Source organism: Hyla sarda, chromosome 2 (genome assembly GCF_029499605.1).
Source record: "Hyla sarda isolate aHylSar1 chromosome 2, aHylSar1.hap1, whole genome shotgun sequence".
NCBI classification, from domain to species: Eukaryota; Metazoa; Chordata; class Amphibia; order Anura; family Hylidae; genus Hyla; species Hyla sarda.
In genome coordinates this window covers 402,405,045-402,549,223 of record NC_079190.1, presented here as the reverse complement: position 1 = coordinate 402,549,223, position 144,179 = coordinate 402,405,045, and positions in this window count along the sequence as shown.

The following is a 144,179-nucleotide window of genomic DNA, read 5'->3' as shown; positions in this document are numbered from 1 at the left end:
CAGCTAACTCCCATGCTGCACCTGGACAAAAGTCCAGGTGCAGCCCAGCAATTAGAAGTAAAGGTCAAGAGCTACCTATGGCCACTAATGCATGTTATAGCATTACATCAATGAGCCAGAAAACAACCCTTTTAAAATGCAAATGTTCTAGACCATTTCTATTTTCTTTCTTGAGGTTTTGAAAAGCATGAAAGGATTAAAAGATGTTAACAAAAATTTTCAAGATAACAATATGTTTGTTTTTCTTACTACTCAGCCCGCCTGGCCCAATTAGCCTGCATCAGCATTCCTAATGGTGCTTCCCACTGGATGGACTTAGAAAACTCTCTTTTATCCCCCTACTCTTATGCTACATTCATGTGGTCCTCCTTTCCAGTAACTTCACTGCTACCCTCCTCGGCTCAAATGGCCCTTCATTCACTCTCTGTCTGGCATCAGGTTTGTTTTACATTTTCTTTACAATTCCCTGTCTCTCCTCTTCTCCCCTTCCTCTACAACCCTCTTTTTCTTTCCCCAGGCATGACTGTCCTCCTTTATGATTGATGGAAAGCTACCAAGTTGACGAGATTACATTACCTTCACCACAGGCAGCAATTGTCCAACTACGCGCAGCTAAATGCTCGACACTCACTCCCTAATAGGTAACAATTCAGAGCCTGGCAAATCCTCTCTTTTTACTCTGCTTTGACCCCCAGAGGTGCTAAAATTCCTAACACCTTTTGCGAGGCCTACCTCATCTATACTCCTGATCTTCCAGGCTTATTGTCTGTACTCTATAGCCATTTAAGTTCCTCCCCTAAGAATAAGAAGCTTAAAGTTTATACATGATTGGGAAAGTGATATTTACTCCACATTGTTTCTCCGTCAGTGGAGGGATTGCTGTACTGTTGTGGGGAAGTGGAGCTGACAAGTGGCACTTATGGAAACAGCTATTAAAGTATTGCATGGGATATATATGGTTCCATCTATATTGCACGCTATGTATCCATTAGTGTCCCCATTATGCTTCAGGGGGTGTGGGATGAGAAGCACTATGTACCACCTTTGGTGGAGCTGGACTGTTTTTTCGACCCGTGTCTTGAATATAATCACTGATGTGTTGACCCCCTCCGTCTCAAGGACTTCTGCTTATTGTTTTTTGGGCTGTATGCTGAGAAGAATGCAGTTTCGTACATTCCGCCTCTCACAGTAAATCCTTCTAGCTGCTATAATCTATATTGCTTCTCAATGGAAGCAGGCCTCTTTAGTCCATGAGAGCATGATAAACTAATTGTGTTAAATAAAAATAATTGACAGCTATTAGAGAGGACACAGTTGAGCATTGCAATTTGGTTTGGAAGATGTGGATCTCTTTGAGTTACTGCCTGGATGTTCGACATTGTATGTCCCTATATTAGCATGTTACCTTTTTTGTCTCCGTGTGGGGGAGGCTGAGGGCTTTCACCTATATGTCTTGTTGTACCCAAGTTTACTGTTTTTTATGCGGCCTTATTGGTCACTCACTGGTTTCATTGTTTTCGCCTGATGTTGTATTATTCCTAAGATTCTGCAACAATAAAGCTTCATTGTTTGTTTGTTAAGAATATGTTTGTTTTTCATTTGAAATAACTGAAAATTATATATATATATATATATATATATATATATATATATATATATATACATAGATAAAAACTCTGAATGACATTACCGGGAGATTTGCAGTCATATGCTGAAACTGACTAGACAGAATGGCTTAGTAGGTGCCTTGATTGTTCTCCAGAACATTATAACTGTTTCAAATTCTATAATTTATACTTCCAAAACAATACTGTCAGGTAGTTTCTCTAAATTCTCAAATGAACTACACCAACTAAGTAATTTTTTGCGTTTCTACATATGTTTGCTAAAGGGAAAGCTATTGCTTTGATTCTTTATGAAAGTCAGAAATGAGTATGGTCACAGAATGGAAATGATTAAACACATCAGTCTGACTATTAAGACATTTTTAGTAATCTGTTTCTTTTGCCATTGTTTATATGGATGAAGAGTTATTTTTGTTTACTTACTAGCCAACATACAAGACTGGATATTCATTTGAGCTCCTGGGTTCCAGGCCCCGCTCTCCTGCTGGCTCGGTAGGACTTCAGTTTGAAGCCTGGTTTCCACTCTCCCTCCATACAAGGGTACTGAGTGCTTGGACGCCTACTGCTGATGGATTCCTTGCTAGTACAAATCATTTGTGAAATGAGCATCAGTAAGTACTGGGGAGAGCTAGGAACTGTCAGCTATGTTCAGCTATCTCTTTTCTGTGCTCTTATTAAGATGTGAGCAGAAGCCTTGACAGAGGATTAGCTGTGGATATAGTTTTTCTAGATTTTCGAAATAATTCAAAAGCTTTTGACGCTGCCCCTCATAGATGTCTGATAGGTAAATTAAGGTCTTTAGGGTTAGAAATTTTTATTTGTAACTGGATTGCAAACTGACTTATAGACCATACCCAGAGAGTGGTGGTTAATGATTTGTACTCTGATTGGTTATTGGTGTATCTATTGGTGTATCCCAAAGTATAGTTTTTGACACCAGATCATAAAAGGGACATTTTGGAGCTGGAAAGGGTACAGAAACGTGCAACTAAACTAATAAGGAGCATGGATCATTCTTAGCTATGAAGAAAGATTAAAAGAATTACATTTGTTTAGTCTTGAGAAGAGACGTTTAAGAGGAAATATGATCAACTTATTTATGTATATAAATAGATGGTATTATTATATTATAAAATAAATGGAGCTTGCTGAGTTAAATGCATGATGTATGCCCTCCTGCTTTGGAAAATGCTAGTCTCTCTCTCTCTCTCTCTCTCTCTCTCTCTCTCTCTCTCTCTCTCTCTCTCTCTCTCTCTCTCTCTCTCTCTCTCTCTCATGGGGTGCATCAAAAGCGGCATAGAAGCGCACAACAAGAAAATAATTCTACCACTGTACAAATCACTAGCAAGACCACACATGAAATACTGTGTACAATACTGGGCACTAGCGTACAGAAATAATATTGTGAAACTGGAGAGGGTTCAAAGATGGGAAACTAGAATAATACATGGAATGGACCCAACAAGTTTATAAAAAAAAAAAAGGCTAGGGACAACCTATTACTATGTATAAATATGTCAGGGGGTAGTACCGAGACCTCTCCCATCACCTATTTTTGCCCAAGACTGTATCAATAACAAGGGGGTATTTGCTGTGCCTAGAAGAAATAAGCTTTTCACACCAGCACAGATGGAGGTTTTTAATCACTGCCAGAGAAAGTGGTCATAGTGAACATATTTTAAAAAAAAAGTTCAACAGGGCTGTGGATGGATTTCTGGAGAATGATAGAAGTATAGGTTATAGTCACTAGCTTCTGGAGGTGGGACATTGATCCAGGGATTTATTGTGATATATTTGGAATAAGGAAGGGATTAATTCTTATGGTATGGGGAAATCGACATTAGCTTCGTAAGTTTTTTTTTTTGCTTTCCTCTAAATTTACACAGTAGGGGCACAATAGGTACATAGGTTGAACTTGAGAACTTGATGGACTCTTGTCTCTTTTGAACCTTATAAACTATCTAACTACATAACAACCCATTTAGTTACTATGGTACATATTTTCACAATGCAGATGGAAAAAGTTAGACACTGCTGATGGCTGTAAACATCTGCACAATCTACCAACTGTAGCAGGCAGACCAAACTGGTGCTATTCACTGATGGGGCAATTGGCATCAGACTTATACAATTTTTTTCCTTCCTCTGGATTAACACAGTAGGGACACAATAGAAATAGAGTTTGAACTTGGACTCTGGTCTTCTTTCAACCTTATGAACCATGTAACAAAATAGCAAGGGGCTCTATGCTGTCTATGTCCATCTCAAGTGCAAACCTATGCATAGATACATACAATGGCTTATATTATGTATCTATATGTAAGTCTGTGTAGGCCATGGCTGCCTCTTCTCTGCTGTGATGATACCATGTTAACCTAAATGTTTTACCTGACATTGCTGCACTTCCTGGCTGTGGTTAGCCGTTTTTTGTAGTAGAGTATAGACCTCCCCTCTGTTGTGGTGTGAAATCTGATGCTAGGTAACAAGGCCTTTACTTGTCTTCATGTCGGTCTTGCTTTTATTATTCAAAAACTCTACCCAGACTACATACTTTTATTTCTTTCACAGTCATGGCTCCTTACTGAAATCTTTTATTGTATAAAAGCCACTAGGTGGCCAATGTGTATAAAGGGAAACATATTGCTTACCTATTTAAAAAAATAAATAAATAAGCGCATGATTTCTCCTTCAATACATGCATCTATTAAAACTAAAATAGAAAACATAATATAGTCCATTTAACTCACATTATCATCACATGTTTTTGGTTTTTAACAATTCCCAGGTACATCTGATTTTTACTATTTTGTTCTGTCTCATGAGTTTATGTCTTGATGAACTAGTCAATGTAAAGAGGAAAAGGACAAAGATTCTGTGATCTGCAAAAAAACATACTTTTTTTTTAAATGTCATGCATGTCAAAGTCACTGTGTTCTAGAGCATCACATTCTTACCAAGGCTCCTTCCTCAAACTGTGGAATCATCTGTGACTTTCTGGAAATTGTCCTGAGGCTGTGACTTTGTTACAGATATTGACATTTCATTATGTAGAGCAGCAAAGATCATCTCTTCTTGATTCAAACTTGCCAAAGTTGTTACGATGCCTGTGATCATATGAAAGGCCAGATTATGTAACACTGATGCAGCATTATTTAATGCTTTTAAGTAATCTCAGCTAATACCAGATTGTTTATGGATTATGATTCCAAAGGTCAGATGAAGAAATAGTGTTGAAACAGCAAGAAGCAGCTTGCTAATAATAAAGGCTGGCTTATATGAATTACGTCGACAGATGTAGTCTACTTGTGACATATTGATATATTAACCCCTTAAGGATGCAGGGTTTTTCCGTTTTTGCATTTTCATTTTTTCCTCATCACCTTCTAATAATCATAACGCTTTCAATTTTGCACATAAAATTCCATATGATGGCTTATTTTTTGCGCAATCAATTCTACTTTGCAGTGAAATTAGTCATTTTATTTAAAAAATCCACAGCGAAACAGAAAAAAATTCATTGTGCAAAATTTTGTATCTTTTGGGGGCTTCCGTTTCTACACAGTGCATATTTCGGTAAAAATGACACCATATCTTTATTCTGTAGGCCCATGTGGTTAAAGTGATACCCTACTTATATAGGTTGTATTTTGTCGTACTTCGGAAAAAAAATTACATGTAGGAAAATTTATATGTTAAAAACTCTCATTTTCTAACCCCTATAACTTTTTTATTTTTCTGCGTAGGGGCCGGTATGGGGCAAATTTTTTGCGCTGTGTTCTGAAGTTTGTATTGATACCATTTTTGTATTGATCGGACATTTTGATCGCTTTTTATTCTTTTTTTCATGATATAAAAAGTGACCAAAAATACGCTATGTTGGACTTTGGAATTTTTTTGAACGTATGCAATTGATCGTGCGGTTTAATTAACTATATATATATTTTTTTATAGTTCGGACATGTGACGATACCACGTATGTTTATTTTTATTTTTATTTACACAGTTTTTTTGTATGGGAAAAGGGGGGTGATTCAAACTTTTATTAGGGAGGGGGTTAAATGACCTTTGTTAACTTTTTTTTCACTTTTTTTGCAGTGCTAGGGAGCTATAGCACTGCACACACTGATCTTTTACTCTGATCCCTGCAAAGCTATAGCGATTTTATTGCGATGTTCCGATCAGCCCGACTGAGCTGCCGGGAAGCGTTCTCTTTCACTTTCAGACGTGGCGGTCAACTTTGATCGCCGCAACTGGAGGGTTAATAGCAGTCAGCACAACGATTGGTGCCGCACGCTATTAGCCCAGGGTCCCGGCTATCATTAGCAGCCGGGACCGACCCAGTGTGATGCAGGGTCACAGTGTGACCCCATTTTAAACACTGGGGCCGGGCGTAGGGTGTACATGTACGGGGCAAATTTTTTGCGCTGTGTTCTGAAGTTTGTATTGATACCATTTTTGTATTGATCGGACATTTTGATCGCTTTTTATTCTTTTTTTCATGATATAAAAAGTGACCAAAAATACGCTATGTTGGACTTTGGAATTTTTTTGAACGTATGCAATTGATCGTGCGGTTTAATTAACTATATATATATTTTTTTATAGTTCGGACATGTGACGATACCACGTATGTTTATTTTTATTTTTATTTACACAGTTTTTTTGTATGGGAAAAGGGGGGTGATTCAAACTTTTATTAGGGAGGGGGTTAAATGACCTTTGTTAACTTTTTTTTCACTTTTTTTGCAGTGCTAGGGAGCTATAGCACTGCACACACTGATCTTTTACTCTGATCCCTGCAAAGCTATAGCGATTTTATTGCGATGTTCCGATCAGCCCGACTGAGCTGCCGGGAAGCGTTCTCTTTCACTTTCAGACGTGGCGGTCAACTTTGATCGCCGCAACTGGAGGGTTAATAGCAGTCAGCACAACGATTGGTGCCGCACGCTATTAGCCCAGGGTCCCGGCTATCATTAGCAGCCGGGACCGACCCAGTGTGATGCAGGGTCACAGTGTGACCCCATTTTAAACACTGGGGCCGGGCGTAGGGTGTACATGTACGCCCTACGTCCTTAACAGGTTAAGCAAGCCAAAATATACTTACACTGTCATTTGTGTAATGAAAGTGTAGGCATTCTGGGCTAGACATTGCTTTTGCTTTGTAGTTGTGAAATGTATATGCATAGTGATGTACAGAAACTTGGCAGGATGTCATATAAGCTTAAACACAAAAAAAGTACATAAAATTCTTATTTTTGCCCAGAGATTTTATAATGAAATTGATAAACTGCATATTGACATTAACTCTCAAAAAATGACAACATACAAAACTAAGAAGAATACTTTTAAAACATTAAACTTTAAGATTTATAACTTTGTGTTAAACATATAACAAGTAAAATTATGTTATGTTAAGCTACATTCTAAGTGTTATAGCACAGGGTCTGAATATGTAGCACAATGCGCATAGCCATTCCATTTAGCCCTATGGCTTGGGACAAATATAGCTAAATATAGACAAGTACAGCTCTTGACTACCCTCATCCAGCCCACAGTATTGAATGAAGTGGTCATTTCTGACCACTTCTCCGTTTGAACATGGGAACACAGGACCCCTATTTTCATGATAAATAAGAAATAAAGCTATGGCTAACAGAATGCAAGAAGACAAAAACTGAAAATTCAGCCTTAAAAAGCAAACCTGACATTTCAGGGGACTTTTCAGGATAAGCTGCCTTGTGTGTATATATGGGAAGCAGCATTATCTCTTGCCATTATATAATTTGTACATGGCATTTTTGAGCAGATGTCTGCTCTGCACGCTTCATGCTACAGAGAGCTGTTGCAACAGAAAAAAAGCGTACTCTATCTCTCTCTGAACTGTCCCTGCCTATGAGGAGTGCATTTCATATTTCATGTTCCTCCTCGTTGAAATTGTGCGCTTTATGCATGTCTTTACATTAGCACTTGCTTGTTTTGTTTTCATTTCTGACATTCACAGGCTTTTCCAGCCTATAAATGAGATGATTGGACTACCAAACCACATAACCTGAGGAAGAGGGGGCGCAGCCCCTCGAAACACATTGTCTGTAATTGCATTGTACTTTACTTTGGCAAATAAAGCCTATACTGTTTATTATTTATTTGGTCCACCTCGGTTAATTCGAGAATCAACAAGAACAGGACATCCTACAGTTGAGTGCCAGGAGAGCAGTACTTTCTTCACCTCATCCGGAGGTATCCACTACTGTGATTCAACACCGTACCTCTGCCCAGGATCATGGTTACTGTTTGGCTGCATCCCTGTATCAGTGGCCACTACTAGTGACAAGACGTTGTTGTACTCGTAGTGCAACGCTATAAGGTGAGCATGTTTCTTTCATGTTAAACACACATTGTCCCTCATTTAACATTGCAAACCCGACATGTTTTGTCGGATTGTGCGCCAGATTCTGGCACATTGCGCCAAAAATTCTGTCTGCGCCAGAATTTGCGCCAGAATTGGAAAAACCCCGACCAGCTGTCCATTTTGCTTAGGAAACCCGAAAAAGGTGCGTGGCCGCCTGGAGAAGGGGGCATGGTCTCCGAAAAGGGGCGTGTTCCTGACATTTTCACAAAAAAAAACTACATATTCACTAAGGTTTCCACAGAAAATGTGGTGGATTTGAGCTGAAGAAAACCAGACACATCAGAGCATGTGTAAAAAAAAAAGCAAAATGTAGGGAAAGTGGAAAATGTAGGGAATCCTTAGTAAATACAGTGGGAAATAAATTGTAGGGAATTAAAACCCACAAAGAAATTTACACTCCACTCTTAGTAAATAAGGGCCATTATCTGCTGGGGATAATTGCACATAGTTGTACTCTTTTTTGCTCCATTTTTTCGCCTTTATGTTTGCACCAATGTCTTTTATGTTTTGAATAAAGAAGACGACATTGCTGCCAATGGTGAGTGCCCTGTATTTATTCTTATGATGTACAGCAATTTCATGAGAAGTCAGTAGTATGTATTTTGGAGGTCAGAAGAAACTAGAGATCCTAAAAGCAACCTAAATGAATGAATGAATAATATACAAACTCCTTGCAGATGTTGCTCTTGGTAGGATTCAAACCACAGACCTAAGGAAACATTGATAACCAATGGGCCACTGCGCTACCCATGTAATGATTTCAGTCGTATGGGATCACAGATAACAAATTGACGGCACATGTAGTTTGTCAGTAGTTTATTGCTGTATACCAACAGTTACATCAACCAAATAATGTCTGCTATGTTATGACATATTAGATATTTTCTACCGGGAATTATTTCACAAATGTGAAGTATCATGGTTTACAGGAAGACAGTTCTCCTAGGTTAACTTGCTGCTTCAGTGAGTTGGAGGAAGCCCAAGTTGTGATGAAGGAAGTGAAAAGCCGGCAATCAGAATGACAAGCTCTGATTTCTTGTGATCTGTGCCAGGTTTATTGTTGGCAGTTTCTCCAAAGTGGAAAACGTCCTCTGGGAACATAAAAGTGCTACATACCACTACCTTCAGCAGAAATGCTAATTAACCAAAAAGCCATACATAATGGGATATTTTTCATTAATATTTCAAAAATAGAACCTGCTTATGTGAAATAAAATAAATTTAAGCTCTAGCATATTTTCTTAATTATGTAAGCTTTTTCAAAACTTACTGGCAAATAGTGTAATATATATTTATTAGGCTGCCCGTAAGTGGTTGTACACTGCATGGCTGATAAATGTGCTGGAAAAATGCACATGGTTTTACCACAATTTGTTCTAGCTTTTAGATATGGTTTTAGACCTTAAGAAAAGTCCAATTTAACCACAGAAAAATGTGCTTGCTATCCAGCCAAAAATACATTAAAAACATCAAGATTAAAGGGGTACTCAGAGGAACTAAACCCATAGCCCACCCTTTCCATCTCATAAACCCATCTAATTGTCTAAATATAATTTATTAGCTATATAGAGCAGTTTCCCCTTTTTGACTGTTACATACATGCATGAAGTGAGGGAATTACATAATCCGGCCATTCACTTTGTCTCTGTCCATATTCCTCTCTAAAAGCATCCCCCATCCTCCTAAGAGAGACAGACCATGTGGTTTCTGCCCTGCACTGATGAGTCATGCTCCGTTTAGTGCTGAAAATTGGGTGTGTGCAGCCTTAGCCAATCAGACACCAAATCTCTCTCTGCTCCTCAGAGCAGGAGGTTGGGGCTGGCAGAGCAGAGCTGCAATGATAGCTGGGAGATGAAGGCAAGGGGAGGGAAGGATGGCAAAGTATAATGAGCAGGCAGAGAAGTCAACAAGGGCCACAGGAGCCATGCATATCAGGCGGGATAATTTACAAGGAACATATCCAGGTAGTGTTGTGTGGCTTTGGACATACTGGAGCGTGATGTGTTTCTGTTGTCCAGCACGATCTTAGTCATGGATGACTGAACCGTGTAACATTCTGTTTTATTCTTGTGTGTCGTTGCAACTTATAACAGAGGATACCTGTGCTGGACATTTTCTTTCTCTATTTGCTTATCTACATGATGCTGGTCCGCATCAGTCCGTGACACTGTGGATGCTAAGGGGTGAGCTGGCATGGATTTTTTTTATTCTATAATAAGTTTTAAAAAAACTGTCCCTTTATGTAACTTCCTGTGAAATAGTTTCTGTCCCGTGCCCTAGCCTAACCAAACACAATTTTAAGAAACTAGGAGGAATCTGAAAAATATAGAATTAAATGAAATTCAAACAAATAAATAAATACACGTGAAAAACAACAAACAAGATACACATTGCTTAAGCAAATGTAAATAAAAAATGTAAGACATAAATTGTATGTGTTTCTGTGTATTTTCCCAAACCTTTTTTTATTCTTGTTAGAAGCCAGCAAGATGGTGATAGATGTAAAGGGTTCATCCATTTTCCTTACATATGTGTAACATAATAATTCATTTATTTTTTGCTGCTGGTCCATGGAGTGCTTTAACTGTCGGCTAGAAGGGCTGTACATCATATTGTGGTGATTTATATTACTTTAGGTAATAACACATAGTTAAAATGTTACTGTCACTAGTAAGAAAATTTTAAACAAATGCTTAATTCAGTGTAGTAATGTGCTCTAAGACCTGTATGCATAATAATATGGATGTGTTAACATTGTAAATACCTTTTCATCTATGTATTACTGTGATGCGTGTTTCTGCATTTCTCTGAGAGGCTGGGTACATTAGTCCAGGAGTATGAAGAGCTCCTCTCCTCCTCCCTCCCTCTCCCCTGTCATGAGGTCTGCACAAACATGTTTACATTTGTAAAGGTTTCCTCCTAAATGCATATAATTCGAAAGCAGCCATGTGAAGCTAAATTGTGCAAATACACAAGTTATGAGTTCATATAGTTCATACACAAGTTCAAGTTCATAAAATGACTAAAGAGAAACCATTTTGCATAGAAATAAAAGTTTAGCACATTGCATTGTTTGCCAGTGTGGAAGGAAATGCTTCTCTTCTTAAAGAATGCAAGTTGTCTGCAACTTGTCTGCGCTCTGAGGCACATTATGGAGATAACAACACCTCACTCCCCCTTCAACTCAGAGAAAATGTAAGAGACAGAGACCCCATATTTTCACATGTATGCACTTTAAATATCCAACCACACTGCAATTATTCTCCGAGAATCGTTCATAAAACAAGTTCAAAGTTGCTCATAATTTTTCCAGATCTCAGCCCAATCAAGCATCTTTGGGATGCCCTAGAGAAACACATTTGATTCAAAATAGCCCTACCTCACAACTTACAGTGGGGCAATAAAGTATTTAGTTGGCCACCAATGTTACGCCGAGCGCTCCGGGTCCCCGCTCCTCCCCGGAGCGCTCGCTACACTTCCCTCACTGCAGCGCCCCGGTCGGTTCCACGGACCCGGGGCGCTGCGTTACCACCTCCGGCCGGGATGCGATTCGCGATGCGGGTAGCGCCCGCTCGCGATGCGCACCCCGGCTCCCGTACCTGACTCGCTCCCCGTCAGTTCTGTCCCGGCGCGCGCGGCCCCGCTCCCTAGGGCGCGCGCGCGCCGGGTCTTTGCGATTTAAAGGGCCACTGCACCGCTGATTGGTGCAGTGGTTCCAATTAGTGTTTACACCTGTGCACTTCCCTATATCACCTCACTTCCCCTTCACTCCCTCGCCGGATCTTGTTGCCCTAGTGCCAGTGAAAGCGTTCCTTGTGTGTTCCTTGCCTGTGATTCCAGACCTTCTGCCGTTGCCCCTGACTACGATCCTTGCTGCCTGCCCCGACCTTCTGCTACGTCCGACCTTGCTTCTGTCTACTCCCTTGTACCGCGCCTATCTTCAGCAGCCAGAGAGGTTGAGCCGTTGCTAGGGGATACGACCTGGTCACTACCGCCGCAGCAAGACCATCCCGCTTTGCGGCGGGCTCTGGTGAAAACCAGTAGTGACTTAGAACCGATCCTCTAGCACGGTCCACGCCAATCCCTCTCTGGCACAGAGGATCCACCACCTGCCAGCCGGCATCGTGACAGTAGATCCGGCCATGGATCCCGCTGAAGTTCCTCTGCCAGTTGTCGCTGACCTCACCACGGTGGTCGCCCAGCAGTCACAACAGATTGCGCAACAAGGCCAACAGCTGTCTCAACTGACTGTTATGCTACAACAGTTACTACCACAGCTCCAGCAATCATCTCCTCCGCCAGCTCCTGTACCTCCTCCGCAGCGAGTGGCCGCTTCTGGAATACGACTATCCTTGCCGGATAAATTTGATGGGGACTCTAAGTTTTGCCGTGGCTTTCTTTCCCAATGTTCATTACACTTGGAGATGATGTCGGACCAGTTCCCCACTGAAAGGTCTAAGGTGGCTTTCGTAGTCAGCCTGCTGTCTGGAAAAGCCCTGGCTTGGGCCACACCGCTCTGGGACCGCAATGACCCCGTCACTGCCTCTGTACACTCCTTCTTCTCGGAAATTCGAAGTGTCTTTGAGGAACCTGCCCGAGCCTCTTCTGCTGAGACTGCCCTGTTGAACCTGGTCCAGGGTAATTCTTCCGTTGGCGAGTATGCCGTACAGTTCCGTACCCTTGCTTCAGAATTATCCTGGAATAATGAGGCACTCTGCGCGACCTTTAAAAAAGGCCTATCCAGCAACATTAAAGATGTTCTGGCCGCACGAGAAATCCCTGCTAACCTACATGAACTCATCCATCTTGCCACTCGCATTGACATGCGTTTTTCCGAACGGCGTCAGGAGCTCCGCCAGGATATGGACTCTGTTCGCACGAGGCGTTTCTTCTCCCCGGCTCCTCTCTCCTCTGGTCCCCTGCAACCTGTTCCTGTGCCTCCCGCCGTGGAGGCTATGCAGGTCGACCGGTCTCGCCTGACACCCCAAGAGAGGACACGACGCCGCATGGAGAATCTCTGCCTGTACTGTGCTAGTACCGAACACTTCCTGAAGGATTGTCCTATCCGTCCTCCCCGCCTGGAAAGACGTCCGCTGACTCCGCACAAAGGTGAGACAGTCCTTGATGTCTACTCTGCTTCTCCACGTCTTACTGTGCCTGTGCGGATGTCTGCCTCTGCCTTCTCCTTCTCTGCTGTGGCCTTCTTGGACTCTGGATCTGCAGGAAATTTTATCTTGGCCTCTCTCGTCAACAGGTTCAACATCCCGGTGACCAGTCTCGCCAGACCCCTCTATATCAATTGTGTAAACAATGAAAGATTGGACTGTACTATACGTTTCCGCACGGAGCCCCTTCTAATGCGCATCGGATCTCATCACGAGAGGATTGAACTGTTGGTCCTCCCCAATTGCACTTCTGAAATCCTTCTTGGACTTCCCTGGCTTCAACTCCATTCCCCAATCCTGGATTGGTCCACTGGGGAGATCAAGAGTTGGGGGCCCTCTTGTTCCAAGGACTGCTTAAAACCGGTTCCCAGTAAACCTTGCCGTGTCCCTGTGCTTCCTCATGTAACCGGTCTCCCTAAGGCCTATATGGACTTTGCGGACGTTTTTTGCAAAAAACAAGCTGAGACTCTACCTCCTCACAGGCCTTATGATTGTCCCATTGACCTCCTCCCGGGCACTACTCCACCCCGGGGCAGAATCTATCCTCTGTCCGTCCCAGAGACTCTTGCCATGTCTGAATACGTCCAAGAAAATTTAAAAAAGGGCTTTATCCGTAAATCCTCCTCTCCTGCCGGAGCCGGATTTTTCTTTGTGTCCAAAAAAGATGGCTCTCTACGTCCTTGCATTGACTACCGCGGTCTTAATAAAATCACGGTTAAGAACCGCTACCCCCTACCCCTCATCTCTGAACTCTTTGATCGTCTCCAAGGTGCCCATATTTTTACCAAACTGGACTTAAGAGGTGCTTATAATCTCATCCGCATCAGAGAGGGGGATGAATGGAAAACGGCATTTAACACCAGAGATGGACACTTTGAGTATCTGGTCATGCCCTTTGGTCTATGCAACGCCCCTGCCGTCTTCCAAGACTTTGTTAATGAAATTTTTCGTGATCTCCTATACTCCTGTGTTGTTGTATATCTGGACGATATCCTGATTTTTTCTGCCAATCTTGAAGAACACCGCCAGCATGTCCGTATGGTTCTTCAGAGACTTCGTGATAATCAACTCTATGCCAAAATAGAGAAATGTCTGTTTGAATGCCAATCTCTTCCTTTTCTAGGATACTTGGTCTCTGGCCAGGGACTACAAATGGACCCAGATAAACTCTCTGCCGTCTTAGATTGGCCACGCCCCTCCGGACTCCGTGCCATCCAACGTTTTTTGGGGTTCGCCAATTATTACAGGCAATTTATTCCACATTTTTCTACCATTGTGGCTCCTATTGTGGCTTTAACAAAAAAAAATGCCGATCCCAAGTCTTGGCCTCCTCAAGCGGAAGACGCCTTTAAACGACTCAAGTCTGCCTTTTCTTCGGCTCCCGTGCTCTCCAGACCTGACCCATCTAAACCCTTCCTATTGGAGGTTGATGCCTCCTCAGTGGGAGCTGGAGCTGTCCTTCTACAAAAAAACTCTTCCGGGCATGCTGTTACTTGTGGTTTTTTTTCCAGGACCTTCTCTCCGGCGGAGAGGAACTACTCCATCGGGGATCGAGAGCTTCTAGCCATTAAATTAGCACTTGAGGAATGGAGGCATCTGCTGGAGGGATCAAGATTTCCAGTTATTATTTACACCGATCACAAGAACCTCTCCTACCTCCAGTCTGCCCAACGGCTGAATCCTCGTCAGGCCAGGTGGTCTCTGTTCTTTGCCCGATTTAATTTTGAAATTCACTTTCGGCCTGCTGATAAGAACATTAGGGCCGATGCTCTCTCTCGTTCCTCAGATGCCTCTGAAATTGAACTCTCTCCTCAACACATCATTCCTCCTGACTGCCTGATTTCCACTTCTCCAGCCTCCATCAGACTAACTCCTCCAGGAAAGACCTTTGTTTCTCCACGCCAACGCCTTGGGATCCTCAAATGGGGTCACTCCTCCCATCTCGCAGGTCATGCGGGCATTAAGAAATCTGTGCAACTCATCTCTCGCTTCTATTGGTGGCCGACTCTAGAGACTGATGTGGTGGACTTTGTGCGAGCCTGCACTATCTGTGCCCGGGATAAGACTCCTCGCCAGAAGCCCGCTGGTTTTCTTCATCCTCTACCTGTCCCCGAACAACCTTGGTCTCTGATTGGTATGGATTTTATTACTGACTTACCCCCATCCCATGGCAACACTGTTATTTGGGTGGTCGTTGATCGATTCTCCAAAATGGCACATTTCATCCCTCTTCCTGGTCTTCCTTCAGCGCCTCAGTTGGCTAAACAATTTTTTGTACACATTTTTCGTCTTCACGGGTTGCCTACACAGATCGTCTCGGATAGAGGCGTCCAATTTGTGTCTAAATTCTGGAGGGCTCTCTGTAAACAACTCAAGATTAAATTAAATTTTTCTTCTGCATACCATCCTCAATCCAATGGACAAGTAGAGAGAATTAACCAGATCTTGGGTGACTATTTACGACATTTTGTTTCCTCCCGCCAGGATGACTGGGCAGATCTTCTACCTTGGGCCGAATTCTCGTATAATTTCAGAATCTCTGAATCTTCCTCCAAATCTCCGTTTTTCGTGGTGTACGGCCGTCACCCTCTTCCCCCCCTCCCTACCCCCTTGCCCTCTGGTCTGCCCGCTGTGGATGAAATTTCTCGTGATCTTTCCACCATATGGAAAGAGACCCAAAATTCTCTCTTACAGGCTTCTTCTCGCATGAAGAGATTCGCAGATAAGAAAAGAAGAGCTCCTCCCATTTTTTCCCCTGGAGACAAGGTATGGCTCTCCGCTAAATATGTCCGTTTCCGTGTCCCGAGCTATAAGTTGGGACCACGCTATCTTGGTCCTTTTAAAGTTTTGTCTCAAATTAATCCTGTCTCTTACAAACTTCTTCTTCCTCCTTCTCTTCGTATCCCTAATGCCTTTCACGTCTCTCTTCTTAAACCTCTCATCCTCAACCGTTTTTCTCCTAAATCTGTTCCTCCCACTCCTGTTTCCGGCTCCTCGGACATCTTCTCTGTCAAAGAAATCTTGGCCTCTAAAAAAGTCAGAGGAAAAACTTTTTTTTTAGTGGATTGGGAGGGTTGTGGTCCAGAAGAGAGGTCCTGGGAACCTGAGGACAATATCCTGGACAAAAGTCTGATCCTCAGGTTCTCAGGCCCCAAGAAGAGGGGGAGACCCAAGGGGGGGGGTACTGTTACGCCGAGCGCTCCGGGTCCCCGCTCCTCCCCGGAGCGCTCGCTACACTTCCCTCACTGCAGCGCCCCGGTCGGTTCCACGGACCCGGGGCGCTGCGTTACCACCTCCGGCCGGGATGCGATTCGCGATGCGGGTAGCGCCCGCTCGCGATGCGCACCCCGGCTCCCGTACCTGACTCGCTCCCCGTCAGTTCTGTCCCGGCGCGCGCGGCCCCGCTCCCTAGGGCGCGCGCGCGCCGGGTCTTTGCGATTTAAAGGGCCACTGCACCGCTGATTGGTGCAGTGGTTCCAATTAGTGTTTACACCTGTGCACTTCCCTATATCACCTCACTTCCCCTTCACTCCCTCGCCGGATCTTGTTGCCCTAGTGCCAGTGAAAGCGTTCCTTGTGTGTTCCTTGCCTGTGATTCCAGACCTTCTGCCGTTGCCCCTGACTACGATCCTTGCTGCCTGCCCCGACCTTCTGCTACGTCCGACCTTGCTTCTGTCTACTCCCTTGTACCGCGCCTATCTTCAGCAGCCAGAGAGGTTGAGCCGTTGCTAGGGGATACGACCTGGTCACTACCGCCGCAGCAAGACCATCCCGCTTTGCGGCGGGCTCTGGTGAAAACCAGTAGTGACTTAGAACCGATCCTCTAGCACGGTCCACGCCAATCCCTCTCTGGCACAGAGGATCCACCACCTGCCAGCCGGCATCGTGACAACCAATTGTGCATGTTCTCCCACTTAAAAAGATGAGAGGCCTGTAATTTTCATGGGTATACCTCAACTTTGAGAGACATAATGAAAAAAAAAAAACATAAAATCACATTGTCTGATTTTTAAAGAATTTATTTGCAAATTTCGGTGGAAAATAAGTATTTGGCCACCTACAAACAAGCAAGATTTCAGGGTCTCACAGAACTGTAACTTCTTCTTTAAGAGTCTCCTCTGTCCTCCACTAGTTACCTGTATTAATTGCACCTGTTTGAGCTTGTTATCAGTATAAAAGACACCTGTCCACAACCTCAAACAGTCTCACTCCAAACTCCACTATGGCAAAGACCAAAGAGCTGTTGAAGGACACCAGAAACAAAATTGTAGACCTGCACCAGGCTAGGAAGACTGAATCTGCAATAGGCAAGCAGCTTGGTGTGAAGAAATCAACTGTGGGAGCAATTTTTAGAAAATGGAAGACATACAAGACCACTGATTAATCTCCCTCAAACTGGGGCTGCACACAAGATCTCACCCCGTGGTGTCAAAATGATCAAAAGAACAGTGAGCAAAACTCCCAGAACCACACAGAGGGACCTAGTGAATGACCTGCAAAGAGCTGGGACCAAAGTAACAAAGGCTACCATCAGTAACACACTACGCCGCCAGGGACACAAATCATGCAGTGCCAGACGTGTCCCCCTGCTTAAGCCAGTACATGTCCGGACATGTCTGAAGTTTGCTAGAGAGCTAGAGAGGTGGAAACATCATGCTTTGGGGCGGTTTTTCTGTTAAGGGACCAGGACGACTGATCCATGTAAAGGAAAGAATGAAAGGGGCCATGTAATCATAAGATTTTGAGTGAAAGCCTCCTTCCATCAACAAGGGCATTGAAGATGAAACGTGGCTGGGTCTTTAAGCATGACAATGATCCAAAACATACTGCCCGGGCGACGAAGGAGTGGCTTTGTAAGAGGCCTAAGGGGCCTAGTCAGTCTCCAGATCTCAAACCCATAGAAAACCTTTGGAGGGAGTTGAAAGTCCGTGTTGCCCAGTGACAGCCCCAAAACATCACTCATCTAGAAGAGATTTGCATGGAGGAATGGGCCAAAATACCAGCAACACTGTGTGAAAACCTTGTGAAGACTTACAGAAAACATTTGACCTCCGTCATTGCCAATAAAAGGTATATATATCAAAGTATTGAGATTAACTTTTGATATTGATCAATTACTTTTTTTCCACCATAATTTAAAGGCCACTCATCTTTTTAAGTGGGAGAACCTGCCCAATTGGTGGCTGACTAAATACTTTTTGCCCCACTGTAGGTCTTAAAGGGGTTGGATGGTCTTTTACATTGATGACTTAACCTCTAGGTAGGCTAACACCCCCACCTATTAGACATTTAAGAAGTGAGCAGTAAGAGGAACACAACAAAAAATGCTTTTACCTTGTGGGGACAAACCCGCACTAATATATTGGTGAACTGGGAGTAAGCTGCTGCCCTTTCTGAACAGGCTTATCAAATTTAAGCATTTTATTACATTATCTACTGCTATGCATACTTAAATCCAGATTTTTTTGTAATGCTGTAACATATTCTCGCAGTATGCATGTGACGACGCATGGAGAGCACCCTCATTTAGGGATGATTACCAACCCTGCTACTACCTTTACTCTCTCCAGATGGTCACAGGGCCATGGATGTGTCTTGCACTGGCTATTTAGGTTACCCACCCCTGGATATGTTGAACGTGACACAGAGGTCTGAGGTCTAGCACAATTGGGTTTGGGATTACATTTGTACTCTTGAATGTGTGATCCACCTTGTCTTTCTGCAAAGCACTCACTATGACTAGCCCCAACCCTCCTGGAAGTCAAAAGCCACTATGTTAGTGTGGGTTTGTCCCCATAAGGTAACAGCATATAGGGGTATATAATTGTCCTTTAGTCTGGGAGATTCTAGTTTGCTTTACATACATTTTACATTTCTATATGCATTACTACTATTTCTATTTCAGTTTATTCTCTGATGGCACAGAATATCGGGTTAAAGGGGTGCACCAGGGAAGTTAAAAAAAAAATGCCCAAAGCCACCACGATACCTGTTATGTGTCCCCTGTAGTTATCCTTAGGATTATGACATATAGTTTGAAAGAAAATCCTTTTCTTTCAAACTATCCTTCACCCTAGCAATAGATCATGCTATGCTCTGAATGGCAGCAGTCAGTGATTAGATCTACAACAGTAAAAAAGCAGCGTTATGTGCTGAGTTGTGAGTGAGAATCTTCACAGGAGGCACTGGGCTTCTCTGCCAGTAAGATCCTCACACAGGGAGGGGGAGGAGAGGTGTTGCTGTGAAAACAGAAATTACGTGGTTTTTGACTTCCAGGAGGGTGGGGGCTAGTCATTGTGAGTGCTTTGCACAAAGACAAGGTGGTAATGGTAATGATGTCTTTGTCTCACTCCATGCCTGTAAGTGACAGCTGAAAGAGGGAAACTGCTCTATATAGCTAATTAATTAAATTTAGACAAATAGGTTGGTGAGATGGAAAGGATGGGCTATGGGGTTAGTTCCCCGAAGTACCCCTTTAACTAAGAGCCATGACCAACCCAACAGTTTGAAAGATGACTGCTGCAGCTTCTACAGCTTTTACTAGGCAACTGCAGTGCTCCCAGTGACATCATTAGTCATGTGATCATTAGCTCTGTTGTCTGATTAGCCTGCCGCTCACTTCGAGTGTCACAGCAGTCCCATGTGTTGACAGTGTTTACTATAGACTGACAACCCAGTTATATTGTAATGGATATATATATATATATATATATATATATATGTATATATATTTGTTTATAGCATAAAATGCCCATATAATGAATCCTCATCCTCATGCTACTCTGCTCCTTCCTGTTTCACCCCCACCATCGAGTAGATGAAGTTGCTGGCCAACACTCAAGAGGACTTGAAGCCCCTTTGAAGTTTAACAAAGGACTATACCTTATATGGTATGTTAGGACTGAGAACACCCCCCCTAGTGAGGGTGGGAACTTATGTTAATTGCAATGGTGATATAAGGTTGGACGGTTTGCAATAAAGCTCAGAAGAGCAAGCAGAAGTTTGAAGTATTTGAAACTGACATGGCTCAGTTTGATTTACTTTGGTATAAACATTCTGATGATTTGCCCGGTAGTAAGATAGTTACAAGGTAACTGTTAAAATCCATATCAATATGTTTACTGGTGAGTGAAACCGTCCCCACCCAGCTCCTGACCATTATATTTGCTGTTCCTGCACGTTCTATTGATATTTGAGTGTGATATGTACAGCTTACTGATCGCTATAATGATTTATAATATAATGATTATAAATGTATAATGATTTGACTAGAACACTTATATGACATGTTACTGTGTCTTAAAAAAATATACTGTCATCACATGCACAATGCTTCTACTGACTGTTGCTGTGGGGTCTGTACAGGATGGATCTTGGCCCTGTGTGAACCAATGATTAGGTGCATTTCTTTATAAATTGTGGTGCTGTTAAGTTGTATACTGCAAAGACAAGAGAAAAAGTCAGAATTTCAGAATAGCAGAGATATATTTTTAAGAATTCCCACAGATCTCTCTAAAAATGTGTGGGAGAAGCTGCATCAGAATATATTAGCTGAAGTGAAGAAAAATGTTCACAATATGGAAAAATACAGGGTTGAAATATGTTATAGAATTAGAGAGATTGGGGGGGTTATTGTTTAATTAAAAAAAAATAAGCAAAAGTATTTGCTTTATCCTTTTTATATGTATTTTTTAAGTTACAGTAAAGATATATAAGCATTCTTTAGGGTTTGCTACATTCCATGAAACCCTATTCTTCTAGGATATCTTTACAAACTCAGATGTTGTTGCTTATGTGAATACAACAATTATTCCTTTTTTGATTTATCTAACTCATCATACTGCTGAAATGACACCACTGGTGGTTCAATGATTCACTCCCCGATAGTGCTGCAAATGCTGTGATCAGTATTAATCACGGCATCTGAAGAGTTAATGGTGGGCTTCAGCACGATCACTGTCCGCCATACCGGCGGGTTCCTGGTTAGAGATGAGCGAATCGAACTATTCCAAATTTGTTACGAATTTCCTGGAAAATTTGATTTGTAATGAATGAGAATATCGCTGAGATTCGATAAAACTAATTGCTTCATTATGTGCAGTCCAGGGGATCTAAAATGGCGGCTACATGTGTGAGGACATGGGGCAAGGAATTCTGGGCATGTGGGTAGGAGGGATCACCCTGAATCACATGGTGGCATGCAGCCTATCAGCAGCCAGCCAGCCCTATGATGTTACAGCTCTATATATTCGGCAGCCTATGCTGCAGACAGGCAATTCTGGAATTTTTTTTCTGAGAGAGGAGACAGTTACTGTGTGTTACTGAGAAAAAAGATCTTTACAGCAATTGAATCCAATCACTTCAAGCCCACATACTGCAGGCAGGCAGACAGGGACAGAAGAGAGAGAGAGAACCCTTTTTTTTAATTTTATTTTGCAACTGTACTGGGGTGTATTACTCTAAAGCTAATAGGGGCCAGTTAGTTTGAGCACTAAAATACATAGTCACCTGCTTTTAACGCCTAATTCAGGTGTAACCAAAAGCATATTTTCCTACAATAAGTGCAATATCAGAACCATTTGGACCATCTAGTCTGTCCAATAATCTGAATACTATGAATAGTCCCTGGCCCTCTCTTATATGAAGGATACTCCTTTACTGTATTTGCAGCGACCACTTCTGCAGGAAGGCTATTCCCTGCATCCACTACTCTCTCAGTAAAATAATACTTCCTGATATTACTTTTAAACCTTTGCACCTCTAAATTAAAACTATGTCCTCTTGTGGTAGTTTTTCTTCTTTTAAATATGCTCTTCTCCTTTACCGTGTTGATTCCCTTTATATATTTAAAAGTCTCTATCATATCCCCTCTGTCTCTTCTTTCTACCAGAAGAGACAGAGGGGATATGATAGAGACTTTTAAATACATAAAGGGAACAAACACGGTTAAAGGCCAGAAATACCTACACACCTGCTTTTAATGCCTAATTCAGGTGTAACTGTACTGGGGCGTATTTTCCTATAATAAGTGTAATTCATACGCACTCAGTGGTTGTACATTTTTTCCTGTTAAACTCATAGGGGCCAGTTAGTGTTAGTTAGGGGCCACCTGCTTTTAACGCCTAATTCAGGTGTAACCATACTGGAGCGTATTTTCCTATAATAACTGTAAATCATATGCACTCAGCTGTTGTATGTTTTTTCCTGTTAAACTCATAGAGGCCAGTTAGTGTTAAAGGCCCAAAATACCTACACACCTGTTTTTAATTCCTAATTCAGGTGCAACCATACTGGGGCATATTTTTCTATAATAAGTGTAATATATACACACTCAGCTGTTGTACATGTATGTCAGGCAGAGAAATGCACAGAGGAGTGGCAGAGCCCTAAATTCATCAGGCGCAGGCAGAGGTCACAGCAGTTTAGGGGCGTGTGCCAGCAGGAGTTGCAGCGAGAGGCCTGAGCTTCCGGTATGAGCTAGCGCTTGTGTCTCGACCAGCAACCCATCTGCCAGTAACTCATCTGTTGGGGGGGGGGGTAATCAGCTACTCGGCGGTGTGGCAGTTTTTTTTTTTTTATCGAGTATCCAGAGGATGTTAACATGGTCACATGCAAGATCTTTTGGCAGAAGATAAAGGTGAATTGTGCCGCCATTTGGTCTCCTCATGCTTCTGCCACCTCCAGGCTTGATTATTGTACCGCCCTATGGTCTCATCATGTTGCTGCCAACTCCACGCTCTGTCATTGTGCTGCCGTGTAATCTCCTTGTAATATTGTTTTTTTGGTCATACAGTATTTGTTCAAAGTAAACGATTCGGGCCCCTGGGACACTCAGTCATGAGCATGGGGGGTGCGCCTGAGAGGCAGGGGCTGGAACAGGTGGTAGACCGCTAGTTCGATATTTAAGATACAAGCATGAGCTTTTTCACTGCAGCAACCTAAAAACTGCAGCAATTATACACTATTGGAGCTGGAATTACCGTGGCTGCTGGCACCAGACTTGCCCTCCAATGGGTCCTCAAAATAGGATTTAATGTTTGCTCATTACAATTACCAGGCTCTGTCATTGTACCACCATGTGATTTCCTCATGCTGCTGGCACGTTAAACTTGTTAATCTATTCAAAATCTTCAATTTAAATTTTAAAAAATATCTTTAATCTTTTCAATTGTAAGGCCATATGATCTCATCAGGCTGCTGCTACATCCAGGCTCCAAGAAAGCGGGTTGGAGTAATAAAAATAAACCATAACATGGCACACGTGTGCAATCTGGTTGTCAATCTGTTCCTTAAAGGGGTACTCCAGTGAAAAACTTTTTTTTTTTTATCAACTGACTCTAGAAAGTTAAACAGGTTTGTAAATTACTTCTATTAAAAATTCTTAATACTTTCAGTACTTATTAGCGGCTGTATACTACAGAGGAAATTCTTTTCTTTTGGAATTTATTTTCTGTCACAACCACAGTCCTCTCTGCTGACACCTTTGTCCAATTTAGGAACTGTCCAGAACAGCATATGTTTGCTATGGGGATTTTCTCCTGCTCTGGACAGTTCCTGACATGGACAGATGTGTCAGCAGAGAGCACTGTCTTTGTGACAGAAAATAAATCCCCCAAAAAATAAAAAATTTCCTCTATAGTATACAGTCCCTAATAAGTACTGGAAGGATTAAGATTTTTTTTTTATAGAAGTAATTTACAAATCTGTTTAAATAACTTTCTGGCATCATATGATTAAAAAAAAGTTTTCCACCGTAGTATTCCTTTAAGTCTTCCACCCATCTGCTAGACATAATAAAAATGGCCAGGAAACTTTGCATGCACTTCAGCCACTGGTACACCGCAAAGCACACCTTCCTTAAGCTGATCGTTGTCATATATTAGAAGAATCCAAGGAGACAGGTTGGAGCAATGAAAATAAACCATAACTGATTAAATTACACATTCACAGTTTCATACTCAGTTTCACAGTACCAGCCATGTTTACTTACATGTGCATGGCTTAACATTTTAGACAAGAATATGATACTCACAGGATCAATGCAGTAGCCCTCCCGGGTCAGGCCTGCACCACTGAGAGGGAGGGCAAAATGACACACTACTGTCATTGTGCTGCTCTGCGGCCTACATAGGCTTCTGCCACCTCCAGACTGTATCATTGTGCCGCCATATGGTCTCCTCATACTGCTGCCACATCCAGGCTCTATCATGGTGTCTCGTCATGCTGCTGCCATCTCCAGGTTCTGTCATGCATGATCTCCTTGTTATATTTCTATATGTGATCTCCTTGTTATATTTCTTTGGTTGTCATAAAGTATTTTTTCAAAGTAATCACTTTGGGCACCCGGGACACTCAATTGTAAACATCAGGGGGGGGGGGGGGTGCCGAGAGGCAGGGGCTGGATCAGGTGGTATCTCGTCTCTTGGCGGACCACCAGCTTGATTTTAAGATACAAGTAGGAGCTTTTCCATAGTTTACACTGCAGCAATTTTACACTATTGGAGCTGGAACTCATTTTGTGATAAAAATACAAAAACGTATAGAATGCAGAATATGAAACAAAACAAGCGTAACCAGCTATAGCATAATTACAAGAACAAAAACCCTGCCTAACCAGCCAGCCCAGCTTTACTTATATACTAAACTATGCCTACTTTCCTAACTAAACTATCAAATTGTCAAATCAATGCACCCAAACACATACAGAAAAAGAACATAAAAATTGCACAGCTTGGCTTATATAAACATAAAAGTTAGCACTACCGGCTGTAACTCAAAATCTTCCATACTCTGGAAAAATTTAAAACATAACAGAAAAATAGCAAAAACATAACAAGCACACTATTGCAAAAACATTTTCCCCAACATTTTTAATAATTCTTTTTATTTTTTACATTTTTTAGACCAATATTTTTTTTTATTCTTTTTTTTATTTATTTTTTTATAGATTTTCTTATCCTTTATATATTTGTTTATATAACTACATTTAAATTTTGCACTGCCCAGCTATAACTCAAACCATCCATACTTGGAAGAAGGGGGAAAAAAAATAAAAAATAAAACGAAACATGACAAGCACACCACTGATATATACATATATACACATACATACAATTATTTTCCCTTCTCTCATCCTTTCCTTTTTTTACTTTTTAAATGATCATAATAATAACATAATAACATACAAAACCACACACACACTTATGGAAAGTACCAACAAAAACATAACAGATCCTGGACTAACGAAAGTATAACAGATAATCATAAAAATATTTGTGACACCGCACACACACACATATCAACATAACATCTGTCCGACTGCCTTATCTACTATAATAATGTATGACATACAAAACGTAATATACATATAAAACACAATATAACATAAATATAATATAAATGTAAAATATAATACAGTAATATGTACAGCAGAAACACCTACAAAAACAATATAAAAACCATTGAAAAACCCTACACTAAAACAGTCCCCTCACCCACACCTCCCCTCCTGTACATTGGTCAGAGTCCATAATGTCCATAAAGTTTACATAAGTCCAGTCCTTAACTGACCTATGTCAGGTCCCCCAAAGAAGTAAACCACCACCACCCACAAATACACACACCCCACTTAGCACTCCTCCCAACCAACTTATACACAAACTTATACACACAAAAACACAGCCCACTTTAGGCTAAAGTTTGGTCACCTGTAAGCCCTTCATACCATATCAACCTAAAACAAAACAAAAAGCTGTCATGTGCATGCACTAGCCCACCACCAGGAAGAAGGATGGCAGACTTAATAAATCAAATTTAAACTCTTCCCCTAATTTTCCCCTACAATTCTCCCTAACTCAATCCCTTAAAACTAACCCTGCTCTCACCGTATCTCTATCCCTATAACACTGCCCCAAAATAAAGGTACTCTACACAAAAGGTATAGTACCTAGGACACATAAAAAGAAAATCCTCTCCATAGGAGAGATGCCCTACTGTTACCAATGGTCTGAAGGGGAGAAAAGGGAGAGCGCTTCTTGGTGTGATAAAGAGAGATAATCAGCATAAAAGTGAAATAAGACAGCAGCTCCCCAGATGTGGTTGTGTAACATCATACACAACAATGGTAAGCACATCAAGAGTTAGTGTATCAGCAGCCCTCCGACTCGGCAAGGTCTTCACGGAGAATGCCGGCTCCACGTGGCGCAGGATACAAAAGGAATGGAGATGAGATAAAATCAAGGAAATTTATTTCCCAAGATGCAACGCATTTTGCTGCGGGAAAGCAGCTTTATCAGGCATGTCTGATGAAGCTGCTTTCCCGCAGCAAAACGCGTTGCATCTTGGGAAATAAATTACCTTGATTTTATCTAATTTCCATTCCTTTTGTATCCGGCGCCACAGTTGAATACTACTGGTACCAAGACTGCCATAGTCCAAAGACCTGATCTTCCCAAGGTCACCAGTGATATTCCCACACACATTCCCCTCTGAGAGGCCCTTCTGCTGAGTAGACACTAGACACTGTGCATTCCATATGTAGTACCTAACCATTAAACTGACTAGAAACAAAGTGCCCTGATCTTAGCCACCGAGGTTTTTGAATGCCCCATAAGCCCACTCGGAATAAGCAAGGCCGGCAAGTTAACTCCAGCCGATGGAAGCGCCCACCCAGTTGTAAACCCCTATACAGGGTGGGCCATTTATATGGATACACCTTAATAAAATGGGAATGGTTGGTGATATTAACTTCCTGTTTGTGGCACATTAGTGTATGTGAGGGGGGTAAACTTTTCAAGATGGGTGGTAACCATGGCGGTCATTTTGAAATTGGCCATTTTGAATCCAACTTTAGTTTTTTCAATAGGAAGAGGGTCATGTGACACATCAAACTTATTGGGAATTTCACAAGAAAAACAATTATGTGCTTGGTTTTAACGTAACTTTATTCTTTCATGAGTTATTTACAAGTTTCTGACCACTTGTAAAATGTGTTCAATGTGCTGCCCATTGCGTTGGATTGTCAATGTAACCCTCTTTTCCCACTCTTCCCACACTGATAGCAACACCGCAGGAGAAATGCTAGCACAGGCTTCCAGTATTCGTAGTTTCAGGTGCTGCACATCTCGTATCTTCACAGCATAGACAATTGCCTTCAGATGACCCAAATGATAAAAGTCTAAGGGGGTCAGATCGGGGGGCCTTCAAATGGCCCGCGATGACCAATCTACTTGATGTGTTTCCCTCTTTATGCATGGAAGCTGGCACATTCCCTGAGTTTTTCCAGTAAGATGGTGCACCACCACATTATGGGTGTCAGGTCCGAGCATTCCTAGATGAACAGTTTCCTGGAAAGTGGATTGGTCGTCGCGGACCAGTTGAATGGCCCCCAAGGTCTCCGGATCTGATCCCCTTAGACTTTTATCTTTGGGATCATCTGAAGGCAATTGTCTATGCTGGAAGCCTGTGCTAGCATTTCTCCTGTGGTGTTGCTATCAGTGTGTGAAGAGTGGGAGAAGAGTGTTGCATTGACATTCCAACACAATGGGCAGCACATTGAACACATTTTATAAGTGGTCGGAAACTTGTAAATAACTCATGAAAGAATAAAGTTATGTTAAAACCAAGCACATCATTGTTTTTCTTGTGAAATTCCAATTAAGTTTGATGTGTCACATGACCCTCTTCCTATTGAAAAAACTAAAGTTGGATTCAAAATGTCTGACTTCAAAATGGCCACCACGGTTACCACCCATTTTGAAAAGTTTCCCCTCGCACATATACGAATGTGCCACAAACAGGAAGATAAGATCACCAACCATTCCCCTTTTATTAATGTGCATCCATATAAATGGCCCACCCTGTATTAAAGGGGTACTCCGGTGAAAACCTTTTTTTCTTTTAAATCAACTGGTGGCAGAAAGTTAAACATATTTGTAAATTACTTCTATTAAAAAATATTAATCCTTCCAGCTTATTAGCTGCTGCATTCTACAGAGGAAATTCCTTTCTTTTTGGAACACTGATGACATCACAAGCACAGTGCTCTCTGCTGACATCTCTGTCCATTTTAGCAACAATGCATAGTAGATGCTTGCTAAGGGCAGCATGGTGGCTCAGTGGTTAGCACTGCTGTCCTGCAGTGCTGGGGACTTGGGTTCAAATCTCACTAAGGACAACAATAAATAAAGCGTTATTATTATTATTATAATAATGTCAGCAGAGAGAACTGTGCTCATAATGTCATCAGAGAGCATTCCAAAAAGAAAAGAATTGCCTCTGTAGTATTCAGCAGCTAATAACTACAGGAAGGATTAAGGTTTTTTAATAGAAGTAATTTACTAATATGTTTAACTTTTTGCCACCAGTTGATTTAAAAGAAAAAAAAAATGTTTTCACCGGAGTACTTCTAAAAAGGGACAATGAAGCAGGAAGTTGTCCATGCTTTCCAGAATGTCCCCACACTCTTCTTGGGGACAATCCCGGTCATCAGAGTTCCTGTACTTCAAGTTGTCCCTCACATATAGTTTCCCCCTGAAAGCAGTGCCAGGCCATGTCCCAAAACTTCTGGGGGATCCTTTTCATGTTTAACCCCTTAAGGACCCCCCGGTCCTTTTTTGCATTTTCGTTTTTTGCTCCTTGCCTTTAAAAAATCATAACGCTTTCAATTTTGCACCTAAAAATCCATATTATGGCTTATTTTGTGCGCCACCAATTCTACTTTGTATTGACGTCAGTCATTGTGCCCAAAAATCTACGGTGAAACGGAAAAAAAATCATTGTGAGACAAAATTGAAAAAAAAAACGCCATTTTGTAACTTTTGGGGGCTTCCGTTTCTACGTAGTACATTTTTTGGTAAAAATGACACCTGATATTTATTCTGTAGGTCCATACGGTTAAAATGATACCCTACTTGTATAGGTTTGATTTTGTCGTACTTCTGGAAAAAATCATTACTTCATGCAGGAAAATGTATACGTTTAAAATTGTCATCTTCTGACCCCTATAACTTTTTTATTTTTCCATGTATGGGGCGGTATGAGGGCTCATTTTTTGCGCCGTGATCTGAAGTTTTTAACGGTAATTTTTGCATTGATAGGACTTATTGATTTGGAATTTTTTGGCGCACACGCCATTGACCGTGCGGTTTAATTAACGTTATATATTTTTACAATTAGGACATTTCCGCACGCGGCGATACCATATATGTTTATTTTTATTTACACTGTGTTTTTTTTTATGGGAAAAGGTGGGTGATTCAAACTTTTAATAGGGAAGGGGTTAAATGATGTTTATTCACTTTTTTTTTTCACTTTTTTTTTGCAGTGTTATAGCTCCCATAGGGACCGATAACACTGCACACACTGATCTTTATCATTGATCACTGGTTTCTCATAAGAAACCAGTGATCGATAATTCTGCCGCATGATTGCTCCTGCCTGGATCTCAGGCACTGAGCAGTCATTCGACGATTGGACAGCGAGGAGGCAGGTAGGGGCCCTACCGCTGTCCTGTAAGCTGTTCGGGATGCCGCGATTTCGCGCGGCTATCCCGAACAGCCCACTGAGCTAGCCGGCATACTTTCGGTTTCACTTTAGACGCGGCGTTCAACTTTGAACGCCGCGTCTAAAGGGTTAATAGCGCGCGGCACAGCAATCAATGCCGCGCGCTATTAGCCACGGGTCCCGGCCGTTTTTAGAGGCCGGGCCCGACCCGCTATGACGCAGGGCCACGCCGTGGCCCCGCGTTATAGATCGGGAGTGGACACATGACGTTCCAGTACGGTTAAAAGATACAACCCCACCTTTAGATCCCGACCTTGGCAGTCCCTGAGCGCCAGAGGCTACTGGAAGTGGGTCAACAGAACTCGTTTGTCCTGATCTCCCACACTCCCAGACCCCACCGACGCATTGCCTTCAGAGTCGGGGTAGCATAAGCCGGAAGATGCCCATGGGCGTATGGAAGTCATTTACTCACCCTCCGGTCTCCCATTCCTTGAAGAAAGGCTGAAATCATTCCATGCAGGAGAGTACCCAGGGAGAAGCCATCACAGACCAAAGGTTCGAGATGTTAGCTTACAAAAAAGTTTTTGTTAAGAACACCACATGGTTCACTATAGATAAATGCCCTAGTCTTCTCATGCGGTACACAACCTCCCTCTTGACTAGGTTCATCCTGTTCCCCCATAACAGTTGGGGAAACAGGCTGTAGATCCCAGTGTAGTAAGCTTCTGGCAAAATACATATGCTGCCAGGATAGATAAACAAAGGGAGCAGGTACAATTTGATCAGGTGTACCCTTTCCCTGAGAGTCAAAGACCAACCCTTCCACTGGTCCACCCTTTGTGCGGCATCCTTACGCTTACCATCTCAGTTTTTGGAGGGATAATCATCCTGGCCGAAAGTGATGCCCAGAATTTTTGCCGAGTCCTGGGGCTCTGAAAGGGTGTCTGTGAGATCAAACATGGAATCTCTCCCTCCCAGCTAGAGACTTTCACACTTGCTCTTAGACCCGGAAGCCTCCAAGTAGCGCTCCACCTCCGACATCACCAAACTGACATCCTGTCGAGGACATCAAAATGGTGACATCATCTGCATACGCCTGGCTCCACCGAACTCATCCCAACTACTGCCAACAAATTGTGATCTACCCTCTGGACAAAGGGATCGATAGTGAACACGTATAAAAGCGGGCTCAAAGGACAACCCTGACGGACTCCGGACCCCACCTCAAAAGAGCAGTCAAACCACAACTGCATTCACAAGCGGGAAACTCTCTGACCCTGTATATAAAGTCAGAATCCAATTCACAAAGGTACCTGGTAAGCCATATATCAGAAGGACGACCCAGAGGTACTCGTGGTTCACCCGATCAAATGCTTTGGCCTGATCCAAGGACAGCATGTACCCACCCTACCCCACTCCACTGCCTTCCAGACACCGAGAACAGCACTTAAGGTGCTATGGCCTGGAACGGAGCATTGCTGAGCCCCCAAAAGGAGCCGGGGTGCAGACATGACCAACCAATTAAACAGTATTTTGGCCAGAAGCTTTCTATCCGCATATTGAGAAGAGCTATTGGCCTCCAGTTCTCAGTATGGCTTGGATTTTTACCCTTTGACAGAAGAATCAGGGCTGACCTCCTAAAGACTCCTTAAAGGTCCTGAACCACTCAGGCATTAAGCCATCTGGACCGGGCGACTTCGATGGCCAGTCTCACTTCCTTTTCCCTGATTTCCTCAGCCAAAATGCCAAGAGAGGGGTCTACCCCTGGCTCAGGAACAGTTTTAGCCAGGAAAGCGGACATCCTGTCTCAATCTAGATCCTTCTTTCCCAAGAGGTGTGAGTAGAATGATCTGACGACCTCCAAGTTCCCTGATCTGGACCGATTCAGGGATCCCGTACTATCAACCAGTCCTGGAATGAACTTACTACTCACTGACATCTTGCAGTTTCTGTAAGGGTCGGGCGAGCGGTACCTCCCGAAATCCCTCTCAAAAACCAAAGCTGTGTGCCAGTTGTACTGACACTTCATCAGCAAGGATTTCACTCTGGAGATATCCTCCCGGATATCTTCAGTCTAGACAAGGAGCTTGAGTTTCCTCCTGGTGATACCTGTTCAGGGACCTAAGGCTCGAGAGCTGGCGGAAGAACCCTGAAACCTGCTTCTTGAACATCTCCCACCACTCCAGCTTATTACTACAAAGACTCGGCAAAAGTACCTGGCTCTGAAGAAAATCCTCAAAGGACTGTCTTATTTCTGCTTCCTCCAGGAGAGACAAATTAATCTTCCAGTAACCTTTAACAATCCAAGGAGTTTCTGAAACATTCAAAGAAAAATAAATCAAACAGTGGCCTCTTGAAAAACTCTTTCTCAACCACGGACACTGCAGAAGAGACAGCTTCCACCTTTAAGTAAAACCTCTCTTGTCTAGACCTACAGCTACCTTGATGTTAGGTGAAACCTGCGTGGCCTGAGGGGCTCCAGATGTTGGCATTCTCTAGGTGAGCTTCCCTAACTATGCTATTGAGGGCTATGCTATAATAAGCCAACCGATCATTGGAGCCTCTCCTATCTTGGGATCTCGTGACATTATTAAAATCCCCTCCAAAGATCACCTCGGCTCATAAAAAGGAAGGGCTTAATCCTCATAAAGAGATCCTTTCACCCTCACTTTGTCTGCGAGGCGTAGATGTTAATTAGCCGAAGCTCCTGTTCCTTCATGTAGGCATCCAAGATCATGCACCTACCCATTTTTAACTCAATAACCTGTCAGCATTCAACGGCTGCGGAAAAAAGGACCGCCACCCCACTATATGGCTCAGCCGAAAGAGTCCAGTGGGTGGGCCCGCGCCTCCACTCTCTCCTGGCTTTAACAAGGAAGGCAAGATCTAACAACCTGGTCTCCTGTAAAAAGAAAATGTTGGCCTCAACACGGCCGAGAAAATCAAAGGCTGCAAATCTAGACGTATCAGACTTAACCCCTTAAGGACACATGACGTACTGGAACGTCATGTGTCCACTCCCGATCTATAACGCGGGGCCACGGCGTGGCCCCGCGTCATAGCGGGTCGGGCCCGGCCTCTAACAATGGCCGGGACCCGTGGCTAATAGCGCGCGGCATTGATCGCTGTGCCGCGCGCTATTAACCCTTTAGACGCGGCGTTCAAAGTTGAACGCCGCGTCTAAAGTGAAACCGAAAGCATGCCGGCTAGCTCAGTGGGCTGTTCGGGATAGCCGCGGTGAAATCGCGGCATCCCGAACAGCTGACAGGACACTGCAAAAAAAAAGTGCAAAAAAAAAGTGAATAAACATCATTTAACCCCTTCCCTATTAAAAGTTTGAATCACCCCCCTTTTCCCATAAAAGAAAAAACACAGTGTAAATAAAAATAAAAATAAACATAAATGGTATCGCCGCGTGCGGAAATGTCCGAATTATAAAAATATATCGTTAATTAAACCGCACGGTCAATGGCGTGCGCGCAAAAAAATTCCAAAGTCCAAAATAGTGCATTTTTGGTCACTTTTTATATCATGAAAAAATGAATAAAAAGCGATCAATAAGTCCTATCAATGCAAAAATGGTACCGTTAAAAACTTCAGATCACGGCGCAAAAAATGAGCCCTCATACCGCCCCATACACGGAAAAATAAAAAAGTTATAGGGGTCAGAAGATGACAATTTTAAACGTATTAATTTTCCTGCATGTAGTTATGATTTTTTCCAGAAGTCCGACAAAATCAAACCTATATAAGTAGGGTATCATTTTAATCGTATGGACCTACAGAATACATATCAGGTGTCATTTTTACCGAAAAATGTACTACGTAGAAACGGAAGCCCCCAAAAGTTACAAAACAGCGTTTTTTTTTTTAATTTTGTCGCACAATGATTTTTTTTCCCGCTTCACCATAGATTTTTGGGCAAAATGACTGACGTCATTACAAAGTAGAATTGGTGGCGCAAAAAATAAGCCATCATATGGATTTTTAGGTGTAAATTTGAAAGAGTTATGATTTTTTAAAGGCAAGGAGCAAAAAACGAAAATGCAAAAACGGAAAAACCTCCGGTCCTTAAGGGGTTAATACTGGCGCAATTAATGGATGCCAGTGTCAGGGGGTTGATTAAGTTAGATGGCCTTAACCCACTCATTTTTGCCTTTTCTTGGCCCCTTCATCCCCAGACGAAGAGGGCTCCTTGTCTTTGGCCCTTTTTTTGGATTCTGTTTTTGATCCATTATCGGGTCCCCGTCTCTGCCTGGCTCCAGGTTGGCCCCACCCCCAAGGGAAACTTCCGCCACAGGACAGGGCCCAGTTCCCCCCAGAGGCTCCCCCACTACAGGCACCCCATCCCCGGCTCCCCTCCAAGGATGGGGAGGAAATGTTTTCAAGGACGGAGTACCGGTTAGACAGGTCAATCAGAAGGGGGAGAGGGCTTTACAGAGGACACCGACCTCTTCTTCCCCTTCCTCCCCTTTTTTATTGCCCTTCACTTTTTGCCTCTCCTCCCTCTCCTCACCCACATTCTCATAGTGGGAGGAATCCGAAAGAACGTCCCTGCCCCCTTCCTCATTGGACATTCTCCTCATTTCCTCATACAGAACATCATCCTCCAGAGCCTCAGCGATTACATGACTAACTTCGGGAGCAGGCACAGGAGCCGCCTCTAGTTCCACAACCCTTCTACTGTTATCCTTTCACCTTTGCTTATTGGGATCTTTCCTCCTCACTGAGCCTGTTGCGTCCTCCCCCACACTCGTGTCCTCCCAAGCCGGGGCAACATTAACGGTCTCCCCGGCCAAGGCGACCATCGTACGGGAAAAGGCATCGACAACCACACAGGTGGCACCTGATCTGCATACAAGATGCGGCAAGATGACTTACTCCACTACACAAAGCACAGACCTGTACAGTACAGGCTGCACTAAAGTTGGTGGGGCTGCCCCTGGTAGAAGACCTGGATCCTGTCTCTCCCAAGAAATGCAGCTATAGGGATGTGGGCAACAGGGCTCCCCGAATGCTTTAATTTGACGGAAAAAATCCAGGCCCCAGACCAGATCCCATACTCATCCAAATTCTTTTTAGGCATGTCCGTCACACCGCCATACCTCCCAGGTCATGATATTGTAACAAAAAAGCGACTCGTTAGCATCAGAGCGGTCACTTTCTTGACCAGCTTCTGGCGCGAAATCTCCTTTACGGCAGAATCACGCCAGCTGGGCTCACTCGTCACTACCTCATAGTTCGACCAGAAGAGCTTCAGCCCCTCCGGCTGAATGAAACTGATGTCGAATTCAGAGATACTGTAGGGGTGAATCAGGGCAAAGATGTCACTTTCCCGGAATTCCATCTTGAGGAGGAGCTCAACCACCTTACCCATAGGTGGGCACATATATTCACCCCTCCAAACCAAGCGGACCACAAGCCTACGACCACTCTCCTTCGCTCCACTAGCACTCCTCTCATTCATACTGCTGGCACCCAGCACTTGCACACTGCAAGCACTCCTTCTACTCTTAACCTCCATTTTTCATTTATTAGATTCACAGCTCTTATTTACACTTTCCCCTTTGCTAGCTGGGCCGGCCTCCGTCTTCATCTGTTTATGTGCAGCAGGCTTGTTGGATCCCTCTGACATAACAGGATGAGGGACATCTTCTGGCATGGGTGTGGTTGCCCCGCCCCCTTTCTTGACACGGCTGCTGGCATCATCGACCTGGGTGGGGGCTGCCCCTCCCGCCCCCTCCCACTGCTGACGCACAAGAACCCCCCCACATTTGGAGAAAGCTCCGTAGTGCCAGCTTCCTGGGCACTTCCCCCCCCTTTCACAAAGGAGCACCACGCAGCACCAGAATCACTGCCTGAAGCCTTATTTAGGGGACCGCCCCCACCCCAAGCGGGTGACACCTGCGACACCGGATCCATCCTAGGGACCGCTACCCGAACCGAGAAGGTCCGACCCCCAGACACCCCCCTCTCACAGGGGGGTGCCCCACAGCATTATGATGAGCACTGCCCTACTCACCCAGGGGACTGCCTCCAAAAGAGTGATCTAGCTTACAGACCCCGGTGCCAGGACACCCCCATCACTGGGGGATGCCGCATAGCACCAGAGGCGCTGAGGGGACTGCCCCCTAAACCAGTTTGGGAACGTGCAGAGCCCCAGAGTATGCCCTGCCCATCCCTACCAACAGGACACTCGGCAGTGTCTCCGGCGCCCCCTGTAGCACTCGCAGCCATCTTGAGTGCTACACTGTACCCCCCATGTTGGCCCCGTTCCACATCAGAAACGGAGTCTGGCAGTTTGGGGGGACCCAGCAGCCTGAACCCACTGACTAGCAGGTCCAGACTGCTGGAAAGAAGAGAAACCTAACTTAGTTACTTCTTCTTTCTCTTGTTTTTTTCTTTTCTTTTTTCTTCCTCTTCTTCCCAGTCTTGTCTGGACCCATTTCGTTACCGAAGGTAAAGTTCTCAAAACGAGTGGGAGACTCCGGCATGACAATGGCCTGGAGCACCCCACCCTCCAGGAGACCGCTGTTACCATCCAACTCATATTCACTATCACCCAAGGAGGAGGAAGGCAGGGCGACCCTCTGGGCTGCATCCAGGTCATCCTCGCTGAGGGGAAAACTGGGAGCTGGGGTGACACAGGCACCAACAGGTACAGCATCAACAGTTACTGCTGAACCCCCCTTACTACCCACAGCCACTTCACCACCTTCTCCACCTTTACTGCCATTATCTTCACTGGGGGGAAAAGCAGGGATGGGGTTGACACAGACACCACCAGCAACACTTGCTCTCTACTTTTCCTCACACAAGTTTTGATAAATATCCCCCATTGTTTCTTAACCCCTTAAGGACCAAGGACGTACCGGTACGTCCTTGGTCCTGCTCTTCTGATATAACGCGGGGTTACACAGTAACCCCACGTCATATCACGGCGGGCTCGGCGTCATAGTGAAGCCGGGACCCGCCTCTAATAGAGCGCAGCGCCGATCGCGGCGCCATGCGCTATTAACCCTTTAACCCTAAAAGTGAAAGTGAAAGTTCCCGGCTAGCTCAGTCGGGCTGTTCGGGATAGCCGCGGCTAATCGCGGCATCCCGAACAGCTGACAGGACAGCGGGAGAGCCCCTTCCTGCCTCCTCGCTGTCCGATCGCCGAATGACTGCTCAGTGCCTGAGATCCAGGCATGAGCAGTCATGCGGCAGAATCGTTGATCACTGGCTTCTTATGAGAAACCAGTGATCAACATAGAAGATCAGTGTGTGCAGTGTTATAGGTCCCTATGGGACCTATAACACTGCAAAAAAAAAGTGAAAAAAAAAGTGAATAAAGATCATTTAACTCCTCCCCTATTAAAAGTTTGAATCACCCCCCTTTTCCAATAAAAAAAAAACACATTGTAAATAAAAATAAAAATAAACATATATGGTATCAACGCATGCGGAAATGTCTGAATTATAAAAATATATCATTAATTAAACCGCTTGGTCAATGGCATGCGTGCAAAAAAATTCCAAAGTCCAAAATAGTGCATTTTTGGTCACTTTTTATATCATTTCAAAATGAATAAAAAGCGATCAATAAGTCCTATCAATGCAAAAATGGTACCGTTAAAAACTTAAGATCACGGCACAAAAAATGAGCCCTCATAACGCCCCATACACGGAAAAATAAAAAAGTTATAGGGGTCAGAAGATGACAATTTTAAACATATTAATTTTCCTGCATGTAGTTATGGTTTTTTCCAGAAGTACAACAAAATCAAACCTATATAAGTAGGGTATCATTTTAATTATATGGACCTACAGAATAAATATAAGGTGTCATTTTTACCGAAAAATGTACTACGTAGAAACCGAAGCCCCCAAAAGTTACAAAACAGCGTTTTTTTTTTCAATTTTGTTGCACAATGATTTTTTTTTCCCGCTTCACCGTAGATTTTTGGGCAAAATGACTGACATCATTACAAAGTAGAATTGGTGGCGCAAAAAATAAGCCATCATATGGATTTTTAGGTGCAAATTTGAAAGAGTTATGATTTTTAAAGGCAAGGAGCAAAGAACGAAAATGCAAAAACGGAAAACCTCCGGTCCTTAAGGGGTTAAGGGGTTAAGCAGGAATAATAAATATGTTCTTAAAATAATTTATTGTAGTTTATTTAGTTAGTTATTGAAGGGATATAACAGAGAATACATTGGACATGAAGAAGATATTGTAGTTAAACTAAAATGTGTGATTGTGTTTTTGGTCTGCAAACGTTCAAAAAGCTATACGGGCACACATATTTCTTTTCTGTACAATGTTGCTTTGCCTTATTTCAAACTTTTCATGTTTCTGTCAGTGAGGAAATGTCACAACCACTTTTACCTCATCCTAACTCTGTCAAATCTCGAGAACTCTCTAAATGCCATTATTCCTATTGTCATTTTCAGAAGTTCTTCACTTGCTCATGATTCAGTTTGAGGCATTGAACTTTTTCTGTTTACTGCTTATTTTATATCTTGTGTCTGCATCAATATCAGTATCAGTCAAGGACATTTACAGCACTTCAACACAAGGACCCTCTTTATCTTTCAAGACCTTACCTTGATTTAATGTCTCGCTGGCAGATATTTATTTACATTTAAATAGATAGGGAAGAATCATAGTGCATTTAGTTATTTGTGTTAATTTATGAGCAGTAACTTCTAAACGTACTGACACAAAAACTGTCTGATTTGCCCATAGCAACCAATCACAGCTCAGGTTTACTATTACCCAAACAATCTGAGAAATTAAAATTGTGCTGTAATTGGTTGCTATGGGAAAATCAGACAGTTTTTTTTTTGATAAATCTGGGCCTGTGTGTGTCAAAGTCATAATAAAAATTAGTTAAGTAATCTACATGTTACAATTTAAAAAAAAAATGTTTATTGTAACTATTTCACAAAATCACACTTTGCAGTTAATATGCTACATCGGTTCTTTAAAAGCCAAAGCAACAAGTGGAGTCAAACCATAGCAGACAAATCTTTCAATTATATTTGTTCTCATCAAAGTTCATGGGTATAAATAAAGCCTCAGCTCATACTACACTAACTATATGAGTAGTCAGATGAGAAACGACCTTAAGCGGTCACATCCTATAGCAAAATGATATGGGAAACTCCTAGAGTTACATGAACAGCATAGCTCAAGGGAATACACTGTTTGCCCAACTCTCATTAGAGCCAATAGAATTTAGTTTAATTGCATGATTCTGCTGTTTTTGGCTTGCCAACCACCTCTTTCAACAAAATATTTATTACAGTGCATTTACTTGTTTGTATTAATTCATGACCAATAACTACAGGATCTGCTGTATATTTTTGATGCATATTTTGTGCAGCTGATTTTGCTGCCTATTGCAGTTAATGGTTAGTGAAATCAGCTGCGCAAAAATATGCAGCAGATCCTGTACATGTGAATGTACCCTCACAGAGACAAAAATTTAATCTGATTATCCAAAAGCAACAAACAAAGCTCAGGTTTAATAAAATGTATCCCTTTAATATCCCACTCCCATTTGTCTTTTGGGTTTCCCAGCCCCTTAGCCTGTTTGGGGCAACTAGAGGTGGTTGGGAGCCGAAAGCAGCTGAATCACGTTTTTTTTCCAGAAAACAGCTGAAATTATGCAATTTAACCACATCCTATTTGCTTTAGAGATCAAAAAGTCCCAGCTATCCCATTACACCAATAAAAATTCAGATGATCCTGCACATGGATGTCCTTAACCCGTCCAGGACTTAGAGCATACAGGTAAGCCCTCGAGTCCTGGGACTTAAAGGGGTTATCCAGGAAAAAAAACTTTTTTTTATATATCAACTGGCTCCAGAAAGTTAAACAGATTTGTAAATTACTTCTATTAAAAAATCTTAATCCTTTCAGTACTTATGAGCTTCTGAAGTTAAAGTTGTTCTTTTCTGTCTAAGTGCTCTCTGATGACACGTGTCTCGGGAACCGCCCAGTTTAGAAGAGGTTTGCTATAGGGATTTGCTTCTAAACTGGGCGGTTCCCGAGACACATGTCATTAGAGAGACCTTAGACAGAAAAGAGCAACCTTAACTTCAGCAGCTGATAATTGTCGAAAGGATTAAGATTTTTTAATAGAAGTAATTTGCAAATCTGTTTAACTTTCTGCCAGTTGATATATATATAAAAAAGCTTTTTCCTGGATAACCCCTTTAAGGACCAAGGGTGTACCTGTAACGGCAACCTATAACTGGGCTGTGAAAGTAATGGGATGCCTGCTGAAATTGTTCAGCAGGCATCCCGTACAAACCCCATGTCGACGATCGCTCATTGATCCAGACCAGCGATTTTCGGCGATTCCGGGTCAATTGTGTCTCCGGTGACCCGGAAAAAAAAGGGTGATTGGGGCTGTCAGAGACATGCCCAATCACCCTTACCCAGCAAGGGTGAGGGGGCACAGGTGCCGCCTCAAGATCATGTGATTTATCGGTCGGAACGACTGACCAATCACTACCCTGCTGGGCTGTGATCGGGGCAGTGTTTGGGGCAGGCGGGGGTCTCTTACTTTACAGTAGCTCGGCGGGGGTCCCCTCAGGAGTGGCGGCAGACTGAAGCGGTATGAGTGGTGGCAGCAGTGGTGGCAGTTCGGGCGGCAGGATACAGCAAGAGGTGAGGCCTGTTCGCCTCCTGCTGTTGCTTAGCAACAACTCCCAGCATGCACAACCAAAGGGCATGATGGGAGTTGTAGTTATGCAACAGCTGAAGGCACAACTAAAACTCCCAGCATGCCCTTTGGTAGTCTGTACATACTGGGGGTTGTAGTTATGCAACAGCTGGAGGTACATTTTTTCTCTGAAAAAGTGTGCCTCTTGCTGTTGCATAACTACAACTCTCAGCATGCAAAGACAGCCAAAGGGCATGCTGGAAGTTGTAGTAATGTGCCTCCAGCTGTTGCATAACTACAACTCCCAGCATGCCCTTCATTTGTTAATGCATGCTGAAAGTTGTAGTTTTGCAACAGCTGAAGGCACACTGGTTGTGAAACACAGAGTTTATCTGTCTCAGTGTATTATAACCAGTGTGCATCCAGCTGTTGCACAAATATAACTCCCAGCATGCACTGAGAGACCATGCATGCTGGGAGTTGTACTTTTGCAACAGCTGTAGGCACACTGGTTGCGAAACACTGAGTTAAGTAACAAATGTTCAGTGTTTGGCAACCATTGTGCCTCCAGCTGTTGCATAACTACGACTTCCAGCATGTATGGTCTGTCAGTGCATGTCGGGAGTTGTAGTTTCGCAACAGCTGGAGGTTTACACCCCCCTCCCCCATGTGAATGTACAGGGTACATTCACACGGGCGGGAGTTTACAGTGAGTTGCCCGCTACAAGTTTGAGATGTTGCAAATTTTCAGCTGCAGCTCAAACTCCCAGGGAGAAGCTCGCTTTAAACCACCACCTGTGAGAATGTACCCTAAAAACACTTCACTACACTACACAAAATAAAAAGTAAAACACTACATAAACATACCCTTACACAGTTTCCCCCAACCCCCCTCCCCAATAAAAATGAAAAACGACTCGTGCGGCACTGTTTTCAAAACGAAGCCTCAAGCTGTTGAAAAACAACAACTTCCATTATTGCCAGAAAGCCTCTGACTGGGCGTTTTGCAACAGCTGGAGGCACCGTGTTTGGGAAACACTGCCGTAAGGTATTTTGGTGGCGGGGGCAAGTGTAATGCTTGCATCCTGGTCTGTCCCTATGCAAAACCATAATTCAGGTCACAAACGTGCATGGCGCTATCTCACTTTTGGCCATGTGGGGTATTTCCGTACTCGAGAGAAATTGTGTTATAAATTTTGGGGGGATTTCTCTCCTTCTACCCCTTATGAAAAGGTAAAGTGTAATTTTTTACACTAATATACTGGTATCGGCCCATACTTTTAATTTTCACAAGAGGTAAATGGAAAAAAAGACCCCCAAAGTTGGTATTGCAATTTCTCCTGAGTATGGAAATAGCCTATATGGGGATGTAAAGTGCTCTGCGGGTGCACAACAGGGCTCAGGAGGGAGCACCATGTACTTTTGAGGCCTAAATTGGTGATTTGCACAGGGGTGGCTGATTTTACAGCGGTTCTGACATAAACGCTAAACAATAAATACCCATGTGTGACACCATTTTAGAAACTACACCCCTCATGGAACGTAAAAAGGGGTATAGATAGCCTTAACACCCCATAGGACTTTGACAAATTTTCATTAAATTTGGAAAAAAAAATCACTAAAATGCTGGTGTTACCCCAAATTTTTCATTTTCACAAGGGGTAATAGGAGAAAAAGCCCACCACAATTTGTTTCCCCATATGTGGATGTTAAGTGCTCTGTGGGCACACTACAGGGCTCAGAAAAGTAGCACCAATGGGCTTTTGGAGAGAGAATTTGGCTGGAATTGAATGCCGTGAATGTTTACAAAGCCCCCATGGTGCCAGAACATGTGACCCCATTTTGGAAACTAAACCCCTCACAGAATGTAACAAGGGATTCAATGAGCATTTACACCCAACAGGAGTCTGACAGATTTTTTGAACAATGGTCCATAAAAATGAAAAATGAAATTTTTTATTTGCACAGCCCACTGTTCCAAAGATCTGTCAAACACCAGTGGGGTTTAACCCCTTAAGGACACATGACGTTCTCATACGTCTCCATTTCCGAGTCCTTAAGGACACATAACGTATGAGAACGTCATGCGCTTTCCCGCCCCCCCGCAGCCATCTGGAGCGGAGCCGATGCCTGCTGAAATTGTCTCTGATGGCCCCGAACAGCCAGAGCCAGCAGGGAAGAGGTGCTGGCCGACCAATCAGGGCACCTGCTGGGGGTGTCACTCCCGCAACCCACTCCGCCCATCTCCCGGAGAACGTGAGCGGGTGCGGGACGTGGACCCCGGCAGCTGGGGACCCCGATCCCCGGCGTTCCTGTTGGGATCGGGTCCCAGGAGCGGCGGCGAGAGACTGATCTGCAGCGTGGCTCGTTGGACGTGACTGACAGCCTCCTGCTGTTGTTTAGCAACAGCTCCCAGCATGCAAAAAGGGCATGCTGGGAGCTGTAGTTATGCAACAGCAGGAGGCAGACCACCACAACTCCCAGCATTCCCTTATGGGCATGCTGGGACTTATAGTTTTGCAACAGCTGGAGGCACTTTTTTCTATGGAAAAGTGTACCTTCAGCTGTTGTATAACTACAACTCCCAGCTTGCACAATCAGCTAAAGGGCATGCTGGGAGTTATAGTGGTGCATCTGCTGGTTGCATAACTACAACTCCCAGCATGCCCGTTGGCTGTTGGTGACTGCTGAGAGTTGTAGTTTTGCAACAGCTGAAGGCACACTGGTTGTGAAACAGAGTTTTTTTTTTTACTTAACTCAGTGTTTCACGACCGGTGTGCCTCCAGCTGTTGCAAACTACAACTCCCAGCATGCACAGGACATGCTGGGAGTTGTAGTTTTGCAACAGCTGGAGGCACACTGGTTGTGAAACACTGAGTTAAGTAAAAAAAAAAAAAAAACTGATAGACCGTACATGCTGGGAGTTGTAGTTTTGCAACAGCTGGATTCCCCCCCCCCCCCCCAATGTGAATCTACAGGGTACACTGACATGGGTGGAGGTTTACAGTAAGTATCTGGCTGCAAGTTTGAGCTGCGGCAAATTTTCTGCCGCAGCTCAAACTGCCAGCGGGAAACTACTGTGAACCCCCGCCCGTGCGACTGTACTCTAAAAACACTACACTAACACAAAATAATAATGTCTTCTACTATAATTGATGAACATTTAAGTTTCTAGCTAGTAGTATTATATGTTTCTCTTTGCTATCTTAAAGTGTGCTTAGTTTAATTGTTTATTAAACATCTTTATTTCTGCAAGTATTTGGGTGTGTAGTGTTCATTTGTGCATTGGATATTGGATATAACTCCAAAATTCCTAATAACTAGGTTTGTCTGTGGGGTGTTTATGCGTTTGGTCTCCAGTAATACTGCGAGAGATGTGCGAATTGAAGCTGATGAATCTGAATTTGTTACGAATTTCATGAAATATTCGATTCGCAACAAATGTGAATATCGCCGTGATTCTATCACGCAAATCACTTCATTAAACTCCATTTACTGCGGTCCAGGCTCCAGGGCTTCTAAAATGGCGGATCCACATGTCAGTACATGGGGCAAGGAACGCTGGTAAGGCAAGACGGGAAGGGAAGTAGGCAGGATGACCATTCCAGCATTTTATTTCCGAGAGAGTGTTTTATTGCAGAGACAGATAGAGCAGTCTGTGTGTTTCACAGAAAAACTGCTTTACAGCAGTGATTCACCATAAGTCCAAATCACTGCACAAAAGCACTGACAGGGAAGGGAGATAGAGAGAGAGAAAGTAAACTTTTGGGTGTACTACACAGCGACTCTGTACTGCTGCAGTGGGGTGTACAACAACTCTAAAGCTAATAGGGACCAGTAAGGCTGAGCACTAAAAGCCATTGTCACCTGCTATTAGTGCATAATAATACTGTACTGGGCTGTACTACACAGCGACTCTGTTCTGCAGCACTAGTGTGTACTACAACTCTAAAGCTGATAGGGGCAAGTTAGGGTGAGCATGAAAAGTCATAGTTACCTGATTATAGTGCCTAATACAGGTTGCATTGCGTAGCGTGTTGTCCTCTCATAAGTGTAACCTGTGCGTACATAGGTGGTGTACATTTTTTTTTTCTGTCAAACTAATTTGGGCCTACTTACTGTGAAAGGAAAGCCAAAGCTACACACTTGTTTTTGTAGCCTATACAGTTTGTAGAAGAGCGTATAGTCCTACTCTCATAAGTTTAAACTGTACGTACACCTACGTAGTGTCCTTGATATATTTTCCTGTTAAACTTATTTGGGCCTAGTTACTGTGAAAGGGCAGCCAAAACTACACACCTGCTTTTGTAGCCAAGTATACTTTTAAGCAAAATGGAGCATATTGTCCTCCTCTCATAAGTGTAACATAAACGCACTCAGCTAGTGTATAAGTATGTCAGGCAGAGAAGTGCCAGGACGTGCACAGAGGAGTGGCAGAGGCCAAAATCAGGCAGAGGTCGCAGCAGACTAGGGGCGAGTGGCAGCAGGAGTTGCAGCGAGAGGCCTGAGCTCCAGGTAACAACTAGCGGTCATGTCTCGACCAGCAACCCATATGCCGTCATTGATAGGTTAACTCGGTCATCCACTTCATCACAAATGGCATTTGATACCCCCAGTCAACAGTCGGTGGGTTCCCCAGACACAACCCTCAGTTGGCATGACCCGGGAGCAATCACTGTCCTCCAATTGCCTCTGTGCTATGCTGTTCCCTCCCCCACAGCATGCTGTGGGTTCAGCTCCACTATTTAGTGAGGACGGTCTACTAAGGACAGTCAGCAGCTACTGCCCAGCCAAGAAGTGGGGGAGACATCTGCTGCTTTCTCCGCTAGGGGGGCAAGTATTGAAGAGGAGAGGGGCGTGGGAGGGTATGTTGCATTCAGGCTCCTGAAGCAGACCCTATTGAGGAACCTGAGGAGGACATCAGTGACGTGCAGACACAACTCGATGATGATGAAGCTGATCGCACTTGGGAGCTGGGTGCAGAAGGGGCTTCATCATCATCAGGAGAAGAGGGTTGCAGGTTGCCTGTGAGGCAGCAGCCGAGCAATCAAGGTGGTAGCATGGTTGGGAGTCAACATGGTGGCAGAAGTGGGAAGTCTGGAGCCAAACATGCCCGGGGCAGACCACCTGCTTTGAGGCAGCCTACCTTCCTGAAAGATAGTGGAACAGGGGTTCCTGGAGTCAGTGGCAGTCAGTCAGTGCAGACTGTGTGACTGGAAAATCAGCTACTTGGCTGTGTGGCAGTTTTTCATCAAGCATCCGGAGGTTAGCATGGCCACATGCAAGATATGTCGGCAGAAGGTGAAGCGTGGACAGGGTCCCAATGTTAACCCCAATGCCCTTTGTCAACATATGCAGCGTCACCATAAAGCGGCTTGGGAGAACTGCGCCACTGATGCGATGGTCCAGCCTGCTGCATCACCCAGTGGCATGGGCTCCCCCACCAAGGCTCCACCTCCTCAGCTGAAGGGAACTGTCTGTCATACTCATCTTCTGTTGTTCCAGATGCTCCTGCTCCTCCTACTTCGAGTCAGTCATTCCACCAGCAATCCATCAGCGAAGCTGTGTCCAAGAGACAACAATATGCGCCCACTCATCCAACTGCGCAGAAGCTGAATGTGCTCTGGCCCAAGTTGCTGGTGCTGCAGTCCCTCCCTTTTCAAGTTGTGGGCTTGGTGCCAAGCCGAGGTAAGGAGTCCCAAGCCGTCATTTCTTTGCGAAAAAGGCAGTACCAGCCCTGCACAATTATGTGGAACAGAAACTGTGCCAGTCCTTGAGCCTGGTTTTGTTTACCAAAGTGCACGGCAGCACTGATGTGTGGAGCTGTAACTACAGTCAGGGACAATACATGTCCTTCACGGCCCACTGGGTGAATGTGGTTTCTGCACAGCCACAACAGCAACTTGGACAGGTCACGCCGCTTCTGCCTCCACCCTCTCAGGCCGTTGGTCCTGTGACAGTGTGCGATTCCGCTTTCTCGTCCTCCACAGTGTCCTCAGCCTTAACTGCACGGACAAGTCTCAGTGCCCCTCCAGCATACCATGTGTGCAGAGCACTGCAGTGTCACACTGTTCTTCACATGGTTTGCCTTGGCGAACGAAGTCACACAGGGGAGGAACTGCTAAAAGTCATTCATCAAGAAATCGAATCATGGCTTACTCCACCAAAACTGGAAATGAGAACCATGGTGACCGACAACGGGAAGAACATCTTGTCTGCGCTGCGTCAAGGAAGCCTGAGTCATGCACCCTGTATGGCACACATGTTTTATCTGGTTGTAAGACAGTTCATGAAGTGTTCCCCCCATCTGCAAGACATCCTAACAATGGGAAGGAAACTTTGGATGCACTTCAGCCACTCGTACATTGCAAAGCACACCCTCCTTGAGCTGCAGCGTCAGAACGGCATCCCCCAACACAGACTGAATTTAGATGTTTCCACTTGTTGGAATTCCACCCTCCATATGTTGGACCGATACGAACAGAGAAAAGCCATCACCGATTTTTTGATGATCCAAGCGGATAGGGGGACTTCCCTGTGGAACTTCAGGGTCAACCAGTGGCAGCTTATACGTGACACCTGCCATTTGCTCAGGCCCTTTCAGGAATCCACATTATTAGTCAGTTACCAGGATTATGGGATGAATTTGTCATTCCACTGCTTCATTTACTACAACACGTGTTGGAAACGATGGCTGGTCAGGGCACTGGAGACGTGGTGCCTACATCTCATGGCCACATGAGCCCTGTGGGGGCTGAACTGGAAGAGGAGGAGAAGGGTGACGGAATGAGTGGAGCACAGACAAGGTTTAACAAAATCGGCAGTTTTTATAGTCATCTGACAGGAGAGGAGGAGCAAATGCAGGCTGTGTAGCTGCAGGGTGACGGGGAAGACGAGAGAGAGAGGACCCAGACACATTGTGGCAGTATGCAGTGGAGATGGAGGCAGATAGACTCTCCTTGTCATTTGCACAAATGGCAAGATGCATGCTCACTTGCTTCTGTAGTGACCGCCGAACTGTCACCATTTACCAGCGGGATGACTTCTGGCTCTCCACCTTGTTGGACCCTCGCTACCGGCATAAAATGGGGGCCTTTTTTACTCCCACTGAGAGGGAGGACAAACTGACCTACTACAGAGACATCCAATTTAGTCAGTTGGCCGATGCTTATCTGCGCCATCGACTATCCTCTCGCAGGACTGACTTGGGGGGCCCTCTGCGCATACGTTCCACTGCCATGGCTGCTGGGGAAGGGCGGCAGGAGCAGTACCAGCTCTATCAGCAGCAGCCTGAGTCAGTCTCTGATGAGTAACTTTCTTCACCCGCATAGTGAATCAACTCACCAGCAGCAGGTAGGCCTGGAAAAGGACCTGATTAAGCAGGTAGTGGCATACCTTGACATGACTCTGTCAACACACTTTGAAGATCCGCTGGACTTCTGGGCATCCAAACTTGATTTGTGGACGCAATTAGCACAACCTGCCCGGCCAGTAGTGTGCCATCAGAGCAGGTAAAGTTGTGCAAAAAACACCATGTGCCACCTACACCACCAAGTATTATGCAAAGTGTGATGCAAAGACCTCTAAAAGGTGGAAGGGAACAACGTATGGTCCATTGTAACTGGTGGGGGTGAATACTTCCACTGTAAGGCCCCACTCTCGCACTATTAATTTCCTTCTTGGCAAGTGTTACTCGCCCTAAAAAAGGCGGCCCCACATAAGAACCTCTCCCTGTTTCCCCCTCAAAACACTGCCATTTCCCAGGGTTTTTACGTGGAAATAGGGAGAGGTTCCTGTTTGGGGCTGCCAATTTTAGTCAAGAAGGGAAAGTTGGGCCTTCTTGGGGAAGTTTTTATCCCCTCCGGTTACAATGGACCACACCTTGTTCCCTTCCACCTTTTAGAGGTCTTTTCATAACATCAATACTTGGTGGTGTAGGTGGCACATCGAGTTTTTTGCACACGTTTCCTTTTGTCGGATAAATAAATAAAATAAAAAAGTGGGTCCATATATTTTATCCTAAGAATAATATCAAAAGTTAAGTTTTACGTAATGCATATCCTTAATACTTACTTGTGCACACCAACACTATGACAAAAGACACCATTTTCTTCTGCCTACCTTCCTCAGCCACTATTCTAATCCACCCATTCGCCTAATACCCCACATCTGATGCGAAGTTCTCCTTCTTTCATATGGTCTCCTCATGATTCAGCCACCTCCAGGCTGTGTCATTCAGCCACTATATGGTCTCCTTATGCTTCCGCCACTTCATGCTGTGTCATTCAGCCACTACTTGGTCTACTCATGCTTCCGCCACCTCCATGCTGTGTCATTAAGCCACTATATGGTCTCATCATGCTGCCAACACCTCCATGCTGTGTCATTCAGCCACTATATGGTCTCTTCATGCTGTCGCCACCTCCATGCTGTGTCCTTTAGCCACCATATGGTCTCTTCATGCTGCCGCCACCTCCATTCTGCGTCATTCAGCCACTATATGGTCTCCTTATTCTGCTGCCACCTCCACGCTGTGTCATTCAGACACTATATGGTCTCCTCATGCTTCCGCCACTCCATGCTGTGTCATTCAGCCACTACTTGGTCTACTCATGCTTCCGCCACCTCCATGCTGTGTCATTAGGCCACTATATGGTCTCCTCATGCTTCCACCACCTCCACACTGTGTCATTCAGACACTATATGGTCTCCTCATGCTTCCACCACCTCCACACTGTGTCATTCAGCCTCTATATGGTCTCCACATGCTGCAGCCATCTCCACACTGTGTCTTTCAGCCACTATATGGTCTCCTCATGCTGCTGCCACCTCCACGCTGTGTCATTCAGCCACTACATGGTCTCCTCACGCTTCCGCCACCTCCATGCTGTGTCATTAAGCCACTATGTGATCTCCTCATGCTGCCGCCACCTCCACGCTGTGTCATTCAGCCATTATATGGTCTCCTCATGCTTCCACCACCTCCATGCTGTGTCATTCAACCACTTTATGGTCTCCGCATACTGCAACCACCTCCACGCTGTGTCATTCAGCCACTATTTGGTCCCCTCATGCTTCCGCCACCTTCACGCTTTGTCATTCAGCCATTATATGGTCTCCTCATGCTTTCTCCACCTCCATGTTGTGTCATTAACCCCTTAAGGACCAAGCCCATTTTGACCTTAAGGACCAGGCCAATTTTATTTTTGCATTTTCCTTTTTTCCTCCTCGCCTTCTAAAATCCATAACTCTTTCATATTTCCATCTACAGACCCATATAAGGGCTTGATAATTTTATATTTTTGTACTGCTTAAAAAAAGTCTAAAACTTTTTGAACTAAATCAGTATTATTTTGACCACCTACAACTTTTTCAATTCTTCCGTATATATGGCGGTATGAGGGCTCATTATCTGCGCCATCATCTGTACTTTTATCGATACCACTTTTGCATATAAAAAACTTTTAGATAATTTTTTATTAATTTTTTTGGAATAAAATGTGACAAAAAAGCAGCATTTTTGGAATCTTTTTATTTTTTACGTTTACGCCATTCACCGTACGGGATCATTAACTTTATATTTTTATAGTTCGGACATTTACGAACGCAGCGATACCAAATATGTTTATAAAAATAAATTTATGCATTTTGGAGCTAAAATGGGAAAAACTGACAATTTTCTTTTTTATTGAGGGAGGGGATTTTTCACTTATTTTTTACTTTTTATTGTTAATTTTTTCAATTTTTTTACACTTTAATAGTCCCCATATTGGACTATCTATAGAAAACATTTGCTTGCTAATACTGTTCAGTGCTATGCATAGGAAATAGCACTGATCAGTTTATCGGCTATCTTCTGCTCTGGTCTGCTCGATCTCAGACCAGAGCAGAAGATGCTGGGAGACGGACGGAGGCAGGTGAGGAGACAGATTATCGGATCACTGCGGCACCGATGTGGGCGATCCGATCATCTATTTTAACCTGCGCATCGCCGCAGATGCCGGGATCTGCACTGATTAATGGCATAATGGCGGATATCCACGAGATCGCGTATGTCGGCCATTACTGGTGGGTCCCCGGCTGCTGATAGCAGCCGGAACCTGCCGTGTATGACGCGAGTACCACTCCGATGCTCGCGGTCATATACAGGACGTAAATGTATGTCCTGGTGCGTGGAGTACCGCCAAACAAAGACGTACATTTACGGCCGTGGTCGTTAAGGGGTTAAGCCACTATATCGTCTCCTTATGCTGCCGCCACCTCCATGCTGTGTCATTCATCCACTATATGGTGTCCTCATGCTTCCGCCACCTCCATGCTGTGTCATTCAGCCACTATATAGTCTCCCTATGCTTTTGCCACCTCCACACTGTGTCATTTAGCCAGTATATGGTCTCCACTTTCTGCAGCCACCTCCACGCTGTGTCATTTAGCCACTATATGGTCTCCTCATGCTTCTGGCACCTTCACGCTTTGTCATTCAGCAATTATATGGTCTCCTCATGCTTCCGGCACCTTCACGCTTTGTCATTCAGCGATTATATGGTCTTCTCATGCTTCCGCCACCTCCTTGCTGTGTCATTCAGCCACTATATGGTCTCCTCTTGCTGCTGCCACCTCCACGCTGTGTCATTCAGCCACTACATGGTCTACTCACGCTTCCGCCACCTCCATGCTGTGTCATTAAGCCACTATATGATCTCCTCATGCTTCCGCCACCTCCATGCTGTGTCATTCAGCCACTACATAGTCTGCTCATGCTGCCCTCACCTTTAACAGAGCCACACTTGTTTCTGGGCTGTGTGTGGTATTGTAGCTCAGTTCCAATAAAGTGGAGCCAAGTTGTAATACCACACAAAACCTGACAACAGGTGGGGTGCTGTGCTTAACTCCTTTAAAGTATCACAGTGAATCTGTTGGATATCCTTACTAAAAAGGAAACAATCACTTTTGAATCATTAAATTGGTTAAAGATAATTTTAGTACTTACCTGCCATCCAGTAATGGACATGTTTAGGAAGGATCCGTGCTTGTTTTGGGGCTATATGATCATGTCCTGAGTTCCCCACAACACTGCTGCTTTTATTTTGTGAAATGGCTATTTCCTGTTGGAGTTTCCTCCCTCCAACTACAAGTCCTGGGATCCCATGTTTGTAAGTGTAAGGCTACTTTTCTCCTTCCTACAAATCAGCCCCCCCCCACTCATTAAAGCACACCTGGGACAATTCTCTGCAGCCTTGCAACCTGCAGCACTGCAACCTGGGAAATACCGAGACGCCACTAGTTTTGTATGTTATTAAAAATAAACATTGGGGTAAAGATCACTTAAGAATTGTGATACCACCGTCAAACACAGGCGCAGACACTATATTGTGAACTACACTAACTTTACAGCCTTTACTTTACTACACTACTTTTTTTATTATTTGACTATGCTACAGGGGGTAGCATAGTCAAATAAAAAAATCATGGAGTACCCTTTTAAGAAATATATTCCCCATGTGATGGTTCATAGGTTAACATATGCAATAACTGTAAACAAATCATAACTTTTTTAATTGGTCTTACTTTTATTTCCTAAAACAGCAGTGTTGCAGTAGCAAATACTGTCAAACACTAACACTTTTCAACACTGTTGAAGTGTGCTGTATTCAGTAATACATTGAATTTCAAAGTGCTGCTGAATCCCTTTCTATCTATATTGTTCCTAAGATCTCAGCCTTAGCTCATGTCAATAAATTATTTAAAGAAAAAATGTCCTAAATAGACATACTGGCTGGTATGCCTGCAGCACTGTACATGTATTATAGACATTTTCAGTTCATAATTAAATTTAGTCTCCCTAGACAATACTGACTAAAATTACATATGATTTAAATAGTGTATTCATGTGAATTTTCACATAAATCATGGAAACTAGAAGGTAAATAAAAGCTGAAGAGAAACAAATTTAAGACAAAGATATTAAAAATAAAGACAGGAAATAGAATACAACAAAAACAGTAAAATAATGAGATACCTATTTGCAATACAAAAGTTGTAACATGTGTGGACACAGATAGCAGAGAGTCCTTGTGCAAGAAGATTGTTCAAGCTATAACTTGTCATAATTGTGATGATTATGGCTTACAGCTTATGAAAACCCCAAAGCCCCCCCCATTACTATGATTTGGGGAGCCATGTCATCTGCTGCTGTTGGTCCACTGTGCTTCTTTAACCCCTTAACGACGCAGGACGTATATTTACGTCCTGCGCCGGCTCCCGCGATATGAAGCGGGATCGCGCCGCGATCCCGCATCATATCACATCGGTCCCGGCACTCATCAACGGGCGTGACCCGCGGCTAATACCACACATCGCCGATCGCGGCGATGTGTGGTATTAACCCTTTAGAAGCGGCGGTCAAAGCTGACTCCCGCTTCTAAAGCGAAACTGAAAGTGACCCGGCTGCTCAGTTGGGCTGTTGGGGACCACCGCGGTGAAATCGTGGCGTCCCGAACAGCTGATCGGACACCTGGAGGGCCCTTACCTGCCTCCTCGGTGTCCGATCGACGAATGACTGCTCCGTGCCTGAGATCCAGGCAGGAGCAGTCAAGCGCCGATAATGCTGATCACAGGCGTGTTAATACACGCCAGTGATCAGCATAGGAGATCAGTGTGTGCAGTGTTCTAGGTCCCTATGGGACCTATAACACTGCAAAAAAATGTAAAAAAAAGTGTTAGTAAAGGTCATTTAACCCCTTCCCTAATAAAAGTTTGAATCACCCCCCTTTTCCCATAAAAAAAATAAAACAGTGTAAAAAAAATAAAATAAACATATGTGATATCGCCGCGTGCGTAAATTTACGAACTATAAAAATATATCATTAATTAAACCGCACGGTCAATGGCGTGCGCGCAAAAAAATTCCAAAGTCCAAAGTCCCTATTTTGGTCACTTTTTATATCATTAAAAAATGAATAAAAAGTGATCAAAAAGTCCGATCAAAACAAAGATCATACCAATAAAAACTTCAGATCACGGCGCAAAAAATGAGTCCTCATACCGCCCTGTACGTGGAAAAATAAAAAAGTTATAGGGGTCAGAAGATGACATTTTTAAACGTATAAATTTTCCTGCATGTAGTTATGATTTTTTCCAGAAGTGCGACAAAATCAAACCTATATAAGTAGGGTATCATTTTAACTGTATGGACCTACAGAATAAAGACAAGGTGTAATTTTTACCGAAATATGCACTGCGTAGAAACAGAAGCCCCCAAAAGTTACAAAATGGCGTTTTTTCTTCGATTTTGTCGCACAATGATTTTTTTTTCCATTTCGCCGTGCATTTTTGGGTAAAATGACTAATGTCACTGCAAAGTAGAATTGGCGACGCAAAAAATAAGCCATAATATGGATTTTTAGGTGGAAAATTGAAAGGGTTATGTTTTTTAAAAAAGTAAGGAGGAAAAAACAAAAGTGCAAAAACTGAAAAACCCTGCGTCCTTAAGGGGTTAAAGGGGTACTCCGGTGGAAAACTTTTTTATTTTTTTTAAATCAACTTGTGCCAGAAAGTTAAACAGATTTGTAAATGTATTTAAAAAAAATAGGACTATAGGGGAGAAATTAAATATGAAACGTTTGGAAGTTAAAAAGAATAACCTAAATCAGTGGTCTTTTATGGAACCCTTAGAAGGCAACAGAAAATGTGGTTCATGTAAATTTTGCAAACATAAAATAGGTACAAAAGCAGGAAGGCTGGGTGGTATTTATTACAGTGTAAAAGATCTTGTACTTTACTTGTAAAATCACCTATGTAGTGTATTTTTTAATGTGCTCCTGCCAAAAATACTATATAGGGAAAACCATATGTCAGCTGAAAGATAGGGTAAGAGATCATCTTTACTCAGTCAGAACTGGAAAAGGGGCATTAAGGTTTATTGAGCATGTGAGGGAATGTCACAAAGGGTCCTGTGAAACCATTAAGTTTGGCGGCTTGGAGCGCATCCAAGAAGCAAAACATGGCTGTGATCGGCATACACTATTATTGTGAGCCGAAGCAAAATGGATTATGCGGACTGAAGCCCAGGGGCCCCTGGGCTTCAATGGTAAAGTAGACATGTCCCCATTCTTATAAGCAGTTAACATAGATAGGTAGTTTAAGGGTTAATATTCACGGCTAGAATATAGGGTTTACTTATATTTCCACTCTTTCTCCCCTTTGTTTACTTTAGGTCATGTGAGCGATCACATGACCGCTACACGGGAACACGTCACTTCCGTTTCCTTTCTCTTCACTATATAGGAGCAGACAGCGCAATGATGCGAACGAGGACGGACGAAGCACGCTCTGTGCGAAACTTCCGGCAGTTGCCTCAAGTCTGAGCGACCCTGTCATCTGAGGTCTCCGCGGGAGGAGTCCGTCTAGGAGTTTACCTTGGGAAGCTGTAGCGGTGAGTGCAGGAAGCTCGGCGGCATAGCCGTACTCTTCCCCACTTTAGATTTGTAAATTACGTCTATTAAAAAATCTTAATCCTTCCAGTACTTATTAGCTGCTGAATACTACAGAAGAAATTATTTTCTTTTTGGAACACAGAGTTCTCTGCTGACATGGGGATTTTCTCCTACTCTGGACAGTTCCTAAAATGGACAGAGATGTCAGCAGAGAGCACTGTGCTCGGGATTCAGCAAAGAGCTCTGTGTTCCAAAAAGAAAATTTCCTCTGTAGTATTCAGCAGCTAATAAGTGTATTAAGATTTTTTTATAGAAGTAATGTACAAATCTGTTTAACTTTCTGGCACCAGTTGATAAAAAAAAAAAAAAAAAAGTTTTCCACCGGAGTACCCCTTTAAATCTATCAGGCTGCTGAAAACCATGCCCTTTCTGCAAGGCCACACAAACTTAACCCCTTAAGGACTCAGACCATTTTAGCCCTAGAGACCCGGACAATTTTCGTATTTGCACATTCGGCTTTTCCTCCTCCCCTACTAAAAATCATGAAACTTTCAATTTTGCACCTACAGACCAATATAAGGGCTTGTTTTTTTGCATCACCAATTGCATTTTGTAATGACCTCACTTATTTTATAAAAATCTGTAGCAAAACAAAAAAATACTTATTTGAGGGGTAAAATATAAAAAACACAATTTTGCATATTCGGGGGGTTCCGTTTCTACCCAGTGCACCTTTCAGTTGAAATTACACCTTATCTTTATTTTGTATGTCCATACAGTTACAAGGATACCCAATTTATGTAGATTTTATTTTACTACTTAAAGGGGTACTCTGATGGAAACCTTTTTTTTTTTTTTTTTAAATCAACTGGTGCCAGAAAGTTAAACAGATTTGTAAATTACTTCTAATAAAGAATCTTAATCCTTCCATTACTTCTTAGCTGCTGAATACTACAGAGGAAATGATTTTCTTTTTGGAACACAGTGCTCTCTGCTGACATCACGAGCACAGTGCTCTCTGCTGACATTTCTGTCCATTTTAGGAACTGTCCAGGGCAGCATATGTTTGCTATGGGGATTTTCTCCTACTCTGGAAAGTTCTTGAAATGGACAGATATGTCAGCAGAGAGCTCTGTGTTCCAAAAAGAAAAGAATCTCCTCTGTAGTATTCAGCAGCTAATAAGTACTGGAAGGATTAAGATGTTTTAATAGAAGAAATTTACAAATCTGTTTAACTTTCTGGCACCAGTTGATTTAAAAAAAAAAAAAAAGTTTTCCACCGGAGTGCCCCTTTAACATAAACTGATAGATAGATAGATAGATAGATCAAATGCTGGTGCATGGGAATTCAGAAGGATTTGTCAAATGTTCTTTCCCTCACATGAACCCTTAAGAATATTTTCTTTTATTTCCTAATCTTTTGTTATAAATTCATATTTAGAAAAGTTCTTGTTTTCCGAGATTCCAAGGAATCTAGTATTCAGTGTCATACACAATATTGACAAATTGACCTCTTGAGAATAAGCAAAATAGAGCTATAAAGATTAATTTTAGTATGATTTAGGGGCTGCCTAAAGCTTGCTGCGTTCTCCTGTCTGGTGCCAGAAACAATGGATGCTGGATGCAATACAACTGATGACAAATGATGTGCAATGTCATCAGTTGCGGCAAGATTTCACCATGCTGGATGCCGAACATATGTGAACCCAGCCTAACCTATCTTGGTCCTGTAATGCTCTCATTCCATTAAAATATCACCCTCCTCTGCACTTTATCCAGTTCAGCCCTGTCCTTCTTATAGACAGGTGCCCAAAATTGCACACAATACTCCATATGTGGTCTGACAAATTAATTTATACAAAACTATGTCCCTGTCATGAACCTCTATGTCTCTCAATACATTTCATTATTTTGTTAGCCTTGGCAGCAGCTGCCTGGCACTGTTCACTAAACTTAAACTTACTTCCTTTTTAAGTAGTAGTTTTACCTAATATTTTATTATTTAGGTTTAGAATATGACACCCCTGAATAAGACCATTGACCACCATAAACAATAAGGATAGGTTTTCCCACAGGGTTTTTCAGAAGTGTATCCATGAGGAAGAAGAAGTATACATCCTTTCTTTTATATTTCCCGTTCCTTTTGAATCGATTTTTGTCTTTGACTCAAAAACTGCAGTGGCAGTTTCGCAAAAATGCCTGAAAAGAGCTGTGTGGAAACCTAGCATTATACATACTGACTGTCATTACAAAGTAAATTTTGCTTAACTAAATGCATATAAACTTTAACCCCTTAAGGACACATGACGTACTGGAACGTGATGTGTCCACTTCCGATCTATAACGCGGGGCTACGGCGTGGCCCCGCGTCATAGCGGGTCGGGCCCGGCCTCTAACAACGGCCGGGACCCGTGGCTAATAGCGCGCGGCATTGATCACTGTGTCGCGCGCTATTAACCCTTTAGAGTTGAATGCCGCGTCTAAAGTGAAACTGAAAGTATGCCGGTTAGCTCAGTGGGCTGTCCGGGATAGCTGCGGCGAAATCACGGCATCCCGAACAGCTCACAGGACCTGCCTCCTCGTCTACCTGCCTCCTCGCTGTCCGATCGCCGAATGACTGCTCAGTGCCTGAGATCCAGGCATGAGCAGTCAAGCGGCAGAATCATCGATCACTGGTTTCTTATGAGAAACCAGTGATCAATGATAAAGATCAGTGTGTGCAGTGTTATAGGTCCCTATGGGAGCTATAACACTGCAAAAAAAAAGTGAAAAAAATAGTGAATAAATATCATTTAACCCCTTCCCTATTAAAAGTTTGAATCACCCCCTTTTCCCATAAAAAAAATCAGTGTAAATAAAAATAAACATATATGTTATCGCCGCGTGCGGAAATGTCCGAATTATAAAAATATATCATTAATTAAACCGCACGGTCAATGGCGTGTGCGCAAAAAAATTGAAAACAATAAGTCCTATCAATGCAAAAATGGTATCGTTAAAAACTTCAGATCACGGCGCAAATAATGAGCCCTCATACCGCCCCATACATGGAAAAATAAAAAAGTTATAGGGGTCAGAAATGACAATTTTAAATGTATTATTTTTCCCAGCATGAAGTTATGATATTTTCCAGAAGTACGACAAAATCAAACCTATATAAGTAGGGTATCATTTTAACCGTAAGGACCTACAGAATAAATATCAGGTGTCATTTTTACCGAAAAATGTACTACGTAGAAACGGAAGCCCCCAAAAGTTACAAAACAGCGGTTTTTTTTTTCAATTTTGTCTCACAATGATTTTTTTTTTCGTTTCACCGTAGATTTGGGGCACAATGACTGACGTCATTACAAAGTAGAATTGGTGGCGCAAAAAATAAGCCATAATATGGATTTTTTTGGTGCAAAATTGAAAGAGTTATGATTTTTTAAAGGCAAGGAGCAAAAAACGAAAATGCAAAAACGGAAAAACCCCCGGTCCTTAAGAGGTTAAATGTTTTACAAAATCACATAGCTATTTAGAATAAATCATTGGGAGAAGCTCAGGAACACCCAGTTTACCTTAGTGATTGCCTTAGATAACAACACTTTAGATTAAACCTTTAAACCAAGTCAGTGACATGCAGGGCCGGATTAACATAGGGGCTGATGGAGTTGCAGCTCCAGGCCCCTAGAGTAAAATAGGCCCAGCTGGCCGCCAAAAAGGCCGCCGAGGATGGGAGCCGCCCACGCTGCAAGATCGCGATTTTAAATCCTCTCTACTCTCGCCACCCTGTACTCTCGTGGCCGTGGCGGCCGGCAGTCAGAGCCAGAGGCGGCTCTACCAACCCTCGCTCTGGTTGAGGCCTTGCTCTGGCTCTGACCACCGCAGGGGGCCTCCGTCCAATTCTGGACATCCATTTTGAGGTAGCGTACGCAGGGACGTCACTGACGTCCCGTGCGTGAGCCCATGGCAACATCAGAGCGGAGTGGAGCAGCGAGGAGGAGGACGCGCGTGCATGGTAAGTTACTTGTATGTTGTACATCATCTTCAGTGTTCTGAAAACCACTCCTCTGAATACGGGACCTACTACTATGGCCTGTAGGCCATAGAAGTAGATTGTGACCCCGGACCGGAGGAGTGGTGGTCGGAATACTGAAGTGGGGCAGTACACAGGCAAACAGCCTCCAGTCATAAACTGTATATGGCTGGAAGCTGTATGTCTCTGGGGGAACTGTACTGCGCTTAATGTGGGGAACTATACTGCACCTAATGTGGGGAGATATACTGCACCTAATGTGGGGAACTATACTGCACCTAATGTGGGGAGCTATACTGCACCTAATGTGGGAAGCTATACTGCACCTAATGTGGGGAGCCATACTGAACATAATGTGAGGGACTATACTGCACCTAATGTGGGAAGCTATACTGCACCTAATGTGGGGAGCTATACTGCACCTAATGTGGGGAGCTATACTGCACCTACTGTGGGGAGCTAAACTGCAACTAATGTGGGGAGCTATACTGCACCTAATGTGGGGAGCTATACTGCACCTAATGTGGGGAGCTATACTGCACCTAATGTGGAGGAACTATACTGCACCTAATGTGGGGAGCTATACTGCACCTAATGGGGGGAACTATACTGCACCTAATGTGGGTAGCTATACTGCACCTAATATGGGGGACTATACTGCACTTAATGTGGGGAGCTATGCAGCACCTAATGTAGGTAGCTATACTGCACCTAATATGGGGGACTATACTGCACCTAATGTGGGGAGCTTTACTGCACCTAATGTGGGGAACTATACTGCACCTAATGTGGGGAGCTATACTGCACCTAATGTGGGAAGCTATACTGCACCTAATGTGGGGAGCCATACTGAACATAATGTGAGGGACTATACTGCACCTAATGTGGGAAGCTATACTGCACCTAATGTGGGGAGCTAAACTGCACCTAATGTGGGGAGCTATACTGCACCTACTGTGGGGAGCTAAACTGCAACTAATGTGGGGAGCTATACTGCACCTAATGTGGGGAGCTATACTGCACCTAATGTGGGGAGCTATACTGCACCTAATGTGGAGGAACTATACTGCACCTAATGTGGGGAGCTATACTGCACCTAATGGGGGGAACTATACTGCACCTAATGTGGGTAGCTATACTGCACCTAATATGGGGGACTATACTGCACTTAATGTGGGGAGCTATGCAGCACCTAATGTAGGTAGCTATACTGCACCTAATATGGGGGACTATACTGCACCTAATGTGGGGAGCTTTACTGCACCTAATCTGGGGAACTATACTGCATCTAATGTGGGGAGATATACTGAACCTAATGTGGAGGACTATACTGCACCTAATGTGGGGAACTATACTGCACCTAATGTGGGGAGCTTTACTGCACCTAATGTGGGGAACTATACTGCACCTAATGTGGGGGAACTATACTGCACCTAATGTGGAGAACTATACTGCACCTAATGTGGGAACTATACTGCACCAAATGTGGGGAGCTATACTGCACCTAATGTGGGGAGCTATATTGCACCTAATATGGGGGACTATACTGCACCTAATGTGGAGAACTATACTGCACCTAATGTGGGGAACTATACTGCACCTAATGTGGGGAACTATGCTGCACCTAATGTGGGGAGATATACTGAACCTAATGTGGGGGACTATACTGAACCTAATGTGGGGGACTATACTGCACCTAATGTGGGGAACTATACTGCACCTAATGTGGGGGAACTATACTGCACCTAGTGTGGAGAACTATACTGCACCTAATGTGGGGAACTATACTGCACCTAATGTGGGGAATTATACTGCACCTACTGTGGGGGGAACTATACGGCACCCTAATGTGAGGAGCTATACTGCACCTAATGTGGGGGAACTATACTGCACCTAATGTGAGGGAACTATACTGCACCTAATGTGGGGAGATATACTGAACCTAATGTGGGGGACTATACTGCACCTAATGTGGGGAACTATACTGCACCTAATGTGGGGGAACTATACTGCACCTAATGTGGAGAACTATATTGCACCTAATATGGGGAACTATACTGCACCTAATGTGGGGGAACTATACTGCACCTACTGTGGGGAACTATACTGCACCTAATGTGGGGGAACTATACTGCACCTAATGTGGAGAACTATACTGCACCTAATGTGGGGAACTATACTGCACCTAATGTGGGGAATTATACTGCACCTATTGTGGGGGGAACTATACGGCACCCTAATGTGAGGAGCTATACTGCACCTAATGTGGGGGAACTATACTGCACCTAATGTGGTGAACTATACTGCACCTAATGTGGGGGAACTATACTGCACCTAATGTGGGGGAACGATACTGCACCTAATGTGGAGAACTATATTGCACCTAATGTGGGGAACTATACTGCACCTAATGTGGGGGAACTATACTGCACCTACTGTGGGGAGATATACTGCACCTAATGTGGGGAGATATACTGAACCTATTGTGGGGGACTATACTGCACCTAATGTGGGGGACTATACTGCACCTAATGTGGGGAACTATACTGCACCTAATGTGGGGGAACGATACTGCACCTAATGTGGAGAACTATATTGCACCTAATGTGGGGAACTATATTGCACCTAATGTGGGGGAACTATACTGCACCTACTGTGGGGGAACTATACGGCACCCTAATGTGAGGAGCTATACTGCACCTAATGTGGGGGAACTATACTGCACCTAATGTGGAGAACTATACTGCACCTAATGTGGGGGAACTATACTGCACCTAATGTGGAGAACAATACTGCACCTAATGTGGGGAACTATACTGCACCTAATGTGGAGAACTATACTGCACCTGATGTGGAGAACTATACTGCACCTAATATTGAGAACTATACTGCACCTAATGTGGGGGGAACTATACTGCACCTAATGTGGGGGACTATACTGCACCTAATGTGGGGAACTATACTGCACCTAATGTGGGGAGCTATACTGCACCTACTGTGGGGGGAACTATATGGCACCTAATGTGGGGAACTATACTGCACCTAATGTGGGGAACTATACTGCACCTAATGTGGGGGAACTATACTGCATCTGATGTGGAGAACTATACTGCACCTAATATTGAGAACTATACTGCATCTAATGTGGGGGGAACTATACTGCACCTAATGTGGTGAACTATACTGCACCTAATGTGGGGAACTACACTGCACCTAATGTGGGGGACTATACTGCACCTAATGTGGGGAACTATACTGCACCTAATGTGGGGGAACTATACTGCACCTAATGTGGAGAACTATACTGCACGTAATGTGGGGAACTATACTGCACCTAATGTGGGGAACTATACTGCACCTACTGTGGGGGAACTATACGGCACCCTAATGTGAGGAGCTATACTGCACCTAATGTGGGGGAACTATACTGCACCTAATGTGGTGAACTATACTGCACCTAATGTGGGGGAACTATAAAGCACCTAATGTGGAGAACAATACTGCACCTAATGTGGGGAACTATACTGCACCTAATGTGGAGAACTATACTGCACCTGATGTGGAGAACTATACTGCACCTAAAATTGAGAACTATACTGCACCTAATGTGGGGGGAACTATACTGCACCTAATGTGGGGGACTATACTGCACCTAATGTGGGGAACTATACTGCACCTAATGTGGGGAGCTATACTGCACCTAATGTGGGGGAACTATACTGCACCTAATATGGTGATCTACTATATACAGTGGGGATTAAAAGTTTGGGCACCCCAGGTAAAAATTTGTATTAATGTGCATAAAGAAGCCAAGGAAAGATTGAAAAATCTCCAAAAGGCATCAAATTACAGATTAGACATTTTTAAAATATGTCAACAAAAGTTAGGTTTTATTTCCATCACTTACACTTTCAAAATAACAGAAAACAAAAAAATGGTGTCTGCAAAAGTTTGGGCACTCTGCAGAATTTATAGCATGCACTGCCCCCTTTCCAAAGCTGAGACCTGCCAGTGTCATGGATTGTTCTCAATCATCATCTAGGAAGATCAGGTGATGTCAATCTCAAAGGTTTTAAATGCCCAGACTCATCTGACCTTGCCCCAACAATCAGCACCATGGGTTCTTCTAAGCAGTTGTCTAGAAATCTGAAACTGAAAATAGTTAACACTCACAAAGCTGGAGAAGGCTATAAGAAGATAGCAAAATGTTTTCAGATGTCAATATCCTCTGTTCGGAATGTAATTAAGAAATGGCAGTCATCAGGAACAGTGGATGTTAAAGCAAGATCTTAAAGACCAAAAAAGATTTCAGACAGAACAGCTCGCAGGATTGTGAGAAAAACTATTCAAAACCCACGTTTGACTGCACAATCCCTCCAGAAAGATCTGGCAGACACTGGTACACTATTCTACTATAAAGAGATACTTGTACAAATATGGTCTTCATGGAAGAGTCATCAGAAGAAAACTTCTTCTACGTCCTCCCCACAAAAATCAGCGTTTGAACTTTGGAAATGAACATATAGACAAGCCTGATGCATTTAGGAAACAAGTTCTGTGGACCGATGAGATTAAAATTGAACTTTTGGCCGGAAGGAGCAAAGGTACGTTTGGAGAAGAAGGGAAACAGTATTTTATGAAAAGAACCTCTGTCCAACTGTTAAGCATGAGGGTGGATCAATCATGCTTTGGGGTTGTATTGCAGCCAGTGGCACAGGGAACATCTCACGAGTAGAAGGAAAAATTGATTCAATAAAATTTCAGCAAATTTTGGATGCTAACTTGCTGCCATCTGTGAAAAAGCTAAAGTTAAAGAGAGAATGGCTTCTACAAATGGATAATGATCCTAAACACAGGTTTTGCCATGGCCTTCACAATCTCCTGACCTCAAGATAATTGAAAATCTATGGCTAGAACTTAAAAGAGCAGTGCGTGACAGACAGCCCAGAAATCTCAAAGAACTGGAAGACTTTTGTAAGGAAGAATGGGCAAAGATACCTCAAACAAGAATTGAAAGTCTCCTGGCTGGCTACAAAAAGCGTTTACAAGCTGTGATACTCGCCAAAGGGGGCAGTACAAGATATTATAGAGATACTTCAAGCACCAGGATGCGGTATAAAAATGGGTATGTTTATTGATACAAAGACAGGCTACAATACACGGATAACTCTGACGCGTTTCACGCTTAGTCATAGAGAACTCTATATTCCGTGAGTGGAGCCGGATGCGGGGCTGGTGGATCCGCGCACAGCTGTGGGAATACTGGGTGAGCGGTCAATCCCTTCTCCTTGTAGTACAAGATATTAACTCTGCAGGGTGCCCAAACTTTTGCAGACGCCATTTTTTTTTCTGTTATTTTGAAAGTGTAAATGATGGTGTCACGTACTGACAGGACAGGTAGTGGATCCTCTGGACTGGAGAGGCGATAGCACGGGTTGTACTGGAGGATCGGTTCTAAGCAGTTACTGGTCTTCACCAGAGCCCGCTAGAAAAGCGGGATGGATTTGCTGCAGCCGTAACTACCAGGTCGTATCCCCCAGTAACAGCTCGACCTCTCTGGCAGCTGATAGCGTGGTACACAGGGAGCAGGCAAGAGCGTAGTCAGACGTACCAGAGGTCATGGCAGGCGACAAGGGTTCACAGGCGAGTATACGGTAGCGACGGGTTCGGCAACGGACAAGGCAACTATCACAGTAGGCAACGCTTTTTCTGAGGCACAAGGCACAAAGATCCGGCAAGGGCAGGAAGGGGAATGTGGGGAACTATACTGCACCTAATGTGGGGAACTATACTGCACCTAATGTGGGGAACTATACTGCACCTAATGTGGGGAACTATACTGCACCTAATGTGGGGAACCATACTGCCCCTAATGTGGGGGACTATACTGCACCAAATGTGGGGAGCTATACTGCACCTAATGTGGGGAGCTATATTGCACCTAATATGGGGGACTATACTGCACCTAATGTGGGGAGCTTTACTGCACCTAATGTGGGGGAACTATACTGCACCTAATGTGGGGAGATATACTGCACCTAATGTGGGGAACTATACTGCACCTAATGTGGGGGACTATACTGCACCTAATGTGGGGAACTATACTGCACCTAATGTGGGGGAACTATACTGCACCTAATGTGGAAAACTATACTGCACCTAATGTGGGGAACCATACTGCACCTAATGTGGGGAACTATACTGCACCTACTGTGGGGGGAACTATACGGCACCCTAATGTGAGGAGCTATACTGCACCTAATGTGGGGGAACTATACTGCACCTAATGTGGTGAACTATACTGCACCTAATGTGGGGAACTATACTGCACCTAATGTGGAGAACTATACTGCACCTGATGTGGAGAACTATACTGCACCTAATATTGAGAACGATACTGCACCTAATGTGGGGGGAACTATACTGCTCCTAATGTGGGGGACTATACTGCACCTAATGTGGGGAACTATACTGAACCTAATGTGGGGAGCTATACTGCACCTACTGTGGGGGGAACTATACGGCACCTAATGTGGGGAACTATACTGCACCTAATGTGGGGAACTATACTGCACCTAATGTGGGGGAACTATACTGCATTTGATGTGGAGAACTATACTGCACCTAATATTGAGAACTATACTGCACCTAATGTGGGGGGAACTATACTGCACCTAATGTGGGGGACTATACTGCACCTAATGGGGGAACTATATTGCACCTAATGTGGGGGACTATACTGCACATAATGTGGGGAACTATACTGCACCTAATGTGGAGAACTATACTGCACCTAATGTGGAGAACTATACTGCACCTAATGTGGGGAACTATACTGCACCTAATGTGGGGAACTATACTGCACCTAATGTGGGGGAACTATACTGCACCTAATGTCGGGGAAACTATAGTACACCTAATGTGGGGAGCTATACTGCACCTAATTTTGGGAGCTATATTGCACCTAATGTGGGGGGAACTATACTGCACCTAATGTGGGGGAACTGTACTGCACCTAATGTGGGAAGCTATACTGCACCTAATGTAGGGGAACTTTACTGCACCTAATGTGGGGGAACTATACTGCACCCAATGTGGGGGAACTAAACTGCACCTAATGTGGGGGAACTGTAGTGCACCTAATGTGGGGAGCTATACTGCACCTAATGTGGGGGAACTATACTGCACCTAATGTGGGGAACTATATTGCACCTAATGTGGGGGAACTATACTGAACCTAATGTGGGGGAACTATACTGCACCTAATGTGGGGAACTAAACTGCACCTAATGTGGGGGAACTATACAGCACCTAATGTGGGGAGCTATACTGCACCTAATGTGGGGGAACTATACTGCACCTAATATGGTGATCTACTATATACAGTGGGGATTAAAAGTTTGGGCACCCCAGGTAAAAATTTGTATTAATGTGCATAAAGAAGCCAAGGAAAGATTGAAAAATCTCCAAAAGGCATCAAATTACAGATTAGACATTTTTAAAATATGTCAACAAAAGTTAGGTTTTATTTCCATCACTTACACTTTCAAAATAACAGAAAACAAAAAAATGGTGTCTGCAAAAGTTTGGGCACTCTGCAGAATTTATAGCATGCACTGCCCCCTTTCCAAAGCTGAGACCTGCCAGTGTCATGGATTGTTCTCAATCATCATCTAGGAAGATCAGGTGATGTCAATCTCAAAGGTTTTAAATGCCCAGACTCATCTGACCTTGCCCCAACAATCAGCACCATGGGTTCTTCTAAGCAGTTGTCTAGAAATCTGAAACTGAAAATAGTTAACACTCACAAAGCTGGAGAAGGCTATAAGAAGATAGCAAAATGTTTTCAGATGTCAATATCCTCTGTTCGGAATGTAATTAAGAAATGGCAGTCATCAGGAACAGTGGATGTTAAAGCAAGATCTTAAAGACCAAAAAAGATTTCAGACAGAACAGCTCGCAGGATTGTGAGAAAAACTATTCAAAACCCACGTTTGACTGCACAATCCCTCCAGAAAGATCTGGCAGACACTGGTACACTATTCTACTATAAAGAGATACTTGTACAAATATGGTCTTCATGGAAGAGTCATCAGAAGAAAACTTCTTCTACGTCCTCCCCACAAAAATCAGCGTTTGAACTTTGGAAATGAACATATAGACAAGCCTGATGCATTTAGGAAACAAGTTCTGTGGACCGATGAGATTAAAATTGAACTTTTGGCCGGAAGGAGCAAAGGTACGTTTGGAGAAGAAGGGAAACAGTATTTTATGAAAAGAACCTCTGTCCAACTGTTAAGCATGAGGGTGGATCAATCATGCTTTGGGGTTGTATTGCAGCCAGTGGCACAGGGAACATCTCACGAGTAGAAGGAAAAATTGATTCAATAAAATTTTAGCAAATTTTGGATGCTAACTTGCTGCCATCTGTGAAAAAGCTAAAGTTAAAGAGAGAATGGCTTCTACAAATGGATAATGATCCTAAACACAGGTTTTGCCATGGCCTTCACAATCTCCTGACCTCAAGATAATTGAAAATCTATGGCTAGAATTTAAAAGAGCAGTGCGTGACAGACAGCCCAGAAATCTCAAAGAACTGGAAGACTTTTGTAAGGAAGAATGGGCAAAGATACCTCAAACAAGAATTGAAAGTCTCCTGGCTGGCTACAAAAAGCGTTTACAAGCTGTGATACTCGCCAAAGGGGGCAGTACAAGATATTATAGAGATACTTCAAGCACCAGGATGCGGTATAAAAATGGGTATGTTTATTGATACAAAGACAGGCTACAATACACGGATAACTCTGACGCGTTTCACGCTTTCGCGCTTAGTCATAGAGAACTCTATATTCCGTGAGTGGAGCCAGATGCGGGGCTGGTGGATCCGCGCACAGCTGTGGGAATACTGGGTGAGCGGTCAATCCCTTCTCCTTGTAGTACAACATATTAACTCTGCAGGGTGCCCAAACTTTTGCAGACGCCATTTTTTTTTCTGTTATTTTGAAAGTGTAAATGATGGTGTCACGTACTGACAGGACAGGTAGTGGATCCTCTGGACTGGAGAGGCGATAGCACGGGTTGTACTGGAGGATCGGTTCTAAGCAGTTACTGGTCTTCACCAGAGCCCGCTAGAAAAGCGGGATGGATTTGCTGCAGCCGTAACTACCAGGTCGTATCCCCCAGTAACAGCTCGACCTCTCTGGCAGCTGATAGTGTGGTACACAGGGAGCAGGCAAGAGCGTAGTCGGACGTACCAGAGGTCATGGCAGGCGGCAAGGGTTCACAGGCGAGTATACGGTAGCAACGGGTTCGGCAACGGGCAAGGCAACTATCACAGTAGGCAACGCTTTTTCTGAGGCACAAGGCACAAAGATCCGGCAAGGGCAGGAAGGGGAATGTGGGGAACTATACTGCACCTAATGTGGGGAACTATACTGCACCTAATGTGGGGAGCTATATTGCACCTAATATGGGTGACTATACTGCACCTAATGTGGGGAGATTTACTGCACCTAATGTGGGGGAACTATTCTGCACCTAATGTGGGGAGATATACTGAACCTAATGTGGGGGACTATACTGCACCTAATGTGGGGGACTATACTGCACCTAATGTGGGGAACTATACTGCACCTAATGTGGGGGAACTATACTGCACCTAATGTGGAAAACTATACTGCACCTAATGTGGGGAACCATACTGCACCTAATGTGGGGAACTATACTGCACCTACTGTGGGGGGAACTATACGGCACCCTAATGTGAGGAGCTATACTGCACCTAATGTGGGGGAACTATACTGCACCTAATGTGGTGAACTATACTGCACCTAATGTGGGGAACTATACTGCACCTAATGTGGAGAACTATACTGCACCTGATGTGGAGAACTATACTGCACCTAATATTGAGAACTATACTGCACCTAATGTGGGGGGAACTATACTGCTCCTAATGTGGGGGACTATACTGCACCTAATGGGGGAACTATATTGCACCTAATGTGGGGGACTATAATGCACATACTGTGGGGAACTATACTGCACCTAATGTGGAGAACTATACTGCACCTAATGTGGGGAACTATACTGCACCTAATGTGGGGGACCTATACTGCATTTGATGTGGAGAACTATACTGCACCTAATATTGAGAACTATACTGCACCTAATGTGGGGGAAACTATAGTACACCTAATGTGGGGAGCTATACTGCACCTAATTTTGGGAGCTATATTGCACCTAATGTGGGGGGAACTATACTGCACCTAATGTGGGGGAACTGTACTGCACCTAATGTGGGGAGCTATACTGCACCTAATGTGGGGAACTATACTGCACCTAATGTGGGGAACTATACTGCACCTAATGTGGGGGAACAATACTGCACCTAATGTCGGGGAAACTATAGTACACCTAATGTGGGGAGCTATACTGCACCTAATTTTGGGAGCTATATTGCACCTAATGTGGGGGGAACTATACTGCACCTAATGTGGGGGAACTGTACTGCACCTAATGTGGGGAGCTATACTGCACCTAATGTAGGGGAACTTTACTGCACCTAATGTGGGGGAACTATACTGCACCTAATGTGGGGGACTATACTGCACCTAATGTGGGGAACTATACTGAACCTAATGTGGGGAGCTATACTGCACCTACTGTGGGGGGAACTATACGGCACCTAATGTGGGGAACTATACTGCACCTAATGTGGGGGAACTATACAGCACCTAATGTGGGGAGCTATACTGCACCTAATGTGGGGGAACTATACTGCACCTAATATTGAGAACTATACTGCACCTAATGTGGGGGACTATACTGCACCTAATGGGGGAACTATATTGCACCTAATGTGGGGGACTATACTGCACATAATGTGGGGAACTATACTGCACCTAATGTGGAGAACTATACTGCACCTAATGTGGAGAACTATACTGCACCTAATGTGGGGAACTATACTGCACCTAATGTGGGGAACTATACTGCACCTAATGTGGGGGAACTATACTGCACCTAATGTCGGGGAAACTATAGTACACCTAATGTGGGGAGCTATACTGCACCTAATTTTGGGAGCTATATTGCACCTAATGTGGGGGGAACTATACTGCACCTAATGTGGGGGAACTGTACTGCACCTAATGTGGGGAGCTATACTGCACCTAATGTAGGGGAACTTTACTGCACCTAATGTGGGGGAACTATACTGCACCTAATGTGGGGGAACTAAACTGCACCTAATGTGGGGGAACTATAGTGCACCTAATGTGGGGAGCTATACTGCACCTAATGTGGGGGAACTATACTGCACCTAATGTGGGGAACTATACTGAACCTAATGTGGGGGAACTATACTGCACCTAATGTGGGGAACTAAACTGCACCTAATGTGGGGGAACTATACAGCACCTAATGTGGGGAGCTATACTGCATCTAATGTGGGGGAACTATACTGCACCTAATATGGTGATCTACTATATACAGTGGGGATTAAAAGTTTGGGCACCCCAGGTAATAATTTGTATTAATGTGCATAAAGAAGCCAAGGAAAGATTGAAAAATCTCCAAAAGGCATCAAATTACAGATTAGACATTTTTAAAATATGTCAACAAAAGTTAGATTTTATTTCCATCACTTACACTTTCAAAATAACAGAAAACAAAAAAATGGTGTCTGCAAAAGTTTGGGCACTCTGCAGAATTTATAGCATGCACTGCCCCCTTTCCAAAGCTGAGACCTGCCAGTGTCATGGATTGTTCTCAATCATCATCTAGGAAGATCAGGTGATGTCAATCTCAAAGGTTTTAAATGCCCAGACTCATCTGACCTTGCCCCAACAATCAGCACCATGGGTTCTTCTAAGCAGTTGTCTAGAAATCTGAAACTGAAAATAGTTAACACTCACAAAGCTGGAGAAGGCTATAAGAAGATAGCAAAATGTTTTCAGATGTCAATATCCTCTGTTCGGAATGTAATTAAGAAATGGCAGTCATCAGGAACAGTGGATGTTAAAGCAAGATCTTAAAGACCAAAAAAGATTTCAGACAGAACAGCTCGCAGGATTGTGAGAAAAACTATTCAAAACCCACATTTGACTGCACAATCCCTCCAGAAAGATCTGGCAGACACTGGTACACTATTCTACTATAAAGAGATACTTGTACAAATATGGTCTTCATGGAAGAGTCATCAGAAGAAAACTTCTTCTACGTCCTCCCCACAAAAATCAGCGTTTGAACTTTGGAAATGAACATATAGACAAGCCTGATGCATTTAGGAAACAAGTTCTGTGGACCGATGAGATTAAAATTGAACTTTTGGCCGGAAGGAGCAAAGGTACGTTTGGAGAAGAAGGGAAACAGTATTTTATGAAAAGAACCTCTGTCCAACTGTTAAGCATGAGGGTGGATCAATCATGCTTTGGGGTTGTATTGCAGCCAGTGGCACAGGGAACATCTCACGAGTAGAAGGAAAAATTGATTCAATAAAATTTCAGCAAATTTTGGATGCTAACTTGCTGCCATCTGTGAAAAAGCTAAAGTTAAAGAGAGAATGGCTTCTACAAATGGATAATGATCCTAAACACAGGTTTTGCCATGGCCTTCACAATCTCCTGACCTCAAGATAATTGAAAATCTATGGCTAGAACTTAAAAGAGCAGTGCGTGACAGACAGCCCAGAAATCTCGAAGAACTGGAAGACTTTTGTAAGGAAGAATGGGCAAAGATACCTCAAACAAGAATTGAAAGTCTCCTGGCTGGCTACAAAAAGCGTTTACAAGCTGTGATACTCGCCAAAGGGGGCAGTACAAGATATTATAGAGATACTTCAAGCACCAGGATGCGGTATAAAAATGGGTATGTTTATTGATACAAAGACAGGCTACAATACACGGATAACTCTGACGCGTTTCACGCTTTCGCGCTTAGTCATAGAGAACTCTATATTCCGTGAGTGGAGCCGGATGCGGGGCTGGTGGATCCGCGCACAGCTGCGGGAATACTGGGTGAGCGGTCAATCCCTTCTCCTTGTAGTACAACATATTAACTCTGCAGGGTGCCCAAACTTTTGCAGACGCCATTTTTTTTTCTGTTATTTTGAAAGTGTAAATGATGGTGTCACGTACTGACAGGACAGGTAGTGGATCCTCTGGACTGGAGAGGCGATAGCACGGGTTGTACTGGAGGATCGGTTCTAAGCAGTTACTGGTCTTCACCAGAGCCCGCTAGAAAAGCGGGATGGATTTGCTGCAGCCGTAACTACCAGGTCATATCCCCCAGTAACAGCTCGACCTCTCTGGCAGCTGATAGCGTGGTACACAGGGAGCAGGCAAGAGCGTAGTCGGACGTACCAGAGGTCATGGCAGGCGGCAAGGGTTCACAGGCGAGTATACGGTAGCAACGGGTTCGGCAACGGGCAAGGCAACTATCACAGTAGGCAACGCTTTTTCTGAGGCACAAGGCACAAAGATCCGGCTAGGGCAGGAAGGGGCAGGTGCCTTTTATTGTGAAGGACAGTGGGAGGTGAGGAACCAGCGCACTAATTACCGGTGCGCTGGCCCTTTAAATTTACTGAAGTCGGCGCGCGCCCTAGAGAGCGGGGCCGCGCGCGCTGGGATGCAGAGGAGCCGAGAGCCATGCGGGAAGAAGGTAGGCCGAACAGGGACGCGGCGCGTGAGAGGGGACCAGCCGCCACTCCAGCCGCGTTTCTGCCACTGTGGGGCCCGTGCTCCCGGTCAGTGCGTCTGACCGGGAGATGCCGGAACCCAGGAGCGGAGGGCAGAGGCAGCGGCCGCTCCGATCTGGAGGTGAAGACCGGAGCGCTTGCTGTGACAGATGGAAATAAAATCTAACTTTTTTTGACATATTATAAGAATGTCAAATCTGTAATTTGATGCCTTTTGGAGATTTTTCCATTTTTCCTTGGCTTCTTTATGCACATTAATACAAATTTTTACCTGGGGTACCCAAACTTTGATCCCCACTGTAAGGATAGGAGTTTTACTGTGCCACCATCAGTGTCTGGATCACTATATAAGGATAGGAGTGATACATTTCATAAAAAATTCTGCCATGATGCTCTTAATCCAGCCCTGGTGACATGTACTACATAACAGCTCAGAAATCATCCAACTTAGTATACCTTGACATAGTAATAATAAAGAATAATGTTACAGTTTAAAATAACTTTTAAATAACTACTTTAGCTATAGCTTCCAGAAGGTTACACTGTGGTTTGATTTTTCATGCTGCTTATGAGTCTCATCCTTATATTTCAATGTACATGAAATTAATAGATATTAAAGCCCTGCAAGCTAAGATCATATAACCGTGCATTAATCTTAATTATAAAAAGCTATGCTTCGGTTCCTTTGATGTAATAAATAGCTACAAGTACAGCAACATTTAAGGAGTGCAAAAAGTATTTGTTTAAATTCAGCATTGCTCATGTCTGCGAGAAATATTTAAATCATTTTCTCTCTTTTTTAAAAAATGTATTTTCATCCAATCAGATGCCATATTTGACAGTAAAAGCAAATCAATGTGTTTGTAAAGGATTATTTAACACACCACATCTTACACCATTGCAGTCTTAATGCATTGCTTTTAGTCCAAACCAGAAGAATATTCTTCATTGAGTCCATCCTTCATATTTTTAATACCTTTTGAGTCTGATCCTGGCTTTTAAAATTCTGGCTCCAATAAGTTAAACAGACTTGTAAATTACTTCTATTAAAAAAAATATTAATCCTTCCAGTACTTATCAGCTGCTGTATACTGCAGAGGAAGTTTAGTTGTTCTCTTCTGTCTGACCACAGTGCTCTCTGCTGACACCTCTGTCCATGTCAGGAACTGTCCAGAGTAGGAGTAAATCCCCATAGAAACCTATTCTGCTCCGGACATTCCCCGACACAGAGGTGTCAGCAGAGAGCACTGTTGTCAGACAGAAGAGAACAACTCAACTTCCTCTGTGGTATACAGCAGCTGATAAGTACTGGAAGGGTTAAGATTTTAATAGAATTAAAAAATTTGCAGGGGTAATTTTCTTATGTATGTTTGTTTGAGGGTTCAGGCTTCAGGCAATTGACCGATGTGTAACAATTCTTGTTTAAATATTTTAAAATATTGATGTACTGATCGAACAAGCCTACACTGTCTTAAGAGTTACTACTTACTTTTGGGGACACAGATTGAGGTACTATTCACTATTTACCTCACTGCTCAGTTAACAGTCACTGGGCCTAAGTGAAGTATGCAACCTAGTAAATATCAGGCAGCCTGACACTCTCACTGGGCAGGACGCTCTGTGCAGGATTTGAATAAACAGAATTTCCCAAACAATCTGATTCAGAACTAACTTGTTTAATTTTGAATGAATGTAAATTTTGACTGTTATATGTTTATAAAATACTGTATTTATTGGCGTATAACACGCAGCAGCGCCGACAGCCAGGGGGAGAGAAGGGGCAGCGGCACCCATTGCTGGCGCCACTGCCCCGTTGCCTCCCCCCATCCCCGGTGGCATAATTACCTGATGCCGGGGTCGGGTCCGCGCTGCTGCAGGCCTCCGGCGTGCGTCCCCTGCGTCGTTGCTATGCGCTGCACGGCGAGGCGCATGACGTCATGCGCCGCGCCGTGCATAGCAACGACGAAGGGGACGCACGCCAGAGGCCTGCAGAAGCGCGGACCCTACCCCGGCATCAGGTAATTATGCCACCGGGGATGGGGGGAGGCAACGGGGCAGCGGCGCCGGCAAGGGGTGCCGCTGCCCCTTCTCTCCCCCTGGCTGTCGGCGCCGCTTCTCTCCCCCTGGCTATCGGCGCCGGCAATGGGGCGCCGGCACCGATAGTCAGGGGGACAGAACGGGCAGCGGCGCCGATAACCAGGGGGAGAGAAGGGCCGGCAGCAGGGCTCTAGACCCCAGGAAAGGCAAGGGGAGAGAAGCGGGCAGCGACGGCCTCTCTCCCCCTGCCTTTCCTGGGGGTGTATCGGGGTATACACGTGCACACACGCACCCTCATTTTACCATGGATATTTGGGTAAAAAACTTTTTTTACCCAAATATCCTTGGTAAAATGAGGGTGCGTGTTATAGGCCGGTGCGTGGTATACCCCAATAAATACGGTATTTATCATTATGCATATTCAATAATTTGATCCCCATATGTGTATGTATATATATATATATATATATATATATATATATATATATATATATATATATATATATGTATATATATGCACCACGTATATACATTATTCCCTTTTTTCACTGATCCACATTCAACATATATTTTCAATTTTCATATATATTTCTCTTATTTATTCTCTTTTCCACATTCTTATTTCTTTTTCCTGTTTTATATATTCCACTACTCTGGGTTTCTCTTTGCACTGTTACTTTTCCACAACCACTAATGACATCACTTACATTTTCATTATATATACCTCCATGCCATCTACTAGCCCTTTTTTTTTTTATATATTAAGGCTACTGAGGAATACCACAATTGTGGTGAAACGCGTTTAGCCTCAATCTTTAAGTATTGCCATAACCATCTTTTGCTTATATCAGCCACTAAGTCAGCTGATACCGCCTTGCCAGCACTGCAGTACCCAGACCCATGGCCCACTATTGAATAGCGCGCTATTCACACCACGAGGACACCGGCTTACAGCTGATTGCTGCTCCTTAGGCCGACGGGCGAATAGTGCCCAGCAAAACTTCACTCACCCACCGCTTCATATTGGATGCCGGCTCTCTGCATTACAGAGGACAACATCTCATCATTTGGGACCAACGTACCTTCTCAAATGCCTTCCCGGAGGAACCCCTACACCCATGCCAGGTTGGTGGTTGTCCTCGTTCTAGTCCGTGCGGGCGCTGATTCATTACAGTCCCCAGGAGTCTGCCGTTCCGGAGAGGGTCAGCTGCCATGCAACACGGTGAAGACTGCAAACAAGGTACCGCTCTGGATGTCCAAATATTGTTATCGTTCTTATTTACACTAAACGGCTCTCTTTGAAGTAAAGTGGAAGTTATAACTGTATCGCTCATCTCATCTGCTACATTTAACAAACCCTTTGTATCTACTTTGTTGCCAATACATTGGCTTCATGTGATGAACAATTCTAACCACTGTGGCTGCTAAACCAGATTAGAACTATCATATTGACTTTGGTAATTGACTGCTATCTGATACAAAATATTTTATGAAGATTTACGTCATTATTTTTATAAGAAGGTTGGCAATCTATAATTTTTTATTCAATTTATTTTTAATAAGCACATTTTTTCTAATACCTGGGCAAGGGCCCTGCCCAGGTGTTTTAATATCATTTTTACTCAATAAATGCACATTATTGTTTAAGCTATATTTTGCAGGTATTTTTATTATTACAATAATCAAGATAGGATTACTTTAGTCATTATTAGTTTCATCTCCATTTATCTCTTACTTTTATTTGTGATCTACCATCTGTCAATTTTTCTATATCCTCCATCTTTTTGCTTCTTCCTTTTTGCTCTTTCTCCTTTCCACTTATTTTTTCCTATTTCACTATCCTTGAGGACTGGTCATATAATTTCTTCATTATATTTTTCTATACTTTTCACTATTTACCTCACTGCTCAGTTAACAGTCACTGGGCCTATGCAAAGTATGCAACCTAGTAGATATCAGGCAGCCTGACACTCTCTGTTTCAATAATTTTTATTGAAATATTTTTTTTTTGTTGAACAACAGATATAATGGACAATAAACAAGCATAAGCCCACAATGCCATACAGAATCTGACATAGTTAAAGGTTACAAAGTTGTCAGTGCAACTGAAACAATGGCAGCGCAGGCACATAGAGAACATGTCTTATAAACAAAGAAATAAAATTTAAAAAAAAATAAAAAATGTGAACAGATCGGGATAATGTGGTACCTTTTGTCTAAATGAATACGTTTTACTAAAATAGAGAGGGTAAGGAGATATGCAGTGTCTACGCTGACGTTGGAATATAGCTAAAGTTGGCAAAGGTCAACGGTCAAGTAATGCTAAAGTTTCCAGGGTGTGTCATACGTGGTTGTCTATTGTATTCGCATCCTAAAGTACATTGTTTGGGATGACAATCAGCTTTGAGCAAGGCAGGTGTGATGGAGTGACAAGAGGTGGGATAAGATGGCGCATCGCGACCATCATACCGTAATGGTAGAGTAGGTTGAGGCAATCCAGTTAGCCCAGCGTGTTTGAAATTTGTGATGTGTACCGTTCCCCAGAGCTATAGTACGTTCATAAGTGCAAGTTACGTTCAATTTATTGACTACTTCCGTAATGGAGGGCACAGTTGGAGACTTCCATTCTTTAGTGAGCGTTATCTTGGCAATAACACAGGCAATGCTAGCCAACTCCCGCAACTTTGGAGGAATAGAGTGCATATTAATAAGGAGTAAAACAAACTGAGGGGACCAGGGAGTCTGGATGTGTAACACGTCTTCCAAAAGGGTTCTGCAGGCCGACCAGTAAGCAGTAACAGCTGGGCATTCCCACAGTACATGTACAAGGCTACCTGTATTCCCACAATTCCGCCAACATAGGGGCGAAGAGTCAGGGTATATAAGTGACAATTTCTCAGGAGTGTAGTACCATTGTAGAGTGGTTTTAGTCAGGGACTCCACGTGGGAGACGCATTGGAAAGCCCTATGTGCCATCTGGAATGCCTGTTTCCAATCGTGTTCATCTAGTGTAACACCCAATGATCGTTCCCAAGTGCGGAAAGGATGTGATTTGTAAAAGCTGGTAGAATGTGTGAAAGTGGCATATATCATACTCATTCCTTTTAGGTTGCTGTTTAAGAAAACGAGTGTGGCCGGGTGAGGACGGACACCTGAAGGGGACAAGGTGTTAAGAAAATGCCTAATCTGCAGGTACATGTAGAAATCACGTTGTGGGATATGATACTTTAGCTATAAGGCTTGGAACGTCATTAGTTGTCCTGTTTCATGTAAATGTCTAACATGGGTAATGCCATGAAGGGACCATCTCTGTAGGGATAACTGGGGTATAGAAGCCTGATAAAATGTTAGGGGAAGGGAATGGTCTGAGACAACACTGTCAGCAGCTGACGCTTTTAGGTATTTTAGCCACGCAACATATGAAGCTTTAATAATAGGGTTATGAAGTGGTAGTGGGGAGACAGAGTCCCAGAGGGGGTGTAACAACGCGTCCGAGCATTGGTACGGGGACATATAAGTATGTTCAATGTGTACCCAGGGTGTGTCTAGGCGACCTTTCCACCAGCCTCGCAGAGAACCAACCAAGGTGGCTATATAGTAAGCACGAAGATCCGGTAAGCCCAGACCCCCTGCCTCTTTTGCTTTCATTAGTATAGAGCCCGCTAATCTCGGCTTCTTATCTGACCAGACAAACTTGGTTAGAATCGCTTGGGCTGCTGAAAAAAAAGAATTAGGAACCATGATAGGTAGAGTTCTGTAAAGATATAGAAACTTCGGGAGTAGAAACATTTTAAATGTGGCAACCCGCCCCACCCATGAAATATCATAATGGGCCAGTCTCTGTGCCTCTTCTGCTATTACTTTCAGGAAGGGTTCATAGTTGAGTTGGAATAAAAGTTTATGAGGGGAGGCTAGTTTAATACCTAAATATGTTACATCCGAAGAACGCCAATCAAAAGGGTATGTATGTTTGAAGAGTCGTGTTGTCTGGTCAGTCATGAAGAGAGGCAAAGCCTGTGTTTTTGAGGTGTTAAGATGGTAATATGACAATGTGCCAAAGTTGTGGATTATGGCTAGGGCAGCTGGGGTTGAAACAAGGGGCTTGGTAAGAGAGAGGATAATGTCATCTGCGTATAGGGAAATGAGGTGGGTTTTTCCCCCAATTGTAACCCCCGATATTTCAGCACTGGAGCGGATGGCTTGTGCCAGGGGCTCTAGGCATAAAATGAATATGAAAGGGGAGAGAGGGCACCCCTGCCTCGTGCCATTAGTAATGTTTAAGGGAGTGGACAGAACTCCATTAGTAAATATTCGAGCCGTGGGGCAGGCATAGAGCGACATAATTGCTTGCATAATGGGGCCAGTAAAGCCCAAATGCCGTAACACCGAGAAGGCATACGACCAGCGGAGCCTGTCAAACGCCTTCTCGGCATCGAGTGCAAGGACCAAGGCAGGGGCGCGTGTCCTCTCAACATGGTAAAAGACGTTTAACAGGCGTCTAGTGTTGTCTGCTGCTTGGCGGCCAGGCACAAAGCCAGACTGATCAGCATTAATCAGAGAAGGCAACACCGTCGCCAAGCGTGAGGCAATTAATTTGGCGAAAATCTTCAGATCTTGATTGAGTAGGGAAATGGGCCTATAATTTTGGGGGATATCCTGAGATTTCCCTGGTTTGGGGAGCGTTACTATCAAAGCCCGAAGGTTTTCTTTAGGGAAAGCCCCTCTGTTAAGGGCCGTTTGACAAAAATTTCGAAGGTGTGGTGATATAATATCACAAAAGGTTTTATAATATAAATTAATAAATCCGTCGGGACCTGGGGCCTTTTGGGGTGGGATAGATTTTATCGTTTTCACTACCTCAGTCAGTGTAATGGGGAGATTAAGTGTGTTCCGCTGTTGCTCAGAAAGCTTTGGTAATTGCAGACCAGAAAGAAAAGAGTCTATTGATTCCTCTAGTTGTGGCGGGGAGGGAATGGAGTCTTGTAGATTATACAATGAAGAGTAGACAGCCTGGAAGCACTCAGCTATCCCTTCTGGGGTATAGCAAGTGGCGCCAGAAGTAGGGTGTATTAAGTGTGCAATGCGGGATTTGGTGTGTCTGGATTTTAAACGGGATGCTAACAGTTTCCCTGCTTTGTCATTTTGAGAATAGAATTTCGCTTTTGTTCTTCTGAGGTTTTTCTCATATTGGAATAAGAGAAGTCCTCTAAGCTCCTGTCGTTGAGTGGAAATCTGAGATGCTAAATCAGGCGATGGGCAGGATTTGTTTTGCGACTCTAAAGCTCTCAGCTTATTTAAAACCTCATCTAAATGTGCTGCCCTCTTCTTTTTGCTCAGGGAACCATATTTAATTAAAACACCCCTCATATAGGCTTTGTGGCAATTCCACAGGGTAAATGCATCTACCTCAGGGGATGTGTTAGTCAAAAAATAGTCAGTAAGCTCCTTCCGTAATTGCTGGGCATGCTCCGGGTGGAGCAGTAAGAAGGGGCTAGCTCTCCACAGGTAAGAAGGAGAAGTGTTGAAGTTTTCCTGCAGCGAAATAGATATAGCCGCATGGTCTGACCACTTGATGGTTTCAATGGTAGACATTAACAGTTGAGGGAGCAGAGAACGTCCCACCAGGAACATGTCCAGCCGGGAGTACGTGTTGTGTGTCAAAGAGTGATGAGTGAACTCCCTTTTGGTTGGATGTTGAATTCGCCACGTGTCGTAAATTTCTTCAGACCATAGCAGGTGAGACAGTGATGGGGGGACGCTCGAGCAGTGGAAGTGGAATCTAGGGATGGGTCTACTACTAAATTGAAGTCCCCACAGATGACTAGGGGTCCCCCTTTTATGCGATTGGCAACTCTTAATGTGGAGCGGAGGAAGCGGTGTTGGCCTAAGTTGGGGGCGTACAGCGCCACTAAGGTATATGGTATGTGATTTATGGTGCAGGAAAGGATTATGTAGCGCCCCCGAGGGTCACAAACTATGTCAGACATGGTAAAGGCCGCCGTGTTCCTAATTGCCAACATCACTCCTCTAGTTTTAGTTGTGTGGTGTGAGTGGAAGATGTGGGGGTAGGATGCGTGGGACAATCTGAATGCATCCTTCTCTAGCAAATGTGTCTCTTGTGCACTAATGATATCAGCTCCTAAGGATAACGCTTCCCTCCAGAGATAGGCTCTTTTATGAGGGCTGTTGAGACCGTTAACATTGATACTGACCATTTTAAGTACCATAAAGCAGTATAAAAAGCATGATCATATAAAGCATTAGTACATAAGGGATTGACCACAAGCGCCTCCCAGCCAGAGCACCCGGGTCATCAATTAGCGGACACTGCTGCAAGGACAAAAGGTTAGTGTACCTACTCACATTGTACATACACATGACATAACACATAACATATAATGCAAACCAGCAAACTAGTAAACTGTAAAAGGATATCATATAGGAAGGCCGAAGCCTATCTTCCTGAGTGGGGGTTATGTCCATGCCGAGGCCAGACCAAACCTAAGAGCCGAGGAGCCCATAATGAGGTCAAAGGTCAATGAGACCAGAGTCAGTGAGCAGTGGACCAGTCATCTCTAGACTTGCGCAAGGACGGGCGGGGTGGTCCCTTAGGCAAGTCCACAGGTAAGTTCCATTTCTTCAGGAGAGTCTCCCCTTCTGCTGGAGTGCGGACCAGGTGGATCTTGTCATCACGCCGGATTAGGAGACGTACCGGAAAGCCCCATCTATACTGAACATTTGCTGAGCGTAGGGCAGAGGTAATCGGGTTGAGATCCCTGCGCAGTTGTAGCGTGGCCGCCGAGAGGTCGGTGTAGAGGGCCACTTGATGGTAGGGAGCTGGCAGGCCCCCGCTGGTGCGGGCGAAATTCATCAGCTTCTCCTTCACTGTAAAAAAGTGCACCCTCGCCAAGACGTCCCTGGGGACAGAATCGTCCAGATGTTGAGGTCGAGGTACTCTGTGCGCCTGATCTATTTCAAGCTCTGTTGGGGAGCACGAGGGCAGTGCAGCTTTTATAAGAGAGCGGACATAGGTAGGAATTTCTGCAGGGGCCACACTTTCAGGGATGCCGCGTAGTTTGATATTGTTGCGCCTACTGCGGTCTTCCAGGTCGGCAACTTTTGCTTTTAGGGCGGCAATATCATCTTCTGCTGCGTTGTGAGAGTCAATGACTTCATTGTGAGAGGTAGCAAACTCTCCCAGTTTATTCTCAATATGATCAATTCTAGCCCCTAGACCCTCCACAGTGGCATGTAAAGGGTTAATCATGCTTATAATGTCCTTTCTAAAGGATCTCTGAAGGGTGAGCAGCATATGCTTCATTTGGGTATCTGTAAGAGCAGTGTCAGTGACAGGCAGTAAATGCAGCTCATTTTCTTCATCAGGTGGGAGAGCAGCAGCAGAGTCCCAGTCAGACAGGGGAGAAAGGTTAGGCAGAGGGGAGCTGCGTTGACGCTGCTGGGTGAAGTGGCTGGACTGAGAGGACTCCCTCTGAGCTTGCAAGCAGGGAGGCGTGGGTGAGGGGAGAGCAGACACTACCTGTGATCCACAGCGCTGTGAAGAGCCGGGGGAGGAAGGAGCAGAGGGCGGCAGGTCAGCTGCGACGTGCGGGAGAAAACTCCGGAGCTCCGGGTCAGATGTGGAGCGTCGCTGCAGAGCAGGTAGGACTTGCGCTGGCAATGGCGAGCGGTGTGCTGGGCCTCGTTCTCCGTCGGCGCCATCTTGGGACGGGGACCGCCACTGTGAAAAGTAGAATTTAGCCAGCTTGTCATGCTTGACAACCTTTTTCCTGCGCCCTGGCATGGTGGCCGAAGGTTCTCTCTCCCGTGGGTGCTATTAAGGCTCTGGTAAACGCTGTGAGGTCACTTTACTGCGGAGCACAGCAACTACACGGCCATTCAGTCCGGCTGCCAGGCCACGCCCCCCCAGCCTGACACTCTCACTGGACAGGACGCTCTGTGCAGGATTTGAATAAACAGAATTTCCCAAACTATCTGATTCAGAACTAACTTGTTTAATTTTGAATGAATGTTAATTTCGACTGTTATATGTTTATAAAATATTTATCATTATGCATATTCAATCATTTGCTCTATAGTGCACAGCTACTTCTGGAAGTTTACTGTTGGGGGCTGTGTTTCCTAAAACACTAGTAAATTGAGGACTGTTTATGCTGTATCAGAATATGGAATTAGTATACATATGTGGTGGCCCAGAGAGAACTAAGGCTGGGGCAGAATAAGGACTTCTGATCCTGTGTACAGGGGGTAATAATTATGCCAGAGCATAGCTTGTCAAGTGTCCAGTTGCATAGATTTTGGGGTGCCCTTGATGATAGCAGTGCAGAAGACAAGAGAGGTAGAGAAAATAAACCCCCTTCTTAGGCTCCTTTCACACTATATTATTGTTCCGTTTAGGAAATTCCGTCAGAAGTTCCGTCACTATATCGGGGAAAACCGGCCATTACAAAACCCCTGACGGCCGTGACTAAATCGCATTGCAGTCTATGGGGTTTTGTAACTGCCCATTGCACCCGTATATGCCTGCAGTAATTTTTCCACCACGATGTCCCATCACTGTATAACGTCCGTAATGAATTCTCCCTGATATAGTGACGGAACTTCTGACGGAAGTTCCTAAACAGAACAATAATATAGTGTGAAAGGAGCCTTACTCAGAGACTTTGGCAATGAATTCTTCCAGGGAAATGGAGACCCAATTTTTGGTATAACTTATAATCCTTTCTGGCTGTCTAAAAAGCTACCTTAACCCCTTCAGGACGGAGCCCATTTTGGCCTTAAGGACCGGAGCGTTTTTTGCACATCTGACCACTGTCACTTTAAACATTAATAACTCTGGGATGCTTTTAGTTATCATTCTGATTCCGAGATTGTTTTTTCGTGACATATTCTACTTTAACATAGTCGTAAATTTTTGTCGATACTTGCACCCTTTCTTGGTGAAAAATCCGTAAATTTGATGAAAAATTTGAAAATTTTGCATTTTTCTAACTTTGAAGCTTTCTGCTTGTAAGGAAAATGGATATTACGAATACATTTTTTTTGGTTCACATATACAATATGTCTACTTTATGTTTGCATCATAAAATTGACGTGTTTTTACTTTTGGAAGACACCAGAGGGCTTCAACGGTCAGCAGCAATTTTCCGATTTTTCACAAAATTTTCAAACTCAGTATTTTTCAGGGACCAGTTCAGGCTTGAAGTGGATTTGAAGGGTCTTCATATTAGAAATACCCCATAAATGACCCCATTAGAAAAACTACACCCCCCAAAGTATTCAAAATGACATTCAGTAAGTGTTTTAACCCTTTAGGTGTTTCACACGAATAGCAGAAAAGTGAAGGAGAAAATTCACAATCTTCATTTTTTAATTTTTACAAGGGGTAAAAGGACAAGATTTTTACTTGGACATACCTCATATGTCTATGTAAAGTGTTCGGCGGGTGCAGTAGAGGGCTCAGAAGCGAAGGAGTGACAAGGAGATATTGGAGAGTACGTTTTTCTGAAATGGTTTTTGGGGGGCATGTTGCATTTAAGAAGCCCTTATGGTGCCAGAACAGCAAAAAAAAACACATGGCATACCATTTTGGAAACTAGACCCCTCGGGGAATGTAACATGGGATAAAGTGAACCTTAATACCCCACAGGTGTTTCACGACTTTTGCAAATGTCAAAAAAAAAAATATTTTACCTAAAATGCTTGTTTTCCCAAAAATTTTTTATTTTTAAAAGGGTAACAGCAGAAAATACCCCTAAAAATGTGAAGCCCAATTTCTCCTGATTCAGAAAACACCCCATATGGGGGTGAAAAGTGCTCTGCTGGCGCACTACAGGTCTCGGAAGAGAAGGAGTCACATTTGGCTTTTTGAAAGCAAATTTTTCTCTGGGGGCATGCCGCATTTAGGAAGCCCCTATGGTGCCAGGACAGCAAAAAAAAAAAAAAACATGGCATATCATTTTGGAAACTAGACCCCTCGGGGAACGTAGCAAGGGGTTAAGTGAACCTTTATATCCCACAGGTGTTTCACGACTTTTGCATATGTAAAAAATTTTTTTTTTTTTTACCTAAAATGCTTGTTTTCCCAAAAATTTTACATTTTTAAAAAGGGGTAAAAGCAGAAAATACCCCCCAAAATTTGTAACACAATTTCTCCCGAGCACGGCGATACCCCATATGTGACCCTAAACTGTTGCCTTGAAATACGACAGGGCTCCAAAGTGAGAGCGCCATGCGCATTTGAGGCCTAAATTAGGGACTTGCATAGGGGTGGACATAGGGGAATTCTACGCCAGTGATTCACCCTGCCTCCAGCTGTTGCAAAACTCCCAGCATGCCTGGACAGTCAACGGCTGTCCGACAATACTGGGAGTTGTTTTGCAACAGCTGGAGGCTCCGTTCTGGAAACAGTGGCGTACCAGACGTTTTTCATTTTTATTGGGGAGGGGAGGGGGTTGTATGTGTATACGTAGTGTTTTTTACTTTTTATTTTTTGTGGTAGTGTAGTGTAGTGTTTTTAGGGTACCGTCGCACAGGCGGGGGTTCACAGTAGTTTCTCGCTGGCAGTTTGAGCTGCAGCAGAAAGTTTGCGGCAGCTCAAACTTGCAGCCAGATACTTACTGTAATCCTTCGCCCATGTGAGTGTACCCTGTATGTTCACATTGGGGGGGGGGGGGGACATCCAGCTGTTGCATAACTACAACTCCCAGCATGCCCGTTGGCTGTCGGTGACTGCTGAGAGTTGTAGTTTTGCAACAACTGTAGGCACACTGGTTATGTATCACTGAGTTTGTGACCTAACTCAGTGTTTCACAACCAGTGTGCCTCCAGCTGTTGCAAAGCTACAACTCCCAACATGTGCGGTGCATGGTGTACGGTGACTGCTGAGTTGTAGTTTGCAACAGCTGGAGGCACAACGGTCGTTGGGTAAAAAAAACTCTGAGTTTCACAACCAGTGTGCCTTCAGCTGTTGCAAAACTACAACTCTCAGCAGTCACCGACAGCCAACGGGCATGCTGGGAGTTGTAGTTATGCAACCAGCAGATGCACCACTACAACTCCCAGCATGCACTTTAGCTGTTTGTGCAAGCTGGGAGTTGTAGTTATACAACAGCTGAAGGTACACTTTTCCCATAGAAAAAATGTGCCTCCAGCTGTTGCAAAACCATAAGTCCCAGCATGCCCATAAGGGAATGCTGGGAGTTGTGGTGGTCTGCCTCCTGCTGTTGCATAACTACAGCTCCCAGCATGCCCTTTTTGCATGCTGGGAGCTGTTGCTAAGCAACAGCAGGAGGCTGTCACTCACCTCCAACACTCCAGCCGCATGAGGTCAGTCCCGCCGCCGCTGCTCCTGGGGCCCCGATCCCAACATTGACGCCGGGGATCGGGGTCCCCAGCACCCGGGGTGCACGTCCCGCACCTGCTCACGTCCTCCGGAAGAGGGGCGGAGCGGGTGCGGGAGTGACACCCGCAGCAGGCGCCCTGATTGGTCGGCCGGCCGACGAATCAGGGCGATCATGAGGTGGCACCAGTGCCACCTCACCCCTGCAGGCTCTGGCTGTTCGGGGCCGTCAGAGACGGCCCCGGACAGCCAGTAATTCCGGGTCACCGGGTCACTGGAGACCCGATTGAACCGGAATCGCCGCAGATCGCTGGACTGAATTGCATAATGACCCCCCTGGGCGATATGCCGGGATGCCTGCTGAACGATTTCAGCAGGCATCTGGCTCCGGTCCCCAACCGGCTAGCGGTGGGGGCCGGAATTCCCACGGGCGTATGGATACGCCCTCGGTCCTTAAGGACTCAAGATGCAGGGCGTATCCATACGCCCTATCTCCTGAAGAGGTTAAAGTCAGAACTTCCTTTTTGTTGCATTCTGTTTTAACCACTTAAGGACGGACCCTTTTTTTTATCTTAAAGGAGTAGTCCAGTGATGAAAAACGTATCCCCTATCCTAAGGGTAGGGGATAAATTTCAGGTCATGGGGGGTCCGACCGCTGGGGCCCCCCACAATCTCCTGTATGGGGCCCAGGCTGCCCGCGGGACGGGGGCGTGTTGACCACCGCACAAAACGGGGGGTGACAAGCCCCCTTAATACAACTCTATGGCAGAGCCGGAGTGCTGCCTTCAGCAATAGACATGTGCAATTTGTTTCGGCACGAATGTCTGATTTACCAAATTTCACAGCTTTTGGGCATTCGGACCGATCCGAAGGCACAAAAACATATTTTGAACATTCCCGAATAGCCACGATAATACGAATAGCAAAATAACGAATGCATTCGTTATTTACCGAATGCATGCGGTAAATAACGAATGCATTCGTTACCCATAAATGAACGTAAAGAATTAATTCTAAGAAAAAAATGTTAATAATAAAAAAGATACAGTAGTGATGGAAAAAATTGTATCTAACGAAATGTATCTTTTTTATTATGAAATGTTTATTCATTTTTAAACAGGGATCAATTTATCCGAGCGGGTAAAGCACTAAAAATTTAGCCGACAATAATAAAAATGTAGTGTGTGCGTGTTTTTCACTTTTTTTTTATTTTACATTTTTTAGGTAGTACTACTACTCCCAGCATGGAACACACTTTTCCATGATGGGAGTAGTAGTTACCTGTACTAATTGACAGATCGCCGGGGTTCCATGCGATCCTCTTGTATAGATGCGCGGCAGCTCTTCTATGGTCCCTGCACTGACGTATATATACACATATTCATATTTCCCGCAGAGCTGTGATTGGCCAGATGGTTCCAGCCAATCACAGCTCTCTGTGAGAAATAGGAATATGTGTATATATACGGCCGTGCAGGGGACCATAGGAGAGCGGCCGCCGCATCCATACATTATACAGGAGGATCACAGCGGGTGTCAGGAGTGATACCCGCAGTGATCTTTCCTTAACTACAAGTACTACTACTCCCGACATGGAGTACACTCTGCTCCATACTGGGAGCTGTAGTACCTGCATTAATAGACAGATCGCAGCGGGTGTCAGAAGTCACACTCGCTGCGATATGTCTATTAATGCAGGTACTACAGATCCCAGCATGGAGCAGAGTGTGCTCCATGTTGGGAGTAGTAGTACCTGCAGTGAGGGACAGATCACAGCGGATGTCACTCCTCCTGACACCCGCTGCGATCCTCCTGATGTGATGTCGGGATCAGCTGATCAGGGAATCCTATGCGTTTTTTATTTTATTTATTTAAATAAAATAAAAAAACGCATAGGGTTCCCCGTATTTTCATTCTCAGCACAATACCAACCAAAAAGCAACAGCCTGACGTTACCAGGGTGGGCGAGGACCATTGTTACTGGCCCTCCCCAGCCTAAATAACACCAGCCTGTTACCGCCTAGGCCTAGGCCCAGGTTGATGCACCGGGCCTGTTGATACCGGCTCTTCCCGGCACCCCTTTGGCGGTGGGTACCGGGGTAATAATTGGGGGTTAGCGATAGCTGTTTTTGGGGCTAGCGCTAAGCCCTGGCTTAATAATGGGTTCCGTCAATGAGACCGTCTTCCACTACTAAGCCTGAAAATTCAATTTCAAAAAAACATAACACATTGGAAAAATTATTTTATTTTAAAAAACCACAGCCCTCGTTAACCATTTTATTAAAAGAAAAAAAAAAAACATTAATCTGCTGTAATCCATCGAATCCACCGTAATCCTCTGCATACCCGGATCTGAAACTAGAAGAAAAAAAACACAAAAAATTGGTTATGACATTTTTGGCGCTGTCCGCTGGGGAGAGCACCCATGATGCAATGTCTACCCAATCAGGGAGCCACCAATTGCCTTTGGCTGTCTGGGCATGCTGGGAGTTGTAGTTTAGCAACAGCTGGAGTCTCCCTGTCTGGGTAGACACTGGCAGAAGGGTCTGTTCCCATTATCCAAAACAGACAATGTGAACAGAGCTTCAGACTAGCCTGAATCCCGTCTGTAGTTCCGACCCCTAATGACATCATCACTCGGGGCGGAGCTACACGGACCTGCTCGAGGGAAGTAAGCGGACTTCGTCTTCTGTATACACTATATAGAGCTATCTATAGATAGCTGTATATAGTGTATACCGCCCAAAGAGTTAACCTACACTGTCCAGCAGTGTAAGTTAACTCTTTCCTTGCTGGGCTTGCGCATAGCGCACAGCTCAGCAAGGGGTTAAGTGAGCCAGCAATGTTTATACTGTATACACATTGCAGACTCACTGTAAGTTCTTGCTGGGCAGTAGGTGCATGATGTATACCTACGGCTCAGCGTCAGCTGTTCTCCTGGCTCTGTAGCCTTGAGAACAGCTGATCCCAACATTCACATCAGGAGGATAGCAGTGGGTGTCAGGAGGAGTGACATCCGCTGTGATCTGTCCCTTACTGCAGGTACTACTACTCCCAGCATGGAGTACACTCTGCTCCATGCTGGGAGCTGTAGTACCTGGATTAATAGACATATCGCAGTGAGTGTAACTTCTGGCACCCGCTGCAATCTGTCTAATAATGCAGGTACTACAGCTCCCAGCATGGAGCAGAGTGTACTCCATGGTGGGAGTATTAGTACTTGTAGTTAAGGAAAGATCACTGCGGGTATCACTCCTGACACCTGCTGTAATCCTCCTGTATAATGTATGGAGGCGGCTGCCGCTCTCCTATGGTCCCCTGCACTGCCGTATTTATATACATATTCCTATTTCTCACAGAGAGCTGTGATTGGCTGGAACCATCTGGCCAATCACAGCTCTGCGGGAAATATGAATATGTGTATATATATGTCAGTGCAGGGGACCATAGAAGATCGGCCGCCGCATCTATACATTATACAAGAGGATCGCAAGGGACCCCGGCGATCTGTCAATTAGTACTTGTTACTACTACTCCCATCATGGAACAGTGTGTTCCATGCTGGGAGTAGTAGTACTACCTAAAAAAAAAAAAAAATAAGTGAAAAACACGCACACACTACATTTTTATTATTGTCGGCTACATTTTTTAGTGCTTTACCCGCTCTCATAAATTGATTCCTGTTTAAAAATTTATAAATATTTCATTAAAAAAAAAAGATACATTTCATTAGTTAAAATTTTTTCCATCACTACTGTATCTTTTTTATTATTTTTTTTATGGTTCCCTATGAAATTTTAATAAAAAAGGTATCTCCATAACTTTTTAGGATCGCTAAAGTCCAAAAAAGAATAAAAAGATTTACCCGAATGTACCCGAATACCAAATGTATCCGAAAGAAAATAAAAACCCGAATACCGAATGTATCTGAAAAATCAAACCGAACACCCGAATACCGAATATATCCGAAAAATATTCCGAACCGAAAATATTACCGAACCGAAAATGTTATCCAAAACGAAAAAACAAAACGAAACGAAATTTTTTCTTGTGCACAAGTCTATTCGGCAATCTCCGGTTCTGCCATAGCGATGTATTGAGGGGGTGTGTCCGCCACTGCTTCATGCGGTGGTCGACACCTGCTATCTGGCCAGCGAGCCGGGGCCCCGTACAGGAGATCATGGGGGGCCCCAGCAGTCAAACCCCCCACGATCTGAAACTTATTCCCTATCATTAAGATGGTGGATACGTTTTTCAGCACTGGACTACCCCTTTAATGACCAGGCTCTTTTTTCTTTAAATGGTAATAACTTAAGAACGCTTTTTCTGAGCAGAGCGATTCTGAGATTGTTTTTTCATGACGTATTGTACTTTGTATAAGTGGTGCATTTTTGTTGACAGATGCAGCATTTTTTGTGAAAAACTCCAAAATATTGTGAAAAACTGGAACATTTCTGACGTTTTTAAATGATTTTTTTATGGTGTTCACTGTGTGGTAAAAGGGATGTTATATTTAGTCTGTGGGTCAGCATGATTATGGCGATGCCCATTTTCTATTGCTATTTATGTTCTTTTTCCTTTTCTGAGCAAAACAATTTTTTCCCTTTTTTGTGTTATAATTTTCCGACAGTCGCTTTTTTTCGTCCAACACCATTGAGTGATGACTTATTTTTTGCGGGACAAGCTGTACTTTTTATTGGTATCATTTTTTGTGATACATGCTACCTTTTGATTTTTTTATTCCACTATTTGCACCGAAATAGGCAAATTTTGCACTTTTTGTTGTTGTTTTTTTTACGGCGTTCACTGTGTTTGATAATTTACATTATAGCTTTATAGTACATGTAATTATGGACGTGGCAATATCTAGTATGAATATGATTTGTGTTTTTTTTCCTATCATAATACAGGGCTTTTATTGGGAAAGGGGCATTTATTTATTTATTTTTTTTACACTTTATACTTTTATTGAAGAACCTTTTAGTATTTTTTCCCACTTTTTACAGGTTATACTATGCTGCAATACATTTTTACTGCCGCACAGTATGACCTGATGAGCTGCACATACTACAGCCTGTGTGATCCAGCCCCTGGCTGGATCTCACAGGCTTCCATGGCAGGCAGAGAGGAGGCCATGATCTGGCCTCTTGCTGCAATAGCAACCAACAGCAACCCGCGATCATGTGCCGCCGTTGGTAAACAGGGGGAGCACCCTCCCCCTGTCAATACCATAGATGCCGTGATCAGGATTGATCACGGCATCTATGAGGTTAATGCTGCCAGGATCAGTGTGATTGCGGCCCCAGCAGCTGCGATGGGTCCCGCCGCCAAACTCCTACAGCAGAGTAGGAGATCGTCAGGACATATGCATACGTCTCAGCGCGCGAACATGACGTATGCATACATCCTATAGTGGGAAGGCATTAAGTGTGATGCTTATTTGATGTTTGATGCCTTTTGTACACAGAGGCCCTGATTTACTATTGTAAACCCGACCTGTTTTGTCGTGTTGTGCATGAAAATGTGTTGCATTGTGCCAAAAAGTGTGTCTAAACCCGAATTTGTGCCAAAAAAAAATATTTAAAAAAACGAAAACTTTCCATCTTACTAAGAAAACCTTAAAAAAGGGGTGTGGCAGCTGAAAATAGAGATGTGACCACCAACATATTTACTGTTTCCATAGAAAATGTGGTGGATTTGCGCTCTGGAAAACCGCACAGCTCAGAGCATATGTAAAAAAAGAAAAACTGGGAAAAGTGCAAAATGTAGTGAAACCTTAGTAAATATTTTGGGAAAATACCTGTTGGAAATCAAAATCCACAAAGAAAACTACACTCCACTCTTAGTTAATCAGGGCCAGTGTGTTTTACTGACACCTAGGGGTTATTCTGAGACATGACAAGAGCACATTTTCTACGGTACTGTACCACAGGCACAAATAGTTAAAAAGTTCTAAAATGTGGAAGGTGCCTTCTTAGCCACCAAGGGAGAGTGGAGAATTCATGTCTACAAAGCAATTTGTAGAAGCAGTGATGAGAGTGTATGTAGAGAGCCAGAGTGACAGGGGCATATTCCCCAGCAAAGTTAGTCAATACACCGTGACTATCAGGGGTTCCTACCTAGTCTGGTGATCAAGTCAGGCTGTCTCCTTGGGACAGGTATTATCTGTGAGGACCCATCATGCCCATGAATTATGACTAGGCTGGGATACCACAATACAGTTTTTTTATTGGGTAGCACCAGCTAATAGTCTTACATTTGTATCTGTGAGTCCATATGACCGCTGAGTCACTACCTTTCACTGAAATTACCTTCTGACCACGTTCAGCAAGGTAAGTACAACCATGTATGCCACCCAAAGCTTGTGCAACCACAGTATGGTCCCTAGCCACCATTAATACAGTCCTCCTTAAGGGGACCATTCACATGTACAGGATCTGCTGCATTTTTTGCTACCCAGTGAAGCAAAACCAGCAGCAGAAAGTCAGCAACAAAATATGAAGTATGAATGTACCCTTAAAAGAACCTATTTATCAGTGGTGTAACTTGTAGTGTTGCTAAATATTCGAAATGCAAATTTTTACTGAGAATATTGGCATTTCGTGAATATTTAGAATATAGTGATATACATTCATAATGACGAACATTTGCTTGTTTTTCGCGAATATGGGAATGTATGCAAATATAAAAATATACGCGAATATGCAAATATTCGCGAATATCAGCACTTCCAGTCAGAGGACACCGATCACTCCCTTCTTTTAGGTGAAAGATATAATCGCACATGTGCACTATGCAAATTTCAGACAAATTTTCGCATGAAAAAAAAGGAACATAGCGAATATGCAATTTCAGAGGACAAATATTCTTCCATATATTTGCGAAAAATCGCAAATTCGAATATGGCCCCTGCAGCTCATCACTAGTAACTTTTAGATTCAGGGCCCCGATACAAAGCTGCAAGAGGACCCTTGGGGCCCCTTTAGAAACCAGGGACCCGATATGACTGCTACCTCTGCACCCACTATAGTTATACTCCCGCTCTTTACTCAAAAGCAATAATGAAACACTATAAACTTCATCTTATCATTATTGCATTGAATTTATATAATAAAATATGTATTTCAGAAACATTGTGCAATGCCCATTTTTTTCTGTAACAGCTCAGCCTCATCATTAATAAACAGAATAAAATGGAATTATTTTAAAGTGTAGACGACCATAAAATTCAAGTTGTAGCTTCCATTCAAGTTTCTTATGCTTTGTTAAAGGGGTACTCCGGTGAAAGCCTTTTTTCTTTTAAATCAACTGGTGGCAGAAAGTTAAACATATTTGTAAATTACTTCTATTAAAAAATCTTAATCCTTCCTGTACTTATTAGCTGCTGAATACTACAGAGGAAATTCTTTTCTTTTTGGAATGCTCTCTGATGACATCACGAGCACAGTTCTCTCTGCTGACGTTATTATAATAATAATAATAACACTTTATTCAGTGTTGTCCAGTGGGATTTGAACCCTAGTCCCCAGCACTGCAAGTCAGCAGTGCTAACCACTGAGCCACCATGCTGCCCTTAGCATACATCTGCTATGCACAGTTGCTAAAATGGACAGAGATGTCAGCAGAGAGCACTGTGCTCGTGATGTCATCAGTGTTCCAAAAATAAAGGAATTTCCTCTGTACCATTCAGCAGCTAATAAGTACTGGAAGGATTAAGATTTTTTAATAGAAGTAATTTACAAATATGTTTAACTTTCTGCCACCAGTTGATTTAAAAGAAAAAAGGTTTTCACCGGAGTACCCCTTAAACCTTATACAATTTAAGGCTCACCGATCCATTGATTTCAGTAGAAGGAAGCTTGAATTACTGCAACCCTTCACTTCCTTCTACCTGAGAGATAGCTAGATAACAGTACGATAGATGTAGCTAAAATATCTCAAATAGTTTACCCAAACAGAGAATTATTAAGATGTCCTATATCTTTGCATTAGGAATCCTAAAAGTAAAAAAAAAAAAAACATGTGTTCCCAGGACTGATCCAACAAATTGCATTTATTTCTTGCTGCAGTGTGAGAAGGGAGGAAAACAGTGGGATGCAGTTTTTCCATAAATTTTTACATGTAATCTGTGTGAACATACTAACATAGCAGACTATTATAACAATTTACTTTTGATAGTAAAGGCAGGAGTGGTCTGTAGCACAAACAGTTAAAGCGTACCCGTTGTTAACAAACACCTTTGATATAATGTCAATAATAATATACTATATCTACTATATAGATAATATATATATTTGTAATATGCATGAACAAAAATAGAATTGTAGAGTCAGCTCACCCCTCCATAAATCACGTGGAGGCACAGGATCCAGTTCAGTAGAAGCACGGTTGGTTGCTGGGCCGGGTCCCAGTTAGATGAATTCAAGGAAAAAGTCAGGTTTCCAGCTTCCATAAAAACAGTAAATGTATTTCATACTATTAAAAAAGTGCAAAAACTTAGAAGTGTCCCCATAAATGGCAAATGAAACAAATATATTTGTAATATACATTGATTAAATGTTTCTATCTCATTGAGTGAAAAAATGCTGTCCCTCAAGCTATTCCTTGTGTGTCTCTATGAGAAATCCAAACACAGTGAGGGCAGGACAAGCAGGGCTCTGTGCAGGCTCTTGGCTTGTCTATAATCCTGATGTGTGAGCCGGGGACATGTCATAGAGTCTCAGTGTACAGAACCCTGCTTGTCATCAGTGTACAGAGCCCTGCCTGTCCTCAGTGTACAGAGTCCTGCTTGTCCTCAGTGTATAGAGCCCTGCTTATCCTCAGTGTACAGAGCCCTGCTTGTCCTCAGTGTACAGAGCCCTGCTTGTCCTCAGTGTACAGAGCCCTGCTTGTCCTCAGTGTACAGAACCCTGTTTGTCCTCACTACACAGAGCCCTGCTTGTCCTCAGTGTACAGAGCCCTGCTTGTCCTCAGTGTACAGAGCCCTGCTTGACCTCAGTGTACAGAGCCCTGCTTTTCCTCAGTGTACAGAGCCCTGTTTGTCCTCAGTGTACAGAGCCCTGCTTGTCCTCAGTGTACAGAGCCCCGCTTGTCCTCAGTGTACAGAGCCCTGCTTGTCCTCAGTGCACAGAGCCCTGCTTGTCCTCAGTGCACAGAGCCCTGCTTGTCCTCAGTGTACAGAGCCCTGCTTGTCCTCAGTGCACAGAGCCCTGCTTGTCCTCAGTGTACAGAGCCCTGCTTGTCCTCAGTGCACTGAGCCCAGCTTGTCCTCAGTGCACAGAGCCCTGCTTGTCCTCAGTGTACAGAGCCCTGCTTGTCCTCAGTGCACAGAGCCCTGCTTGTCCTCATTGCACAGAGCCCTGCTTGTCCTCAGTGCACATAGCCCTGCTTGTCCTCAGTGTACAGAGCCCTGCTTGTCCTCAGTGCACAGAGCCCAGCTTGTCCTCAGTGCACAGAGCCCTGCTTGTCCTCAGTGTACAGAGCCCTGCTTGTCCTCATTGCACAGAGCCCTGTTTGTCCTCAGTGCACAGAGCCCTGCTTGTCCTCAGTGTACAGAGCCCTGCTTGTCCTCAGTGTACAGAACCCTGTTTGTCCTTACTACACAGAGCCCTGCTTGTCCTCAGTGTACAGAGCCCTGCTTGACCTCAGTGTACAGAGCCCTGCTTGTCCTCACTATACAGAGTGTTGCTTGTCCTCAGTGTACAGAACCCTGCTTGTCCTCACTGCAGAGAGCCCTGCTTGTCCTGAGTGTACAGAGCCCTGCTTGTCCTGAGTGTACAGAGCCCTGCTTGTCCTCAGTGCACAGAGCCCTGCTTGTCCTCAGTGCACAGAGCCCTGCTTGTCCTCAGTGTACAGAGCCCTGCTTGTCCTCAGTGCACAGAGCCCTGCTTGTCCTCAGTGCACAGAGCCCTGCTTGTCCTCAGTGCACTGAGCCCAGCTTGTCCTCAGTGCACAGAGCCCTGCTTGTCCTCAGTGTACAGAGCCCTGCTTGTCCTCAGTGCACAGAGCCCTGCTTGTCCTCATTGCACAGAGCCCTGCTTGTCCTCAGTGCACATAGCCCTGCTTGTCCTCAGTGTACAGAGCCCTGCTTGTCCTCAGTGCACAGAGCCCAGCTTGTCCTCAGTGCACAGAGCCCTGCTTGTCCTCAGTGTACAGAGCCCTGCTTGTCCTCATTGCACAGAGCCCTGTTTGTCCTCAGTGCACAGAGCCCTGCTTGTCCTCAGTGTACAGAGCCCTGCTTGTCCTCAGTGTACAGAGCCCTGCTTGTCCTCAGTGTACAGAGCCCTGCTTGTCCTCAGTGCACAGAGCCCTGCTTGTCCTCAGTGTACAGAGCCCTGCTTGTCCTCAGTGTACAGATCCCTGCTTGTCCTCAGTGTACAGAGCCCTGCTTGTCCTCAGTGTACAGAGCCCTGCTTGTCCTCAGTGTACAGAGCCCTGCTTATCCTCAGTGTACAGATCCCTGCTTGTCCTCAGTGTACAGAGCCCTGCTTGTCCTCAGTACACTGAGCCCTGCTTTTCCACCCACACTTCCTGTATTTGGTCTCCTCAGAGACACACAGACAATAGCTGTTGGGGAAAAAATATGTGCATTTGTTAACCAATGTATATTACAAATATACATACAGTATTATCTACATTACATAAAAAGTTTTTGTTGGTTACAGATGCACTTTAAGCTTTGGAGAGAAATCCTTCAAGAAAGGCTTTTTCTGTATGCAAGGATTTCAGTGCAATATAATGTTTTTATCTATTACTGTAGGTGTGCTGTTGAACCCTGCGTGGTACTGTTTTCTGACCATTACTGACGGTTCCCACAAAAAGTGTGTTTTGCTCCTGCAACGTGTTTTATCCTGCTCGCTACTTCAAAATGTGTGTACAATCCTACCCATTTCCATAAACATTTTGTCTTGAGCCATTTTCTCACCCCCTGTACTCTTTTATCACCACCGTATGCCATTTCATCAACCTCTTGCACCACTTCACCACCTGTGCCATTTAATCAGCCCTGGTGCCATTGCATCAGCCCCTTCAGCCATTTTATCACCCCCTGAGCCATTTCATCACCCGCTTGAGTAATTTCGTTACACCCCTGGACTCTGTGATGCTTTTTTCTCTTTGATGCCCAGTAATTATTGCACAGTTGAGATGTGCTGCGGAGCACTGGGAGGAAGTGATAGGATTGATAATCACTTTCTCCAAATGCTCTGTCATATGCAGCATCATTGGCCTGGTAGGGAGCATCATAATAGACCAGGGCCAGGATTCCGCTGCACAGAAATATGTGGAAGTGTTGCAGATTTTCATTGACTCTTTGTATGTTCTGTGACCGCTCACTCCCGCCTGTTCAAGACTAAAAACCGCCTGTTCCTGCAAGTTTTCTATTGGGTCCTGAGGGACCTATGGGATCCTAATTTAATTGCAGTCCTCTAGTGTGCTGTAGCAAACAGTAGGTTTAGAAGTAGCAATCAAAAGTTTAATTATAATAACATTTTAAAATGATAAATTATATTAAAAAAGAGCATATTTCCTAAAACCAAGCTAATTACTAGGAAACCAACACTATCATTATCAGTAATACTAAGGGAAAGTATAAATGAATAAATGTAGGTGCTGTTTATGCAACGCCAAATATAAGGTTAAGGTCTCAGAGTTAATGGAATATGGTAGCAGTAGTCTCAGTGCAACTAAGAAATTCTTTTCAGAGATGCTATTAGTTTAGCAGATTGAGATCATCATAAATGTCAGGTCTCTTTATAGATTGTTATTGCTAAGTTGTTATTAATATAAAATGAATAAAAGAGATTCCTTCCCAGACTCCCAGAGTTCTTACCTTAAAGGGGTTATCCAGGAAAAAACTTTTTTTTTATATATATCAACTGGCTCCAGAAAGTTAAACAGATTTTTAAATTACTTCTATTAAAAAAAAATGTAATCCTTTCAGTACTTATGAGCTGCTGAAGTTGAGTTGTTCTTTTCTGTCTAAGTGCTCTTTGATGACACGTGTCTCGGGAACAGCCCAGTTTATAAGCAAATCCCCATAGCAAACCTCTTCTACTCTGTGCAGTTCCCGAGACAAGCAGAGATGTCAGCAGAGAGCACTGTTGCCAGACAGAAAACAACAACTCAACTTCAGCAGCTGATAAGTATTGAAAGGATTAAGAATTTTTAATAAAAGTAATTTACAAATCTGTTTAACTTTCTGGAGACAGTTGATAAAAAAAATATATATATGTTTTTTTCCTGGAATACCCCTTTAACCCCTTAAGGACCAGGCCATTTTACAACTTAAGGACCAGAGCGTTTTTTGCAATTCTGACCACTGTCACTTTAAACATTAATAACTCTGGAATGCTTTTAGTTATCATTCTGATTCCGATATTGTTTTTTCGTGACATATTCTACTTTAACTTAGTGGTAAAATTTTATGGTAACTTGCATCCTTTCTTGGTGAAAAATCCCAAAATTTGATGAAAAAAATGAAAATTTTGCATTTTTCTAACTTTGAAGCTCTCTGCTTGTAAGGAAAATGGATATTCAAAATAAAAAAATTTTGGGTTCACATATACAATATGTCTACTTTATGTTTGCATCATAAAATTTATGAGTTTTTACTTTTGGAAGACACCAGAGGGCTTCAAAGTTCAGCAGCAATTTGGAAATTTTTCACAAAATTTTCAAACTCGCTATTTTTCATGGACCAGTTCAGGTTTGAAGTGGATTTGAAGGGTCTTCATATTAGAAATACCCCATAAATGACCCCATTATAAAAACTACACCCCCAAAGTATTCAAAATGACATTCAGTAAGTGTATTAACCCTTTAGGTGTTTCACAGGAATAGCAGCAAAGTGAAGGAGAAAATTCAAAATCTTCATTTTTTACACTCGCATGTTCTTGTAGACCCAATTTTTGAATTTTTGCAAGGGGTAAAAAGGAGAAAATTTTTACTTGTATTTGAAACCCAATTTCTCTCGAGTAAGCACATACCTCATATGTCTATGTTAATTGTTCGGCGGGCGCAGTAGAGGGCTCAGAAGGGAAGGAGCGTCAAATGGTTTTTGGGGGGCATGTCACCTTTAGGAAGCCCCTATGGTGCCAGGACAGCAAAAAAAAAAACACATGGCATACCATTTTGGAAACTAGACCCCTCAGGGAACGTAACATGGGGTAAAGTGAACCTTAATACCCCACAGGTGATTCACGACTTTTGCATATGTAAAAAAAAAAAAAAATGTTTTACCTAAAATGCTTGGTTTCCCAAAAATGTTACATTTTTAAAAAGGATAATAGCAGAAAATACCCCCCAAAATTTGAAGCCCAATTTCTCCCGATTCAGAAAACACCCCATATGGGGGTGAAAAGTGCTCTGCTGGCGCACTACAGGTCTCAGAAGAGAAGGAGTCACATTTGGCTTTTTGAAAGCAAATTTTGCTCTGGGGGCATGCCGCATTTAGGAAGCCCCTATGGTGCCAGAACCGCAAAAAAAAACCACATGGCATACCATTTTGGAAACCAGACCCCTCGGGGAACGTAAAAAGGCGTAAAGTGAACCTTAATACCCTACAGGTGTTTCACGACTTTTGCATATGTTAAAAAAAAATTTTTTTTTTACCTAAAATGCTTGGTTTCCCAAAATTTTTACATTTTTAAAAAGGGTAATAGCAGAAAATGCCCCCCAAAATTTGAAGCCCAATTTCTCCCGATTCAGAAAACACCCCATATGGGGGTGAGAAGTGCTCTGCTGGCGCACTACAGGTCTCAGAATAGAAGGAGTCACATTTGGCTTTTTGAAAGCAAATTTTGCTCTGGGGGCATGCCGCATTTAGGAAGCCCCTATGGTGCCAGGAAAGCAAAAAAAAACCACATGGCATACCATTTTGGAAACTAGACCCCTTGGTGAACGTAACAAGGGGTAATGTGAACCTTAATACCCCACAGGTGATTCACAACTTTTGCATATGTAAAAAAAAATAAAAAATTTTACCTAAAATGTTGGTTTCCCAAAAATTTTAGATTTTTAAAAAGGGTAATAGCAGAAAATACCCCCCATAATTTGTAACACAATTTCTCCCGAGTACGGCGATACCCCATATGTGACCCTAAACTGTTGCCTTGAAATACGACAGGGCTCCAAAGTGAGAGCGCCATGCGCATTTGAGGCCTGAATTAGGGACTTGCATAGGGGTGGACATAGGGGTATTCTACGCCAGTGATTCCCAAATAGGGTGCCTCCAGCTGTTGTAAAAGTCCCAGCATGCCTGGACAGTCAGTGGCTGTCTGGTAATACTGGGAGTAGTTGTTTTGCAACAGCTGGAGGCTCCGTTTTGGAAACAGTGGCGTACCAGACGTTTTTCATTTTTATTGGGGAGGGGAGGGGGGCTGTGTAGGGGTATGTGTATATGTAGTGTTTTTTACTTTTTATTTTATTTTGTGTTAGTGTAGTGTAGTGTAGTGTTTTTAGGGTACAGTCACACGGGCGGGGGTTCACAGTAGTTTCTCGCTGGCAGTTTGAGCAGCGGCAGAAAATTTGCCTCAGCTCAAACTTGCAGCCGGATACTTACTGTAATCCTCCGCCCATGTGAGTGTACCCTGTACGTTCACATTGGGGGGGGGAACATCCATCTGTTGCAAAACTACAACTCCCAGCATGTAGGGTCTATCAGTGCATGCTGGGAGTTGTAGTTTTGCAACAGCTGGAGGCTCCGTTTTGGAAACGGTGGCGTACCAGACGTTTTTCATTTTTATTGTAGGGGTATGTGTATATGTAGTGTTTTTTTTACTTTTTATTTTATTTTGTGTTAGTGTAGTGTAGTGTTTTTAGGGTACAGTCACATGGGCGGGGGGGTTCACAGTAGTTTCTCGCTGGCAGCTTGAGCTGCAGCAGAAAATTTGCTGCAGCTCAAACTTGCAGCCGGATACTTACTGTAATCCTCCGCCCATGTGAGTGTACCCTGTACGTTCACATTGGGGGGGGGGAACATCCAGCTGTTGCAAAACTACAACTCCCAGCATGTACGGTCTATCAGTGCATGTTGGGAGTTGTAGTTTTGCAACAGCTGGAGACACACAGGTTGTGAAACACTGAGTTTGGCAACAAACTCAGTGTTTTGCAACCAGTGTGCCTTCAGCTGTTGCAAAAGCTACAACCCCCAGCATGTACGGACAGCGGAAGGGCATGCTGGGTGTTGTAGTTATGCAACAGCGGGAGGCATACTACTTTGGCTGGGGATGCTGGGGATTGTAGTTATGCAACAGCTGGAGACACACTGGTTTGCTACTTAACTCAGTGTGCCTTCAGCTGTTGCAAAACTACAACTCTCATCAGTCACCGACAGCCAACGGGCATGCTGGGAGTTGTAGTTATGCAACCAGCAGATGCACCACTACAACTCCCAGCATGCACTTAAGCTGTTTGTGCAAGCTGGGAGTTGTAGTTACACAACAGCTGAAGGTACACTTTTCCATAGAAAGAATGTGCCTCCAGCTGTTGCAAAACCATAAGTCCCAGCATGCCCATAAGTACATGCTGGGAGTTGTGGTGGTCTGCCTCCTCCTGTTGCATAACTACAGCTCCCAGCATGCCCTTTTGGCATGCTGGGAGCTGTTGCTAAGCAACAGCAGGAGGCTGTCACTCACCTCCTGCTGCTGCTTGATCGTCGCACAGGTCAGTCCCGCCGCCGCCGTCGCTCCTGGGGCCCCGATCCCAACATTAACGCCGGGGATCGGGGTCCCCAGCACCAGGGGTGCACGTCCCGCACCCGCTCACGTCCTCCGGAAGAGGGGCGGAGCGGGTGCGGGAGTGACACCCGCAGCAGGCACCCTGATTGGTCAGCCGGTAATCCGGCTGACGAATCAGGACGATCGTGAGGTGGCACCAGTGCCACCTCACCCCTGCTGGCTCTGTCTGTTCGGGGCCGTCTCTGACGGCCCCGATCAGCCAGTAATTCCGGGTCACCGGGTCACTGGAGACCCGATTGACCCGGAATCGCCGCAGATCGCTGGACTGAATTGTCCAGCGATCTGCGGCCATCGTCGACATTGGGGGGGCATAATGACCCCCCTGGGCGATATGCCGCGATGCCTGCTGAACGATTTCAGCAGGCATCGGGCACCGGCTCCCCTCCGGCTAGCGGCGGGGGGCCGGGAAAGGACAGGACGTACTCCTACGTCCTCGGTCCTTAAGGACTCGGAAACGGGGGCGTAGGAGTACGTCCATTGTCCTTAAGGGGTTAAAGGCATTCTTTAAACAAAAAAAAATGTTCTATAATGTTATACAGATTTGAAAACGACCTCTATTAACCCCTTAACGACCAAGGACGTATATTTACGTCCTTGGCCGGCTACCGCAATATAACGCAGGGTCACGCGGTGACCCCGCGTCATATCGGGTAGGTCCTGGCATGTAACTGAAGCCGGGACCAGGGGCTAATAGCACGCGGCGGTGATCGCAGTGTCGCGCGCTGTTAACCCTTTAGACATGCCGTTCAAAGATGAACGCCGCATCTAAAATGAAAGTAAAACCTTCCCGGCTGCTCAGTGGGGCTGATCGGGACTACCGCAGTGAAAATGCGGTGTCCCGATCAGCTGGGGCGCGGGCGGAGGTCCTCTTACCTTCCTCCGGCGTGTCCCTTCGGCGATTGATTGCTCCAAGCCTGAGATGCAGGCTTAAGCAGCCAACGGCCGATAACACTGATCAATGCAAAGCTATGGCTTTGCAGTGAACAGTGCTGGCAATCAGTGTATGCAATGTTATAGCCCCCTATGGGAGCTATAACACTTCAAAAAAAAAAAAATAGTGTAAAAAAAAGTTAATAAATGTGATTTAACCCTTTCCTTAATAAAAGTTCAAATCACCCCCCTTTTCCCATAAAAAAGCACCATGTAAATAACAAATAAATATAAACACATGTGGTATCGCCGCGTGCATAAATCTCCGAATTGTAAAAATATATAATTAATTAAACCGCATGGTCAATGGCATACGCGCAAAAAAATTCCAAAGGCCAAAATATGGTCGCTTTATTAAGTCGCTCTATTAAGTATTTTTGGTCGCTTTTTATATCATGAAAAAATTCATAAAAAGCGATCAAAAAGTCGATCAATACAAAAATGGTACCGCTAAAAACTTCAGATAATGGCGCAAAAAATTAGCCCTCATACCACCCCATAAGCAGAAAAATAAAAAAGTTATAGGGGTCAGAACATGACAATTTTAAACGTATAAATTTCCGTGCATGTAGTTATGATTTTTTCCAGAAGTGCGCCTAAATCAAACCGATATAAGTAGGATATCATTTTAATCGTATGGACCTACAGAATAAATATCAGGTGTCATTTTTACTGAAAAATGTACTGCGTAGAAACAGAAGCCCCCAAAAGTTACAAAATTGCGTTTTTTCTTCAATTTTGTCGCACAATGATTTTTTTTCCGTTTCACCATAGATTTTTTGGTAAAGTGACTGATGTCACTGCAAAGTAGAATTGCGCAAAAAATAAGCCATCATATGGATTTTTAGGTGCAAAATTGAAAGGGTTATGATTTTTAAAAGGTGAGGAGGAAAAAACAAAAGTGCAAAAACCGAAAAACCCTGCATCCTTAAGGGGTTAAAATAATACAAGCTTTCCATTACTTACTTATCAGCTGCTGTATGACCCCCAGGAGGTAATTTTTCACAATTTAACATGTCTTGACTGCAAAAAAGTGGGATATGATGGATGTCCTCCAGCTGTCTTTTGCAACGGCAAACAAAGGATGGACAGCTGCCAGTGCCTGTCACACGGGAGGAATCGTACTGAATGCAGTATGAAAAAGGTATCGCTGAATAAGCATATATTTCATGAATAATATCACTCAGTTAATAGAAATCATATTGACTAATTATTCTGCATTCTCGTGATTCCTATATGAAAAGAAATATAGAGAAAGGAGAAAAAAACTAATACGGACATATGCATTAAAAGTATATAGGAATGTTAACAGAACAAGCTGAATTCATTCCTATTGTTAAATCCTGCTGGGCTGATAGCATTCAATTTGGAAATCCATTTAGTTTCTTTTTGTAATAGTACAGTTTGTTTAGTATGTCCATATCTGTCTGTTTTAACTGTTTCAAGTCCGAAGAAAGAAAGTACTGCTGGATTGCCTTTGTGATGCTCTCTCACTTGCTCAGAAAATCTCGGAACCCCGGTGAGTCTGAAATGTTTTCTGAAACGTATGAAAAGTGCCCTTGTTGTAGAGCCCGCGTAATACATCTGGCATGGGCATTTTATACAGTACACAACAGGATTCGTCCTCCAGGTGATGAAATCTTTAATATGCACGGTATTGCCTCCTATTCGATAATTCTTGCCTGGTGTGAAATATTTGCAGAACGAACATCTGCTACATTTGAAGTTCTTTTATGTGACTCATTTTGTGCTTTGTACCGTACTCCGTACTAAAACATTTTTAATAGTGGTGGTTTTGCGGTAAGCCACTACTGGTTTGTGTTTGGCTATTTCATTCAGACCCGGGTCTTCTTCCACTATGTTCCAATGTCTATGAATCACGTTTTTTTTATTTCATTGGCGAAAAGGCTATATTTAAAAAGAAAGAAAATTTCTTTCACTTTTTTTCTTTTTTTGTTTTTGATATGAATGTCCTGTATTTTTGATCATTTCTATTTTTCTTTTTTGCTTTGTCCATGGCAGTATCCAAGGATAACTTCTTGCCAACAGGTGGGATTTAAGCATATTGGCTTGTGACAAAAAATCCTCTTCATTGTTGCTGATTCTCCTTAAATGTAGGAATTTACTATAGGTATTGCTTCCTTAGTATGTATATGATGACATGAATCAAAATGTTAATATAGCAAGGGTACTGAGGGTTTCCTACATCCTCTTGTATTTACTGTGCCATTTTGTAAGGATACAATCACATCTTAAAAAGTGATTTCTTTTTCACTGAATGTGGATTTAAAAAACATTCATGTGATTTTCTTAATTCAGGTATAGTACAAAGCTCTGGAATTATCTTTTGTAAATTTTCAGCTTACATATGAATGGGTTTGTTTGCGAATATATCATTTTTGCCTCCAGGAAGGCCCAAAAAAATTTGGGCAAACGTGCATATGACCGGCGTCCCCATTGCCATACCCGTGCGCTGTTTGTACCACTCACCATCAAATTGAAAATAATTATTTTTCAAGATGATATCTAAGGCTTCTGTCACAAAATTGATAACTCAATTTGATTTCTCAGCTGCTATTAAGAACTCTGAGGGCCTCTGCGCCCAGATCTTGTAGAATGCTAGTATAAAGAGATGCCACATCTATGGAGGTTATTTTATCTTGAGGATCAAACATCACATACTCCAGATCTTCAAGGAAACTGTATCCTTGGGGTATGACAGGGTGTCCTTCAATAATGGTCTCAAAAGCCAGTCCACATACTGTGATAGAAATTCCGTGGCCCACCCGTTATTGGTCGACCAGGGGATTTTTATTGTCTTTATCTATTTTCGGAAGATAATACCATTGTGGCTTGGCTGTATGTACAGGGAAGAGTTTTTCCGCAGTTTTCATTGAGATGGTGTTTATTTCAACTTGTCTCCTCAAAAAGGTTTGTAAATTATTTAAGACTTTCTGTGTAGAATCCTCTTTGATCTTTATGTATGTTCTGATGTCATCTAATTGTCTATGAGCCTCTCTCTCACATTGTTCTCTGGAGAGAATTACTGTTATTCACCTTGTCAGCTTTTTCAATGATTACATCTGGACAATTTTTTCACAAAGTGAGGGCTTTTCTTTCTTTGACTGTTAGATTAGAAGTGGGAGAGGGGTACACAAGTGCTTTTTTATCTTTGGACACTGCTGTTCCAAAAGGTCTAGGCTACTTCCAGCCTGTAGAGGAGGGTTAAAGGTGGGCTTATTGCATCCTTTGAAGTCTTCAATTTCGTTTGTTGCATCCTTAATTTGGTCAGCAGGGGGATCTGGTAAGCTTGGCAGTAATTGCAGGTCCGTTGTATCCTGTGGTGGGGATGCAAAATGGGCACTGAAGCCCAATCTGCCTAGAATGGCTATTATTTCACCCTATTTTCATTCTTTCTCTTTAAATTCTTTATGCTGCAGATACCCTTATATAGGTCAATTTTGAAATCAGTCTAGTCTGCTTTCAGCAATGCAGAAATTTAGATATTTCTTTAATAATGAGATACAGTCATCCGTTTTAATTTTTTTGTCCTCTTTATATGTCACTTTCTTCCTTTTGGCTCCTTGCCTTGTTTGTCTTGAGATGCTGTCCTCCTTGTCTAATTCTTTTTCTGAAGGGGAGGCTGTGCTGCTTTTGCTTTGTTCCAAGTTTTTGTTGTATTATCTGTATTAGTTGGTGTGTCACTGTTTTTATTTTTCTTTCCTTTTTTTGTGTGCTCCTGTCTTCTGATAAACTTGAATCAGATTCTGTTGTCCAGTAATCTTTGCTGTTTTTTTTTTTTAAAGGTTTTTGCTGATTCTTGCAGGTGACCACTCTGTTATTTTAGAAATCTAATCTGTCACGTATAAATTTGTCCCATTTTGTTTAATTTTGTTTTGCTGGGTGATCAGACGATTTTCCAGCTTATTGAAAAATGCTTCAGCTTGTGCAGGGGTCAATCTGTTTCTCAGTTCTATTTTACATTTACATAGATCTGTGGTGATCCATTCGTATTCTTTTTCGTTCTTAGAGTGGACCAGTTTAAGAATATTTGAATGTTGTAGATGTAACGCATCCTATTCTGTTTTGAACTTGTCATCATCTTGGAATTGGGATGGTTCTTCATATATTCTCAAACCTCTAGGTACGCGATCATTAATTATGTATGATTTTAATGATGTTATGGTCCAAAGCAGCCTTAATTCACTATCTGCCTGTCTCTGTATTTTCAGTTCAAGACTCCTTGTGCTGGATAACTGGGTTCCATCAGCGTTTTCTCTCCCCGGCGATAATGCGCATTTGTTTAACCCCTGTTGTAATTCTTCTGAATCCATAGAGTGGTGCAGATAATCTCTGTGCTCAGAGACAATAGCTTTTTTTAACATTTTGATTAATTTCATCCTATACATACTTAGGAAACAATACCCTATATTAAATTTCTACGTTTAAGGAGAATCAACAGCAATGAAGATGATTTTTTGTCACAAGATAAAATGCTTAAATCCTACCTGTTGGCAAAAGGTTAAAGGGTTACTCTCTCCTTAGCATAGTTACATAGTTACATAGTTAGTACGGTTGAAAAAAGACATACGTCCATCAAGTTCAACCAGGGAATAGAGGATAGGGGATAAGATGTCAGATCACCGGGGTCCCGCTGCTCTGTGCATAAGGACGGGCAAACTCGCTTTGTGCATAAGGACAGGCAATACAGGGGCCGGAGCATTGTTTCGTCATGGCTCCACCCCCTTGTGACATCACAGCCCGGCCCCTCAATACAAGTCTATGGGAGGGGGCGTGGTGGCCATCACGCCCCCTCCCATAGACTTGCATTAAGGGGGCGGGTCATGACATCACGAGGGGCGGAGCCATGACATCACGATGCTCCGGCCCCTGTATCGCCGGTCATTATCGCTGGGTGCTGCAGTAGTGGGACCCCGACGATCTGACATCTTATCCCCTATCCTTTAAATAGGGGATAAGATGTCTAGGGGCTGAGTACCCCTTTAACCAAAGAAATCCTTGGATACTTCCAAGGATACTGGACAAAGCAAAAAAGAAAAATAGAAATGATCTTCTTAAAAATACAGGACATTTGTATCAAAAAAAAAAAAAGTGAAAAGAAATTAGCTTTCTCTTTCAAATATAGCAGTATGGCCAATGAAATAAAAAAAGTGATTCATAGACATTGGCACATAGTGGAAGAAGACCTGGGTATGAAAGAAATAGCCAAAAACAAACCAGGAGTGGCTTACCGCAAAACCACCACTATTAAAAATGTTTTTCTATGGAGTATGTACAGTACGTACGTCACAAAGTGAGTCACATAAAAGAACTTGGCTGAATGATACCCGCCTTGAAGGGAACTTCAAATGTAGCAGATGTTCATTCTGTAAATATTTCACACTAGGCAAGAATTATCAAATAGAAGGCATTACCTATGCTGAAGTTCTCTACATATGTAATGTACTGTATGGTACCTTCACACAAAATAATCACTTCTCCCCCATAGAAGAAAAATGTCCTATCCACTCATCAACACTATATGCTCTACACCCTTGTAGCATACCTGATCAGACTACACATAATTTGATTATAGTTTGTCACTAGAGCTGAGTGAAATTTTGAAAAGTTTGGTTCACTGGACTCGTCAAACTTTTTGTAAATCACGAGTTCGGTTCCGCTCGGTTTGACTCATCGCGTCGGTCCCGACGCTCATCAACGGCCGGGACCCGCTGCTAATACCACACTTCGCCGATCGCGCTAATGTGCTGCATTAACCCTTTAGAACCCTTTCTAAAGTGAAAGTGAAACTATCCCGGCTAGTCAGTCGGGCTGTTCGGGATCGCCGCAGTGAAATTGCGGCGTCCCGAACAGCTTACAGGACACCGGGAGGCACCTTATCGGCCTCCTCGGTGTCCAATCGACAAATGACTGCTCCGTGCCTGAGATCCAGGCAGGAGCAGTCAAGCGCCGATAACACTGATCACAGGCGTGTTAATACACACCAGTGATCAGCATGAGAGATCAATGTGTGCAGTGTTATAGGTCCCTATGGGACCTATAACACTGCAAAAAAAAAAGTGTTCATAAAGGTCATTTTACCCCTTCCCTAATAAAAGTTTGAATCACCCCCCTTTTCCCATAAAAAAAATAAAACAGCGTAAATAAAAAATAAAATAAATATATGTGGTATCGCCGCGTGCGTAAATGTCCGAACTATAAAAATATATCATTAATTAAACCGCACGGTCAATGGCGTACGTACCAAAAAATTCCAATTCCAAAAAAGCATTTTTTTGGTTACTTTTTATACCATTAAAAAATGTATAAAAAGTGATCAAAAAGTCCGATCAAAACAAAAATCATACCAATAAAAACTTCAGATCACGGTGCAAGAAACAAGTCCTCATACCACCCTGTACGTGGAAAAATAAAAAAAGTTATAGGGGTCAGAAAATGACATTTTTAAATGCATAAATTTTCCTGCATGTAGTTATGATTTTTTCCAGAAGTACGACAAAATCAAACCTATATAAGTAGGGTATCATTTTAACTGTATGGACCTACAGAATAATGGTAAGGTGTCATTTTTACCGAAATATGCACTACGTAGAAACAGAAGCCCTGAAAACTTACAAAATGGCATTTTTTCTTCGATTTTGTAGCACAATTATTATTATTTTTTTCGTTTCGCTGTGAATTTTTGGGTAAAATGACTAATGTCACTGCAAAGTAGAATTGGTGATGCAAAAAATAAGCCATAATATGGATTTTAGGTGGAAAATTAAAAGGGTTAAGATTTTTAAAAGGTATGGAGGAAAAAACAAAAGTGCAAAAACTGAAAAACCCTGAGTCCTTAAGGGGTTAAGGCTCAGTTATGGCGACATGTGGTAACCCATGGTAAATATTACAGCATGCTCATTTTGTAGTCTTATTTACTCCAAAAATAAAATGGCATAAATTATCCCTGATTGTCGGTAGATGCCTGCCGGTGTTAATATGCACATGGAGGCATAGGAAGACAAAGTGGCTCTTTCCAAACATGCCAAAAATTATCTCTTTTTTGGGAGTAGCAAAAGGTTGTTAGTTTAGTAAGTGAAGAAGACGGCATGCATTTTTCCAACCATTTCAAAAATCATCCTTTTTGGGAGTAGCAAGGGGTTCTTAGTCTAGCACAGTGTTTCCCAACCAGGATGCCTCCAGGTGTTGCAAAACTACAACTCTCCAGGCATGCTGGGAGTTTTAGTTTTGCAACATCTGGAGGCACCCTGGTTGGGAAACACTGGTCTTGCAAGTGAGGAAGACAGCATGCAGTCTTCCAAGCATCCCAAAAATTATCCCTTTATTGGGAGTAGCAACAGAATTGGTATTCTAAAATAGTGGAGACTGAAGAAGAAAAATTGCTCTTGTATGAAAAGCCCCAAAAATTATCCCTGGGTTGTGTATGGGTTGTGAACGTGTAGGCCTGGCTGGAAATTGGTGATGGTGGATTGGTGTTTCCAGTAGTATCCCCCGTACAGCAGGTGGTGGCTGTCTGATGCTGACAGCATACAGCATGAGATGGAAAACGGAAGTTAATAGCATACAGCATGAGATGGCGGAATGATATCACTAACATACAGCATGAGATGGTGGACAGATGTCTCTAGCATCCAGCAGGGGTGGTGGTTGTACTGCCTAATCAGTGGCATCTGGAACAGGAGGCTTATATTCCTCGCTGATCCATTCCTGATTCATTTTAGTAAAGTCAGTTATTATTTTTTTTTTTTACGGTGCTGGCTGACAATCTTGTTCACTTTGGGGTGACTACCCTGCCTGCTGCACTGAACACCCTTTCTGAAGCCACACTAGAGGGTGGACAAGACAGAACACTTGGCAAATTGGTTAAGTTGTGGCCAATGGTATAATCTGGTGAGCCAGAGGTCCATGGGATCTGGGCTATGGGTGTCTATCAGAGAAAGGGCACTGCTGAGGTAGGCCTCAACCTAGTTGTTATGGTGATGTTTTACATCTCTTTGATGATTCATGTCAGGGAAGCATATAGAATGAAGAAACTTCGCCATCATGTGCTCAAACGTCAAAATGTCGCCACTGCTGCTGCTGCTGGCAGAGATAGCGGAGTAATGACTTTGGAGAGCAGAGACTGGAACCCCGTTCAGCAGGTGTTTGTTGCTGAAAAGCCGTGGCAAGCTTGCTGCATTGCTTCTCCGTATCCAACTACAATTTAGCTGCCTCCTCAGAAGGCGAGACAAATTCCCCCATTTTGGGGTTATTTCGAGGGTCTAAGAATGTGGCTATCCAGTACCCTTCTGTTCCCTTCAAGCCAACAAGATGCTTGTTATTGTGCAACCAGGAAAGCAAGCACCGAGCCATCCTTGCCAGCTTTTCTGATGGCCCAGCTTGTTCCACCTCTGTCCCAAACTGCTCTGTCCCAAAGGTTGGTCATGCTCCTCCTCGCCATCATCAGTGTCACCTTGTGTAAGGTCCTCGTTCCCTCTCTTTCATAGAGTCCATCTCCATTATCCAACTCCTCCTCCTCAAGGAAAACATCCGTACTTCTGGCATCAAGACATGAAGTCTCCTCTGTCCCTTCTTCTTCCATCATCGCCGTCAGCGTCTGCTCCAAAAATAATATCAGAGGCATTACATCTGTGGTGTCCTGGCACCGGATTGCATCCGTTGCCTTGTGGTGAGGTCCCCAAAGTCAGAGTCCCTAGGTGTAGGTGGGGTCCTCATCCTTAGTTAGCCCCTTGTCAACCCTTTTGTATTTAAAATTATTCAAATTTTATGTGTATATATTTATATAGTAAGTGTACTTACCTAGTTGGCGACGCAGGACCTGCGGGTCACGTGATGAGTTCCAAAGACTCTATGGTTTGTAGTTCAAGGACCTTTGGAGGAAGTCAGGTGTTTACCCATAAGGCTATGTAACGGTGAGTAACAGCTGACTTGGACCACTCCAAAACGGCCCTGCCCCTGCATATATAAGGGAGCGGCGGCCATTACTCTCTCTCTTTCCTCGTGGACTGTTGACAGGGAAGGATCTGCGCTGCTGTCATCAGTGAGTTAAGCCCGAGCCTTGTGGGGATGGCTGATCTCTACAAAACTGTGAGTTTAATCAATCCCTAAGCACTCTGCAAGATCACCGGACCGTATCTAACCCCTAAATCCGGACAGATCTTCGCAAATTACCCTAAATTCTGAGACTTATATCAAAAGTCAAGGTCTGCAACAACTGTCAGTCACTGAAGTGTACGGAGACTGTATTAATTAGACTGTTACTGTTCATTGGATGTACCGCAAGTCTTTAAGTAAAGTTTATCCTAGTTCAAGTTCAACTACCTTGTGGACCTTCAGTCATTTTATGCATGCCCCTATCGTTACTGGGAAGGGCGGCTATAGGCCGGAGAATTACCTCAGCATACTAGCCCTCAGCCTGGCGTCACAAACAATAGGGTTAACCTTAACCCCTGATATACTGAAGCAAAACCCTGACTACACTAACCCTGCCCCAGAGGCCTACCACACATCCCTAATGCCACTGTTTTCCTTTCTGACTTATTTAGTAGCCTCCTCAAACGGCACGAGTACATGACTAGTGTACCTCATTAGCTGCCAATCCCAGAGCTGTAAATCACACTGACTCCAGAAATTGTCTTGCTGTTGCATGAGAAAGTCGGCCACTGCTTTGCGCTGCTGGAAGAGGTGGTCCAATACGTGTAAAGTTGAGTTCAATCATGTTATAACGTTGCAAATACGGTGGTGTTGTGGAAGAGCGTTTTGGTGTTGTAGGCGAAGCAAGTTCAGCTTAAAAGCATATGGACAGCTAAGTGTGCATTCACACCACGATTTTTCAATACGGTTCCCGTATACGTTTTTTGCGAAAAAAAAACGTATGGAACAGTATTGAAAAACATATCCATTGACTTTTCATTGTAAATCATAAGTTTTAAAAAGCGTCCAGTCGTGTCAGTTTTACAATCTTTACGGTTTAGTCCGGTTTTCAACCTGATCAAAAACTGTTGTCTACCACGTTTTTTTTGCAAGGTTTGAAAACCGTATCCAAACCGTGTACGGTTTTTTAAACATTGTGGTCAATGTAAACCGTACCAAACCGTATTTGCATACGGTTAGGTACAGAAAATGTAATCTGTTTGTTATCTCTGCACATGCGCAGTGCATACCGAAATGTCCACCCACCTTCTAGAATCTTCTATCTTGGAGTGCCCTGAGGACCCCACCCCCCTTCCTCCAGCAGCAAGACCTATTTGCCTTATGACCTGGGAAGAGAAGACATCTTGCTGCTCCTTGCTCCTCTCCACACAGCCATATTGTGCTTCCAGGTCAGTAAATTTGGCATCCATTTTTTAAAATCCTTAGATTATGCAAACCATAAAGGCTCCTTACATGTTTGCATGATCATATTATATTTTTTTAACACATAATATTTTTTAAAAGTGTTTTGGTAATGTTTATTATTATTTATATGTTTCAATAGATTTTTATTAAAGTTTTTCTTTTTAACAAACAACAAGTGCATTATACAATATACAATATCAAAGGTTTGGTATTGTAAAAGTAAACATAACAGCTACTACTGACTTGGATTAGAGTCGGCATGTGGACAGCATGGCACATAGCTAGCAGCAGACAGTGCGCTGGTGACAAACATTATGGATGAGAGTTACTATCGTCGGCAAATGTATATTACAAGTATGCACATTGAACATAACAAAATGAAAACATAACCAAGAAAGAACAAATGGTAGACCAGGCGAGCAGTTCCGGTTAATCCGGTATCGGTTCTTTGATGATCTATGCAATTTTCTGGTGATACTCTAGCACTACGTAGGAGTGAGACTAGTAGTCCTTCCCAACCCCAGCAATCTCCACAGGGCCCAGACACGTTCATTAGAGCTGACTCTGTCTTTCCCTGTAGCCCAGGTGTGTTCCAAAGTACAGATGTGTTGAACTAGAGATATAAGTTCAGTAATACTCGGGACAGTGTTTCGTTACCAGTACCTAGTAAGAACCAATTTCGCCAATACTAAGATTTTAAAAATCAGAGGGTGGATGTGTGGTAGTATTGTGTGAATATCCATTAACAACAGTGCCATCTGAGGAGTAACGGAAAAGGCTGTTGAAATACGTTTAAGTAAACTATTTACTTCCCCCCAGTACCCAACTACTCTAGGGCAGGACCACAGTAGATGAAGTAGTGTGCCTCTCTCTGAGCAACCCCTCCAGCATAGGTCAAGGCAACCAGGAAACATAGCCCGTAAACGTATGGGAGTGTAATACCATCGTAGGTGTGTCTTCACTACAGCCTCTATCTGAGAAGTGGATTTCAAAAAGCTGTAGGAATATCTAAATGCCCCATTGGTCTAAGGTAAAGACTCGGCCCAATTCCTGCTCCCATGCCTTCATATACTCCGACAATTATAGGTCTTTGTGGCCAGCTAAGAGATCATAAATGAGTTGAAGACCTCTACGCCTGCAAGAGAAATAAAGGAATAGGTCAGGACAGAGAAGAGGGACAGAAGTAGGACAGGAGGACATGAAATGTTTAATCCTCAAGTAGGAAAACAGTTGTTTCAAGGGCAAAGAATAGAGAAAGGTAAGATCAGGGAAAGACAACAGGGAGCCTCCACTGTACATCTGGCCAAGAGAGGGTATTCCGCCATGCATCAACAGGGAAACATCTAGGTCAGGTATCCCTAAAGTAAGCAGGAATGTAGGGGCATCTAGTTTAGGGGAGGATGATAGGGAGTTGCAAATGCTATGTCCATATGCCCAGCTAAGGGTGGTTTCACACCACGTCTTGTACTTACGGTTCCCGTATACGGCTGGGAGGAGGGGGCGGGGCTTAATTGCGGCACCGGCACTCAGCCGTATAGGGGAACCATATTTAATGCATGTCTATGAGCCGACCGGAGTGAACCGCAGCCTCCGGTCGGCTGCGTTTTCGGCCGTATGCGGTTTCCCCACCGCGTTTTTGCCTATGTTCGGGAAACCGCATACGGCCGAAAATGCAGCCTACCGGAGGCTGCGGTTCACTCCGGTCGGCTCATAGACATGCATTAAATACGGTTCCCCTATATGGCTGAGTGCGGGCGCCGCGATTAAGCCCCGCCCCCTCCTCCCAGCCGTATACTGGAAACGTAAGTTCAAAACGTGGTGAGAAACCACCCTAAGCAAGCCTGCTACAGTGAAAGGGGAAGCCCCTGTCGGAGTGCCCAATCCCCAGCCATGTAAGAACAGTAAGCTTCGGGAATCAGCAGTCGACATGAGGGAGCACTCTATTTGAACCCAGGGAATGGACATTTCCCTATCCCAGAAAGGGCACAATAAGGAAATGAGTGTAGCTGTGTTATATCTACACATATCAGGGACTCCCAGTCCCCCCCCACTCTTGTGTTTAGTAGACCCTGGGTCTACGGCCTGCCCAAATAAATTTTGACAATAGTCGATGTGTAGTGTGGAAAAAGGATAGAGGAGGTTTGCTTGGCAGAATTTGGACCAAATTCAAAAGTTTGGGAAGCGTGCTCATCTTAAAGGCGGCTATTCTACCCAACCAAGACACCTCAATCTTGCTCATAGCCAGCAATTCCCTTTCCATTGTGGACAGAAAAGGAACGTAGTTCATAGCATAAAGCTTGCCAGCGGTCGGCGTCAATGAGATCCCATGGTACTACCAGAGGTCTTCCAGTCTAACGTGAAGCAGGATTTTAAGTCTTCTAAGGTGGGGCATGGGACATGAAGTGGCAGTACCTGAGATTTTGCTTCGTTAAGTTTGTAGTAGGAGATGGTACCTAACTGGGAAAGGAGTGACAGTGCCGCTGGGAGGGAAGTAGCTTGATTCGACAGTGATAGGATGATGTAATCCGCATAGAGGGAGACGACATGTTCCACAGGACCCACCCTAATACCGAATATCTCCCCCGAGTCCCTGATCACCTGTGCCAATGGCTCTAAAGAAATAATAAAAAGAAGGGGGGACAAGGGTCACCCCTGTCTTGTGCCGTTGGACAGGTGAAAGGGATCCAATAGGGTACCATTGGTAAAGACCCTTGCAGAGGGGCATGAGTAGAGGGCTTTCATATCACTAAGAATAGAACCTCCAAAACCGATCTTATTTAATACGGAGAAGGCGGAGTCCCAATGGGGGCGATCAAATGCCTTCTCGGCGTCCAGTGCCACCATCAGTGCTGGCGAGCTATTTAAGTTTACATAGTGGATAAGATTAAGGACTCTGCGGGAATTATCGGATGAGTGCCAGCCCCTAACAAACCCAGTTTGATCCTGTTGGATCAGAGAGGGCAACACATCAGCCAATCTAGCAGCAAGCAGTTTAGCGTATATTTTGACATCACAATTTAAAAGGAATATTGGTCTGAAGTTTTGCGGAACATCTGACTCCTTCCTGATTTTCAGCTGGAAAGGTGCCCGACGTCTGTGCCTTTTGGAAAAAAGCTAGTAGCGTGGGAGCGAGAACCTCCGCAAATTTCTTGAAGTACTCATTTGTCAGGTCTGGGCCGGGTGACTTACCGATCGGGAGGGATCTAATGGTGGAAAGGAGTTCTTCTTGGGACAGAGGGGGGTCTGTAAGAACAGGGAGATATACAGAAGAGAGAAAGGAATTAATAGCAGAAGGAGAGGGTTGGGGAGTAGAGGCGTCCCCATGCAGGTTGTAGAGGCTCTCATAAAAATCTTTAAATCTATTAGCTATTGCTCTGGGGTCAATCAATTTCCCTCGGTGTGCCAGATCCCACAAAAATGGGATGGAAGATTTACAATGTTTGGCCTTGAGCTTAGAGGCCAATAGCCTCCCCGCCGTATCTGAGTTTATGTAATACGAAGCCCTGAGTTTCCTTGCCCTTTTCTCATAATCTATGAATAAGAGTTCCCGTAGAGAGGTCATCAGAGCCTTCAGCCTATCTACAGTAACAGGGGAAGGTGTCTGTTGGTTAGTAAGTTCTGCCTGTTTGATCTCAGAAAGCAAAGAGGTCATAGCTTTTTCCTGGTTCCTCTTTACTCTGGCTCCAAGTTTAATAAAGGACCCCTAATGAAGGCCTTGTCGGCATTCCAAATTGTATGAATGCTGGAGGGGTCATTAGTATGAATGTGGAAAAACTCTTTCAAGTCTCTCAATAGTGTATTGTTATGTGTAGCATGGTTAAGCAAGAATAAATTTGAGCACCATAAGTATGTGAGAGGGAGGCGGCCCTGTTCCTTAATCGACATAGTGATGGGCGAGTGGTCTGACCATGTATTTAGTTCAATGGATGAAGAGGCTGTATCTAATAAAACTGCTTTGTCGACCAAGAACATATCTAATCTGGCATAACTATTGTGGGCAGAGGAGAGGTGGGAGTAATCCCTCTCTGAGGGATGCATTGCCCTCCATACATCATAGAAAGAGGTTGTAGAGATAACCTCTCTAAGGTCAGACGAGTGTACATGTGATCCCAGTGTGCAGTCCCACTCCTTGTCAGCCACTGCATTAAAATCCCCACAAATCACCACTCTCCCCTTCCCCATCCTCTCCACCCTGCGCAACACTTTACGGATGAAACTAAGTTGGCCACGATTAGGGGCATATAATGTGACTATGGTGTAAAGAATATTGTTGAGATAAGCCACAACAATGAGAAAGCGACCCTTCGGTTCAGCATAGGAGTCCACTAATTGAAGAGCTACAGTGTTTTTAAAAGCAACCATAACACCACATACTTTTTTAGGGGCAGGAGCTTGAAATATATGGAGAAAGAACCAGTTTGTGAGTCTGCGGCATCATTCAATAATAAATGCGTCTCTTGGACGAAGAGTATATCGCACCTATGCCTCTTAGCCTCCCTCCACAATGTATCCCTCTTTTGCGGGCAATTAAGCCAATTCACATTAATGGAAGTAAAAATCAAAACCATGATATCAGAGTATAACATGCATCAGCATACGGAGCATACCAGACAGTAGCAAGTAAGGGATTATCAAATACTAGAAGATAAGAAGATGATGGTCTACCTGAAAAAGAACAAGGTGAGAAAAGACATAACAACAAAAACAACATGAAATGAAACAGCAAGTCCAAAGTCTGTAAAACCTGCCACATTGAGCAGATGGTACCAAAAAGGGTAGGAGCACAGTTCACTTGCAACGAAGAGCACACTCAATCAGATCGGCACTGCACCCGCCGAGCCCTCAAGTAGCAGATCCCACTACCTGCCAGTCCTGAGGAACATGTGTGGGAGCTTTTCTGTTATGAGCAGGGTCCTTAGGAGGGGGTAAATTCCACTTCAACAGCAATCTGGAACCCTCTTCCAAATTACGGATAACATGCATAGTATTGTCCCTTTGATCAAGGAGGCGTACTGGGAACCCCCACTTGTACATGATGTTTTCCTCAAGCAACACCATGGTGATAGGTGCAAGAAGGCGCCTCTGTTGAAGAGTCGCAGCAGACAGGTCGGTGAACAGCAGAACATTGCGAAATTTATCAGGCAAGGTCAGAGATTTTCGAGCAGCCGCCATTAATACTTCTTTAACATGAAAGTAGTGAATCCTTGCCAGGACATCACGCGGTACTTCATCAGATAAGTGCTTCGGTCTATGGACCCTGTGGGCCCTGTCTATAGTCATATCAATAGGGGTACAATGCAGAAGGACCATTTGGATAAAGTTCAGCAAATACTGTTTGAGCGCAGAAGGTGGTACAGTCTCAGGAATACCTCGGAATTTAACATTATTCCGGCGTGACCGGTCTTCGAGGTCGGCAATCTTTGCTTTATTAGAGGATACTTCATCTTCTAGCTCGTAATGAGCATCCACCAGTTCATTATGAGAGGGCACTAATTCCCCCATTTTTGTTTCAACGTGCAATATCCTAGACTGCACTTCAGCCAGGTCCCATTTCACTGGGTTTAACAAGTGTACTACATCACAGTGAATGGAATGATGCAGAGCCACGAGCACATTCTTAAGTGTTAACTCTGTCACCGGAGCATCAGAGGAGGGCTGGTTAGCCAGGCAGTCCGCCACTGCATATAGGGAGTCACTCACCTCAGTGTCCGGGGGGGAGATCTTCTTCTCCCTGCAGGTGCTGTCTCTGACCAAGCCAGCAGATGTAGGTGGCACAATAGCGCTCCTCTGCTGCCCCTCTGATGTGCTGTACACACGGTGTTGGGACGCTGGAGATCCTGGCCCCGCCGGAGAGTGCTCACTGGCGCCATCTTGAGACCCGCTCAGATCAGCCTAAATGTAGAAGTCGGTCAGCTTACGGACCTGGTTAACCGATTTTTGCCTCCTGCGGGTCCTATATGACATGGCGTGTCAGTGGATAAGACTTTTGCTGGGTTTGCAGGAACTGTGAGGGCTGTAAGTCGCTTAAGTCGCTAGCAGTGCACAGAGCGCTCTGATCAAGCAGCCATCTCCGGCAAGCGCCAAGCCACTCCCCCGTTTATTATTTTTTATAAAACAGTATGCACTTGCTGAACATCAATTCTTTATCTAATTTTACATTTAAAATAGCTTTCAGCCAGCATGCTTCTCATGCAAAGTCTTTATGGGCATGCTGGGATTTGTAGTACATAGACCTCTGTATGTATGTAATGACTATGAGTGATAAATCCTGCCTGCATGTTTTTAATGTAAAGTTTATATGGGCATGCTGTCATCTGTAGTACATAAACCTATTTATGTACCGTATTTATCGGCGTATAACACGCATTTTTTAGGCTAAAATTTTTAGCCTAAAGTCTATCTGCATGTTGTACGCCGATAAGCCGCTGCAGTTCAATGATTTAAAGTGGGCGCTTTAAATCAATGAACTGCAGCGGCTTTTGCAGGTGCAGAGACCTGCCGGCTTCTCTGCCCCTGCCTGTCCTGGGGTCTAGAGCCCTGCTGACGCCGCTTCTCTCCCCCTTGCTATCGGTGACGCTGCCCCTTCTCTCCCCCTGGACCGCAGAGTAAGGGCAAAAAAGGCCAACAAGTGCTAAGCATCTCTGGGAACTCCTTCAAGACTGTTGGAAGACCATTTCAGGTGACTACCTCTTGAAGCTCATCAAGAGAATGCCAAGAGTGTGCAAAGCAGTAATCAAAGCAAAAGGTGGCTAGAACCTAGAATATGACATATTTTCACACTTTTTTTGTTATGTATATAATTCCACATGTGTTAATTCATAGTTTTAATGCCTTCAGTGTGAATCTACAATTTTCATAGTCATGAAAATAAAGAAAACTCTGAATGAGAAGGTGTGTCCAAACTTTTGGTCTGTACTGTATATATATATGTATATAAAATTTAAAAGCTTTCTACTATAATTTGTTATTATTGGAGCAACGTCAAATCAGGAGGTGCAACTACAACTCCCAGCATGCACTAACAAACCGTGCATTTTGAGAGATGTAGTTTTGCACCAGCTGGAGGTACACTTGTGCTGAAAATCATTCACAAGCAGTGTTCCTCCAGCTGTTGCATAACTACAACTCCCAATATTGGTGGACAGACATTGTACGCACCCAGTTTAAGGGAGAAAAATGCAAGAGAGTGTTTTGGTGGAGAAGGTCAACCTCACGCTGGCACCCAAGTCTGTCCCGATACAATGTTTTTTTTTTTAGGCCTGACATTGGTCAGATTATCCAAAAATGCTCTGGTCCTTAAGGTGAAAGTGAGCTTGGCACAGAATGTGTTCATATTGAGAAAGTGATACACATTTTTTTTTTTTTTATTGCAAAATATACTGAGAATTTTTCACCTATTTATTTTTCAGTCCCAAAAAAAAAATCGAAACACATTGAGGAAATGATAGATCCCACCGATTTTGAAACCGAGGAAGTAATTAATCTAGTGCAGGAAAGGCCCTCTCTGTGGGACAAAAAAAATCCCAGACATTCGGACAATGTATTTAATCGAAAGAGATGGAATGTAATCAATCTAGAGAAAATCTAAAAGATGTGATTGGTAAGATTCATTTTTTATCATTTGATTTATAAATTGGTTCAACTATGCTTCTTCATAATCAATTACATTTGTTTATGAGGTGATGCTCAGTCCGTGATAGCTTCTTCAAATATGTCAGGGATTGCCAACAACCGAGTGGTTCTGGAGCAAAAAAAAAAGGCCAATATAAGCACGCAGTCCGCTTAACGTTTCTTGACAAAGTCCAAGAACTTAGACCGTAAGTTTGAATTAGCTTTTTTTCATTTTAAATGGTGCTTAATTATAGTTTTTTGAGATTTATCAAAAACAGTCTAGACAGAAAGTTGGTGAGTTGCCCATAGCAACCTATCAGATTTCTTTCATTTTTAAAACGGCCTATGCTAAATCAAAGAAGCAATCTGCTTGTTTGCTGTGAGCAACTCAGCAAATATTCCTCTAGACAGGCTTTCATAAATCTTCCCCATTGTCTTTATTCCACCAAATCCAACACAAAAGTAAAATATTTCTGTAAAAATTAATTAATATAGCAAAATATTTAACCTAAATAGTTCCAGCTTTCTGAGTATTGATGAGGGCTAAAATATTTTAAATAATTATCTAATTGGTTGGTCTTTCAATAATGCTACAATAATGACCAAAATAATTGGTGAGGACAATACAATTATGAGATGAAAAAAATTTCAAATTTAATATTGCAGAACGCATGTGTAAACATTGAGTATGGTGAACAATCTTTTGAGCATGGTATTGGTCATATTTTCTAAGAATACATTTTAAATTTTTTCTACAGAACTACTTCAAACACAGCGTCACAAAATCCAGAGCCAGTTATTATTGAGGAAGCTACTGAACAGACGGATGTAGAGAGGGAGAGACAACAACACACTATTGCGTCAAGTTTACGCAGAAAAATCTATCAGAAGTACTCCTTGCGATGTCATAGCAACAATTGGCAGGAGGCCTTCATCGAGGCTATGCAGAAGATGGAGGATAGTTTTACCAACAAAATTCTCCAAATGGATCTAAGATTACTGAGACTTGATGGTCTAGTATCTGGGCCTACACCAAGTCCTCATAGGGACTTTGCCCTCAATTTAGTTCTAAGTGTGGAAAAGATGAGGGAGGATCAATTTCAAACGTAAAGTGATACGTCTTGCACATGAGTGTTTAAGTTCACCCCCCATGTACCTCTTCCTCCACCTTCCCCTTCCCCCCAGCCACCCAGACCCCATCCTTCCCCATATCCCTCCAAAAGGTATGAGGAGACATACGAAGTGGAGGAAGGGCATGTGTATCGACGTATCTAAAAGAAATGTTTTTTTTTTGTTAAAGGAAAACTGTCACATGTTTTCTCCCGCACTATTCACAGGTACTGATGGATAGTGTGGGAGACGCTGATTCCAATGAGACCTACCTTGCCCGGATCCGCGCGTCCACCCGCAATTGTAGTTTTATTAAAGTTCACTGTAACTGGCATGGGCGGGGCTTCTGCAGCTTAACTGGCGCTGACGTCAGGACCGCTTATGATTATTCATCCCCCCCTCCCTCCAGGTAGAAGCGGCAAAGAGAGGGAGAGCTAGAGGGAGGGGGGATGAATATTCATAAGTGGTGCTGACATCAGTGCCAGTTAAGCTGCAGAAGCCCCGCCTGTGCCAGTTACTGCAAGATTTCCACATATAATAAAACTACAATTGCGGGTGGACGTGCGGATCCAGGCAAGGTAGGGCTCATTGGAATCAGCGTCTCCCACACTATTGTGGTAACCTTGGGGGATAAAGCTTTGTGGGGTGTTAGGTAGTTAGGGTGTTGCTGTTCAGAATAATAAAGGGCGCTGTTAACCCTTGTCACTCGTGATGCCAGGGTGAGGGTTAAATACGGTTATCTTGATAGGCCTATTGCCACCCTTCCCAAGAGCAATAGGTGAATGTAGAATAAAGGATTGTCCACAACCACTGTTAACTGAAAACTTGCAGGAACTTTTACTAAAGAATTTCTGTACATGCAGCAGTAGTAACAGTCCAGATAACAGAGTCTCTATGGATATAGTTGAATAGCGATTGACAGTTGGTTGGGATCAGAAAAGCTCAAGATTTTGTAGCATAGATCCGCTGGATTTAAGGGTGCGTTTAGGTCCAGTGATCTTGTGGAGAGTAACGGGGAATTGCTTTAGTATAACCGCTTTGTTATAGGCCGAGGCCGCAAGGCTTTAGCCTAGTAAATTGTCTTGTAAGCTGCGGAGGTCCTACCTCATCCAGAATCAGCAACCCAAGAGAGCGATCAAGATGGCGCAGCTCCCTTATATGGGCAGGGGCTGGCCGTTTTGGATTGGTCCATAACAACTGTCCCTCACCGTTACATTGCATTGTAGGTGAACACGTCATGAGAACCACCAAAGGTCCTTTAGCAAAACCATAGAGTTCGGAACCTAATCACATGACCCGCAGGTCCTGCTACGCTGAACAGGTAGACATTTGAATATATACATATTTATACTTATATTTATATGAATTTCTATACAAATATGAACCAACTAAGGGGTGATGAGGGGATAATTAAAGAAGAGGGACCCCGACGTTCCTAGGGACTCTGACTATGGGGACCTCTACGAAGGTACAGTATGAAATAGGGTACCGGTACACCACAAACCCCCTTAATTAAAACAAGTCGACCCCGACGCCTGTCCCCTAAGGCAGAGGAACTAGGACTAGGACAGGACTATTAATACAATCTATACATCCTGACAAAGTCTGAGTAAACATTAAACACCTTTGTACTTTCTTGTTACTCTGACTAGCATCTTGACTAGACAATTTTGAAGCTACCTAGACATTTTGAAGCTATCTAGAAATTTTGAAGCTATCTAGACATTGATGAAGCTATCTAACCTTTAGTTCCTAGCTCCTTAGACACTTTTTTTTTATAGCTCTCCAAGATATTTATAAAGCTCACTAGACATTTATATGCAGCTTTCTATACATTTAGTCTCAAGCTGTCTAGACATTTCTGAAATCTCAACACATTTTTCTTTTGCCACGATTAGTAACCTGTTAGTATACAGAAGGGTATATTGGCTTGCCCGAGGCTCTCTACCAATAAGGTTAGCTACAAGGGTCTATCGGCTACACGCTACTTACCCCTAGAACACAACAATATAACCTACCTAGGTTACCTTTAGAAATAAGTGTTTAATTTTAAGCTTGCAAGAGCATCTACTGGCCAGGTAGAGCATCTCACACACGTAATACAGAGAAGAGAAATATGAGTGTACCTAACAGTTGCAGAAATTGGGTATCAATAGGCTACAATTCCTAAGTGTTTCTTGAATGTGTATGTACTGAAGAAGAATGAGGTAGTACATTTAAGTGAGCAATTTGGTGTACTGAAAAGATATAGGTAGTACATTGAAGTGAGTCATTGAAGGTACTGTGCGTGCAGGTACTGAATGTGAATCTTGGTACCTTAAGGGTAGTTTACCCTGTTATTTTTTTGTTGAAACAGGTGCTAGCGATTGGCGACTGGAATGCTACTCTCGGAGAAGCCGGGAGAGTCACCTATTTAGCAACTACTAAAACACCTTCTTAGTATGTACATGTATACAAGAATTATTTATGTTTTTGGTTTTTAGTGTACACATGCATCTAGCGGACATTTTTTCGTGTACAACACTTACTTTTTATGTACACAGACACAAAGCTATTTTTCTGTGTACAAGAACCATATACATTTTTATTATACAAGCTTACATATTTATTAACACTCCAACATGGTTCAGGCGCATACACCTGATAAGTGCAATTTTTAGCAAGAGAGTCCTATGAATATAGGGATATGTACTTAGAACTGATGTGTAAGGATCTGCAGTCCACCTACACTAGGAGTCTATATTTCACGGCTGCCCCAAATCAACCGGGCACAAAACTTACGAATCTCCTATGGGCTAAGAGTCTCTTAACCTGATGGTCAGACACAAAGCTTAATGGTTACGTTGCTGAACTTGGAACTGGAACAGTCTTAGCACAGTCCTGCTAGGCACATGTCTTGAACTATGTTGCTGAAAAACAAAAGTGGTTAGCAAAGAAAAGCAATAGACATTACTTTACAGTCCTTCAGAAAATATTTCTCCGAACTCTTCTTGTGCCTCCTGTAGTTCCTCTATACCTCCCAACATCTGGAGCAGGAGAGGAATTAATGTAACTCTCCCACACCACATTGGTGAGAGTAGAATGGGTAACAGTAGGATTCAAAGTGACCAGAGGTTTACTGGTCGGGATCAAGGTTGGTGCATAAGGTCTTAGCCTCATCTCCATATCAGGATTGGACCAAAGCACTTTCGTCGGTACCCTGGAAGCAGGCAAACTCTCCACGTCTGAAGAGGGCCTTGGTACATAGGTTGGTACCTGTGCCGGAGGCAAATTCTCATTGCACCGAGAGGGCCTAGGTACGTACGTTGTTACCTCTGGAACAGACAAACTCTCATTGCTCCGAGAGGGTCTTGGTACGGTCTTTGGTGCCTGCAATTTGGGCTTACTTTCTTGATCTTGAGCAGGACTTGGCACTTTACTGTACACAGAAGATGATTGATGTTGTGGAGGCTCCTCCTCCTTGAGTACAGTGGTGGAGGCATCAGGAGCAGACCATTTCGGCCTCAAGTTGAAAGAATCTGATTCCCAATCTTTAGACGGAAAGTATTTGAAGGGAAGCTGTGTTGGGGCTGTTGGTCTTGTGACCGCTGCAGCCCATTCTCCTTGCAGGCTCTGGATGGGGGTGTACACCACAATTTCACCCCCCTCCAGGGAGTAGAACTTTTTGTGAAGATATGGCCTCTGTACTGCTCGCCGGTTTACGAGGATGGTTTGCCCTGTATGGCAATCTAGGAGTGTTCCATAACCTCTGACCTTGTCGAACTTGGCCAAAGTTGCTCTTTGTCGTTCTAGAGGCTCCTCCCCTTCTTGGGGTTGGTCCCATTTGTGGATGAATAATGCTTCCATTTCTTTAGTATTCTTCTGGTAACAAATTCTTTCCTCAGGAGGCAAATGCACATGCTTAGGGGCGTACAGTTCTCTGTGTCGGGCCTTTAATTTGTCCATCAACTCAGCCAGCTCGGCTTATTGACGGGCCCTTTCCCTTTGTGCGGCTGGAATTGGTGGGAGTGGCTTCCCAGGTGTAGGTTGTAGAACCGCGTGCATATACTCGATGAGTCCCGGCTCGTCCCCAAAAATCCACTGCGGCAACTCTGGTGAGCACGGTCGTGCACTTGGCAATCTGGATAGGGGTATTTCAGCTTCAGGGCTGGAGGAGGAAGAAAAGGCCGCCTCTGGCGGTGTACTCACTGCAGACTCCTCCGATGGGATCTCGGCCCATGAGCCCCAAGTTCTGTGGTGAGGTGTGCTGGAGGTGTGTCTGGCCAATCGTCATCATCATCAGGCAGTGGGGGAAGATTGCAAGCCCCCTCTTCATCCAATGACAGCCGCTGCGGACGGTCGGCAATTTCGTGGAATAGTTGGGCTGCGACTGCCACAACTTTCAGCTGTACCGGCACTATTTTGCTGTTCTCACCACGTGGAACGCTGCTCTCCGCCATGTCTGTACTCTCCGGCTCTCTGTGCAAACTGAAGAAGTCGCTGTGCATGGTGACTTTTATATTGGGGTTCCCCAAAATGGTGGCCGGCAGGAAAGACGTCATCGGTACAGCCCCAACTTCCGGTCCTCCCAGAAACAACTCCTCTGTTTCCAAGTTCCCTTTCGGTTGCGACACAGTAACTTGGTAGCCAAGCCCAGGGGCGGGTCGTGGCGCAGCGCGGGACTTCTTTGCGCGCTTCTCCTGCAGCAGGTTAACTCCTCCCGTGCTGACCGGACCAGAGGATCATAGCATGAATTTGTTTCGCAGTTTACACATTGCAGCAAATAAATCTTCGCCGCCCCCCTTGTAATTTGCCCCCTTGTAATCTGCACCACATGCACCGCTCCTGTACACTGTAATGCGGTCTGCAACACATGAATAAAGTCCGTTACTTTTGGGGGGGGGAGTACAATTTCACAAGTGGCAACAGCAGCAGGCATACACCCGAATCCTGTTCGTGACTCCAAAAAGGCTTTGTGGTAACCTTGGGGGATAAAGCCTTGTGTGGTGTAGGGTAGTTAGGGTGTTGCTGTTCAGAATAATAAAGGGTGCTGTTAACCCTTGTTACTCGTGACGCCAGGGTGAGGGTTAAATATGGTAATCTTGATAGGCCTATTGCCACCCTTGCCAAGAGCAATAGGTGAATGTAGAATAAAGGATTGTCCACAACCACTGTTAACTGAAAACTTGCAAGAACTTTTACTGAAGAATTTCTGTACATGCAGCAGTAGTAAAAGTCCAGATAACAGAGTCTCTATGGATATAGCTGAGCAGCGATTGACAGTTGGTTGGAATCAGAAAAGCTCAATTTAGCTTCTAAGAGATTTTGTAGCATAGATCCGCTGGATTTAAAGGTTCATCTCGCGGAGAGTAGCAGGGAATTGCTTTAGTATAACCGCTTTGTAATAGGCCGAGGCCGCAAGGCTTTGGCCTAGTAAATTGATTTTTAAGCTGTGGAGGTCCTACCTCATCCAGAATCAGCAACCCAAGAGAGCGATCATGATGGCGCAGCTCCCTTTTATGGGCAGGGGCTGCCCGTTTTGGATTGGTCCATAACAACTGTCCCTCACCGTTACATTGCATTGTAGGTGAACACGTCATGAGAACCACCAAAGGTCCTTTAGCAAAACCATAGAGTTCTGAACCTCATCACATGACCCGCAGGTCCTGCTACGCTGAACACGTAGACATTTGAATATATACATATTTAAACTTATATTTATTTGAATTTCTATACAAATATGAACCAACTAAGGGGTGATAAGGGGATAACTAAAGAAGAGGGACTCCGACGTTCCTAGGGATTCTGACTATGGGGACCTCCACGAAGGTACAGTATGAAATACGGTACGGGACACCACACTATCCATCAGTACCTGTGGATCATGCAGGAGAAAACATGTGACAGTTTTCCTTTAAATTATTTTTGTATCTATGTCTCTCTCTCTCTCTTTATATATATATATATATATATATATATATATATATATATATATATATATATATATATGTAAATATATATATATATATATATATATATATATATTTCCATAGTTAATAAATGTTTATAAATGAAGACAAATACATATTTTGTTGAAGTTTTTTTTTAGTAAAAGACTTGTTTAAAAAAATTATCTTTTTGTTTTTCATACAAAATACACACAACAACAAACATATTTCATTTTGGACAAGACTAGAACATGGCTTCTCTTCAAGGTATCTATGAAAAAAAAAGATTATTAAAACCTTTATATTAACATTGATTATACAATTAGGCCATATATCAAAATTTGGAAAGTTACATTTGTATATTAAGTCATATAAACGAGGAAAGTTTATCAAAACCTGTGCTAAGAACTAAAAATGAAAAGTTTAAAATATCAAGCAAAAGCTTGCTTTTTTAATTTAGCATTGGCCATAAATAATTAATGAAGCTGACTGTCATGGTCAACTTTTATTATGCACACGTTTTGTTAAATCTCACCCTATGAATGTTTGGTATTGGCAAATAAACCAGTCTTGCCCAAATGGTTTGGAAAATCCACACAGTCATTACCATTTGTTATCATGCTCTAAAACTTATCCAAAAATTGGTGTTTAAATTACACACCAACTTACCAAAAAATGTTGTCTTGCCATGGCAAAGCACCATGGGACGAATTAAAATAGCTGAGAAAGCTATTCCTGAGATCCATAGCTGACACAGGAGCCCGATGACTGGATGGTTCCAGGCCAATAAGCTCACACGCTTCCATTTCTTCCATTGATGCACTGTAGGATGGGTCTTTATTGAGCACATAGTTGTGGAGCACAACACATCCTTTAATTATTTTGTCCCAGGTTTGAGGTTGATGGTTGTGGTTAGGATCCTCCACTTATTTGTGAATAGTCCGAAGGAGCATTCAACATATCTCCTTGCCCTGGTCAGACGGTAGTTGAATACTCTTCGTTCATCAGTTAAACCTCGAACTGCAAAGGACTTAATCAAATTTAGGGGCATTTGAAATGCCTCATCTTCCACTAAAACATGAGAAAGGGGAGGTCCATCAGAGCTAGGTAGGGGTTTTAGACAAAGGATGTTAAATGTCCGGGAATATAATGCTTTTCCCATGTAAGATTCTTTAAAGACCTGGGAATCATTATTTTGGCCATATGCACCAATATCTACAGCCAGGAATTTGTGGTTGGCATCAGATATAGCCATTAGAATAATAAAAAATAAATGTTTGTAGTTATAATACATGGATTCACTGTGGGCAGGTTTGTGAATCCTTATATGTTTCCCATCTAGGGAGCCTATGCAATTCGGAAAGTTAGCATTTCTTAGGAATCCTTCAGCAGACTGGAGCCAGGTACTCTCTGTTGGCTGGGGCCTATACATTGGCTGCAACACTTTCCAGAGACTCTCACAGGTGTGAGGAACAATTTGGGAGATAGTGGATATGCCCAGTCAGAGATGAGAAAGCACAGCATCTTGGATGGACCTTTGCAATTCCCACGTCAGTGTAGATGCGAAGGAATTCACTAACGGTGGCTTACCTCTCTCAGGCAGTGAGAACTTGGGATGGCTGACACGGCTACCACTACTACCAAACGACACCTGGCTGCTGTTGCCACTACCTTTTTCAGGACTGACACGAACATTCTTACTGGCAGAGAACATGGAGGGGTCTTCTGCCCTCTACTCTGTCCACCAATTTTTTTTGGTTACTTTTATCCTTTTTTGGGTATCCTGCTGTCCGCCAAAAAACATGCTTTCACAATTTTCCATGCTATTTACCAGCTTGCGCATCGGTAAAAGCTCGGGAGTTCGCCATGCTGGAAAAATCCTAAAGTTTGTGCTGCTGTTGCCACTACCTGTACTAGGACTGACACAAACATTCTTACTGGCAGAGAACATGGAGGGGTCTTCTGCCCTCTACACTGTCCACCAATTTTTTTGGTTACTTTTATCCTTTTTTGGGTATCCTGCTGTCCGCCAAAAAACATGCTTTCACAATTTTCCATGCTATTTACCAGCTTGCGCATCGGTAAAAGCTCGGGAGTTCGCCAAGCTGGAAAAATCCTAAAGTTTGTGTCGAATCCGGGTTCACCGGATTCAGCTCACTCATCTCTATTTGTCACCATGTAGTCATATAGGTCTTTATTGTAGCTGTACATAAAAAAAAATATATATAAAAATATGAAACGTTTTTGCAAAGTTGCTTAGTGCAATTGTAAGTGCATTTGGACATAAATGGTTAGAAATGTGCATTTGAACAGTAGACATAGCCTAGGATGTGCAGGTGGGGGTGATGGTGTCTAAATAATTCTGCATCATTTGTCTAAAGGCTTGCCCTGTGTTTACAGTATGCAGAGTGCCTGTAATGAACTTACCATTAAATGGACACTGTAAAAAAGAAACTACGCTGTTACAAACAACATATCATCCATTTGTCTTCTACTGTTGTCTACCCTACTTTTATATTTATTTATTTTTGTATAAAAAAGTATTATAAGGATTAAGCAAAAGCAAGTAAATTATTTGAGCCCCTAATTGTTATACTGTATGTATCCGTTCTTTAAACACAATGCACAATAGTGTAAAATATACATGAGACCATTTTTATTTCCCTTTCTTGTATAACTACTTATATTAATTAGCATGGTTGGAAACTACAAGCTACCTTCATAAATGTTCAATAGGGAAATTTAATATTGATAGAAAAAGCTATAAACGGTCTGCGTTGATTAAGATGTGCCCATCTCTATATCTTCATTGCTTCCAGATTATGCAAACATAAGATAACAGGGAAAAGGAATAGACTCACAGAAATCAGACTAATTGTGAAGTGGACACATTTAATAGGCACCTTATTCTAAAATGCAAATATGCTTCACTTAAAGACATGAGTTTACTCTTTTTGTAGATTGAAACCAGGTTAATAGATTTTTATAAGAAATGAGTAATCAAATGAAATATAGCTGCAAGAAGCAATCCAGGTGGCTTATCCGAGTTATAGTACATGATTATTTTGACAACTTATGGTGGACTTGTGGGCTAATAATCACATTCTTACCATTAGTTTTAGAGAAAACTATTAGAGATGAGCGAACTTTTGAAAAATTCAATTTGCCAAATTATCCGAATTTTCCGAAAAAGTTTGTTTCGATCCGAATTTTTTAGCGCAAATCTATATTAAAAAAGGCTATTTCTAGCCTACAGACAGCCTCAATAGGGGTATAGAACACTTTGCTGTATTCTAAAACGCATATGGAGTGTGCTGGGGTAGGGAAATAATACTGTTATTCAGAATAACATGCAGATTACCGGCATCGCTTTTAGAATCACTGCCGCACAGCAGCACAATGACAGAGCCTGGTGGTGGCATCAGTGTCAGGAGACCATATAGTGGCTGTATGACACAGTGTGGAGGTGTTGGCAGCATGAGGTGACCATATAGTGGCTGAATGGCACAGGGTGGAGGTGTTGGCAGCATGAGGACACTATAAAGTGGCTGAATGACACAGCTTGGATGAGGCTGAAGCATGAGGACACCATATAGTGGCTGAATGACACAGCTTGGATGAGGCTGAAGCATGAGGACACAATATAGTGGTTGAATGACACAGTGTGGAGGTGTTGGCGCAGCATGAGGAGACCATATAGTGGCTGAATGACAGCGTGAAGGTGTTGATAGCATGAGTAGGCACTAGGCCTTCACAATCCCTAAGATTAAAAGATGAATTTAGAAATTTAAACCGAAGATTTTGGATAGCTGGTGCTACCTATGAGAAAATTTGAAATTCCCAGACCCAGGCCAAGCAGCGGCATCTGTAAACCATATATTGCCTGAATGACACAGCCTGGAGTTGGCTGATGCACGAGTACCAGGGCTTCACAATCCCCCCCCCCAAAAAAAAATAATACAAAAATACAACAATTTTAGACATTTTTTAAGAAGATTTTGGATAGCAGGTGCTACCTATGAGAAAATTTTAAATTCCCAGGCCAAGCAGCAGCATCAGTGAACCATATATTGCCTGAATGACACAGCCTGGAGTTGGCTGATGCACGAGTACAAAGCAGGGCCTCACAATCCCCCCCCAAAAAGCACAACATTTTTAGAAATTTTTTAACAAGATTTTGGATAGCGGGTGCTATCTATGAGAAAATTTGAAATTCACAGACCCAGGCCCAGCAGTGGCATCAGTAAACCATATATTGCCTTAATGACACCGCCTGGAGTTGGCTGATGCACGAGTACACACTAGGGTTCACAATCCCTAAGAAAAAACACAACAATTTTTGAAATTTTTGAAGAAGATTTTGGATAGCGGGTGCTACCTGTGAGTAAATTTGAAATTCCCAGGCCCAGCAGTGACATCAGTAAACCATATATTGCCTACATGACACAGCCCGGAGTTGGCTGATGAATGAGTACACACCAGGGCTTCACAATCCCCCCCCAAAAAACACAACAATTTTAGAAATGTTTTAAGAAAATTTTGGATAGCGGTTGCAACCTATGAAAAAATTAGAAATTCCCATACCCAGGCCCAGCAGCGCCATCAGTAAACCATATATTGCCTGAATGACTCCGCCTGGAGTTGGCTGATGCACGAGTACACACCAGGGCTTCAAAATCCCCCCCCCCCCCCCCCCCCCAAAAAAAAAAAAAAAAAAACACAACAATTTTAGAAATTTTTTAAGAAGATTTTGGATAGCGGGTGCAACCTATGAGAAAATTTGAAATTCCCAAACCCAGGCCCAGCAGCGCCATCAGTAAACCATATATTGCCTGAATGACACTGCCTGGAGTTGGCTAATGCACAAGTACACACCAGTGCTTCACAATCCCCCCCAAAAAAACACAACAATTTCAGAAATTTTTTAAGAACATTTTGGATAGCGGGTGCAGCCTATGATAAAATTTGAAATTCCCATACTCAGGCCCAGCAACGCCATCAGTAAACCATATATTGCCTGAATCACACCGCCTGGAGATGGCTGATGCATGAGGAGACCATGGAAATGTCAGATTTTTTTTAATTTGAAATTTAAATCAAACTTTGAGTGTCCAGGACCCCAGTGTGTGGGTACGAAAGACCAAATCCAACAAGCCCCCACAGAGCCACCAGTAAACCATGTATTGCCTGAATGACACAGCCTGGAGTTGGCTGCAGCATGAGGAGACCATTGAAATGTCAGATTTTTTTATTTGAAATTTAAATCAAAATTTTAGTGTCCAGGACCCCCGGCGTGTGGGTACAAAGGACCTAATCTAACAAGCGCCCACAGGACTCATGTGGCCGTGAGATGTATGTGCAACGTCTCCATTGCCCTGACCGGCCATTGTTTTTTTTTTAACCTTTGTTTAAGAACAAGCACATATCCAAGAGTCCAGAAGACTCTATAATGCAGGACGGTGGACCACAAAAAAACATTCTTCTCTAAAGTAATGTTTTCTGAAATAAAGAAGCAGAGTTCATCCCTCACACACAAGCGTTCAACGGTGTAATGGTTCAAGTTTATTACTGAGAAAAGTATCAGAAAATTTGAAAAAAACTGTACCCAAGAGGGTTTAATAACCCCATACATTGCACCATAAATGTTGAAATTTAAATTAACCATGTATGTATATATTTCAAAAATCCTAAAATTAAAGGCCCAAGCCCAGTAGGCATCACCAGTACCCAAGAGGCTTTCATAACCCCTTACATTGCACGATCAATCGCGAGATCGAGCAATAACAGGTGTGTGATGCCCTCAGATGTCCGGGGCTGCACGTGCCCTACACTGAACGGACCAGTGTGTGTCTATCCTTCACCGACAATTGCGGGTAACCCGCTGAACCCCGTTTGTGATAGGGATCGGGGATTGCAATTATGTGCCATGAAGGAAGAATTCCAACTAAGTGCAGTTCATAAGCTCGTGTTCATTAAGTCCTTGCCCTTTGTACACACCGCCTGTCTCTACTACCGATTGGATGGTTTAGTGAGGTCCTCGGATCGGCCCCGGCAGGGTAGGCGACGGCCCTGGAAGAGTGCCGAGAATTTAAAGATCATTGTTGAAATTTGCATTAAGCATGTATTAGCTGCTGCTAAACTTCCAAAAATTAAAGGCCCAAGGCCAGAAGCATCAGTGAGGCAAGAAGTTCCTGAAAGACACAGTATGAGTCAGAAGCAAGCATTCGCAGTACCCAAGAGGGTTTTATAACCCCTTCAATAAAGATCAATGTTGAAATTTCATTAAGCATGTATTTAGCTACTGCTAAACATCCAAAAATTAGAGGCCCAAGGCCAGAAGCATCAGTGAGGCAAGTAGTTCCTGAAAGACACAGGATGAGTCAGGAGCAAGCATTCGCAGTACGCAAGAGGGTTTCATAACCCCTTCAATAAAGATCAATGTTGACATTTGCATTAAGCATGTATTTAGCTACTGCTAAACATCCAAAAATGAAAGGCCCAAGACCCGAGGCATCAGGGAGACAAGTAGTACTGGAAAGACATAGGATGAATCAGGAGCAGGCATTCGCAGTACCCAAGAGGGATTCATAACCCTAATTGCTAACCCAAGAGGGTTTCATAACCATAATTGTGAAGTGTTGGTGTAGCACCATGATCAATCTACTCTGAGGCATCTGGCATTGGTGGCTGGAAATCCTGGCTGATCCATCCCCGTTTCATCTTGACAAAGGTCAGTCTCTCCACATTTTTCGTGGACAGACGAGTTTGCCGTGGGGTGACTATGGCCCCGGCCGCACTAAACACCCGCTCTGATGGCACACTACTGGCCGGGCAGGACAGCTTTTCCAGGGCAAACTCCGCTAGTTGCGGCCATAAATCAAGTCCAGCGGATCTTCAATGTTTGTTGAATGTCAAGGTATGCCACCACCTGCTGGTTCAGGTCCTGCTCCATGTCTACCTGTTGCTGATGAGTTGCTTCACTATGCGGGTGAAGAAAGCTACTCATCAGTGATTGCAGACTCAGGCTGCTACAGATGGAGCTGTAACTGCTCCTGCCACCTCTCCCCTCCCCAGCAGTCATGGCAGTGAAAGGTGAGTGCAGAGGGCCCCCCGAGGCAGAACTGCGAGTGCATGGACCATGTCACCGATAGGCATCGGCCAATTGACTACTTAGGATCTCTCTGTAGTAGGTCAGCTTGTCCTCCCTCTCAGTGGGTGTAAAAAGAGCCAGAAGTCATCCCGCTGACGAATCACTATGCAAGCAACTGAGCATGCATTGTGCCATTTTCGCCAGTGTCTCGGAGGGACTACCTTCCTCCATCTCCATTGCATACTGCCACGGTGTGCCTGGGTCCTCTGTCTCACCTTCCTCATAACCCTCTAGCTCCTCTGGCTGCTCCTGCTTCTCCTCTCCTGTCCAATGACTATAAACACCGACCATCTCATCCAACCTAAACTGTGCTCCACTCTGCCCCTCATCCTCCTCCTCCAGCCCCCACAGGGCTCATGTACCTTGAGATGTAGGCGCAACATCTCCATTGCCGTGACCAGCCATCGTTTCAATCATTTGTTGTAGGAAATGTAGGAGTGGAATTACGTTGTTCATGCCGTAATCCAGGCGACTTACAAATAATGTGGCTTCCTCAAAGGGCCTCAGCAAACGTCAGATGTCACGTATAAGCTGCCACTGGTTCACATTGGAGTTACAAAGGGGAGTACCCCTATCTGCTTGGATCATCAAGAAATCGGTGATGGCTTTTCTTTGTTCGTATAGTCTGTCCAACATATGGAGGGTGGAATTCCAACGTGTGGCAACGTCACAAATTAGACTATGTTGTGTGATACCGTTCTGACGCTGCAGCTCAAGGAGGGCGTGCTTTGCGGTGTACGAGTGGCTGAAGTGCATGCACAGTTTACTTGCCATTTTCAGGATGTTTTGCAAACGGGGTGAAGACTTCAGGAAGTGCTTGACAACCAGATTAAACACCTGTGCCATGCAGGGTGCATGTTTCACACTTCCTTGTTGCAGCACGGACACAATGTTCTTCCCGTTGTCGGTCACCATGGTTCCCATTTCCAGATTTTATGGAGTAAGCCATACTCAGATTTCTTGACAAATGAACTTTAGCAGTTCCTTCCCTGTGTGACTCCATTCGCCAAGGCAAGCCATGTGAAGAACAGCTTGACACCACCTTGCCCTACACACATGGTACGATGAAGGGCCACCGAGATTTGGACATGCCGAGGACAAGGTGGAGGATGAGGAGGCGGCATCGCACACTGTAACAGGACCAACTGCCTGAGAGCGAGAGCATGGAGAAGGAAGCGGTGTGACCTGTCCAAGTTACTGTTGTAGCTGGGCAGGAACCACATTTACCCAGTGGGCCGTAAAAGACAAGTATTGTCCCTGCCCGTAGTTACAGCTCCACACGTCGGCGCTGCCGTGCACTTTTGAACACCCGACAGGCTCAAGGACTGGCCCACCTTCTCTTGTACAAACTTATGCAGGGCTGGTATTGCCTTCTTAGCAAAGAAATGACGGCTTGGGACTCTCCACCTCGGCTCGGCACAAGCCATCAATTCTCTGAAAGGTGCAGAGTCCACCACTTGAAAAGGGAGGGACTGCAGCACCAGAAATTTGGACAGGAGCACTTTCAACTTCTGCGCCGTTGGATGAGTGGGAGCATACTGTTGTCTCTTGGACATGGCTTCGCTGATAAATTGTTGGCGGAATGGCTGACTAAAAGCAGGAGAGGCAGGAGCATCTGGAGCGACAGAAGGAGGGTTTGACACACAGCTCCCTTCTGCTGAGGTGGTGGAGCCTTGGCTGGATGAAGGAGGGAGCGGATGGCCACTGGGTGATGCAGCAGGCTGGACCACTACATCGGAGACACGGTTCTCCCAGGCCGCTTTATGGTGGTGAAGCATGTATTGACGCAGGGCCGTGGGGCCGACATTGAGACCCTGGCCACGCTTCACCTTCTGAAGACATATCTTGCATGTGGCTACGTGAACCTCCTCCGGATGCCTGATGAAAAACTGCCACACCGCCGAGTATCTGATTTTCCCACCTACAGTCCACACTAATTGATTCCTACTGGCTCCATCTCCAGGAACCCCTGTTCCACTATCTGCCAGAAAGGTAGGCTGCCGCAAAGCAGGTGGTCTCACCTGGGCACACTTGGCTCCAGAATTTCCACTCCTGCCACCATGCTGACTGCAAACCGTGTTACCGCCTTGCTGACTCAGCTGCTGCCTCAAGGGCAACCTGCAACTCTCTTCTCCTGATGATGATGATGAAGCCACTTCTGCACCCGGCTCCCAATTGCGATCATCATCAACAGGTGTCTGCACGTCACTGATGTCCTCCTCAGGTTCCCCAACAGTGTCTGCTTCAGGACCCTGAACCTTTGCAACACCACCTCCCACGTCACTCTCCGCATCACTACTTGGCCACCTAGCAGAGCAAGCAGCGCATGTCTCCTCCCCTTCTTGCGGAAAAAGAAAAAAGGGGAGAGGGCTGCACCTCTTGTATTACCCAGGGTATCTATGTCCCCATCAGGGACTAAGGGAGCCGCAAATCTATAAAATGGCTGCTCACCCGAAGTATGTAGAAATAGGCATATCACCCCTTAGGGTTACTCAGCATGTGGAAGCGAACTGCACGTCCCAGGGTCCAACAGGAGAGGATGAAATCTTCTCCCGTATGATCAAGAAGAAATGAAGAGAGAAAAATACCGAACCTTGTCTAGGCGCTGTTCGCAAATCCAGGTTAATGAAACTCGAATATGTATGGAAAGTAAAGTGCCCGGAGGCACTGCGTTTATTAATAGAGCTTCCAATGACGCGTTTCGGAGGGTATTTCCTCCTTCCTCAGATTGGCATACACATGGTAGCAAACGACAGGAAAATTTTAGGATATACAAGTTATGCACTTTAATGCCCTTTGGTCTTAATGAGCTCATTGAGAGTTCACTGTGAGAGCCCTGGCGGCCATGTTTTATTCTGTATATATAACTATCTGATCTACTTTTTACCCATATATATATATATATATATATATATATATATATATATATATATATATGTATATCCATCTAACCATTGTTATTTATTTATACATATTGTTGCTCTTTATCCTAGCCTAATACCGTGACAGCTCAGCTGTAAACTGTATGTATAAAAAACACTTTTGAATACATGTGTGATTTACATTAAAGGAGGCATAATATATAATTGATTTATAATAATTGGAACGCTGGCTTTTATATATTTATTAATTCTGATGTTTTTTACACTTAATATATATTATGAGATTTTTTATATATTTTATGGAGAGATAATTATACGCTATTTATAGATGTATTATGCATATATTTTTGAAATTTTTTTACACTTTATAGACAGATATTTATACGCTATTTATAAATGTATCATGCATACACAATTGTGTTGTGCAAATATTGCCACTGCACACTTTATTCATCCTTGTTGCTACTACTTATTCATCCTTGTGGCTACCACTTTTTCACCTTATACTTATATTCTATGATTCAATGCCATCCCCAGTGTACACTGCATGACTTCCTTATGTTGGTGCTTTTTTGCCATTTCCCCTAGCAACATCATGTTGGTTAACTATGCATCCCTATCTATATGCTAGTCCCTATAATCCTTATGGCTTTAACTTCACTAAAACTAACTCACTGCCTAGACTGACCAGCTACTTATTCTAAATTAGCCTCTGATATTTGTTCTTTTGTTTCCTTGTGTTATCAGGAACGCTGCCAGGAGCCTGCGATTTCACAGGACTTTCTCCTCTGACAGCCCAAGTCTGCAGTGTACTTCTCTGAGCACATCCCCTCTGCTTATCTCCTGACTGTACACTTGTTCCCCAGCCCCCGGCAACGCGTCCTTAGTTACATAACAAACAGTCCTGTCAGCACATCCTTACACACTCAGCTACGCTGTGTTTGTTTATGGTTCAGTGAACCTCGCTCTCATGTATAACTACCGGGGCATGGAAGCTGAGGACTTGCTGTGACCTTTAGTTACATAATTGTAACAGTGTTGAATGCACAAATATTTTAATGATGTTTGTTTCTATATACTGATTTTAACTATATTTAAAATTTGTAAATGCTCTTATATTGTTTCTCATAATTTTGAATGCTTATTATGTAACATGCTTAGTTCCGCCCACCTTAAGTGGGTGTTTATGTTTGTATATATAGCACCCCTGGTGCTACCGTGTGTATGCCAATCTGAGGAAGGAGGAAATACCATCCGAAACGCGTCATTGGAAGCTCTATTAATAAACGCAGTGCCTCCGGGCACTTTACTTTCCATACATATTCGTGTTTCATTAACCTGGATCTGCGAACAGCACCTAGACAAGGTTCCGTTTTTTTCTCTGTTCATTTCTTCCTCCCCTTCTTGGCTGAGCAGTAGCTGCTGTCTGTCCTCTATTAGATCATTCTCAGTGAATAGTGGAGCTGAACCCACCGCATAAGATACTTCTCTAGGAGAGGGAACAGCATAGGACAAAGGCAATGGAAGGACAGGGACTGCTCCCGGGCCATGCCAACTGAGGGTTGTGTCTGATTAACACTACCGACTGTTGACTGGGTGTGTCAGATGTCACTTGTGATGATGTGGATGAGCGTGTTAACCAATTAACGACGGCAGATGGGTTGCTGGTCGAGACATGATCGCTGGCTGATAACGGGAGCTCAGGCCTCTCGCTGCGACTCCTGCTGCTACTCGCCCCTAGTCTGCTACCAACTTTGCCTGATGTATTTAGGCCTCTGCCACTCCTCTGTGCACATCCTGGCACTTCTCTGCCTGACATACTTAGTGCGTATATGAGGGTATTACAATACGCTACACTACTCTTTAAAAGGTATTTGTCTAGAATAGCAGCAGGTGATTAATCAGTATTTTTGTAAAATACCAGCCGGTGAGTACTATTGTTTGGACTTACACAGTATGTAGGCCCTTGACAGATTAACAGGTACAAAATGGTACACTACTTGGATGTACGCATGGGGTATGCACTGATGAGGGCAGAAATATGCGCAACAATACGCAGAAAAAAATCTGTATTTTTGTAAAACACCAGCCGGTGAGTACTATTGTTTGGACTTACACAGTATGTAGGCCCTTGACAGATTAACAGGTACAAAATGCTACACTACTTAGATGTAAGTATGCGGTATGCACTGATGAAGCCAGAAAAATGCGCTACAATGAGCCTAAAAACTCTGTATTTTTGTAAAACACCAGCCGGTGAGTACTATTGTTTGGACTTTCACAGTATGTAGGCCCTTGACAGATTAAAAGGTAAAAAATGGTACACTACTTGGATGTACGTATGTGGTATGCACTGATGAGGGCAGAAATATGTGCAACAAGACACAGAAAAAAATCTGTATTTTTGTAAAACACCAGCCGGTGAGTACTATTGTTTGGACTTTCACAGTATGAAGCCCCTTGACAGATTAACAGGTACAAAATGCTACACTACTTAGATGTACGTATGCGGTATGCACTGATGAGGGCAGAAAAATGTGCAACAATACGCAGGAAAAAAATCTGTATTTTTGAAAAACACCAGCAGGTGATTACTTTTGCCAGGACTTTCCCTGTATCTAGACTTGTTACAGATACAAAATAGTAGACTGCTTTGATGTAGGCATGTGGTATGCACGTATGATGGCAGACATATGCACTTCAGTCCGCTGAAAAAACTTATTTGTGAACAGCAGCAGGACCCAACAGTGCAGCACCACAAAAATAAGAAAACAGGGAGTTAACCCTAAATTGCACTCTGTCACAGAATGTTAGGAATAGTGTGCACTGGTTTTTATACAGTCTACACACAATTATGAGCAGCAGATGATTTGTGGAGCAAAAAAAAGCACTGAATTGCGCTGAAAAAATGAGGAGATAATATGGTTCATAACGTTCAGGTAGCTTGTTGATCTGTATGAGGCAGTGAAAAGCTATCTTCCCCTCTCTATTTCAATACTCAATAATGTAAATAGGAGGTTTATATATCGTCAGATCCTTCTCAGTGAGAACACCAAAGCACTGCACTCCTGTCTGTCCGCAATGCTGATTTGACTAGCAGTTGCAGTGGTACGCTGTTGTATAAGTTATTCACACACACGCAGTCCTGTCCTCTCTCTCTCTGAGTGCATGGACGAAATGAGCAGCAGCAAGATGGCTGACGATTATATAGGGCTGTGACATCACAGGGGTCAATGAATGCTGATAGGCTGCATCTCGCATGTGATTCAGGATCATCTTGCCTACCTTCATTACTGCCGTAGTATCGCCATAATCCCCTGCCCCATGTACTCACGTGTGGATCCGCCATTTTAGGTCTCCTTTAGCCAGGAAAGCTGTAAAATGAAATTTAATGAAGCGATTTGCGCAATCGATTTGCGATATTCACATTCGTTGCAAATCGAATATTTCATGAAATTCGTAACGAATTCGGGTTCGTCAACTTCGATTCGCTCATCTCTAATTAATAACTCTGGGATGGTTTTCCTAATAATTCTAGTAATAATATAGTTAATATAATAATAGTTTTTGTGACATATTCTACTTTGTTAGTGGAAAATTTGCGTCGATACTTGCATCATTTCTTGGTGAAAAATTCCAAAATTGCATTTTTCGATCTTTGAAGCTCTTCTAAGTATGGAAATACCCCATGTGTGGATGTAAAGTGCTCTGCGGGCGCACTACAATGCTCAGAAGAGAAGGATCCACATTAGGCTTTTTGAAAGCAAATTTTGCTGAAATAGTTTTTGGGGGGCATGTGACATTTAGGAAGCCACCATGGTGCCAAAAAAAAAAAAAAAACATGGCACATTTGGGAAACAACACCCCTCAATGAACATAACAAGGGGTACAGTGAGCCTTTACACCCCACAGGTGTTTGACAAATTTCTGCTAACGTGAAAATGAAAAATGTGATTGTTTTCACTAAAATGCTGGTGTCACCCCATATTTTTAATTTTCACAAGGGGTAATAGGAGATTTGTAATACCTTTCTTCTGAGTATGGAGATTTCCCATATGTGGATGTAAAGTGCTTTGCGGGCAAACTACAATGCTCAGAAGAGACAGAGCATTATTGGGCTTTTTGAGAGAGAATTTGTTTGGATTGGAAGTCAGGGGCCCTGGTGTCAGAACAGTGGACTGTGACCCCATTTTGAAAATGACACCCCTAACAGAATGTAATTGTTACGCCGAGCGCTCCGGGTCCCCGCTCCTCCCCGGAGCGCTCGCTTCACTCTCCCCGCGGCAGCGCTCCGGTCACGTCCTCTGACCCGGGGCGCTGCGATTCCGCTGCCAGCCGGGATGCGATTCGCGATGCGGGTAGCGCCCGCTCGCGATGCGCACCCCGGCTCCCCTACCTGACTCGCTCTCCGTCTGTTCTGTCCCGGCGCGCGCGGCCCCGCTCCCTAGGGCGCGCGCGCGCCGGGTCTCTGCGATTTAAAGGGCCACTGCGCCGCTGATTGGCGCAGTGGTCCCAATTAGTGTGTTCACCTGTGCACTTCCCTATATCACCTCACTTCCCCTGCACTCCCTTGCCGGATCTTGTTGCCTTAGTGCCAGTGAAAGCGTTCCTTGTGTGTTCCTTGCCTGTGTTTCCAGACCTTCTGCCGTTGCCCCTGACTACGATCCTTGCTGCCTGCCCCGACCTTCTGCTACGTCCGACCTTGCTTTTGCCTACTCCCTTGTACCGCGCCTATCTTCAGCAGCCAGAGAGGTGAGCCGTTGCTAGTGGATACGACCTGGTCACTACCGCCGCAGCAAGACCATCCCGCTTTGCGGCGGGCTCTGGTGAAAACCAGTAGTGGCTTAGAACCGGTCCACTAGCACGGTCCACGCCAATCCCTCTCTGGCACAGAGGATCCACTACCTGCCAGCCGGCATCGTGACAGTAGATCCGGCCATGGATCCCGCTGAAGTTCCTCTGCCAGTTGTCGCTGACCTCACCACGGTGGTCGCCCAGCAGTCACAACAGATAGCGCAACAAGGCCAACAGCTGTCTCAACTGACCGTTATGCTACAACAGTTACTACCACAGCTTCAGCAGTCATCTCCTCCGCCAGCTCCTGCACCTCCTCCGCAGCGAGTGGCCGCTCCTGGGATACGCTTATCCTTGCCGGATAAATTTGATGGGGACTCTAAGTTTTGCCGTGGCTTTCTTTCCCAATGTTCCCTGCATCTGGAGATGATGTCGGACCTGTTTCCCACTGAAAGGTCTAAGGTGGCTTTCGTAGTCAGCCTTCTGTCCGGAAAAGCCCTGTCATGGGCCACACCGCTCTGGGACCGCAATGACCCCGTCACTGCCTCTGTACACTCCTTCTTCTCGGAAATCCGAAGTGTCTTTGAGGAACCTGCCCGAGCCTCTTCTGCTGAGACTGCCCTGTTGAACCTGGTCCAGGGTAATTCTTCCGTTGGCGAGTATGCCGTACAATTCCGTACTCTTGCTTCAGAATTGTCCTGGAATAATGAGGCCCTCTGCGCGACCTTCAAAAAAGGCCTATCCAGCAACATTAAAGATGTTCTGGCCGCACGAGAAATTCCTGCTAATCTACATGAACTTATTCACCTAGCCACTCGCATTGACATGCGTTTTTCCGAAAGGCGTCAGGAACTCCGCCAAGATATGGACTCTGTTCGCACGAGGCGTTTCTTCTCCTCGGCTCCTCTCTCCTCTGGTCCCCTGCAATCTGTTCCTGTGCCTCCCGCCGTGGAGGCTATGCAGGTCGACCGGTCTCGCCTGACACCTCAAGAGAGGACACGACGCCGTATGGAGAACCTCTGCCTGTACTGTGCTAGTACCGAACACTTCCTGAGAGATTGTCCTATCCGTCCTCCTCGCCTGGAAAGACGTACGCTGACTCCGCACAATGGTGAGACAGTCCTTGATGTCTACTCTGCTTCTCCACGTCTTACTGTGCCTGTGCGGATGTCTGCCTCTGCCTTCTCCTTCGCTACAGTGGCCTTCTTGGACTCAGGATCTGCAGGAAATTTTATTTTGGCCTCTCTCGTCAACAGGTTCAACATCCCGGTGACCAGTCTCGCCAGACCCCTCTACATCAATTGTGTAAATAATGAAAGATTGGACTGTACCATACGTTTCCGCACGGAGCCCCTTCTTATGAGCATCGGATCTCATCATGAGAGGATTGAACTTTTGGTCCTCCCCAATTGCACCTCGGAAATTCTCCTTGGACTTCCCTGGCTTCAACTTCATTCCCCTACCCTGGATTGGTCCACTGGGGAGATCAAGAGTTGGGGGTCCTCTTGTTCCAAGAACTGTCTAAAACCGGTTCCCAGTAACCCTTGCCGTAACTCTGTGGTTCCTCCAGTAACCGGTCTCCCTAAGGCCTATGTGGACTTCGCGGATGTTTTCTGCAAAAAACAAGCTGAGACTCTACCTCCTCACAGGCCTTATGATTGCCCTATCGACCTCCTCCCGGGCACTACTCCACCCCGGGGCAGAATTTATCCTCTCTCTGCCCCAGAGACTCTTGCCATGTCCGAATACGTCCAGGAGAATCTAAAAAAGG